Raw genomic sequence first — 121,896 nt, 5'->3', positions numbered from 1 at the left:
GCGCCCGCCGGGCGGCGCTGCGAGGCCGGGGCGGGCGGGCGCTGCCGGGGGCCGGCGGGCGGCGGCGCCTCCGCCCCTCGCGGGCGGGGAGGGGCCGGGGCTGCGCCCCGCTCCGCGCCGCGCCGCGCCCCGCTCCGCCGCGGCTTCGGCAGGGCAGCGTCCGCCGCCGGCTCGGGGCGGGAGGCGTCGGGCGGCCGCGGGACGGCGGGCAGCGCCCTTCGGCGGCAGAGGTACGGCTCCCCCCCGGGATCCCGCCTGCCCGCACCGCCGGCCCCGGCCCCCTTTGTTGTGCGGGACCGGGGGCGGCGCGGCGCGGAGCCCTGCGCCCCGGCGGGGCTCCGGCAGGGGCAGCCCGGCGGGACGGGACCCGCCGCGGGGATGGGGCCGGGGCCGGTGCTGCAAAGGCTCGGGGTGGGGAGGGCTCGGCGCCGGGTCCTTCGGGAGAAGGGAGCGGCGGTGCCGGGGGCCGGGTGCCGAGCACGGGAGCCCCGGCGCCTCCTGGGCGTCCCTTCCCGGGGCGAAACTGCGCCTTCGGGACGATTTGCGGGCGTTGTGGCTTTCGTTAGCATCTGGTGGATGGTTGTGGGCTTTGGGCAGCTTAGTTTAGGCGTGAATGCTGGTGTGCACACGTGCAGAGATGGTCCGGATTTTACCCTTTAAAAGAAGAACGTGTGTGCGGTGTTTCTGGGAAGAGACCCTGGCGTCTGTTCCTTCTTGTCTAAAAGAATTGCCCTGTGTGCGCGGCTTCGCTTAGTTCAAAAGAGCGGCTTCGGGTATGGGGAGAGGGAGGACCGTGGGAAGAGCATCGGTAACTTGGAGTGGGATGATAAATTCAGCCCTCGGGTAACTTTTGGAGAAGACGTGCAGGGAAGGGCTTTCCAGGGCAGGGTCGTTGTCCCGAAGAGCTTGCCCGAGGGGACGGCTTGGTGTAGCCTCCCAGCTAAGACCATCTGTCTGCGCCTGTGGAGGCCGAGGCTGTCGGGATTGGGTGTAGGACATCTGCTGCCGCTGTGTTTTGGGAAGGGCATCCCTTTGTTCCTCGGAGCGGCCAGGGTCCCCCGTGCAAAACAATGGCCATTCTAGCAGGGCCTGCAGCGAGCGGGGCCGGCGGTGCAGTCACAAAGTGCATAGGTGCAACGCTCACTTGTCTTGCCCGCTGTACCTTTGTGCAGGTCCGTCTGTGTGCGTGCACGCTATTTGCTTTTCCGAGTCATTTAAACCTTTGCAATTTCAGATGATGCGATTAAGTCAATTGCTGTGTATTTAATCAGGACTACTGTCCTAAAGGACAAACGTAACAGTAATGAAATAAAAGGTAACTACTCTTAAAATGTATGTTGGAGAAACTATTTAAAATACATCCAGATTAGAAATTACCACTGGAAAATGTAAAGGTCAGGTAAAATGGCTGACGCTGCAATTTTTGTGTTGAATCATGAGTTTCCCATATCCGGCTGTCCTATTGTTAATGGTGAATTAAGGCTGGCAACAAGCTGCCCATCCTTCCCTGGATGAATCATCACTTTGTCAAGCCCTGTGTCAAAAACAAGGCTTTCCCCAAAAGCGCACAGTGTTGGGGAACAGAAATAGTCCGACCCATCTGTTGAAGTCGAGATCAGTGCTTGGCCGCTTTTAAACATACTAAAGGTAACGACGTTCTTCTCTTCATGTGTTTTTATTTCCAGTTGTCCCAGGCCTGAGTTTAAGAATGTCTTTAATTTAGTGCTTAATGCAGTGTGCTGCCTCTGGCTTGATTCTGTGCAAAGTTGTAATAGTTGTAGCATTCCCGTTATTCCCAAAGTAACATACAGTGGTCACTGCTCACGCTGGTGTTTACCATCGTGTAGCAATTACTGACGTGTTAGGTTACCACAAGCTTCCCCCTGTCCTTAGGAAAGAAGATGTTTCTGAAAACACCTATGTGGTGTTAGATGGCATACGTGATGGACACCTTAAAAGCTTCTGGCTCCATATGGGCACCGCAAACAGATTGAGTGCCACAAGGCAAAGGTGAAGGAACTCATGAAAGCATCTTACATCACAGAAAATTGCTTTTTTTTCTTTCCTTTTTTTGGTAAGAGACCTTGTTAAATCACATCTGTGGGGAGGAACTCCATGAGGAAACGATGCCAGGGGACGGTAGTTTAATTTAGCTATGTGTGTTGGCCCTTTCAAACCTCGCGCAAGACTTGATGTGATTCCCTTTAGAAGGGCAAATGTACATTGCAAGCCTACTAGTGCTTCTGGGGGAAGGGAAAATAAAAGTCTGGCGAATGAGAGGAGGAAGTGGGAGAGAGAAATTGGAAACATAAGCAAAGCCATTAATTTTTCCCACTGTGCACTTTTAAGAAACTGCTGGCAATATACTGGAGATACTCTGCCTCATGGAAGTGTCATGGGCTTGCTTCACATGATCCTCTGAGATCATCCGGTTTCTCTGAGCTCTGTGGGAACAGAAATTCCTCGTGTTGGAGTCTGATCTCATCTTCCTTCGGCAGCAGTAATAGCAGTGGCTTGGGAATCGGAGAGGAAGGTGAAGAAAGCGCAAGCGGGATGGTTTGGAGAACAGCTTAGTGCTTGTGCAGGCTCATCTGGACACTCTGCGTTTCCTCCTTTTGCTTGCCCGATGTGCCAGAGCTGGGACAAGCGCTAACATACTGGCCAAAGTTAAGCACTCTTGTCGGTGTGCTAGCTTATTTAGTGCAGCTCATGTGTCAGACCGTCCTATAAATCTTACCTTGCATTTCATTCATCCTTTCTATTGTGCTAATGAAGAACAAACTGAAATGGAAGATGGTGACTTGAGTGATTGTATGTGTCAAGCTTAGGGAATTTCCTGAGTTTGATGAAAGGCAAAAATAAAGGCTTTTTTTTTCCCCCCCTCCTAATAGCTATGTACTTAGTTTTTTAAATTCACAGAGCCTTCTTACTTTGAAATAAAAGGTATCTAAGTAGCTTCTCCTGTTTGGTGGGGGACTGCTGGCAAAAAATTTAGGGAGGCTGCAGTGGTGATGACCAGCCCTTGAGTCTGTAACCTGATCCACAGCTTTTTCTCTTCAACTGGGAAAGGAAGTAACAGCTCCTATTACACCCTTATGTAACCTCTTCATTCATATCCTCCAAGAAGAAGGAAACCAGAGCTTGATTTCTGATGTATAAACTAACATCAAGGCATGCTTTGTCATAAAGAAGCAGTAAAGAATAACATTAATTTTCTTTTGTTTTGCAGTTCCTAGAATGAAAAAAAAAATACTAAAGTAGAAGAAGAGCTTTTTCTTTTGTGCTGATGTGATGGTGGAAAGGGTTGCAACTCTTTGTTGTATGCTGTGAAGCAGCTGTTAAAGAGAATAGTGGAACTGCAACAAGGGTCTTTTTGTGAATCTTTCCTGCCGGGTTTGAGCATTAGTCTCAAAACATACGTCCTTTACGGTTGTGCCCCACTTTGCTTGTAGATTGTGAAAGCTTTGCTCTTTTGGTTTTTATGACTCCAGATTTTGGTGTCTGAGCTGAGTGTGGAGACCAGGATCTCCTCTTTTTTGCTGTTGGACTTAAGGCCCATCTTGGGGGACAGTGATGGGGGAAGAGAAAGGTGAGGTTCTCAAAACATTTCCATGTGCTTTCACATACCTAAAAACATATGAAAGAAGAATAGTAGGTGTTTCTCCCTTTCAATAGAAGTACCTCTGCTCACTGAGCAAATAAAGGAAGTCTTTCTGTAACTCTCTCTGGGGTTCCCAGCTTCCATACCTCAGTAAGGACATAAACTCTTTTCCACACTTCCTCATCATTTTTGTCTTTGGTCTCCTGCCAAGCTGTTTTTTCTCTAACCAAGTGGCCTCTACTACTTTACTCACCTCTGGTGCCTGTCCCCCAGCCTCCCAAAGCCACTGGCATATCATGCTTGCAATCATATCCTGGGAGATGGGTAACTGTGAAATATCTGACTTGATCCTCAGGGACCAGCCTGGCCTGTGACAGGCTCTTTCAGTAGAGCTGGAGTGTGCTTTTCTGGTACGTGTGGCCATTTCCAGTGACTCCTGCCATTTTTGATCCTTTGCTCTGTGTTTGAAGAAACTTGTAAAACCAAACAGTTTATCTCACCTTTTGCTTACCTGTGTTTAAGTAACTGTAGAGTCTTTGGAGCTGCCTACAGACTCAAGGTTTTAGACTAACATATCATCCAGCCGCAGGGCTAGAACCATCCGAATTGTCATTTTGCATGTGCAGAGTTAGCGACATAGCTTTTGGAGAAAACCATGCAGACAATCTTTTTGTCTCTCCCAGCTCCTTGTTACTGGGAAATTTCCCATATGGTATCAGCAAGTAAACGTGTGTCCATTTCTTGATATATTTTAATTCCTCTAGCAAAGTCAGCGTGGTGATGAAAGTGTTTCAATGAGAGAGACTGAAGTTTCAAAATAGGGTTTCAGAGATGGAGCAGACTTATGAAGTCCCCTTCTCAGATGTACACGGGTTGGGGAATCATTCTGTGCAGACAGTACAGCAGGAGTAATGGACCCCAGAGGCGAGAGCAGCATCCTTTCTCCCCAGTGGAAAATACGTGCACACGCATGTACACGCACATTACTGCTTGAGCCGTTGGGATGAAAGCAATCAAGAGGTGGCCTCTAGCCTAAGCAGCCAGACTTAACATTTAACAAGCTGAAGGCCCAAGATAAGGAATCCAGGAATCCAGATACCCAGAGTCCCAAGGAGTGAGGGTGAGAAACATTTACTGTAACAAAGATTTTCTCCTTTGCAGGTGTGGGGAGTGGGTGTATCTTAGGCTTTAGGTAATTGCTTTGGCCCTGACTTCGTGCAGTGCTGCCTCTGAATTGCTTTGGTGTGGGTAAACTAATTATGTTCGTAAACTTTGCCTTGTTATCCCTCTCTTGTGGAGGCAGCAGTCCTTACGAGGGTCTTGTATTAGCAGAAATCCTTATGCTGTTGGGCAAGAGGACCATGAAAAGCAAAGATAGCAGGAAGAAAGAAAAAGCATATAGGAAGAGAAAAAGAGATAATTATGAGGAATAGGTGTTGAGTAACAGAAGGGTTGGTGGGTACTGTCCTAACCGAATTGCTTGCTGTAGATTTCTTTATTTTCTAAATACAGGCAACAAGGAGAGACTCATTTTTCCCTACTGTCAGCAGAAAACAGTTTTTAAAAGTTTGCGACCACAGCCTGGTCAGCATTGGTACAAGTTTCCTGGGCTCACAAATATGCTCTGTATGTGAGCTCTCTGGCTTTTCTCTCTCTGCTCCTTTTTCTGTAATTTTCCATAATTTTCTTAGTTTGTATGCTCTGAAATGCTATTGGGGGTACTTTGAATTAGAAATAAGAATAATTTAAGCTGCAGGACTTGGAAATAAAAACAGGTACAGAGCAGTCACATCCTGAATTGTTTCTACTCTTTTATATAGAATTTCTTTAGGGAGTCTCTTCTTCCTTGTGTCTGCAAGAGTACACTGGTGTTTGAATATCTTTGTAAAGGCTTGACCTTAAGGTAACCAGTTTTTTTGTGCACAATAGAGCATATGTAATGTCCTGATACTGTGCTTTAACTTTCCCCCTGACCTTTGAAGAACCTGCACCTCAGAAATGAAACAAGGAAACTACTGGTTGTTGAATTCTGTATCTCGGGAAACCATGAGCAAAGGAAGTTGCACCTACTCTCTGTATTTTAATGCCTTTGTGTTAAAACAATTTGTAGGACAGTTAATGGTGTCTTACTAGATCAAAGAGGTATCCTTTACGTCCTTATTGCATAAGGACTCTTTGGATAGCACTGTAATGAGAAGTTAGTTCTGCTTTTAGGAGAGCTGTTGAAGGGAGTGAAGTTGGTATTAACTCTCTCCATTGTTCCTCTGCAGAAGCAAATAAGCAGCTTAACAGAGAGGTGCTGGCGACACTGGCTTGAGAGATGAAGAGGTGCCCTTTTTTCTGGGACTCCAGGGACCAGTTAACCGTCTGGCAAGTAGCTTTGCTAGAGCTTCTTGTTCAAGGGTGGAGAAAAAAGCTTTTTCTAGCGGGGCTCACGCTCCGATGTGGAAGAAGGAATATCTGGGATGTCTAACTTGTGGCAGGAATACCAGCTGCTCTCCCTTCTCATCAAGAGAGGCTTGGAGAAAGGTCAGAAGGAAGATAGTAGGAGTTGAGAGGCAGATAATTTTTGGGAGTAATTAAACCTACAAGCTAAACAAGTTAAACCTTAGAGCTAAACCAGTAACCAATTGATTCCTGAGTGTCTGGAGACCTTTCCTAGTTTTTACCTGTTAGAGCAAGTCTGTGACTGACAGAGCAGTCGTGCTTAGTCTCACAGGATAAGCTAGGAAAGTCCTGGTTCCAGGTCAAACTTTGAAGAGGGAAAAAGAGTAGTGAAGAGGGTGAAAAAGAATCTGCTTCTCTTGGAAGGAATATTCCTGGTTGAGGTGAGGAAATACCGCTGCCACAACATACCAGGAATCCTCTGTACAGCCTTGGTTAACCCTGCTCAGCAAAGATGGGCTCAACTAGGACTGCGAGCAGAAAAGGGCTACTGGGATGGTCAGGGGGGTGGAGAAGCTGCTGAGAGGAAAATGAGCAATCCTGGCTATGCTTTATTCAGAATGAGGACCATGAGAAGATCCTCTCTAAATGTTTTCCTGGGAGGAAGAAAACACATTTAAATTTAAAACGAGAACAAAAAAAAACCCCTATAGCTTTAGCCCAAGCAAGAAGTGGATATTAGCTGACCATGAATAAATTTAGGCTAGAAATTAGGCCTGCTGTAGGGACTATCTCTCATGCAACATTAGAAGGCTGAAAAATCACGCTCTGGAGTAGTGCTGTGTAGTAGTCATGATTCTGTGACACAGTGGTTTTGGCACTGGCCTCAAACATGCAGAACAGATATAGCCACTATTGCCATTGTTCAGCTCACAGACTGTCAGGCTGCGGGAGTTAAAAGGGCTCTGGAGATTACCTTCAGTGATCAAAGAGCACAAGGCTGTGTCAAAACAAAGTTCAATCCAGGAGAAACCCTGGCAAATCTTTAGGCAAGCAAGGGTAGAGCCGTAGCGCCTCATACCTCGTAACAGATTTCTGCCACAGGGGAAACTTACATGTATCCCATGTGAATAGATCTTTTTGCTCCTTAAACTGCCAGATGATAGTTCTCGCTGAAACAAAGCGAGGGAAAACTCGGTACCTGTGGGTGTATGTTGAGTTTCTCTGCTGGGAGACCATCTGTTTTCCTTTTGTGGGAGGGAGGTGCTTTCTATTGATGTTTTAGGAAGGTGTCTGTCTCTAAATCTGCGAAGTGTTACATTTTGTTTGGAAATGCCTTTGTTTATCATGCTAGATGTTAATAAAAACAGTGTGCTGGCTTTTAAGTTCATGGCTGTATGGACAAGAGTGATTACTGTGTGTTGAAATGCAGCTTCTTGAACTGCCCCCATTGTCCGAGATATCCCTTGATAAGAGATACACAGGAATAACTGGAGATACCTTGATTTAGAAATTGATTACTTTTATCCTGTGATTTCAGGTGTCGTACTGAAAATGACTGTTGAGAATGACGGTGACAAAACGGTGGATATTGTTTAACGCTTGAAACAAGCAAACACATCTAACAGTACATGTAATGTGTCTAAGCTTCCTCTGCCCTTAAATAGATGCTTTTTTAGCTTGGGTTTAGGCAAATATTACTTCCTTTTCCTGCACCGCTTGCACCAAATTTTTTTTTTATTTTCTTCCCCCCTCCTTTTCATTAAAAATGGCAGTGTTTTGCTGAAGAGAAATTGATGTGCTGAACAGACAGTGACGGCAAGGTGTAGGGTGAAACCCTGCACTGTTCTGTTACCTTGGCAGCTAGTCCTGGGAGAAATGGGACTAATCAAGTCTGACTTCCTGCAGGTTTTCCTCTTGTGACAGACTGACTTGCAAAGAAGGAATAATTTCCATTTGAAGCTTTTCTGCAGCTAGGGAATCGTGTGAAACGCTTCTGCAATGGTTCAGTGGTACTTAACAAGGTGTTTGTTCTCCTTGCAGGCTGCATCTGTGATGGGATGCTTATGCTCAAGTCACCTCTCTTGACTGCTTTTACAAACGTGTAGAAAATTAGCTATTCTGTTGTCCTTTACTCCTCTCTTCTTTGAATGAAATTCAAGATTAGGCATGTACGACAGAGTAGGTGCGTAGACCAAGTCGTGTACAGCTAGCATGATTTATCTTGTTTTTATGAAATACTAGGTTAAAAACATTCCAAATATTGTTCATGAATATTACAAGGAGCCTGTCAGGTGAGGTTTCCAGGAGGGGGAAATTGCAATGGGCAAGAATAAGATCTCTGGGGTGGTGTTTGGGTGACTACTTTTCCTTCTGTTTTAAATTGAATAGGAAAGTGAATGGTGTGGAAATACACAGTGCTTCCTACCATGTAAATTTTAGCTTTACTCAGACTTTTAGTGCTTGGAAGAGAATATGGGTGCATGGAAACTTGGACCTTGCTCTGTGGGTAACCCTGTGAGTGTGATGGTGTCTGCCAGCTGCTCTAGGAGTTACGGGTCAGCTTAGTTATCATGGGTGGTTTGGTGGTGGGTAGATAGGGGCACCAACGCCTCTTCTGGGATCTGGATTTCCTGAAGCTCCTTGATTAGCTTTGTGTTTGTCGGTGCCCAGTTTTAAGTCTGGTTCAGTGACTGCCATGATGACTTTCTGTGGCTGCTTCTCCGTCTGTTCTCAGCAGCTGAGTGAAGCTGTGGTGTTACCTGTTCTGTTATTTCATATTCTGCATATCTTCGAGGCTTATCACAGACTGCTTAACAGGGAACACACATCAGCATTTGAGGAGAAGATTAGCACGTACTCTGGTATTTTAACCCTGTAGTATTAAGACATCTCTTAATATCCACCTACTGACATGACATAATTTGTGTTCACTCCACTTGCCCCACCATGAGTAGATTTCTTTTGCCTGTATCAGGGATGTGATTCACATGCTGACTGGAGGAAAGCAAGGCTTGCTCTCTGCCCATGTGCTTGTGTGGAAGGGAAAGTAAAAACCCTATTATAATAAAAGTATAAATGAAAGCTATAGATTACAGTTAATCGCTGGATCGCTCCCAAAGGAGTGAAACCTCAGTTGAAAAATGTTTTAACTTTGTGAGGGCTGGTTGTTTTTAAGTGGTGTTTTGTGGGGATCTGCTATTGGAGGATCTTTTGAACTCAAGCTCTGGTGTGGTAACAAGCTACTGGTGTGTCACATACAACAAACAAAGAAGATCCCCCAAAATAAATAAGTGCTACCTTGGTTTTCATGCCCCTGTTCTGCAACAGCTATGCAAACATAACCTTTGGATTGGGCAGGATCCCAAAAAATTGGCAGAAAACTTAAAGCGTCAGCTTGAAAGATGAAGATAATCAGTTTAAAAGGGCACCCCTTACTTAGTAGAGTTCAGATATCCAGTTCCAGTAATAAAAGCTAACTTTTGTGGATTTTCATGAAACAATAAGGAGGTTTTCTTTGTGTTCGTGTTCTGTACTGACAACTTTTAAAAAAATCATGTTGTCCAAATAACACTGTTAGCCTGAAATCTAGTCTTTGGTTTAGGGGAAGAAGGCAGGACCTTTGACAACTTCTGGTTTTGCAGTCGTGTTTTGCTCCTTATTTTGAAAAAGATTCAAGAGAATCTTAGCAAGGTATGTGCCAAAAAGAGACCCTCTCTATTCCTGAATATTTTATCCCTTTCTGTAGATGTGGACCTAGAATGGTTATGAAACACTGTGGTTAGACAATGACTAAGAAAAACCTAAATGTAAGAAACCACCATGGATCCTGTTTCTGCTGAAGTCGGTGGGAATTTAACCAGAATTTGGGACTGCAATCAGCCTTGTTAGTGAAGACCTATTTCCAGATGCCTTATGCATTGGAAATGCCCAAGGTGTTCTTACTGTCAAACAGAAGTAATTTAAAAAACAAATATAAAATTCAGGCTCCGGAATAATAATTTATGGAAAAGGCTACTCCACACCTATAATCTTTGAAACCTGTCAATATAATCCAAAGTGTAAAGGAACTTTTGCAGGGTAAAAGTGGAGCACGAAACATCTTTTGATTTTTATTTTTAAGGCTGTATTTTAGCAGGTGCTAAAGCAGGGTACCTTAGCAATGTTGAAGGACCAAATGTTTTTCCCAAAACCTAGAGTGACTGTATGACAGACCCAGATGAGTTAAAGCGAGGCTGCAAGTTGACTTAGGAAATAGATCAACCCCTGAGTGCAATTACTGGGGGCAGTTATTGTGTTGTGGTTGCAAACTAATTATTAGAAGTAATTTGAAAACCTCTACTGCTGGGTTTATAAAGTAGAAATAGTAGAAGAGATACACCCCACGGTCTCTTCTCTTAACAGCGGGTAATGTCCCTGCTAGTGTTATTCAAACTATTATGCAAAAGTTACAGAAAGTAGCTTTAGAGAAATGCAAACACAGCCCCTCACTCCTTCCTCCAGGCTCATTAATTAGTCTTTCATTAGGGAAGAGGAAGGCAAAGCTGTATCTTCTGCATACATGGCTCAGGTTATTTTGTTTTTGTGGTGAGATACTATGCACCTTTTATGTGATACGAGTGGGGTGCGTAGTCTTGTGATGAAGGGTATGAACAGAGGCACAAAAGAGGCATCTCTCTCACTTTTGGGGGATTGATAATGACTAATTACTGCCCAACAATACCCCCCCGCCAACAAAAGCCAGAGAACTCCAGCGACAACAACCAAACCTCTCCTCTCTGCCTTTATAAAGCACCTGAGCCCTGTTAGTGAAGGAAGTTTCAGCCACTCTTTATGTCAGTAGGAGATAATGTCCCAGCAAACATTTTGTACACTTCCTAACAAACTCTAATTATTACACTGTCATTTTTTCTAAACTGCAGTTAAGCCTCCGTTGTTAAACTACTAAAAGATGATATTGCTTCACGTGGTTGCAGCTGTTTGTTCAGCAGTACTTTAAGTGGCCTGTTTCTTTCTTGAAAATTGCCCAACCTTTAGCTAAATGCGTGGCGTTTGGTGGCAGGAGCCAGCAGAGCATTCGTTCCTCCTGTGGACTTCTGCTGGGCAAATCTTCTGTCATCTAAATTGCAGTCACTGGTGTGCAACTCTGTCCGAATCTGATGTTGCTAAAGAGCCGTTCCCGTTTAGCTGATGCTGAATGCAAACATTCCTGCAGTCCTAATACAAATATACCCTCTAATGCCGCATTTTACTTTTGTAATTTACCCAAGCTGTTTGTTGTTAACTACTCAAGGAATCTGGTACACATGTGTAATGTTCAGTGCCTACAGAAAATAAAGAGAAGTTGCACAAGGCTTTCAAATAATAACTCTTGCTTGGTAGGTAAGATGTGAGAAACATTAGCTAATTCAAAAGCCCCAAATTAAAACTTTTTCAGTTTGGAAAACACTGATTTGTTCGGTAGGACTGTGGGAGGAAAAGAAATTCAGAAGATATTCAGACATTGGCCAAACCAAAAGGAAAGATGGAGAATCAGAGGAAGCATTTTAGTTCTTAAAGAGTGCTTTTACTGTTGTGATATCTATTAACATTCCTGCCTGCAGTCTGTCCGTCAAGTTTCTCAAGTCCATTTTCTTGCAGGAAGAAATCGTGGGCTGCAGCATTGCGCTGTTCTCTGCACACTCTTTTCTTCAGCACGTTGCTGGAGACAGAGCAAGATCTGTGAGCAGTCACAGCTGGGCAGGAGGGTGCAGGTTTTCCTAGCAGACAGTGGCCAGGCAGCCGATGCTGCATGCACTGGTTCCCTGGAGCATCCAGCGTCTAAAAAGTTAGGGGATCTGGAGGCAAAGCAAATATTTTCTTTGGATGATATCAATATTTGCCTACATGCTGATGTCGGGAAATCTAGCTTTGAGTGAAAAGGGCACTATAATAGTTCATCTGCAGAGCCTGCCTCAGTTTACCTGGTGAACCAGCAGAAGGTGTTTCTAATGGACTTGCACTTTCTGGGCATCAGTCAGAGATCAGGGATATGTGGGGTTTGTTGGGCAGCAGAACAGGACGAATTTAAATCCTGCCTCTTGCTAAATTGGTACTTAACTTGTCATGAGTAGTACAAGATGGCTATAGTCCCTTTTGGTTTTGATTTGTTCAGGTAATGACACTGTGTCCCTAGCTGTTTTTTGCAGCAGTGGCCTGTCAGTGTCCCTGCTCTGTGTGGGACGATTGCTCCCTGACAGAGCAAAAAGGGAATGAGTGGGCAAGCATAAAGACAGCCTGACGGGGGCTCGGGATCAGACCTGGAACATGAAATCAGTTTGAACTCTGCTATTGAATTACTGATGTGGCAGGTTGTTCCTGTTAACTCTTATGAAAGAAAAAGGTGGTTATTTTCTACAGCGAGTTGGTGGTAGTGAAACCAAAGGCTTTTTTTTTTTTTAACAGTTAGAGTTTGAAGCACATGTGAGTACATCTATTGTGACAATTTTGATGGTAGGGAAATTGTCCTTTGGCTACAGTGCCACAAAAGAAGAAAAACAAGCCACCTCTGCAGCCAGTGATAATTCCAGTGCTGCATATGCAAACTAAGGACTAAGGACTGTGCATCCGTAGGAAGCTGCTGACAGTTGTTGCTGTTTTATTGTATGAGGGTGATGTGGAAAACCTTGGACAATTCCGTAACATGCTGTATGCTAATAACGGGGTATTACTTCATTTCCCCCTTGGAGGATGTGTGAACTTAATTGTACAAGGCTTTTGGGGTTTTGCCTATTCTCTGTATCATCTTCTATTTATAGTTTTCATTAGCTCTCATTTCAGATTAGCTGATGATAGGACTGCTGTGGCTGTGGAATAGCGTAATTTTTAATTTGCCATCCTTGCGGCCAAGAGGGACGAGAATGTTTTAGATTCCACTGGCCTAGCTGGATGGCAATCCAGGCATTACAAGCAGTAGATACAGCAGGCTGTGTTTTAAAAGTCTACGTGTAACGTGGGAACGTGTGGATAAAAGCATTTTACAGACGTAGTGCGCCCTACACTTCTCCTCCCGAGTGTGTTGTCCAACATAAAACAGATCAAGCTGTGAAGGATTACTGAATAATCTTTTTTATTTTTCTGAGAATGGAAACGTGTTGAAAGTGTTCTCACTCTGTTGAATTAAGGCCTAGATATGAGACCAAAGTGAGGAAGAACAGATTTGACAAATGGCTAGAGAAAAGGAAGATGTTCTGAAATGCTGCCGATGTTTGCTTCAGGGATAAGAAAGCTAAATTTGGGAGAAGACTCAAGTGGTAAGTGGGTGTGGGAGAGATCAGGGAATGTTTGAGGAAGAATCTGATTTGCAGACTGCAAGTGTTAGAAGAATTTTGGGCTTTTTGCTGAGCTAATTTGTTGCTATATTAATAATTTGCAGCTGTAATCTTTATACAACACTGTTGTTTTTCTTGATGTCAACAGAATGAGATGTTGCAGTCACAAAAGCAATGTATTAGGTAAATCGAGGGAGTACCACTTATGTTTTTAGGTTAGTTTTTATTGAATTTCCACAATGAAATTACAGCACAGTTCAAATAGAGCCTCCATCTACCTTCCCACATTCAGCGATCTTCATCTGAAAATAACTAAAGGTGTCCTTGCTTTAAAGGACGCAACCCATTCTGGTTCTTTCCTCTATCCTAATTTCCTATTTGCCGGCACCCTCTCGTTACTGATCTCTCAGACACCAGGAGCGTGTTTTGGTCCTGTCCCTCTCGTAGTTCTGCTTCTTGACAATGATTCTTGAGAAATGTTCATCGTTTTAAAGGTGCATGAACACATACATAGGTAGAAGCTGCTTACTTTTATGTACTGTTCTCCAAATTGTGGTGAACACGCTATCACCAGCACTGATGGGAAAGGTTTTCCAGCTGCAAGGCGTCTTTGAATATACGGCAAATACAAATACTTGGACATGGATTTGGATTGAGTTTCTGAGCTTAGTGAGGTATTGCTAAAAATCTTGACTGAAGTTTAGTCTTGCAATGTAGCAAGGGTTTGATCAGAGCAGGGATTATGATTGGATTCCACCAAAGTGGGGGCTAACGACATTGGTATGGCAGAATACTCTTGCATCATACATAATTGAATGAATATTTTGCAAAAGCTAAGCTATTGCAAATGATTTTGAGAATTCAGTGCTAAAGAAGATGTCTAGGCATATTGTGCAGTTTTTTCATCACCTATGTTTCTAATATTTTCTAGCTCTCAAGTTAATGGAAATATTTTAACCATAGTATGATGTTAAACTATTGTGGAAAAAAACAAGCTGAAAATTAACCTTTAACTATAAAGTTGAACTTTTCAAATATATTGATAAATTAATATTTGTATACAGCTTTCTGGTCCAGCTTTTAGTAGTAGATACAGTGTATTTGTGTACCTCTTCTGCAAAACATGCCTCTGAGCTTGGGAATACTTGAATGTTCTTGATGGGTTTGGCTGCTCTTCGTCTTGAAATTCCTGAGCAGTGATGCATGAAGTGTGGTAGGTGGTATGTAATTTCACAATGGAAGATGAGGTATACTACTTAGAACTTAATTTTTACGTTGAAATTACCCATATTAGGATTTTTGTGTTGGCCTTTTTGGGTTTTTTTGGCTACAAACCCAATATTTAATAAATTCCATATTTGAGAAGGACTTCTTTTTTTCAGCCTTCAAAAATTACTAGTTGATGTATGGGAAATAATTAGGTCATTGAAACAAGACTGGTAGTTTAAAGAATTTGTCTTAATGGGATGCAGAAGTTGAAGTGAACCTGAAAAGATTTTATGAATATTTAAAATTTTTTGGTGGTTCAGAGAGGTAAACTTTTAAGACTAAAAGTATCTCTCTCTACAAAAATATTTGTCCAGTGTTTTTGTTTAAAATAAATTCTGTTTGTTTAGCAGAGTTGACTCAGTTTTGGTTGGTTACCATAGTTCAGCACTGTTTTTGCATTTCTGTGTGAATTTCTAGTAATTCCCAGGCTTGGTTCAGGTTTTGGGCATCTTGTTGTATCACTTCCGTTAGCTGCCTGTGGAGCTGCGCGTCTCTTCGTTGAATTTGGAAAAACATCAAACACGACTTAATCTTGATCTAATATCCCTCAAATGTCACTTACTGTTCAAAAATCAAATAGCATGTAGTAACGCAGTGGCTGTGGACAGAAGCAAGAGATAAAAGGCTTCGCTTGTTATAAATTAATTATCTGATGGATTGCTGCTATGGCAGGTTAATGCTGATTGCATAAGCTAATAGTTATTCAAAGACATTTTGAAAAATGAGAAAAAATGTTTAGAATTAAAATACGCTGTGATAGGGGGAGCAAGGACAGCCTGACGGCATTTCATAGCTGGGAGGTTACAGCTGACTGGTGAAGCTCAACTGTTGTTTTGTGTAGCTGTAGCTGTGCAGTAGTTGGTTCTTGGTTTGTGTTGTCAGCAAAGTTGTTCTCTCACCTCTGGTTCCCCATTTGTGGGCTGCCGCTGCTAATACGTTCGTTTTTCAGTCTTGTCATGAAAGCTGAAAGCAGTAACTGTGTGCCTGGAGTTCCTGAGGAGCTTGGTTAATCTTCTCAGGCATTTGGATTGGAAGGGTAAAAGGCTGGGACGAACAAATAGGTGTCGAGTTTTGGCCTGACCTTGACTTCTTTCTCTCAATTACTTCATTTATCAGACTTGGTTACTTTGTTTGATGCTGGTCCCTTGTTTAAGCCTGGCTTCTGCCTTTTGCCACTCCGGTTGTATAGATGCAGAGACTCCTCTTGTCAGCTGGATTGTTGCTGCCCAGCGAAAATGATCTCTTAAGCAGTAAAATTACAAAGAAATCCAAATAAGTCTGGTTAGGAAATGAAGTAATTTGGTAGCCTCATGTAACCAAGAGCGGTACTGTACTGGAATATAGGCACTCTAGAGTACAGGGTTCATGAATTAAGATAAAATAGTGTGGGTTTTGTCTCTGGATGAGTTCACTTAGTTGGTTTCCATTTAAAAGTTGATGAGGTTGGAGAAATGCAAGTAAGGGTGAGAAAGAAATTCAGGTTAGGGTGTTGACAAATTTAATCCCTAATTTGATACACTGGAGATGTTGATGAAGCTTTTGATAAAACTTGGGTTTGTGTACACTTGAACACTGTTGAAGTCATCCAAAAAATCTGGATGTGGTGCTCACTGGAATCTTAATTCCTGTTTCTTGCAGTTCCGTATTTAATGCATAGTGAACCAGAAGGCATTGTTGACTGTTAGAAGGTAAATTTTTGGAATTGTGTGGACTACCTGGGTAGATAGAATGACTTTGAGAATGTTCCTTGGAAAAATACTTTAAAGCAGTGTCATTCAATGGGTTTTTAACTTGTTTTCCTTAAATAGTGTTACTGGATAATGCCTGTGAATAATTAGAATAATTTTGAGCTAACTTTGCTCTTTGGTTTTTCCCTTGTTTCTTTCTTTGCAGGAGAAAATGGCCAAAATGGAGGTCAAGACGTCACTTTTAGACAACATGATAGGGGTGGGAGACATGGTTCTTTTAGAGCCACTTGATGAAGACTCATTCATCAATAATCTGAAAAAGCGCTTTGATCACAATGAAGTATATGTGAGTATATGTTAACAAATAACATCCTATGAGGAGCTATGTTGTCATTCTTAAAATATGTGTTTATTTATAAGGATACACATAGACTGAATGCCTGAACACAATCTGTTGTATTAGGGATATTTTAAACCTTACTTGTGCTGTAGTCTTTCCTGTACTGCATTGTTTGCATTTGATCTTTTCCATCTGGGATATTTTTCCTTTTTCTTTTTCCCCATTGCACAATGTGGTGGACCTCTGATTTTCATAAAAAACAGTTCCAGAACTGATGATGGCAATTACTTTGATACTCCTGTTGTCAGAGGACATTGTAGTTATAAATAATTCACTTCCAGGGAAGACACTTCCAGGATGTTAGAGTAGGTTGATGTAGAAACAGTATATGCTTGGAATATGCTAGGGCTAGCTTAAATGTTGCCTGCTATCTTTGATTTGCAAAAAAGTTTTACGTTTATTAGAACGGTTGGATTTTAAACTAGAAACAATGAGCTTAGATATACATGGTGGTAATCAAAATCTTCAGGCATATTAATCTCTGAGTGATGATCAACAGGAGAGATGTTGTGAACTGACAGTTGAAACACAGGCTGGGAATGAAGAGGCAAACCGTGATTCCAGTTAAGCCTTTCATTTCCTGCTTCATCTCTCTTTAGTCCATTTTTGTTAAAATGTGCACAACATTGTATCTGTTTTACTGCTGAGTTTGTGTGAACTTAATGATTTGTAGAGACTTTCCAAGACTGCTGGTGAAAGATAAGTCTTTGAAGAATAAAGATGAAATATTTAAGCCAAAGTATAGCTACGATCTGCAAGCAATTGTGTCTGCAGCTTATTACAATTAAATAGATGTGTTCTGTACTTAATTATAACTTAGCTCTTTTCCCCTTTTAATTTTTACTGTGACTATATTTTTCCTTCTTGCTAAGCATTTGAACCTTCATGGTTTCATTACACTTCTTCCTTTCCATCCTCCAGTATGGGAGGATCTGTGTTATTTTTGTTTGCTTATTCTATCCTTTAGTTATGGTCTATGCTTTTGTACCTCTGCTATTCATTGTCTGCTGCATCTTTCTTCTGGAGTCATTTTCCTACTCAACTATGCCTGTTCCCTTTTCTGTAGGCATTTACTTAGCGATATAGAGTTGCACCTCTCTGCTATTGTATCACCTCCACCTATTTGCTCCTTAAGTTTGGACTGACAATTTAAATTAACCAGAAAATTAAACTAAGACAAGGACTCTCAGTATCCATCAAAACCTTGTTGGAGAAGAAACCAAAACGATCCATATTTGTGGAAAGATTTCTTCCACAATGGTTAAAAAAAAAATCTTCCTGATACCTTTGAGAGTTACATTTCCAAAAGTTTGTGTCTTAAATTTTGCTCGTTCCTTGGAGATGTAATCTGTTCCCTCTTGATAACCTACAGATGTTGATACAGGCAGGTAGGTATCACTCTTCTTTGCTGCTCTTTCATCCTGCTTCTGGCAAGTCCTCCATATTCAACAGCTGCAATGGCTGCCTCTTGTGGGATTTTACCGTAAACTGCTATGGATTGCAAAGTATTTAATTACATGTTTCTACTTAATTTAGACTAGATAGCTTTTTCTTGAAAGAAATCAGTTTGAATGACAAATGGGTAATCTGTTTTACTTTTATCTGCTATTACATGCTAGCTGACAACCATGTTCAAACACACAGTTCTTTGAGACAGTGACAGAGAAGCATGTATTTCCCCCCGTTTCTGATTTGGCTGGGCCTGGCACTGACACGCAATGTAATTAGCTGTATTATGTGCTTTGGCAGGTGATACAGGGTGTCACTTTTCTCTAGCAATGTAGGATCCTTTGCCTTGCAGGTGGGAAAGCCTAATACTTAAACATGCTCTGTTCAGAAGTGTGAACTGCTGCCAAAAACCAAAGGATTTTTTGGTTGGTGTTTTTTGGTTGGGTTTTTTTGTTGATGCTGCATGGTTTAATTTACCAAATCACTGGAGGAATAATATCTCCTCCTTTCCGTATCAGTTGAGTTCTGCTGCCTTGCAAATTTCATGCCACTGTTACGTATTTTAGAAAACTTTTAAAACAGTAACAGTTGGAATGGTGCTCATGGTAACAACCACACGTTAATTTTCAAGTGCAAACTCTTCTCTCCCTTCTCCTTACTGCCACCCACTCTCTTCTCCCCAAACCTCACTCATGAAAAATACGCTTTGCATTTTTGTTTTTAGACTTAGATGAGCACAATGAAGCCTTTGTTACATCTGGAAGTAATGTTTGTTTTACCATGTAAAATCTGTAGTTTGCATGCTATCCTGGGGAAACCGAATTGGACTAGTAAAGAGCTACTGTTGGTGCTTAATGAAGACTGCAGATTTCTTCAGCTCTAACAAGCTACCCAAATTGACCTCTCAGGATCCTTCCAGAGGGCAGCAGGAATGGATTTGTCCGTCCATGGCTCAGTTCTGGGGTTAAGTTCACCCCTCATGTCAGTGCTTCATTGTAGGCATTACCAAAAGTTGTGTCCAAGTTTAAAATACTAAGTCAAACTGAAGCCATCTGAACGGATTGAAATGTTTCTACAGCAATAAACCAGGGCTTATTCAACATCAGTTTCTAAGCAGTTTTCTGTAGACTGACAGCTGTGTCTGTGCTACATATGTTAGTTTTAAAACGGAGTTGCAGTTACAACCTTCACAAGGGTTTGTTGTGAGGAATGAGACCTGTAACATGGATAGCTTTGAAAACGCTGTAAAGTTGGCCAGACATTGCATAATTGTGTTAGCCACTCTTGATAGATAAATGTAAGAGTCAGATCGAGCCATCAGTGAACAGTGCCAAATCTCTCCCCGTAGCCAAAGATGACAAGATAAATGGGCTCATTCCACTGGAAGAGAATAAAATTTTTGTCTTTTCTAGTCTCTTTCACAGTAGTTATGTTTGACGCTGAATGTTTGATGTTGGAGATCCTAATGCCATCTCCATTTACCCCTTTGAAATTCAAGATCTTGTCCATAAAAGCCCCCCTTGCCAAGAGCATTCAGGTCTGGATCCCCAGACGGTCGTCTTATACCATCCTGGGCATAGTCACTGTAAGCCCTTCAAGAAAATTAGCTAAGTTTCATGCCATGGTGCAAACAGGGCAATAAGAGTATTCCTAACAGTTAGAGAACAGACTACAGCTTGATTACCTGTTGTTCAATTTTATGTGTATTTGATGGAAAGTTTAATGGACTTGGGTGTTAGGTTGCATACCAGAGCGCAAAGCTGGAGGCTGTGCCTATAAAAATAAGCATGAAGGCTGGTGGAGCTGGAGTTTGGCCAAATATTCTACTAAAGACCATCAGATTCTGCAGTAATCTCATGCTGAGTGGCTTTGGGGGGAAGGGCTCATTGGGTAACATGCATGTGTTAATTGGAAATGGGAATCTTGGAGTTTAGTCATGTCTGGAAATGTCTGGGCTATGTCTGACCAAGAAAAATCTCATTAAAAAGCTGTAATTGTTTATTATATTCTTTCTGCAACTCTTAAACTTTTCATTGATAAAATTTGCATCGCATTTTTGCAAAAGTTCTTTTCTGTAAATATCAGTAACAAAAGCCTGTGAGAGTTTTTCTTTAACTTTACAGAGTAAAATGTGGCTCATGGGCAAGTTAGCAAGTAGGAAAAAACCACAATGTTGATTATTTTGAAGGTTCCAGGGAGCAGTTTGTGCGGTTAAAATGTGTGACCTAGAGACTGCATGGAAAACTTCAAATACATTCATAAAATTCAGTTTGCACGTCACTGATGAATTTTGACTCATTCTGTTGAACTCCCTCCCTGAACTTTTTATTTTGATTTTTTTTTTTTTTTTTTTGTAAGTTGGCTGAAATATGCAGCTCAGCAATTATTTTTCCTTTGTATTTTGGGATGCTGACAAATGGGGAGGGGTCATCTGTCTATATGTGTATTTACAGTGACACACTAATGGTAGAGATTTGGGATAAACTGTAGTATATGTATCGGTCTGAAACTTATTTTTGTACTAGGCTTGTTGTTTTGTGCGGCATGTGGAAGTGGCAAGGGAGGTGTGAGGAGTCTGGAGGGGAGTGGTGCTGCGTAGGGCTTTAGAGGCCAGATACTGCTTTATTCTGCTGGCCTGCACATTTTTGCCTGCAGTTATGTTGCTTCTTGAAGTCTTCCCAAATTTGCAGAGGTCAACATTTTGCTCCTTACAACAAAATATTTGTTTGCTTTTTGTTCTTACAACAAAACAGAATCTTTCTCTGATGTCAGCGTTTAATTTGTACTTTCTGTGCGTGGAGTTTGTAGGCTGCTTTGGGCAGGAACAGTCTTATGGTACTGAACACATGTTGTTTTATCGCTGCAATATGAAATATTTGGCATTCCAATATAATAACTCAGTGTTAGCTGTTTGAGGTAGCATCCTTGTGGCTGCCTTCTGTTGGCGTGGCTATTGTGGTGTGCTTGTTTCACAGACTACGCTGCTTCCTGTTGATCTCCGTTGTGTTGATATTTTAGGGGTAGCCTTTTTGTTTCTGACTTGACTTTACTCCACTATGTCTGTCTGTGTTATTGATTCACTCCTTTTTCAGCTACCTTACAGTATTTAGGAGTTTACTGAATTGCTGTCAAGCATAGTGGCTTTGTTCCTGCTGCACTCATACCTGGTATTCCAGAAGCTACATTTGGTAGAAAAGAACGGAGGATAGAATTATGTGAATGAGACCAATTGTCTTGGTCTGCCTCGGCCTTGTGTGACCATCCCTCTATATAACTCTGTTGTCAAGAACAGAGTTTTGTGGTGTTGGGGTATGTAAATGCAGCTTGCTGGGAAAATCTTCGTTGTAATATGATTGAGTGATTGTTGAAGTTCAATTTTATTCTCAATTTCGTTACCTCCTGATGTCAGCATGATCATATTGGTCTTGAGTATGTTGTTTTTGAGGCCAGATGGAGTCCTTTGTTGGGTTTTGAGGCGGGTGGTTGTCCCCTGTGGTTTCGGGTATGTCCTAGCTGCGTGCATGCCTGTTGGTAGCAGGTCTGTGCCTTTGCTGCTCCTGCAGCAACACACAGAAGAGTCTATCCCCCTGCCAGAGCCGGCCCTGCTCTCTTGTACCTCGATGTATTTACTTGTGTTTATCCAGTGAGTCCAGCCTGGACTGCTGGTCTTCCTTTGGGAGTTTGAGGAGTGGCAGGTGTGGTGACTGAGTCGCGTCTTAAAGGCAGGATGGTTTGAGAGCTGGAGCAGAGCAGCCATCCATCCGCCTGCGATGGGAGCCCAGGGGACCAGAGTTTCCTCAGATCTCCTTCTCTTCCTCCCTCGGGGAATGCCTGCATCGGTTTGAGTGATTTTCCCAGCAGTGCTTCAATAATTTCCCGCTTTGAGGGAAGCTGCTGAGATACAGTAATAATATTGTTGCAGCTGCCACAGGCTAGGACCTTGAAGCCTGCTGCTTCTCCTTCAGATGTGAAGAAGGGTTTGTGTGCCCAAGGCACATCTTTTCCCGTGATAGCTTGTGGTCTAAGAAGTATTATTCTGCCTCCCTGTAGATGTTGCTTTGCTTGTTATCTAGATAGAAATCCTGGCGGTCCTCTGGCCCTTCACATCAGCCCACTCTGGTAAAACAAACTGTATAACTTGCCCGGAGTCAGGAGTGAAGATTTTCACAGCCAGCAGGTTGGTTGCTTTTTACCTTGAAGTGCTTCGTGGGAGGAGAGTTACTTATCTCAAGGCAGAGCTTTGTTTCCTTTCCTTTTTGTACGGCTCCCACGATGCTGAGCATAGCGTTTGAGGCACTTGTTTGTAGGGCCGTATGCAATATCTGCATAAAGGAGTAAGAAAACATTTATAAGGATCACAGAAAATTATATGCGTACTGTGAGCTGTGTGTATGGGTCTTCCTCTTCCCTACACACTCCTCCTTTTTTGCCTCTGATGTGACACTGAAAAAAGAGAGGAGGTGGTGTAGGAAATGCCTCCCGTAGGGCCCCAGGGACTGTGACAGCGTTGGCTCTGCCTCAAAATGCTGTGTAGTTCTTCACTAAGGTGATAATGAATTTTGGGCATTTACTAGTGGTTTCAGTGCACGTTGTATGAAATAAAAGCACAAAAGGAAGATTTATGAAAGACCGACAAATAACAGAAGTAGAAGCAAAAGTGTCCAAGTAATGTAAAAACATGGTTTTTACCCTGAAGAACATAGGTTAGCCTTGACTGCAGCATGGCAGGAGACTTCCCCCCCCTGCTCCCCGCCATTTTATTCATACAGAAATAATAAAACATTTTGGAATGAGTGCTTTCACTAATGTTTTCACCAACGGTTTCTTGGCACTGACACTACCCAATCTCCAGCTACTGTTTGCTTATGAAAACAAGTCTTTATCTTTTCAAAAGTGAGCAAGCGCTGATGTTCTGGGGTATTTAAATGCTTTCCTTAAAATTTCTCGTGTCTGCTTTGGGTTGACTTCCTTATTGCTTGCTTTACAGGTTTCATCTGTAATTGCATCCTGTGTAGGAATTCTGTTTGTTTGTATAAAAACATCCCAATGCAGTCAGAGGGACGGATAGCTGAGATGATTAGTCTGCTTCATTAATAATGTTAGAGTCTGTCATAATGATCGCCGGGTTAGCAACAATATTCAATGAGCAGCGGAGAGATTTCTGTGCCCTCAAGAAACTCGGAAGAGAAACCTGATCATCTGTGCACATGCATCCCCTTTAAGTACTCGCTTCAACTTGCCGCGTGGGTGTCTTTCTCTGGCAAATGCTCTGCTCTTACTTTGGGGCTCGGATCTAAACCAGGTTGCAGTACAATTAAGGGCTTGATCCTCATCGGTGTAGGTCACCGGTAGCTTGTTAAGGCTGTTGCTGTTTGCACAGTGACTTGCAGGTTCAAGCCCATATTGAGGAATATTTTACCAGTGTTGTTATCCTTTTTGACATAGGTGGTCTGTGTCATGATTGTTTGCTTTGGGAAGATCTAGATGTGTGCTCCTGCCTTTGTGTTACCTGTTTGAGCTTTGTTTCCTGAGGCATTGTATCAGCCATCAACATATTTGGTACACAATTGTGATACACACTATTGCTGAATTTTGTCTCCTCTAGCAATAAGATGGTTTTGCTTGAACTGTGGATACTGTTGCCTCACTTTCTTCTTTTGCTTATTTTTTTTTTTTCTTCCCAATTTCAGGAAGTCATCCTGCGCTCTTCTACGTAGTCTTCTTCTGTCAAGTCTTTACTGTCCTGTCCAGGTTTTACAGGGCTGCCTATCATGATTAATAACGGCATTAAGCACGTGTAATAGCTTACCAGGATTGGTTTTTTTTTTCTATTACAACATACAGACTTTGTCCACTATATTTGTGGGGTGAATATGCAATGTCCAGAAGGAGGGTGGTCTTGAGCAAGAGTTTTAATGATTATGGGGGAATAGACTGTGTTTGTTCAGAAATCCAGTATTGTATTTCTTCACTTGTACAAACATAATTAGAAAGGGCTCCATCCAAACTACAGTGAAAAATATTCAATAGTATCAAGGAGAAGGGGAGGTTGTTTCTTATACATATAGAGAGAGTAAAACTGAGAGTCTGGATTGTATTTTCAGTTTACCGCAGATTAGCCTTTGGAAAAGTAAATTTTTAGCATTGGCTTCCCTTCCAGTGAGGGAGGTAGAAACAGGCTTTCTTATCTGTAGGATCTCGAAGATTATTGCAGCCTCTTTAGGGCTGATCAGGAGCTTTGGAGAGATGCTAATGAGAGGTCTCAAAGCACAGAAGTTTCTTTTGCTAACTAAGAATTAGTGCTGTGTGATGCTGCATGAGTCTGACCATTACCTGGATATGGGAAAATCCACACAGAAGGTCCTGTTTGAGGACATCAAACTTTGTTAGTTCCTGTTCTTTCCGCTTGATCATTGCTCTTTGGGATCCTGAGGGTGTGCCTGTATAGTTGCTTGGTACCTGGAGGCTCTGCTCGTGCTCCAAGCTCACTGAAGCACAAGGCATTGGCTCAACGCAAAGTGCAGCTGCACGGTTTGGATCACAGGTAGAGTTTATTTTGTATGTGCTGTCATGAAATAGTGCAGACAAACCCTGGAGTATTACAGGATGAAATCCTAGTTTGTTTGTTTATGTGTTTTTTCAAGTACCCAGCCCATCCCTTTCCACCAAAAAATACAAACACCTACATGGTACTAAACAGTAACAGTGAATCAAAGCCCCGGAAATAGTAATAATGGTCTAAGGCGGTTTTACTGTTAGTCTTGATGTTACTCTTTTCCTTATTCTTTTCAAACATAGTGTCTTGCAACTTTTCAAGTGTTTCCGACCTGAAAAAACATGATGGACCAGAAGCAGGGTGCATTTAGGTATTTTATTGTGGCAAACCACAATGAAAAACAAATTTGAGCACACAGCATGGTTGTTCAAATAAGAGATGATATTTTAATAAGGTACTGATCTAGTTGCTAATGTTTATTAAAATGAGAAACTTCATTATGGAGTAACATTGCGGTGTTAAATTTGCCAGGTTCTGTTTGAGTTTGAGATGGTTCAGAAAACCGAGAACATGTAAGTACAGGTTTCCTCTGCATCTGCCATCTCCTTGGCCTCAGCTATTCTGAGCATGCAGCAGCACATGTGCTTATGAGCTGGCATGATCCAGAACCGCTGTAGTTCAGGCAAATACAAATGAAAATGAGTATTATATTAGAAATATAATTTTGCACATGTCACATTAAAAAAAACCTGGAAAAACAAAACACAGCCCTCCCCCCTGCAAAGAAAACAGTGCTGCCCAAGCCTTGGTTCTGGATTTGTTCCAATAAAATCTAGTCACACTTCTCTTTGATCTTACTTCAATGGCTCTCATTTCAATGAATTGTTTTAGTGGTGTGATCTGCAACTGTTCAAAATGATAAGTACACTTGCGCATAAACAATACTAAAGAAATGTGCATTGTGCAAATCTGGAGTATTAAAATTTGTCTGCATAAGTGGAAGAATCAGTATCCACACGAGCAATCTTTTTTTACTAGAATTTATTTATTCTTCTATTTTTATGCTTCAGCATTTAAAAAAATAAGTAAATAGGGCAACCTTATTGGGCCCTGGGAATTTAGCACACTTGCAGGATACATTAGCGATCGGACATTTTACAGCAGGAGTGACTTGTGTGCAGCAGCAATTTTTCTGGACCCTTACAGGCTACCATGGGTAAGAGGCAGTGGGTTGGTTTTTAACAGAGCTACCAAAAGTGATGCAGAATACACTTCCAGAAGGTTTGCAGCAAATCTGTGTAGCTGCTTAACGATTTTAAATTCTGCAGAAGGTTGCTTTGGAGAGGATGCCACAGATCCAGAAAGGCTTTTAAAGACATGGAGCAGGCTATTACGATAGCCCCAGCTCTGCAGCTCCTGTGGTGCAGCCTCAACTGGTGTCGGTAACATTCCCTGGCTTCTGCAGCTGCAATCTTCTCTCTTCTGGGCCCTTGGGGTATTGCAAGACTAACTTTACCAGGAGAAAAAATAGCTTCATTAATAAACTGTATCCCAGGGTGTGAAATATTCTCCCGTAAGCTCTACTAGTGGTCTTCTATAAGCTCCACTTCTTGAGTTGGCCTGTGCTGCCTCTTCCCTGTGTATCAGATTTCACCGCAGTGCTTGTGCATCCTGGCTGCAGAGGTGTTTGGGGACCTTTGGCTGGGCTCTCTATAAGGTTTTTGCAACCTCCCAGCTGAAAAGGTCCATAGGCATTTTGGGCTGTTTGCCAGTTCGTAGCAATAGCTTTCCGCAGCCCTTGGTTGGGAAGGGGCTGCTGCCTGCAGGTTTTTCCCGAGCAATGGGAGCCTCGCATTGTCTCGCTATTTCAGGCCTCTTCTTAAGCCAGTCTTAAAGCTGCGTGGGTTAGAAAGGCACATAAGGCCTTGCAAGGCAGGTACAAGCTTGAAGTAGTAGTAACATCTTGCCCCAAGTGGTTATGTTTGCTTTCGGTCCTAGGGGGAGAAAATCGGGCATCGAAGTGTCTTGGATGTTGCATCTCCAACAGTACTTAGAAGTGATGTATCAAATATTATCGGCTTTTCCAGCTGAGCTGGGATTTAGAATTTTCTTCCTACTCAGGGTCTTAAACCCTTTACTGGAGAGGAATGAGTTGTCTGCGTTGTTTTGGTGGAGAATGCAGAATGTGTTGTCATTTGACCCCATGGAAATTTGAATGCTCTTTTCCACAGGTGAAATGTTAGTGCATTACAGTGTTGCTGTGCTACGTGACAGATGCACTGAAAAACGATGAGTGAGAGTCCTTTTGGTTTGGGTTCTGGACAAACACGCCAAGGAGGTAGAATTTGCCTTAGTGAGTTATTGCAATAAAGTAGAAATTTGGAGGAAGGAGTATTAGCAAGACTCTCTAGCTAGCAAAATTTGAGGAGACAGCAGATCTTGTCCAAACTCGCATAACAAGACTGCTTCAAAGCCAAGAAAGAAATCAGATCTCCTGACTGCACTTTGTGCGTTCATCATCATGAGGCCATTCCTCTGGGGTTTCATTTTTTTTTTCCTTAAACAGGGAAAATGAAGGATCTCTTTAGTCCCTGGGGTGCCATGGTATGGTCTCCCACTACTCTTGGGCGTTCTGCTTTCACCACTGGAATGTTTCTGTGCTTGTTACTTGCTCAAGGATTTAAGCCATTTATTTTGTTTGTTTATAATAGAGTTCTGGTGGGAAGGCAGATGTTATGTGGGAAAGCTATTTTCCAGATCTGTTTATCCCCATTATGTGGAATCTCACAGACCACCAGTAGCAAGTAGCTGGTAGGCATCAGCTTTGAGATATTGGCATTTTTAGAAGAGGAAATGCATTAGTTCTTGTAAGCAGCTTTGCAGCAAACCCAATGATTTCTTGGCATGCTTTGGCTTGGTGTTTAAAATGGACATGAGTATGTCTTTGTTTCTATATAGTCATTTGACCTTTTGAAATATTGGTATTTTAGGAAATGATCTGTATTTGTTCATGTCTGACAATAAACAGCTGACTTGAATTCCCAAAATACATCGTCTAAGCAATACTTAGCTATGAAGAGATGGTTCTAAATAAATCTCATTTGCATGCCTGTATTCAAAATTAAAAATCATGGTTTTCACTTTCACTCGTTTATCTTTACCTTGGCATCTCAGGGTACTTCAAGGAACTTAGCAATTAAAATGTTTGCTATTATGGTAGCAGAACAGCTGAAAAGCGCAAGTCTTCAAGTTCCAAAGAATTCCTGTTTCAAAACATAATCTTCAAGATCTGGCCTTCATCTCTCTTCTGCTGATACTTTCCAGCACTGATTTCACAACAGGCTGAATTCACAAATTCTTAAGATTTAGGAGGAAACAAGTTAACATATTAATGTTTTATCAGGAAAGAGCCCTAACTGGGGTTAGGGCTTCACTTGTGAAGACTAGAAAGGTTCTTACTCTTGGCTATCTGTTATTCTCACCAAGAATCTGTTGCCTTGCAAATTGCCAAAGCCGCATGTGTTGAGAGAGCAAAGTAAACACTGTAGAAAGGCAGTTTTTGCATTTTCTTCTTGTTCAGCCAAAGAGATTAGACGTAGATGGAAAACACTTTCCTCCTTAGGGGAAGGATGACCACAAAACTAGAACAATTTTTTTTATTATTTGAAGAAAATATATATTAGCGCACACTGCAGCATGTGTTTGAAAGAAGGAAAAATCTTAATTACATTGGGATTTTCTCAACAGTCTGTATCTGAATGCCTTTGGGTGCACTTCCCTCCCGGGTTGTGGTGCAAGGCAGATTGGAGTTGTCCCTCTTTTGAGTTGCAGCCTGGCTGCCAAGATGTGAGGCACCTTCATTCAGGCTTGCTCCTCCTTGCAGCACTCTGCATGGGCTCTTGGTGTGAAACCAGCCTGTTTCTAGGGTATTTGGTCTGTTCTGGGCTCAGATGCATGGGAGGAAATGTTTTGCAGAAGGTTTCTAACCCATTCCAAAGGAGAGGAGAAAGTATGCGGTGTTCAGAAATGGTGAGTCTTGAGCCCAATTAGTGAAGTGTTTTGTCGTAGCAGCAGTTGTACGATGAATTGTCAGCAGTGTCTGCTTCTGTTTCATCCTGTGGGTGGTAAACACTACAAGGATGAACTACGAGAGTCTCTGGAAGCCTCATGTTTTATCACTGCAGTCTAGTTTGTTCAACTCTGTTTTAAATGGGATGGAAAATGCTGTGTGAGTTCACAGCTTGCCTGTGCATATGCATGCTGTGGAAAATGGGAAATCTTGCTCTCCTAGCGTTCTGCTTAGGACCAGATTTGGTTAGCATTTAGCAGAAAATTGCTTTAGACATGAAAGTTAGATAGGGAAGGGTTGCAGCAATTAATATTTTTAATTTGTGACTGTAGCTCTGGAGGTAATTGGTTGCTCTGCTGAACCTGTTAGTGAGTAATTCAGGCTCCTTGTGCCTCTGTTCCCATTTAAAAATGCATATTACAGCACTTCCCTGTAAGAAAAATAGTGGTGAGAAATCCAAATAGTGATTGCAAGGTGCTAAGGTATCACTGCAAAGAAGCCATTTAAAATCACAGATCTATGTAAAAACCATTGTTTTTCTTCCATAGTTACTAGCAAATGTTATCCAAATAACGGGAACTCGTGGCTTTCGTGTACGGCCTTTACACCTTCCAGGGAGTCCCTGGTTATTGGAAAATTGTGTTTCACCAGGTGTTATTTATTTATTTCGTGGCTGTGGAAAGAGATACCAAACACTTGGGGTTTAATTAGTCTTTGATCAGTATCAGGGTGGAATGGGGTTTTGGCATTTTTTGCCACTTAGGTGTACTTGAATGCACCCCTTGCAGCTGGAGGGAAGTGTAGAGAGCTGCAGGGCACCTGGCAAGTAGGCTTGATGAAGGCAGGTAAATTGTGTTGTGTGCTGACGTGGTAATCGTGGTGTACGGTATCAGTCTTCATTCAGCTTCGTAGAGAATGGGACCTGACAAAATAAAACAACGCATTACTCCATCTGCTCTCCAAGGGTAATGGCAGGTATGTTTAGAATCTCAAAATAAAAATTACACTTCACATCTGCTGAGGAACCACTGCAGGACTTCGACTGACTTGAATCCTGACGGTAAGCCTGTCCTTTGACAGAAACCTGTCAGAGGCTATTAGCCTTCAGGTTTCTTTGTGAAGCTCTTCCGTGCCCGAGGCTTTGAAGAGATGGTGTGAAGCTCCTCTTCGGGTGAGGGAGCGCAGTCCAACTCTGTCCTTGCCTTTACGTGGTTTTGTATGAGTGCCCAAGGGCTGCAGCAAAGCTTGTGTGACATTTGCCATGCAGATGGAGTCAGTTCTTCATGAACATCTGTGTCCTTTTCCCTTTCCCTCCCCCAACTGAATTAGCCACAGAAATATTGTACAATTGGGCTTTCTTTTAAAAAATGTTCATAAGAGGCTTCCAGTTATGTAGAAATTGCTACTTGGTACCCAACAGTCATTGTTGAGAGAGCTCTAAAAGGTATTTCAGATTGTATGCACATATTTATTCACTGCTACAATTAGGCATTTTGTTTGTTAGGGTTTTTTTGCATAAGTATTAAATGGGAGAATAATATATAAGCAGCAAAAGTATGTTAAAAAGAAAAATCCACGATAATTTTTTTGTTTTCCTTCAACAGACATACATCGGCAGTGTGGTGATATCAATAAACCCCTACAGATCTCTACCCATTTATACTCCAGAGAAAGTGGAAGAATACAGAAACAGAAACTTTTATGAACTCAGTCCTCACATGTAAGTACAGTTAAGAAGTTTAAGTTTTCATTCTGTCCTGAAACAGATGGTACCATCTGTCTCTCTCATCAAAAGGTCAGTGTTGATTAAAGCAAACAAAACAAAAATCACACCACAACTCCCCCAAAATGAAGTTTTATTAGTTCATCCTTATTTTCAAGAGAAGTCAAGATGAGTTACTTTTTCATGTATTTAGACCCTGGTATGTCCATTTCAGAACATTTCCTGTAATTGTAAGCAGTAGCCTTTATTACTGTATTGTAAAATAAGTAGTCTGTTTTCGAGGAAATGTTTCTTTGGAAGTCCAGATTGCCTTGTGAAAACCTCTAGGTGTTAAAAATGTTTGAGTCATATGGTGTTACTTTTGATATCTGAAACTTAATTTCTCTTTGCACAATGCAAAAAATGAAAAAACCCTCAAGATGAATGCAGAAACACATTGGATATGTCTGAATGGAAACCGTAGGAAAATAAAAGCTTGGTCTCCTCTCCGCTGTGCTGGGTAGAAATGAGCCCATTCTAAGGGGGCAGCCAGAGTACCATAAATATGTAATGCAAATTTTAAGGCTAAAATATATAGCATATATACAGACATATAATATTGCAAAATATGATTTGCATATGATGTAAATTCCAAGTCTAAATTTAGGAATAGAAGGCTGGGAAGTGGGTATAATCTCTTATTCTGACTTTCATTCACCTTCTGTAATTCTTCTACAGGGGTGCACATTGCAAAGAAGTCAATGGCCTTGCTTTGTGGTTATAGAGAACTGACATGACCCATATCATTTGGGCTTGGTCAGAATTATTGAGAGTAATGGAAGATGGTTAAGACCTGTCCGTAACAGGACAAGACTGTGATCACAGGTGTGGGTGGTATGGCTGAAAATGAGGTACCTTTTCTTCAAGGCCTGTGTGTGGCAGTAATCCTTTTATCTTGTTAGACATTGTAGTGGTGAGTTTAAACCCAGCTGTTACTTTCCTCGGCGTGATGCTGGGATAGAGAAGTGTTTCCAGTGTGTTGTGAGGTTGCCACCTGACTTTGCAGTCACATATTCAGGAGACTGACTTGAGTGATCAGCGATCAGATAAGTGTCTAAACATGGCCATAAGTTTGTGCATCTTCCTTCAGTGTTAACTTTTTAGGTTAAAAGCAAATTATGTGTGGAAAGAGTTCTGGAAGTTATTTTGTTCTGATTAATTTTTTGCCTTCGCACTTCATCTGTAACTTTTCCAGATACATTGGCTGAAACGCAGACAGCCAATTAATCAGGTCAAATAAGCTTCTGGTAGTGCTTGGCTCTCTTGGATCTGAACTCTGGCTATGTCTTCCTTCTTCGCGGTTTTGTTTAGCAAGTACAACTGCTTGCTAAATTAACACAGTTGCTTGCTAGAAGAACTTTGTGCTCTGCTGACTTTGTTCAGCTGCATAAAATTTGCTGTCATGTGATAGAGGATTTTAAAAATAAAATCTGGGAGTTACGGTTTGTCTGACGTTCTGAAAGTCAGTACTGTGTACTGGGTTACATGTTGAATCAAGTACATAGTAATACATTGATCTCCACATTTTTCCATCTCTCTTGGGAGATGGTTTTCCAGAATAGAAATAGTAAACAGTCATTCTTGTATGTATTATGAGACTCTTAACTTGGTAGAAAAATGCTTCATAAACATCATTCCTCACTAATGACAATAATTGTATGGTCAGGCTGCCATCCCAGAGCAAAAACTTCTGGAGTCCAAACACTAGAAATCCACTTTAAGAGCAGTAGTTTGAAGTGAGAAAATGTTGAATTTTAACTTACGTCAGGAGATCTCGACTGTGTGATAGTAACGGATTTTCCTTGCAAGTTTGGAAAGAGTGCCGAGTTATGAAAAGTTTAAGACTAATTTGTCTTGGACAGATATGATCTCTCCACAAATTTTCTTTATTTGGTATTGCTTCTGTATGAAAATTTTGTCTTCTAACACCTGGTAAATAGACAACATATCTTTAAAAATAGAGGATTACAAAATCATCTTTGTTATGGTTTCTTTTACAGATACAGTGTTTTCTTTTCAAACTGTAGAAATATAAAATGATCTTACTTTATGATGACCTTGCTTTCCTTCCAACCTCTCTGTAGATGCTTATGAGAACTGCAGAATTGAGTCACTTTTATCTTTGCTAAAATTGGTAAACTTCTCACCATCTTCAAAAGATACTTCTAAAGTATTGTGGATATATAAAATAAATGCTATGTAGGCTGCCTGATGCCATCTCTGACAAGCCTAAACAAGTTTTCATCCCCTTTAATATATAGTACCTGTGCTGTAGCCTAAGGATTCACACCAGTCCAGTTGTTCACTCTGGGAACATAGAGCTGGTACTTGAATGCTGGTTAATAGACCATGAGGTGGGCTTACAGGGTGACCATATGGTCCTGCTGCAGCCAAACCTAGGCTGATCACCAACAGGGTGCTTGTCTACCACGCTGGTCAGTACGGGCCAAGAACTAGGTTTGGGACAGAGCTGCAAGCTCCGAGGCTGGTATGATGCCAGCTAATTCTAGGGTTGACTGATCTTGGGAGTAGCAGGCCACTGTTAAAAGCAGGGTTCAGACTTATCTGGGGAGGTTGCTACACTTCCACAAAGACCTTGCAATCTTCAAGGTGTGTGGTTTTTTTTTTTTTTAGCTGCTCAGGCACCTTAATGAAGTGATGCTGTGAGACAAATAGCAATTTGTGGTATTTCTTCTGACAGGGGGGTAAAAAACCCCCACATTGATTTGTGGAGATGTATATACTTATTTTTTCTTTGATGTGTAAATCTCTGTTGAGCCATGGCCTCTTCAGAAGAATTGATTGTGGGTAAGCCCACTGTACCATTTAAGTGTGCTTTGGGAAGAGACTTGGTTCCTATTGCATAATCCTGAGCAAAGCAAAACTCGTGACGGTTTATAAGGAAACTAATGCGTATGTCCTAGAAAATGTGTCTAGAAATAAAATTATATATAGTGTGTTTCTTATTTCAGCATCTTCTTTGTACAAATAATCTAATTTTGTTACTAGTGCTAGCTAGAAAAATGCAGACAATTTATTGCAAAAAATTTCTAGCAGTGGTTTGAGATTCCTGTAGAAACCAGGTCTGTATGGCACCGAAACTCGTCCGTCAGAAATAAATGTGCTGTCACCTGTTGGCCTGATAGCTCATATTCTCCAAGGTCTGTCATTTTGGAGAGAACCTTCAGGTTTGGGAATCTGAGGTTTTAAGCATCAGCGCCTCTGGAGCAGACTGCCATGGGATGTTCCCAGAGCTTCGGCTCTGTGTGGGAGCTCCTGGGAAACGAGGAATCTAAATCATGTTTTGGTTATTTTCCAGTAGTTTCATGTGACCTTCTGTCTATGCTCGAGGTACGTGCAAGCGTTTCGATGTGATGGATTGGTATGGGGAGGATGTGTTTGAGAATGCCAACTGTCCTAGTAAAATAGCAGGCTTGGTGAGCAAATGGAAATGGAAGGAAAAAGAGAAGTATATAATGACATGAAGGAAATCCATAACTAGATTATTTTTTTCCATATATGATCATTGAAGGAAACATATTCATGGGAGTGAAAAATCTGTTCACATGTTTTCTTAGTCCTAATCTGAAAGAGGAGGGCAGTGAACACCTAGTCATCTGCTGTGTTTCCTCAAGAGCGTCTGTGAGAGTGACTGATGCTTTCAGTGACGCTAGTTAATACATAATTGCAGGGTTTGGGCAGCGTTGTTTTTTTTTTTTTTCTTTTTTAATGATCTTTGGAAACTAGAGTAATGCCACAGACGCATTTTGAATGGGCAGCCAAACTGAATTTCTGGGAGAAAGTTTCTGGTCAGATGATTTTGGAGGGTGTTATACCTGATAAAATTGGATCAAAGAGGTTTTGTTTTAATAGTTCATTCCTCTCTAAATACACCACTGTTGTTGTGGCACCATGTAATAAAGTGTTACTTTTCTAGGTCTCCTGGAAGGCTTGTTTTCATAGTTTGTGGCTATTTGTATAGCTGTAATAGGAAGTTTATGAAACTTTTTAATTGTTTTTTTCAATGTTTTCTTCATCTTGCTGGTTTTGTCTTTATCTGCAAGACAGGATCAAACTTGTCTCTGACTTGACAGGGCAGAGTATGACATTTCAGTGTTCAAACAGTTTGCTGCTTGGTTTCTGCAGTCCTTACACTTCTGTTCTGCTCTTTCAGTTGATGTAATTATTCTTTCAGTTGATGTAATTGCTGTTTTGCTTACCTTGTGGGTAAGCTAGACATGAGAGAGAACCAAGCTGTCTATCTTGCTAATTTATATTGACTTCCAGCAGTGACAAAGGCAGCTGCTGACATCTTTGAAGGGAAGGCAATAGGAAATAAATAGCTTATCGTACCATTTATTTGCAACCATCATGCTGTATCCCTTTCGTACCAGTAACAAATTTGCTTTAAGGACCTGCAGAGTAGGTGCTTTCTTGCATTTCTTGTCTTAACATCAGCTCCTGGTTACTAGCAGCTCTCCATCTCTGGCAGGCAGCGTGGCTTTTTCCTCCCCTTCATGTTCTGAAACACCTTACCTGCTTGCTTTAGAAAAATCACGGATTATTTTAAGTTGAGGGATAAAATAGAACATGGCATCTGTACTGCTCATGGCAAGCTCCAAGCAATGAAGAGTTCAGAATCAACATGCATTTTTTTAGCTATGCACTGCAGTATTTACGGTGAACAACTGGGACAGTAGGAAAATATCTGGAGAGGGATTTTATTGGACATCTATTGAATTCCACTCAGGCAATTTTGCTATATATTTTATTTACTTGTTAGTAGTTCTTTTAAGTCAAATATTTCTGAAGAGACAACAGTTTTGCGTGAAAAGCTTTCAAATTTAGAGAGACTTAAACTTTTGCAGGCAACTCCTGAAAACCAGCTTGCCTTTGATTAGGATATAAGCACAAAGGTATCAACCTGATGCCTATTAAAATACAAGAATGAGGAAGTTAATAATGTTCCCCATTTCAATGATCATCATACTAATAATTATTGGGACAAATCATGATCTTGCAGATACCTGCAATTACTCTGACAATAGATACAATTTGCTGTTTCCTTTTCAAGTTTTGAGCCAATGTAAGCAGCGGATATAGAGGTTATATTTTTGCTTCTGGCCTTTTTGCTGGTGTTCCAGGATTGCATGTCTTTGGAAACACTAAGGTTACAGTAACTCCTTTTCCTCCTTGATTTAAAGTAAATATTTTTGTCTGAAGGGCATGATAAAGCCCCAGCTGTGAAGGATAGTTTTTGCCTATATGTAAAACTAAGCTTTTCCCCACAGGTAGCAGAGGTTTAAGATACACAGTAGCTATCTTTATTTGTTGAAGAAGGGGATGGTGGGGTGAGAGCCTGTGCCATTGCTTAGTGTCCTCCTTTGCCCCAGTACGTTTATTTTAACATTTCCTTTTCAGTTTGTCCTTTCCTCATTTTCATTTGTTTTAATTTTGGGGGGTTTTTTTGGTGTTTGTTTGGTTTTTTTTAAATCCACCCCCCTGCAGTTTTGTTCACCTTGCAGTATCCCCTTTTTACAGACCTCTTGTTCTTATTCCTAATAATTCCTGACTACTCCAGAGACTCAGTCTTTGGACTTCCTCATGTGGCTCAGCAGAGTGCCTCTTTCAGAAGAGATTTATAGTCCAGGGAAGATGATCACTTCAGAGGTTAGTTGGCAGAATTAACCGCTGGGCAGGGAGGGAACATCTATGGCTGACAGAAGTCATAAATAGCAATTAGGGAGGACTGCCACTACCTAACTGTTAAACCCATGCTAGGAATGAGTTGGAAGAAGAAGGGGGGAAAAAAACCCTACAGAGAACATTGAAGTCTTATTTTGGAAGGGGTCAGGCTTATCACTCTCTAAACCTCTATAGGGAGGCAGTACTGGATGTGGTGTATCCATGGATGTAAATCCCTCAAGTGTATAGTTGAAAAGGGGATGAAGCATCTCGCTTGCTTCAAGAGTCAGAAGGACTTCATGCCTGAGAGGAGCCTCTTCTATTGCAGGCTGCTGGCACACCGCCCATGGGATGCACAGTTCCCTATATTTTACGCTTGGTAGGAGACCTCAGAAGTCCTCTGAGAAAACGGGGTTTTGAGGAAGGAATGGCGATGTGGCCATATTGAAATGGCCGTCTGAGTCTCTGAAGAGCGTTTTGGAAGTGATTTGTGAACTTTAAGGCTTAGGGTATAAAGCAAGGTTTCTTTCGCATGCAACAATAGATTTAGCTTTTTCCTGAAATTTAAGCAGGGCTATTTTAGTTGATTTGGATAGCACATAATGCAGCCACCTCACCCCAGTGCTTCAGAGGTGAATATAGTCTTATTGACAAGAACAGTAGTTGCTTGTTTGTAGCTGGTATTAGCTTGCATGAAATTTTGTAATAATGCATAATAATACAGGAACTGATTTATAGCAGGACGTGCGGTTGTAAGGAGGCTCAAAAAATGCACCCAGCACCCAAGAAGTATAAACAGCCTGGAAAAGCAGTGTGTAGATGAATGTTGTGCTTTATTTTAATTTTTAAAATGGTCTGGAGTGACATTTAGACTGGATTCTAAAGTTCACTGGAACGAGCCTTTCCGTCAGTCCTCTAAGTAGCGCTGCCTAAATTAAGAAATTAAAAGGCCCTTTAAATTCTGTGTGTATGGCACTGGTGCTGTCATTCTTCTGTAAGTGTCTGGGACCTGGGATTTCCAACACGAGAACGTACGATGCTGTGTGTAGCTGCAGAGCCGTAGCACAGGTAGGGCGGAGCTGCCAGAGCTGCCTGCACACAGGCTCGGCCGGACATCGGCAGTCTGGCGGTGTGGAGTTCAGGTGGATATTTATGCTGTTATGGCATTTAGAGGCTTCCTAGGCTAGGATGGAGTATATTTAGACTACAGGGGATATAAAAAGCATCAAGATAAAACCGTCTCCCAAAATACCCCAGGAGAGGACTCTGCCTCTGGTCTCGCTCTCCAGCATCTCTCTTGTCTCTCAGGAGCTACAGCAGCGTATACCGCTGTGACAAAATCACTCAAAAGCACCAGATCCGCTGGCTCACGAATTATTTCGGTCTCCGCAACCATCCCAGCTGGCAGTACTGTCAGTCACAGCTCCTGAAGTCCCACTGCCAGAGCCCCCTGCTCTGGGCAGGACCCACCTGGCTCCAGCAGAGCCTGCTCGTCCATCAGATTCTCATTTGGAGAGCCGTGTCTGGGCCTGGCCAGCACTCGTGTGTCCGGGGGACTTTTTGATGAAGCTTGCAAAAAATGCAAGAATTGGGTACCTTTAAAACAGTGAGTTTATAAGGGAAACACTTCACTTGAGATCTGTTCCAGATGCTTCTGTAACTCTAGAATTGTCGTCATGGTGTATGAAGGAAAATAATCTTGGGGCATCCTTCATGAATTAACTGCTGGCTTAGAGCCTCAACAAAATAACTTTGTTTTCAGAACTGTTTTCAAATATTTACTCATACCTCTGTACACAGCATACTGACTTCAGTCATGTTGAGGATTGAGAGTCAAATGTTTTTAGTTATCTGTGACAATCTCTCTCTCTCTTATTTTTTTTTTTTTCTCCCCGCATGTGAGTTTATTTGTTATAGTCTGTCTTTATTTGTAAGCATAAAAAAGTTTGGGGTTTGGCTAGATTGCTAGAGAAAAGAGAATTAAAAAAAAAAAAAAAGGCAAAAAAACGCCTTAATATATGTTGGATATTTGGAGATGTGTGTTAATGCTCCAGTAGTCTAAACTAATCATAACTTTTTGCCAGATCCCATTTCTCTCATTTTCCTGGAACTGGAACGTTCTGGCTAGTGTTCATATTATGCCATTGATATTTTTAGGACATAAAATGCTGAGGCTTTTTTAATTAATTCACATTGTCACATAACGTAGAATCCCTCTAATTCACACAAAAGGCTTGGGAATCCATTCAGTATTTCTGACTGAATTTTGTGAATGAAGTGGGCACTTAATTAAATAAAGGAAAGGACCTGCAGTAATTTTCCAGTTTTTGTAATGCAGTTCTCCAAATTTGTCAATATGTAACTGCTCTTTGTCTCTTCTCAACATTTGAAATAGTTCTTCCAGTTCTTCATTTGTACATCTAGGCTAGAAATAAGACTAGCCTTTTTTGTGCTGCTTACCAAGATGAGGTTCTTCTGATTAGAAAATTGACCAAAGTTATGAGAGGAAATAAAAGCATTTTTAAACACTTCATGCTACTTTAAATATAACTTGATTTTTAAAAACGGATCTGATAGCTTCATTTTTCTTTTCATTGGATTTTTGGCATTTTTTGCACACTGGTAAGTATTTAAAAGGAGGCACTGCTATGTTTCGCTTCTTAAATGCAGACTGAAAAGTGAGGGCAGGCAGAAGCCATATCAGAAATGACAGCAATCCCATTTTATCCATTGTGTATACATGGACCAGAATTTTTATTACAACTTTCCTGAACTGGCAGCATAGTACTCTCTTAAAATCTGTGATTTCAAATTGCAATTAAGAACAGCTGTTGTCCTTTCATTGGAAGTGTCTCATTGTGTTTAATGGTTGTCTCTTCTTTTTTTTCTTTTTTTAGCAATTTATAACACACCACGAAATGCTCATCTGCTATGCTATAGAAGCCTTTGTCATGATTTTAGATATAGAGCAAACAAGGCTAATGTTTAAAGCCTTAAAGAAACTTCAGTGAAATTCCAGCTCTTGTACTGCCTTTAGAGGCAGAATGTTTTCCTTTCAATCTCTTTTTATGGGCAACTTTATGCAAAAGGCTCTGAGTTCTTCAACTCTGGGTACATCATGGTTAATGTAGTTTGGGTTATTAAAGATAAACTTTTTCATGTTATGAATCAAGAAATACACAGTCTTAATATTTACTGTCTAGCACACTGAATAATCTTTTACTTATGTTTTGAATAGATGAGAGAGCTGGGACTGGGGTTTATAAACAAAGGTCTGAACTACGAAGACAGTTTAATTGTGGTCATTTCAGTAAATTAGTTCAAATCTGCATTTTTCTTGTATGCACAGTTTCCTTTTATATACTACAGAACTGATTTTTAGTTGCTAAACCTTGTGGAGTGCAAACTGCAACTGTTGGTATTGCTCCAAGATGATTCTAAGTGAGGATGTATCCACAGGACAAAAAAAGATGTGTGCAGTTGACATCCTCCTTGAGTATCAGCAGACCAACCAAGGACATAGATGAAATACATTGTCCCTGGAAATAGTCCATGTGGGTTGAACTGAAGCCTAACGTTTGAGCAATCTGAAGAAGGCTTTTTGTTTCTTGCTTTGACCATTCTTGGAAAGAAAATTTTGGATATATATCCACAAATCTCATGCACAGACATGAGCAAATGCCGTTTTATAGATGGAATAGACACGTTAGCTTGATGTTGTACCTGAGCTAACAAGCTCTCAGCGCCTACTTTCTCCAGGGGTTCATGAGACGTACTTTATTTGGAAAAGAGAGCTGGGAGGCAAAGAATAAGTTGTGTAAGGCTTCTTAACTTCTTAACAAACTACTTGGTTTGTTAAGAGGACTTAAGAGTTAGTTGCACAATTAAAAAATTCAGTAACTCCTCCAGTAAAGTAGCAACGTACCGATGTAATTACATAGTGTTGACGTGGCCCATCAGATGTTTTCCAGATAACTGAATTACTTTTATTTGCAGTTTTGTCACTGTTGCGGTGCATTCTAGCTTTTGTGTTACAGAGCCTAGATTTCAAATCTGATGATTAGCAACTTATTTTAGCTTACAAATAGCTATGAGGTTGTGAAAATACTGCTAATTCTCCAGTATTGTAATAAGAATTTGGTCGAGTGCTCGGCATTTCTTCTGATGGCAAATTGTTGCCTTCCCTTGCAGTCTATTGCATTAAGGCATGGCTGACATTTCTTTACTCATCTCACCAGGCAGACCTATGAAGTCACTCTAGGATAAATCTTTTTATGTGAGATGCTGTAAATCTTAGGTATGTGCAGCATACTGGAGTTTAGTTGTGCTACAGTATGCTATTGTCCTGTGAGATGAGACCTTTGAAAGCATGTCCCTTTCTATGGAGTATGTGAAACTGGGCACCTCACTTCACTGTTCGTCTTCTCCTCAGTATTGCAACATGTTTAATTACTTTACAATAAAGGAATAAGTTTATTTTTCATTCTCCAGTTAGTGGACTGGAGCAAGCTTGTCTGAAAGTATTGCTACTTTTGCAATAAACTTATTTGCAGCAAGAGAAGGCCCTGCATGAGCAATGCACGTGGTAGCAATGCACACTTATTGTGGAAGCCCAAACTTGACTTGCTATAGCTCTGCTCTGCATGCATCAGGAGGAAATTACTTATTTCTGCCTTCTGACTTTGGGGTGATGCTTCATAGGCCTGCAAATAAAAGCGGGGTTTTCTTTTGCTAAGTAGGAGTACATTTTTTGAAGCAGCAACATGGAACACTGCCTGTTGGCTAAACATTTCTCTATGTGAAATCATAAGAGCACCACTACTCCCTCTGCCTCAGGAACACCTCACAGCTGGTACAACCCTACTGAGGTTTCATTTGCTAGATCAAGAAGTTGATGGCATTTTTACACTGAGCATCTATGCTCTGCCACTGATTTGGAAAAGCTCAAACTATAAGGCCCAAAGATAGATCCTATCTTTAGGATCCTATCTTTAATAAATTAAAGATAGATCCTATCTTTAATAAATTAAAAAAGAAAAGGAGAAAAAGCAACTAACAGTATATTCCCATCTGTACAGGAAAAGGCAAGCTATAATTGATCATTGCTCCTCTAATAGGGTTATAGAGTCTTGTCTTCTAAGTATTTCACTTAACTGTACTCTGGGCCTGTTTTTTCTGAAATAGCCATGGATAATTGTAAAGACCTATGTTTAGCCATGATCGGTGTTTTAAAAATGAGGAATAATTGTTTCTCAGTGTTTTATTTTGATGGAATATGTATTATGCTTCGCCACTTAAGTCAAGATAAATTAGAGTTTTATTGGAGGAGTTTACTTTTAGCCTGCTGTTCACATGGTGCAGCAGCATACTCAAAGCATGTCTTGTTCGTGCAGAAAAAGATTTCTTTTATGTAAAATTTGGTTGAAGCTGACATCAACTGAACTTGTGTGTTTGACCAGTAAAATTCCCTATTTTCAGACACATGCTGTATTAGGTATAGAAACTAATTCAATTTTCTGTAAAATACTGAGAGTCTGGATACTTCAGCACAGAAATGGAATGACCCTTTTCCCCTGCTCCTCCTTTTCCTCCCTGTCCCACCAGCCCTTCATTTCTGAATATATCCAAGAGTTCGGAGGTGCAATTCAGATCTGCTAGTATGTAGATGAAATAGTAAACTGGGATTTTAAAAAATTTTGTGTCCTCTAGTTAAACTCTGACAGAAGCCAAGCACGGAAAACCAGTTTGCACCTCTCCTTACTGTCCCGTTCAACAGTCTGACCCCTTGATACTCCATTTGAACTGGGGAATGCTCTTGTTAATGGAATAAATCCTAAGTTTTACAAACCCAACCTCCGGGGCTGCAAAACTTCAGAAGGTCCGCAGAGAAACATGAGTCTCTTGCCACCGGCATTTCTGGTGTGCCATGAAACTGCTTCCCTCGCAGGTGACCACACACTTTTTTAGTGTGGTCAGGCTGGCAGTTCAAGGAAAAGTCTGGAGCTTCTTACAGAAAATATGGCTACCAAAAAGGTTCAGCATATACTTTTGCAGTAAACCCACCGAGTGTAAGGAGTTAGGCAGTCATTAAATCAAACATGCAAGTGTTGATTTATCTTGCTGAATAAACTACATCTAATTAAATAAGTTCTTTAATAAAACAATAGAAAACATTTCCTGTACTTCCCTTCAAGGATATCATGGCCCAGTAAAATTATTATTCTTTGTAAACAAATGCCTTTTCCCCCAAGAAACGTAAAATCCTTGCAGTGCACGTTACTGCCAACTGACTTGCTGTAGGTCTGTAAGAGGCCAAGCAGTGTCCTCCGTGTGATCGTGTAGGAGATGGTTGGCTGCCTTGGGTAATGCAGCCTTGGGTAATGCAGCCTGGTATGTGGGGTGAGAGATTGTTTGGGTTACAAACTCACCTGGTTAATGCCGTGCCTTGGAAATGGGAGTAACTTGTTCATGCTAGATCCACAGGCTGAGTATTAGTATGGGTGAAGAGGTGATGGTTATGTGGCATCCCAGCTGGCTGATGTAATTTCAAGGAACGGGACTAGTCAAGGGACAATCCAAGCCAAGCTGCTCTTCTGAAAAGCTCATGACATGGAGATCCACCCCCCCCCCCCCCCCCACCTTTTTTAAGTATATATTTACTTCAGCTGACAACAGGAACCTGCTCCAAATAAGATTTCACTATTTTAATTCCCTTCTTTACGCAAACCAAGTCACGAGTTATACCTGTTGTTTGTCTGCAGCTGCAGGTGTTTATGGTGTGTGCAGCTGGCACTGGTCCACGTTAGTTCAATTTGGTATGCCCTAATGGGCTTTCCATGGTTAACATGTTACCAGAACAGGTAGATGGACCTGTCGGCTTGGTTATCTGCAGCACCAGAGCTCCGCCCGCTGCTCCGCTCTGCCATCATATTACATTACTTTGGAGGACCCAACCTTGAACCCATGCCCAGGTCACTCTCCTGACAGTCTACTGGGCTTATTCCACTACCACCTTACAGGACTGAGCTGTTGAATGTGAAGTGGACACGCTTACTGGGGTTGATAACGTTTGCTAAAATTTGGAGGGAGAATTTATTTTGTAGCCTGGATTAGAAAGTGGCATGGTCATCCTCTGCTTCAGAGATCCTGTTTTCCACCAGTTGAAGGAAAATAATGCAACAGCTGGTTCATAGGCTCCTGGTAAAAGGCGTTTCTCATTTTCCATCATACTAATGTGCAGCTCTAAAGAGATGCTTTAGATGATGTTGAAACAGGCAGAAAATCATAGACTGCATTTTTGGCTTTTGTGTACAGTGCTGGGGACAGGCCACTGTCGGTTTTCAAAAAATTACATTTTTTTTTTGGACTGTCAGTCAGCAAAAAGGAAGTGATCAAAACTGATAAAGCTTCCCACTCGCTTGGAGGGGAAACGTGTGCCATCCTGCGAGAGGGAAAAGGATCGGGGACAGACTGGGCTGTGGTGAGCTGAGAGGTTGTGCAGGCACGGTATTTGGGGAAGAAGCATTGGCTGGACCTCACTGTAGGGAGGTTTTGAGGTGAAGTCTATTGGACACGTCTGAAATCTGCTTCATCCTGAGAAAGACAAGATTTTCAGAAAGAACATTTTGACCTGAATCAACTCTTCTTCTAAACCTGCAGTGTGTATATGAGCATCAGAGGGTATATTATACTCCCAGTCTACTGGAACAGAAAATAAATCTCTCTGGCTTAATATTAGGCTGTGTTTTAAAGTGTTTTGAAAATCAAGAGTGGCTTTGTCTGTCCTCTTTGCCCTCCCTTCCCCTCTCTCCCTTCCATAAATTATGGCTGCTTCTTACAAGTCAAATGGGCTGATTTACACAGCTTTGGGCTTTATTTTGCATCTAATAATGTCACGGTTGCTAATGTGAATAACAAAATGGGGAAGCGTGTGCAGGAGGTACCCTTCTGCTGTGTATATTAGCCACATAGTATTGTTGATAAAACAGGTTTCTGTGCTCACCAGGAAAATAAAATTGGAGAATATGAATAGGGGAAAAAGCTTTCCATCTGTCTTAGCACACCTCTTTATCCTGGTATTTAAACCTGTTTTATTTTTTTCCTGATTGGCGTTTTTCAAAGAGCAGCTGCTTGCTGGTGAAAGTCTATCCTAGCCGATGCTCCATCAATTTAGCTGTTACTTTATTCACTTCAATAGCAGGCTAATCAACCTTTTCTTTTCAAGTGTGTCAAAGTGCTGAACATGAGACAGTTTGTAATTATGGAAAATGGGAGTACACTTTTTATCCTTAGGGCAATTAGATTAAATGATTCTGCACTATGAGCTAATACTATAAATCATCTCTTAAGGTTGTTTTTCCTGAATGGTGAATTTTCCACTGAGCTTCAATGGGTGGGGGGGAACATATATAACAAAAAGTGATGACTTACAACGTAAAGCCTCAAAGCACTGTATAAAATGAGCAAGGAACAGTGGAAGCACAGGTTATTAGGAATTTTTATACCCAAACAAACTGATTCTGGTATTTTCCCACTGCACATTTTGAGAGGACAATATAATTTTTTTGCTGTTACCCTGTTACTGAGCACTTCTATGCATTCAGAAAGAAAAGGAAGGAACTTAAATGATGCTCTTAATTAAACTTGAAAGAATTAATATAAATTACATTTTATGTAAAATTTACATTAAAAATGTATGTACAATTTACATTTTACTGCTGCTCTTTTTAGTCTAGTATGGCATATGATCTTTGATAAGCACTGACTTCTAGTATCCTGACAGTGTTTAGACATAGTTTAGACACAGTTGAGCAGAAATGAAGTGGTACCAGGGCTCTGCTTCACAAGGAATTGGAACGGTCAAGAAGAGAGTTTTTCTTAATTTTCTTTGAAAATAGCAAATGAGTTGGCAGTTGCAAGCCAAGATTAAGCAATAGGTGTCTTAAAATGGGGACCAAGACTCTCACAATCAAAGCAACAGCCAGTGAAGATGGGATGAAGGGAACTGACTCTATTAGTGCATGAGAAAAGCAATCAGAGGGAGTTTAAGATAGTGTTAACTAATTACTGTTAATTGAGAATGCTAGGGGAACTGAGAGGAAGAATGAAAATGATGGTGGAAAGAAGTACCGATAGCTGGTGAATACTGATCCTTTCCATCTTAAAGGAAAAAGATGGTAGAAGAGCTGCTCCTGTGAGCTGAATTTGTGACAATAAGAGCAAGGTTTTTACCCCAGGTCTAATTGCGGGTGCAATCTTGAGTGTTCAAATGAAGCACTAGCAGTTGATGCTTGTTTCGGGGTGAGTGGGTGGGAACCTTGCTCCTCTCTCTTCCTGACCCCAGTGTTTTGTTAGAGCATAGAGATGCTGTTGTGCTGCTGAAAATTGCCGGAGCCCTTTGGAAAATCCCCCTTGGAGGCCTATTTGCTGTCTCCCTTTGTTAGAACGTTTGAGTTAGGACTTTGTGACAGATCTGGCCATCTGGAGCTATGTGGCTGAAAAAGCCATGCTATAAAAAAGCAGAGCCTTCTTACTAAGCTAGGTGTGGGTGGCGTTTCTATTTCAAATTGCTTCTATACTTAAGTCTTAGCTAAAAGAGAACTCCAGTAAATATTTCTGTGTTTGTTGTGGTAGGAGAATATAATCTTTCATGAAAACCTAAACATCAAAGGAGAGCTTATTATAAGGTATGGTAAATGACACTGCTGACACACTCACCAGCTAATTCAAAACACATGGTTTATAACTGCTTTCTAAACTACAAACTATTCTAAAATTTTACTTAGGCTCTGTAATTACGAGGTGGTTCAGAGTGGTATGTGGTTTAAGCCTATAGTTGCAAATGTTGACTTTACAGAGCCATGCCTCTTAATGTTGCTAAAAGGAAAAGAATAGAGGATTCTTTGTGGTCTACGGATCATTAAAATGTGTTAAACTAAAATGACCTTAAATGAAATGATTTTATATGTTTGTAACAAACAGGCAATAGCATGAAATTACACTTTTGGAACAAATAGAGTTTGAACCAAAGACTCAAAGTGGTGTGGGATTTTTTTTTATTTTATTTTATTGCAAAGGTAGATGTCGATAATAGATAGGAAGGACTGTGAGGTGTAATGGTGTGCCATGAAAGTCAATGTGACCAATGAATAGATCTATCTTTTTCTTTGAGATAAAGATCTTTGTTCAGGCTCTGACATAAATGTGTCTAATGCTGTTTATGCAATGCCAGAAAGACAGAAATCTTAGTTATTTAAATATACTCTTGGTTATGCCTCCTGCAGTTGAATTGTTGGAACAGCGGTTGAAATGTCAGAGATAAATTCAGAACACTTGTACTAGGTAACTTTTGATAAGTGCATATGCAAAACGTCTTTTGAAATGAGTCAACTTATTTTTTCTTTTGTCTGAAGTAGATAATAATTGATATACTTGTGAAGTATTAGGCTTTGCTGGATTGTGTAGAAGATTGGAGGAAAAGATAATGTAAGCCAAGCGTCTCTGACTAGATTGGCTAAAACCAGAACTGGATGAAATCCCACTCTTTTCTTCAACTTCAGAGGTCTCATTGCAGTATTAGACTCTCAGTTTCCCTGCTGAGGGAGGAGAAAAAGCATGATTTGGTGTTTTTAACTATGCAGTGTAGGCAGAGTTAATAAATACATCAAGCAGTAAAATATAGTTTGACAGGGGCTGTTGGGAAACTAAAATTCAGTGGTTTAGAAAAGATGAATGGTTACTAAGCTGATTAACTCGTAACTCAGTATATCAACAGAGAGAATACTTTCTCTGTGCTTGATGCTGACTTCATTTTCCGGCATGAAACTACTGCCAAGAAAGTTGTTTCAAATACTAGCTGGTTGATGGCTGAGATGGTTTGAAGGACAGCAGGCACAGAATGAGCTGTCCAGTCTGTAGGTTTGAAAAGGATCTCAGTCTTACCTTCCTGCGAAAAGTGGTTTCCTGAATCAAACCCATGGAAACCATGGCATTAGTATTAACATTGTCTCACATGGCCCATGAATGCTCAGTGTAATTTTATTTCTTTTCTTTTCATCCTACTGCTTTTTTTTTTCCCTTGCAAAAAGGAATGTCATGTGTGCTGGAATAAACTTTTCTGAGTGCTGTGCATTGTACTTTTCAATTTACAAGTATTTCTGCAGCAGCGTTCAACAAATATTATTCATTTCCTAAATATGTCCTGTAAGAGAGTCTGGTAAAGTGTTATTGCTACTGCAGTTTGGATTCCGGACAGTAAAGTGGATGCCAGAAATTGTGTCATGGTCTCTCAGCAGCAGCAGCATTTTTTTTTTTTTTTTTTTTTTGCTAGTTCTCCAGCATGTTGGCCACATCACAAATTGACTTTGTTGTAATGCTAAAAACATTACAGCCTGCTACTTTCTCATAAACACATTTTCACCTCCAGTTGAATTACTGAGTTCAAATGCTTCAATCGCTATAGCAGTATTAAGTTTTGAGAGATCAGTCTTAATTTGGGTTCAATGGTATATGTATCAAAAGGAGTTAATGACCTTTGATTGTGGTTGTTAAGTGGATGGCCCAACCATCTGTGCAGAGAGGAGAATTGTAATTTAGTGCCTTAGACAATGTAAGCTGGCGAGAAAAGCAGTGAGGGAAATGGAGCCCTGGGTTGGTCATGCAACTAGACCAAAGAGGGACACAAAGAGGGGGGAATCAATGACATGGGCATCATTGGCAGGAACTAGGGAGGGAGGGGGAGGTATTTAATTTACCTGCTTTCCAGCCTTTTCAGAATATCACTTGCTTGCTATGCTGGTCTCTTGCAGGATGACTGAGCTGGTAACATGATGCAACCATAAAAACAAACAAGCAAACAAAACCAAAACCCAAATAAGCAAATATGAGATGAGTCTAATACTGATGAGGGATGAGGAATTATAAATAGTGTTGCACATGCATGTCATGATTAAATTGAGGACAATATGACATGCTCTCCGTAAACTTTTTGGGGGAGAGAAGCCAAAGGAAGAACTGCCTGAGCTAAGGGACAGTGGTAGCAAAAAAAGAAATAAGTATGAACTGATTTGAGTATATGTAGGCTTAATATTTGAAGCTTTCAAGCTGCGACAATAGGAGCCTCTAGAAAAGGCTCTGTGTGGCTCTCACTACTTGCATTGTGTTGTCCATGCTACCCCTAACTAGCTTCATGACAGAGAGCTTGCTTATCTATAAAGGGGCTGTGGTTGCCTGTGAAAGCTGCGTTATTCAAAACAAATACTTGATCTATTTGTAGTAATAAGCTTGAAGGCACAGCTCCTGAACTGTCATAGAATAAAGTTTCTAAAAGGTGCATTGAACCTGCAATGATTATGCATTTTATATTGACCTGAGAGTTCATTTCTCTTTTTCATGCATGGTTTGTTTACTGTAAATAATAAACAGTATCCACTTCTAAGTACCTACAAACACTAAATATTTTACTAGGTGCAGTAATCTAACAAAGCTCTTGGTCTGTTGAATGGATATTTATTTCATGTAAAAATACACTGTGTTTGGCTATCAGATTTTTTCTTTAAGTTAGGTAATGCAAGTGTGCCTTTTTATTTGGATTTTGCTTTTATGTCCTTTTTCAGATACTGCTTGCTTAAGTTTTTCCAAGGGGTTGTAGTGCTCAGTTTCCAGAGTCCTTTATTCCATGAACTGAAAAATGCAGTTGAAACAAAATCAATACTACTCTTTCCCTGTCTCAAAATTACTACTGAAGAAAACTAAATATAAGTAGCACATCTGCATTTCTCCAAAATATATGTTGCTGCATGGCAACAAAGCACCTCTGGATTCAAATTGCAGCCCAGTAGTTTCAGGGTCATGATGTTCTGAGCTCCATGGAAAGACATTTTTGGTGCAAGAAAGCTGTTGATTTTTACGGTGTTCTTTAATTTCACTACATGACATCACCCTTACTGAGTAAAGAACACACATATTGGGAAACACTTCTGTGTATTTATGCATAAGTCCAGCAATACCCGAATGCTTAAAATGCTCAATATTTTATAAGGTTCTGAGGTTTCTTCATACTTTTCAGAGTAGAAATTGCAGTTTATGGTATTGATAGTGCTCAGGATTCTCCTGCTTCTTTTTTCTTAAATGTCTTCAGTCAGAAAAAGTCCTGTTGATGCATTGACATGTTGTTCAATGAAGAATATGACATTTTGTTCAATAAAGAATGCGACCTAAATTTCCCTGAAATTTTGTGAATTTGTTCTGAGCTTGCTATCTTTAGAAAAAACTTAGAGATTATGCTTGCTTGTTCCTGGAGAAAGTCTAAATAAGCCACTGAGAAAAAGTATCCATTTTGCTTCTGTGGGTCTTTATATTCTGAAAAGTGAATTCGTCACCACTTACAGAACATTAGGACCTGGGGTGGGTGGGTGGGTTGGTTCGTTTGTTTGTTTGTTTTCCTGCCTGGATGTGAAGGACAGATTGTAGTTATTGTTGGTATTTGTTTTATCTAACTCTCAATTGCCTCCTTCTTACTTTGCAGCTTTGCTCTGTCAGATGAAGCATACAGATCTTTAAGGGACCAGGACAAAGACCAGTGTATCTTGATTACCGGAGAGAGTGGAGCTGGAAAAACAGGTAAATAAGTAGTTTTGATCTTATTCAAAACCATTCAGACTTATTCAGAGTCTTGCAAAGTGATGCTACAGTATGTAAGAGTTGAGGGATACCAGTATCTTTTTGTGTCTGGTGATTGCAGGAAATAAATGCTGTCATGCTTGTTGCTGTAGGTGTGAACTTACATAAACTAGTGTTTTTTTCACATTGTCACCACGATGCAGTCCTATCATGTGCTAATACAGCATCCTCATCAGTATGTGAAGTCATGCTAACATAATGCTGCTTTGTGATAAAGTATTGCAAAGACCAGAAAACTTTTAGGCTCCCCCTGAGGGAAACATGAAGATGGAGAAAACTGAATGCTTTTGGTCTTCTGGACTGGAAGACAATCCTTTGATACTTTTGCATGTCTTTTAATAAATATGTACATTTAAACTGGATTATGCCATTTATCCAAGGAAAATAAATAATAGTAGCTGATTACTTTGGAAATTTCATCAGTCTTTTGCATGCTGTGCTCAGCTGCAATTCTAAGATTGGCTTGTGTACCAGAACACTGTGTTTCTCAGGCAAAGCTGAAATTGCCGTGAAAATGACTGCTAATTTTTAAACTGGAATGGTAGAAATCAAGTGAGGATTGCATAATTGCGGAACATTTTAGGTAGACCTTAAAAAAGAAAGCAGCCAGTTATTTTCTGAAATAACAATTTCAAACTGAGGTGACTTGCAAAAGACACAGTGGCTAGGAAAACATACATCTGTTTCCATATAATTTAAGAGGTTTTTCCTTTGAATCTGAGAAAATGTGGAGCTTCGTATGCTTATACTGAGCAAGACTTAAAGTGGGTAACAAGAAGTTGCTTTCCAAGCCTTTTGTGAAAATGTAAAGTCTAGCCTTCATCTTTTTTTTTCTTTGACTGATTAGTGGCATTCAGTTGAGTGGTCTTGAAATCTTGTAATATAATCCCTTTTTTCAGTTCAATAACATGAAAACACATGTGTGTTCAGTAAAAGTGTATATTAAAATAATCAAGTTCTTATTAATATGATTGTTAGGGATTCCGTCCAGGACTTCAAATTTTAGAAAGGACTTCTGTACTGGTATTGTTTAATGTCTTGATTTCCTCAGGAACTGTGAATTATCAAGCAACTCATACAACTGAGGTCCACCTTTTTTTGATTTATTCAGTTGAAAGGTGTAGCAGTGGTTGAGTTTCTGAACTTCTCTATTTGTAGAGAATATTCTGGTAGATTCAGATTTGTATAGAGATTTTGACTGTTCTGTAATTTTCATAGCCACATGGGACATAATATGGATTACTTTTTTATAAAGGTAAGTACAGAATAATACAGGGTTTGAAATGTCAGTCAATAATCAACTCGGAATCTGTGCTATTCTCTTGCTAACATTTGGTGTGACTACTGTTGCTGAAATGGGGCTATTACCTGAGAAGTCAGGTTTCTATTGCAAAAAAAAAAAAAGGGGGGGGCCAGGGAGGAAGTTCCTGGAGTTGAGGAAACAAACTTGTTAGTACACATCCTATATAACTCTGGTTTAGATTTTTGGTAGCCAGAACATTTGATGTTTGGGCTGGAAGAATTGAAACTCAACTGTCATCAGTGGGTTTTTTCATTTACTTCCAATTTTGTTCTTGTTTCACTGCATGTTTATAGTAACATTGTGCAAGAAAACATGGTACATTACCAGAATGGTGTATTTAAATGTTTTTAGATGTTAAGGTGATGATTCCCTTCCTAGTGTCTTTATTGGACCAAATGGAGTTCCTAAGAAAAGAAAGGGCCTTTGTTTTCTCTCAGTGATGTTCAAAACCTATCTTGAAACCATTGTGTGTTGTCTTAATGCATATTATTTTGTAATACCTTATTTGCTGCTTCAGTGCTTTCTTCTGTCAGTGATTGAGTAGCTCTACTTAAAGATGTTGACTGTTTTAAGAAACATTTCAAATCAAATATTTGGTAATTCCAAGCTCTGAAGGGAATGGATTCTTAAAAATGAGCGCTGGGTTGGAGGTGCAGTTAACGGAAATGGGAGGCCTTATGGATAGTTCTCGCTCCTTGCTTTGCTTCCTGTGGTGCGGGTTTGCTCAGTTTTCTCTACAATATGGGATAGTAATTTAATACTATCAAAATTCGATTAAATAGGAAAGAATCAAAATCCAAGGGTTAACTTCTTGTTTGTCAGTTCTTTCCTGAAATGAAACCCTTAAATTTGTAACAGATCTCTGAAGAACAAGTAACGGGGTTTTTATGATGACTGTGTTGATAGGGATTCCAGCTGTTAGTAATTACTAATATTGCCTCGAATTTTGCTATCTTTTATCATACTAAACATCACAGACTCTGTTTATAAACAGAATCCTCTTTCAGCTGCTCTTTGTCCTGACCAGCAAAAACATAAGGGTTGCATGGATTATTTAGTATTTGTTTCTGTCTGTATATGGGTGATTGACACCCATATGAACCCAGCTTTCAGAGTCCAAAAATTGTTCCAGACTTTGTTAAAAGTTTGTACCTTCAAATTAGTTTCATTGTTTAAATGAAGGCTTCACTTTGTCTATTCATTATACTTTGAAACACAGTGCATAATGTTATGTGATGTTGAATGGCAGTTACTCATTTACTTGTAGTGTACTTTACAGTTGTAATTACATGTGTATAGTGTTGTATGTTTACACTTGTGTTATTGTGTATCTGCTGATATATACTGATTGAATTTTGCGTCTTGAAACTGCTTGGGCCTATTTTTTCAGGCTAGGTTAAAACATTTCCAACATGTAGGCTAGGGATAATGTTCTTTCCTTACTGAATGCCTCTTACTGAGGCGAAATGAAAAAGTAGTGGGTAATGTGCCATATCCACTGGTGGCTTCTTTAGCTTGGGAGTGCTTAGTTATTTAAGTCACTAGGGCTGCTGAAGTAATGGCATGGGTCTCATAGCAGGATATGCTCCTTCCCCATTTCCAGATGGTACAACAAAGTAGGAGAAAACTGAAATGAAATGTGCTTACACTTCCTGTCCGTGATGGGGATCGAGTCTGCAAATAATTTTATGGCCTACTTGCCAATACTTATCACTGTTTTATTTTGCTCTCCCCCCACAGAGGCAAGCAAACTTGTCATGTCATATGTAGCCGCTGTGTGTGGAAAAGGGGCAGAGGTTAATCAAGTAAAAGAACAACTTTTGCAGTCAAATCCAGTTCTTGAAGGTAAGAATCTCATAGAGCATGTATGAGTGTATTACCTGCGTGTGTATCAGCTTTCCTGCTGAGTTGGTTTGGAAAACTGTATCTGTTGTTGTTTCATTGTTATTTGGTGTCCAAAACTGTAGGAGATGCTTTCTCTGAAGAAAGCTACAAGATTTTATTCTGTTACAGAGAGGTTTTCTTGAGAATCCGGGGAGCTACAGGCCTGTGAGCCTGACCTCGGTGCTGGGGAAGGTTATGGAGCAGACCATTTTGAGGGCCATCACAGGGCATGTACAGGACAACCAGGTGATCAGGGCCAGTCAGCATGGGTTTATGAAAGGCAGGTCCTGCTTGACTAACCTGATCTCCTTCTATGGCAAAGTCACCTGCTTAGTGGAGGAGGGAATGGCTTTAGTAAAGCCTTTGGCACTGTTTTCTACAGCATTCTTCTGGAGAAACTGACTGCTCATGGCTTGGACAGGCGCACTCTTCGCTGGGTAAAGAACTGGCTGGATGGCCGGGCCCAAAGGGTTGTGGTGAATGGAGTTAAATCCAGTTGGCGGCCGGTCACAAGTGGTGTTCCTCAGAGTATTGGGGCCAGTTCTGTTCTTTTGTCAGTGATCTGGATGAGGGGATTGAGTGCTCCCTCAGCAAGTTTGCAGACAACACCAAGTTGGGTGGGAGCGTTGATCTGCTCGAGGGTCGGAAGGCTCTGCAGAGGGATCTGGACAGGCTGGATCGATGGGCCGAGGCCAATTGCATGAGGTTCAACAAGGCCAAGTGCCGGGTCCTGCACTTGGGTCACAACAACCCCAGGCAACACTACAGTCTTAGGGAAGAATGGCTGGAAAGCTGCCCCGCAGAAAAGGACCTGGGGGTGTTGGTTGACAGCCGGCTGAATATGAGCCAGCAATGTGCCCAGGTGGCCAAGAAGGCCAACAGCATCCTGGCCTGTATCAGAAGTAGTGTGGCCAGCAGGAGCAGGGAGGTGATGGTGCCCCTGTACTCGGCTCTGGTGAGGCCGCACCTCAAATCCTGTGTTCGGTTTTGGGCCCCTCACTACAAGAAGGACATTGAGGTGCTGGAGCGTGTCCAGAGAAGGGCGACGAAGCTGTTGAGGGGTCTGGAGCACAAGTCTTATGAGGAGCGGCTGAGGGAACTGGGGTTGTTCAGTCTGGAGAAGAGGAGACTGAGGGGAGACCTCATCGCTCTCTACAACTACCTGAAAGGGGGTTGCAGAGAGGTGGGTGTTGGTCTCTTCTCCCAAGTGACAAGTGATAGGACAAGAGGAAACGGCCTCAAGTTGCACCAGGGGAGGTTTAGACTGGGTGTTAGGGAAAACTTCTTCACTGAAAGGGTTATCAATCACTGGAGCAGGCTGCCCAGGGAGGTGGTGGAGTCACCATCCCTGGAGGTATCTAAAAGACGTGTGTATGTGGTGCTTAGGGACATAGTTCAGTGGTGGACTTAGCAGGGTCAGGTTAACGGTTGGACTTGATGATCTTACAGGTCTTTTCCAACCTAAATGATTCTGTGATTCTATGAGAAGAAAACTGTTTCCCTTGTGAATCAGCAGCTTAGGAAGTTAGGTCATATTTCCCAGACTCCTCCTGCTGCTCTCTGAGGGTGTACCCTTTCTTAACCCTGCCTTGATGATGCTTGGCTGTATCAAAAGACTTAACTTCAGTTCAGTCCCTCTGATTCATTTCCTTCCAGATTATATTATTATAGTCTCTAGTAAACAAACAAGCTCTGTAAAGCATTATTTTTCTTTTAGAAAAAAAAAGTGAAGAAATGGATCTTAGAAAAAACTAAGCCAATCCATATGCATGCCTGTTGTTCCCTGAGACTTATTGTTCCCTGGGTCTGGTGACTCTGTTGGCCTGTCTTCCTGACAACTGCCTTTCCTGCTCTCCCATGAAAGACTTTTTATTTTTTAATTAGTCATTTTAATTTAAAGATGTTGGCTGCCAGAAACAGGATCTTCATTTTTCCTGGAGATAGATTATATGATCCTCAAAGCTTGCAGTTTTGTCCCATTGTCTAATAATTGCCTTCAGAAGTGCCTTGGTTAGCACTGACTTATTTTAGGTCTATTGTGTTGATTCCTGGCTTGGTCTTTCTCACAGTTCTCTAAGCTATTGTGGTGCCGAGACGAATTCTCATGACTGCTGTAATAATTTTGCATTATGGCCAGATGATGTGTAGTGCTTGTAAGACTGTTGAGTGTCAACATTTTATTTATTACCTAGCTATCTATATGTACGTGCAAGGATTTGGAGTCTAAAGGGAGCAAGCACTCTATGTATTATACCAGTGAGAACGGGGGGAAAAATAAGAGAGAAGGGAATGAGAAAGTGGGCTGAGAGCAGAATCACAGAATCATTAAGGTTGGAAAAGACCTGTAAGATCATCAAGTCCAACCATCAACCCAACCCCACCATACCCACTAAACCATGTCCCACAATGCCACATCCACACATTCCTTGAACACCTCCAGGGAGGGTGACTCCACCACCTCCCTGGGCAGCCTGTTCCAGTGTCTCACCACTCTCTCACTAAAGAAATTTTTCCTAATATCCAGCCTGAACCTCCCCTGGTGCAACTTGAGGCCATTTCCTCTTGTCCTGTTATTAGTCACTTGGGAGAAGAGACCAACACCCACCTCTCTGCAACCCCCTTTCAGGTAGTTGTAGAAAGCGATGAGGTCTCCCCTCAGCCTCCTCTTCTCCAGACTGAACAACCCCAGCTCCCTCAGCCGCTCCTCATAAGACTTGTGCTCCAGACCCCTCACCAGCTTCGTTGCCCTTCTCTGGACACGCTCCAGCACCTCAATGTCCTTCTTGTAGTGAGGGGCCCAAAACTGTTCCACTTAAAGCTGAATGGGGGGACTGCAATCTTCCATTGTTTTGGATTCACAGCAAAGAGCTGTGTTGCTTTTATCACTGTCCTGGAAGGCAGATTTCAGATGTAGACAGAAATAGTATGAGAAGTACAGAGGCTTTTCTTGCCAAAGCTGGGTTTCTCCTCAGGCACTGCCCAATTTAGTGGATTTCTTTTTGGTTTGTGAATCTTTGTTTTAATGCAAGAGGAATAGAGTAAGCTTACGGAAGAGTGCCTTATCATTTTAAGGTATTATTTTTTCTACTTGGTGCGGTGGTAACTGCCTATTTAGCTTTTTGGAAGGTAGGACACTGGATTATTCCATGAGGCCGCTGAGCAAGCCTGGCTGCTTATATACATTTTAGACAGAAATTAAGCATTTGTGGTTAGATTTGTTTTTCTTTGGTTATGTAGTTCTGTTTCAGTCAAGCTGCAGTGCAAGAAAATGACATAAATGTTACATATGCATAATTTATCTTATGGGAATTCTTTTTTTTTTTTAAGTACAGTTGCTACTGTAAATTAACTTTTAGAAACAATGAACTTAAGGGAAAACTGAGGAATGTGTCTTGTGCTTTATAATGGGACATTTGTGCTTGATTCTGTGCAGTTATAAATGACTCTACTGTTCAGCACTGTGTTTAAGAAAATGCAGCTCAGAGATTTGCTTGTTGAAAAGATGATTTATTGCAGGGCATAAAGATTTTAAAAACAATTCTTTCACTTATCCTTGGCCTTCAGGAGCAACAAACTTCTCCTTTTGGCTTTAGTTCTTTGATCAAGAATAAGTCTACTCATGCAAGTTTGCTGAAGCCTAAAAGCATGTATTTATTTCAGTCCAAAACCATTGACTTGATCTTTGAAAATATATATGCTATATGAATAAATACTGGGATAAATAAAGTCTCCTGGTGGAGTAGGAGCGCTATACTTAATCATGCAGGGCACACTCCTGTTTGACTGGCGGTGTTTTCACATTGTGCGATGTTAAGAGCTTGAGTTCTCCTCCAGTCGGAGTTCTTGTCCTGCCTGTGTTCTAAGCTGGTGGCTGCCCATCTGAACATGGCCCTCGGAAGTCCTTTCTTGCAGAGTTTTCATTGTCAGAAAACTTCAGCTAAAGAAATTCAAAAACCTAGTCTATGTCTAGCTGAAGAGAGTGGTTTTAACTTTCTTTGTAAATCAGACTTATTTCAGCTGATTCATGTTCAGCTTAAGCTAGGATAAATGTGTTGGAATAGTGTAAATAAATGAGTTTCAAAGCATTGATTAAACTGTCCCATGCAAACAATTTTAAGTGTCATTCTGTAATTTCTTCAGTTCTGGCCTCCATTCTTTACCATCTTCAGTTCTGGGAACTAGTATTCCATTCTTTCTCTGAACTGAAGAGAAAGAAGTATTTCCTACATTTAAAGTTATTTGGGTAACAAAAATTTAAATTTGATGATTCAAACCCCAAGGATATATGCTCAATCCAGGTGCAGTTTTGTCTTGGAACTATTTTCCTTGTATGTTTTTCTTTCACTTTTTGAAACAAAGGAAGTGTTGAGATGAAACTGCTTTCAACTTCCATAGGTGTTTTCTCATTTGTGATCATGCCTGTCACACTCTGTCTATCCCCAGTGACTCCTACCCATACAATGAACAGGGTATTGTTTCTCAGAAGTTTATGATTCCTTTAAATATATAAACAGTCAGAGATAATTTAGCATTTAAATATTTTACTGATAGATTTGGTTGTCATGTTTGTTTTTCTCTTTCTCCAGCTTTTGGAAATGCCAAAACTGTGAGGAATGACAACTCTTCTAGATTTGTAAGTACTTTCTTCAAGGCTGAATTTGAATTTCTTTTAGGGGAGCATGTTATCTTGTTGGCTGTTTCTGTTCTACCTTGTATCAGCCGTCAAGGCATCTGTAAGGAGGGAATGAATAATTCGGAGAGAGAATTTTCTTGTAGTTGTCTGAGGACTGTGATGTTTGGAGAGGCAAACACTTTCAGTAGCAACCAAGATTCCATTTTGTACATTCAAGCACGTTCTCCTTCCCCAGTGTGTTAGTAGTGCATTATTAGAAGTCACCCCTGTTTTTAAAAGATGTTTCACTTCTTTGTCAGAAATCTTGTTTTCTGATGTGGGCATGGAGTTCTATGGAGAATCAAAGTAGAGGTTTATTAAAAAAAAAAAAAAAAAAATTAGGATGTGACAATCTGTGACCGGATGAAAACATAATTACAGCGCAGCTGGATTCTTTAGTTTTCTGGCACTGGTGGCTTTAACCTCAGTGACCATGTGCCTAGCAACTGGTCTGCTTAGCAAGTTGATCTTTCTGTGTGATCTCATTTTCCATCTATATGTATACGGTTTTTTTGTTAATATTTCCACTTCAGGTTCTCATTTTCTCTCTATGATGTTTCAACCTGTGTTTACAACTTTAGTTTTAATATAAACATTTCTAATGTTACTTTTTTGCTTGTATTCTTTATAATCAACTGATTGAATTTTGGGGATTTTATCAGGAACTTGAATGTGAGATTGTAGGCATAGACAATTGCCAAAAAAAAAAGTTGTTGAAACTAGAGTTGGGAGATTCAGAAGTGAGAGTATTCATCATAGTTTCTCCTGCTAAAATCAGAAGACTGAATGCAACTTTGTAATTTACTCATGTGTGTGTAGAAGTGTAATATAGAGTGAAATGTGTAAAGCAGACAACAGAAATCAAATTAGTACACTGGAAAAATGGTGCGTTGCGAGTAAAAGCACGTGGATAAAAGCCTGGGATATGGTGATACTGGAGAGCGGCTTTTTTTCCCTGGGGGAGACTTCTCTCTCCTTCCCTTCTGATTCTCGAGGGTTGATGGTATCGTTTCCACACGGCTACGAATGCTCCTTCTGCAGCTGTCATTGTCCCTGCTTGTGAACAGAGCAAAGGTCAGGGCCAAAATTTGAGGCACCGTAGAAAATTTGTTTTGATAGAAAGGGTAGAAAAAAATGCAACTATCGGAGACAGCATACTACAGAAAGGAGGAGGAGACAGCAAAGAGGAGAAGAGGTGCCGTTTGCAAACAGAAGTCTTTCCAGGACAAAGTGCAACCAACTACTATTTTGCCTTTCAAGTCCTTGCTTATAAACACAAAGCTAAAAATACTTTTGGAAACATCCATCTGGCCCAGTCTTTGGGAAATGAAAATTTAATTATCTGATTTAATTCTTTATCTCAGAAATTTGAATCAGCTCAGAATTAACTTCAAACAAGGAAGTACAAGTACTGTCCTGTCTAGCCTGCCTCAGCTGCCAGCAAGGAGAAGAATAGAGTTTAAATAGAGTCAAGCTAATCTTGACAAAATACCCAGTAAATTAGAAAATACCTTTGAGGGAGTCAATGTAAAGTGCTTGTTTTTTATGTTCTGTAATTAAAATCAGAAGAGAAAGAAAAAAAGAAAACTTGTCCTAAATGCATGAATAAAGAAGTGTAGACACAAGGCTTCTCTTTTCAGTAGGTTGGTTTTGTCCCATGTTAAGTAAGCACCAGAGGGTGGTGACATCATTTCTCTGCATGGTTTGCGGAGTTTGTTTGAATTACTACCAGCAGTTTTTAGCTTTCTAAACTTACTTCCTGGCCAATGTGAGCTGTGCTGCTTTTGCCTTTTCTACACAGTATGGGTCTGTCCGTTTTGTCACTGTTAAACGTAGCTGTTACTACATTAAACGCTTGTCATATAAATTAAAATGATGCAAAGACCAGAGTGATCATCTGCGATGTGGAAAAGTCAAACAGAAGTCAAGGAAACACACTGCGCCAGTACAGCTAAAAATGAAATCACTTCTGCGGTGACAGTCTGTTAATTGTTGCCTCTGGTCTCCTGAGTTACGAGGCAAAGAGTTCAGTGGGAAAAATCCATCACTTTTACAAGGCAGGCACACGCTTAGGGACAGACGTCCCACAATTACTAGCAGCAATCGTTGCCAGCCAGTCCTTCAAGCCAAACTGAGCGGCTGTCCTTCAACTGCCTTGATTCACACTCCGAGAAGATTTTTACACTGAGAAAATAAGTCTGCATGGCAGATAATTTCTTCCTGCATTCTTCCGTTAATAAGCATGGTAATACCTACATGGCCACAAGTATTGCTTGGTGTTCTTGGTCTTCTGGTGACAGTCTGTATCACGTGCTTTTTCTTCGTATAACCTTAGAAACTGAGCAAATTACTGGGTTGCATTACAAACCTGATTAAAGCTGTTCTCATGAAAATCTCTGGCTGTGGTAATGCAATTGTCTTAGCAGCTTTGAATCATGTTCTGTTTTTCAGAATTTGACGAGGTGTACAGGAGGTTGCCAGATCGCTCTTTTAGCCTGTAAAAATGACTAACTTCTTAAAAAAAAGTCCTGAGCAGTTTTTCTTAAACAGAACTTAAAATCTTAAAATATGTTGCTTTCACAGGGAAAATATATGGATATTGAGTTTGATTTCAAGGGTGACCCACTTGGAGGAGTTATAAGCAACTGTGAGTATTACACTTGGTATCAACATATTAACAGCTTAAAATGTTTTGTTCAGAAAGGAAGGTGGTTAAATTATTGAGATCAGCTGCGTTTGTCTAATCGAATCTCTCTCCATTATGTGATAAATTCTGCTTTTTAATTTTATTGTTGTTTGGGTGCTGAATATCGTACCTTAGAGTAAGTGAAAACAGACGTGAAGTAAGCATGAATAACGAATATTGTGTTACTTGATTTGATGTGTCATGTACTTATGGTAGATGATGTCTGAGACATGCTGTTTTGTAATTCGTAAGAGTGATACAAAGTATGCTGGAGAACACTATGAGGTGGGTATCTTTATTTGGAATTAAAGCATTCTGTACTAATTTTAACATACTTCATAGTGTAGGAAAAGGCTTATCATGAGAGCGGATGAACAGCTGTTGAGTTTAGGGAGGCAAAGGTGGCCTTGGAGGTTGTTACTTGATGTGAGGATGCTGCTGCAAAATCTATAGCAATTCAGAAATTTTAACCAGTTCTCTGTTGGGAAGAAAGAGGCTGGGAACTGAATGCCAGCCCAGGATGCTTTGACTTGCTTTCCTTTCGAGAGCTTAAATGCAGCTTTTAAAAGAAATTGCTCTTCTGTGCTATATAAAGCTATGTTTGTTTTTTTTCCTTATTTTTAAAAAGGGATGGAGGAAGGCAGTGAGTGATTATACTAGGTGTCACTGACCTAGCCTTGACCTCTCTTCCCACTCAGCCAAATTCATTGCTGTTTCTAAAGACTGACTTTTGACACCATTGGCATTTTACTGGTTGTGAAATAATGAGAATCGTCCAAGATGAACTGAACTTTCCATATATAATATAAACACTTTAAAACATTGTGAAGAATTTTACGCATAAATATAGGTTCTGTTTTTTTTTTCATAAGGCAAACATTTTTCTGGACGAGGTCACCTTTTGGAACTGTGCATGAAAGAGCATGATTTTTGTGACAGAGTACATCTTGAAACTCAAAGCAGTCACTGTTTAAGTGTTTACGGCTATCTATTAATTTTGACATTTGGCAGTTAATGAAGTCAGAGGCTAAACATACTCAGTGTATTCATCAATAATTAAATGTGAACAAAAACGTTCTAGCAGGCTAGCTGTGTTGTTTGGTTTTGTTTATTTCACATTCAAAATAGGTACATAAAAATGAACCCTCCTTTGTAGAGTGGTGGACATTCAACAGTTTTTCTTTGAAAGTACTGTGCTGACTCATCTAATTAAAATTCTGTGTCACATCAAAAGGCGATCCAAATAGTTATTCTAGAGTTTATCTGCCTTATAAATCTTTGCATGTTGTAATTATAACTTTACATGTAATTATAATGATGTGATGACATATGTGATCAAGGGCAGACATATTTTTAGATCTTCCTAAAAGATGCCTATTTTAGGCATTGTCCCGGTCTTCTTGCATTTAAGAAATATGCAATAGTAAGAAGATGAATTTAAATTTAAAAATAAAGACCTTATGTGTAAGCCCTGTTGTGGAAAAGGTGTTACTTGTTGAACTATGAAACGCCCCATACTTGACAGGGTGTGTCACAGGTAAATACTGAATTCCTGTAGCTGTGTGTTAATATATCTCATCTTTGATTTAACGTTTGCAAAATTTGATAGTTCATCCATCTGTCTTTAAAAGAGAGTTTGAATTCTGTTGTCCTGCCTTAGATCTTTTCCACACGTCCGCAGCATTGCATTGCAAAAGAAATGTTTCTGTTGCAAGGTATCACCATGCTGGAGATATCAGGGACTTAAATTCTTTTATACCACTTACAATTTACTCTGGTTTTAGTCAAATTTAGGATTTGTCTTCTTAATTCATCAAGTAGGAAGTCAAGTAGTGCTGAAGTTTCCTGTCCTTAAAAGGGAAGGTATGATTAGTTTGTTCATAAATATTCTTTGCTTTCTGACCAGCTCTTGGTACAGTGTTAACATGATGTGAAGGTGATATCCTAATATTTTGATTAAACTTCAATAGCTTTATCTGAGGAGCTTGATTTCCAAACAGCAATGAAGTTAGTCGGCTTTTTGGATCGCAGCCTGTGTCACCAAGCTGTACTTCATACTGTGAGTGGCCGGAACCAGACACGGTGAATATCTAGTTTATTTGGGTGGCAAGAAGGGTAATGAAGATAAGCTACTAATTTTATCAGACTGGTAAAGATAAGCAGAGACCCATTAGGCTAAAAGGTCTTGTTTGAAGTGGTCTGGTCTGTCCTACTCTGAAATGCTGTGAAGCTCTGTGAAAGGCTAGTCAATCTGCCCACGACCCTTCATGTGGCGGCTGATGCTATTGTGACCTTCCCTTGGGCCGGTTCTCCTGGTGCCCTTCAACGAGCTCTTACTTCTTAATGACAGGGGTTCACCTACAAGTGCACCTTTCAGGGGATGGAGCTGGAGGGTAAAATTATCATGACAATGCATACTGCAAGTCTGTCCCGTCCAGTTTGCAGTGGAAATGTCCATTGGCTTTAGAAGGAGCTGATAGATCTGAAATGTTTAATGTGCTGTAAATGAAGGGTAAATTTTTTGAGTAAAATTAGAATGGGAATAATAAAATGGAAGGGTTTGTAATGAAGGAGGTTTGTAACATCTATTAAGTCAGAACTGGTATGTTCCCAAATTGAAGATAATTTTATATTTGAACAGCATGAAATACATATAGACTCATTACATGTACATTACACGGCTGCTCAGAGCGTCTGAGTGCACTGATTTGTAAGGCATTTGACATATTGCTGTATCATGATGTACAGTCACAAAAAGAAACTGAGAGCGGAAAATTTGAGATGAACATGATTTATGCAATCTTTAAGTATATTACTTCAGTCAGGAATTTTTTTCCCTTAGACTACAAAAGAAAAATGATTTCAGGTAGCATGTGTTGTACTTGCTTGGTCCTATGTAGGCAGCAAGCGAGGCGTGGGGGTGAGCAGGAGAGTGAAGGCGGCTGAGTAAGCTGAGGTATGTGGTAAGCCTGAGTCGTTTGAATCCTCCCTTTTTGCTAGTTTTCTGTGAAGGTCCCAGCTTGTTTTCCTAACGGGTGGGAGATGCTGGAATCTGTGTAAGGTGAGGTGCACAGCCCTAGTGCTAGCTAACAGCCAGCCCATCCATTCGTGGGCTGACCTGTTTTCACATGCGTGGGGTTAGGAAGCCCAAATTACTCTTGTGAGCTCTCCTGAACACTAAACCCTTGCTGTATTGTCACCTGTGACTGTGTAGATATCCCATTACTGTTTTGTAACAAACACCAGTCCCGGCTTAAAGGTATGCTGCTGCTCTAAAATGCATTTACGAACAGGTAAATTGCATTTAAATTTTGCTCTCACTGCATTGAGTATGAGGTGTATCTGCTCTTTCTGTCCTCCCGCGGGATGTTTATGGTTGCTGCAGTTGGCAGTGAACACTCTTGTTAATGCTTATGCGCTCAGAGGTTTTTTTCGAGAGCACTTGCGAAGACAGGCAGTTGGAGTGTTGGGTAATTAGCTTGCTTTCACCTGAGTGTAATAGTGTGGAAATAAATTACAGAAACCATCAATACTGTTCTTAGTTTTCCATTTATTATAGCTACTGTGTTAGCGGGGATGGGAGCAGGAGGAAGGAGAATAGTAGTTTCTTTTCCACCTGTAATTACAGAATAAAATATATTTTATGTAAAAATGGGTATGTTTGTTTTCAAAGTAATAGGTGCCAACTGCAATAGCTTGTACAGCTCTAAACTATGACTCTCTATCTGTCTGTTTTGTACTCAAGGTGATGTTTGTTCGTTCATTAGTTTTGTGACTGGTTTTGTGTACACTTAATTTTACGGTTGAAATAGTTTTGTATGGTGCAGTCCAAACTGTTTCACGCTTGTGGTTGTTTAGACCTTTGGAAAAGTAGAGATCTTGTGGTATCTTTCCTAGAATATTTGTAAGTCTTAAATTTTCCCATGTCGTCTGGGATTTCCTGCTGAAAGATACCTAGCTTTTTAGCTTTAGGTGAGCTTTCCTAACCTGCCTAAGCCCTTCAGTGATTTAATGATTAACTAGAAGATAACAGTGGTGCAGGTGAAGTACGGTATATGCAATGCCTGCTTTTGAAAAGCCATTTTTAACCAGCTCAGTGTACTTAAAGTCCAAATAACAAGTGATTAAGAAATGGCCCTGTTTTGCCATTTTTCCAACAACAACATGAAGGAAACCCGTGATGTTTATCTGAAGCAACAACTTAATAAAGTTAGCAAAGTGATAGCGATAACTTTACAACTTATTCTTCTTTACAACTTGTTTGTTCATTTTAAAAGACAAAAGTAATTACTCACTGAGAAACCAACAGCTTGGGCTGTTGATTTTAGTTATGGGATTGCTGTTAGTAATCTCCTTTGCTCAGGGAAATATGACACAAATTTTACAACTAGACATTTTGGAAAGAAATACTCATTCTTGTTGATTTTTTTAATCTTAACTTGTTCCAACATCTCCCTTGGTGTTTCAGTTGGCACAGTTGCCACCTTTTAGGCAACTGTCTTGCCTAAATTAGGAAGTGTTTAAAAAAACCAAACAACAAACAACTCTAAACATTTTGATTAGCTCATTTTTAAACATCACTTATCACTTGAGTAATCAGGATTTAAGACTCCTAAAATTGTGCAATCGTCATTTTTTTCACTGCACATACTGCCCAGATAGTAGATTTTGTTTGATACAATTATGGGTCATTTAATTCAAGAGAACATTATTATAAACTTGGTGGGAATAATGTGAAAAAGTTCCTGAGAAACCAAGTTTCTTTTTTATCAGTGACTTTTTTTAATGACAGCTGAAGAATCAAGGTGGGAAAACAGAAAACATAATTCAGCATAATGTGGGTGTAGAGATAAGCTTCCGTGATTAGAAAATGTTCTGTAACTTTGGCTGAATAGCTAAAATAACAGTTGCTTTGGTACATACAACATGTTAAATGTTTCAGTTCGAGCAGAAGCATTGTTATATAATGCAGGAAGAAGACCTAATCCATAAATACACCATGTGTAGTTCTGTATGTTCTCTCTAGATAATTCTGTATAGTCCCTGTAGATAATTTATATAGAATATATAACAAAATACAGTACATAGAGAGTTTGGGGTTTTTTGCTTGTGTGTGTTTTCATATAGATAAGCACCATCTGTCCACACATGCCGCTGTAAACAGAATTACCAAGTGGGTGTGTACAGAAATCTGATGTGCATCTTTGTGTCTTCTCTTTTGACTGTTCAATCCACAGAATTTGTAATCTTGTGAGAGTTAACACAAAAGTTACTTCTTGTGCAGTAGTTGCTTTAAGGAAAATATATTTGGTTGATTTATTAAAATGCTAATTAGGGCAAACAAAGGGAAGAAGTTTTCTTAAGACTAGGGCAGATGGTCTGGACCTTTTCTACCAGTCTGATTTCAGTCTGCATGTGGGCATAAAAGAAAAAAAGCAGAGAATGAATAGAGCTTTAAAAAGAATTGGTAACGGCTGCTTTGTTAAGGTAAATACTTGATTTTCTGTCAGTAACTTCTTTCTGGAGCCTTCTTCCTCAATTACAAAGGCTGACAGAATATGGAATATTGGGACTCTGTAAAGCTGACTGCTAATTAGTTAACCTCCTTGCTTCTAAAAACATATAAACAAGATAAACTGTGGTGAAAAATTCAAGACAGTTATCCTAACATAACTCATTTAACATATGCTGAAGAAACTGTTTGTTAAATCTGCTGAAGGCATGCCTGTAATTAGAAGAAGGCTTACATATAATATTTTGCCAGGATATGTAGCTGAGCTTTTATGACAGCATTTGAGTAAATTTATATATAGAATGCTTTTAAAGCCAAATAAGCCAAACCGCTTCACAAACTGCATTGCTTCAACATACTTTGAAAATACAGCCGTTTCCTGAAGTGTGTGTAGCCACCGCGGGAACTGAAGTTGTTTATTTCTTTGAGATGAAATTTGGCTGCGATCCGTTCCAACACTTCACTGGAGAACCTTCACAGCCAGCGTGGCTCTGAACTGCCTGGCCATCACCTTGCCTTTCTCAGCCCAAGTATTAACACTTGGATGGTGGACCAGCCTCTCCCTTTCAGTTATGAATTAAAAACTAGAGAGGATCAGGTATCCGATAGTTAGGCTGACTAACTGGACAGTTAGGATGAACCACAGCTCACAGAGGGGAGCCCCAACCTTAGGTGAAGTCGAAGGTATTGAGGTTGCACACTAGGCTGCTGGTGAGAACTACACCTTCTGATCTATGCCTTTCCAACATAGCTTCAACCATCAAATGTTAGTCACCTGTGATTTTAAAAAAGGAAAAAAAAACCGATGCCAATAAAATGGAAAAAGCAGAAGTGGAAATCTGTAATCTGCCCCATCCTAATGTAAAGATGAGCTGCTGGCAAGATCAGACAGCCACTTGTTTGGGTGTATCTTGGGTGTACTTTGTCATCAGGACATGCAAAACTTCCAGGTGCTGAAACAGAGCCACCTTTGGAAGGAAAGAGACTGTAGGGTTATTGAGTTATAAAACCACAAATGTCTATTCAAGCAAGGGTAAAGTTCTGACGTGGTCTCATGACGCATTTGACGGTGAAGAGGTATTTGTCTTCATACAGTCAGATGCTCTGGCCGTTAGGAACTGTGTTCACTGTCGCCTGCTATGGTGGTTGCACTTCTCTCAAGCAATTGCATGTTTATGGAATAACATAGTTCAGCTGGTCTGTAAAATATTTGAAACTTGTCCTACCATAAGCCAACCAGGAGATTAATAATATTGTCTGAATTTTGTCATTGTCACGGGCTAATTATTAGAGCAGAAATTAGTTTTTGAATCTGTCTTGCTGTAGTTTATTTGGAGGAGGGCCTCCTAAGGCTTGTATAATTTTGTGGGTTGAAGTTTGGTCTTTGGTTCCTATTCCACGAGAAAGGGTGTAAGCTTAGGTAATTGCAGTGGGCAACACAGGCACAACATGCTGCCTGTAGCTAGCGAAAATATGAATAGACTCTATTGAGGTCCTCCTTGCTTCTCTGTTCACAGAGCGAACTCCAGGGCAGCCGCTCCCTCTCTGGCGTGCCGGAAAGCCGGCGGAGCCCGGGGGCTGCAGCCGGGCGCAGAGGCATCCGCTCCCCAGCTGCTCCTCCGTGGCAGGGCTGGAGGGTGTTTGCAGCACTAAGGTGGCTGCACTGAGCACCGCCTCTAACTTTCCGGATTGCTAAGACTGAGCAGGCTCAGTTTCAACAGAAGTGGAAATCTGAGGAAAGGTGTAGTAGAATACACATCAGATATTATAGTAGCCAGGCAGGGGAATTGTTTAGCAACCCCACGTGCCCTTAAATAAACGGGTGTGCCCTGTGTTTTATCTTTGTGAAGCCTCATCTCAACTTTGTGGCAGGTCTGAAGAGTGACATCCAAGCTGTGGTAATTTCCCTTTCGGGGCTTTCTTCTTGCATGGGCACAGCTTAGAGAGAACTTAACCCCAGTCAGAGAGAGCTGGGGTGGGTACGTAGTGGTAGGTGCATGGGGGAACTCCTTTGCTCTGCGCTTGGAATGAGGCACTGAATGTCTCTATCTTCATGTCGCTGAATATATGTAGCTTGAGAGAAACTGTATAGTGGGAACTGTGGGTTTGCTGTCTGGAAAAATGGTGTGGAAGCCTCATGTGCCACTGAGAAAAGAAGGAAAAACATTTTTTTTTTTTTTGTATAAAAACAGCGAATGACACCAATACCTGTCCAGAGGATTCCTACCCTTGTTGGTAAGGCTTAGAAATACGCCCATAGCTAATGGCGGTGGATGAAGCAATCTTCTTGTCAAACTGCTCACTCAGTGCAGTGATGCTTTTCAAAGTGCTGCTTTTCCACTTCACTTTAAGTGTCTTATGATGGAGCTTCTGTCAGTCCCACCGGGAATTATTTCATAGCCTGATGCACCTGAGGATCACAAAGTGCTACATGATTACTCAGCACGAATTCTTTCTTTATTTGGCTTCCCCCTTTCATTTACCCATCTTTCACGTGCTTAGCCTGTTAACATTTCAGTTCTTTTCAAACTCTCACCCATACGATCATTCTCACCAAATCTTAATTTTGTGGATACTGTAAATCGGTTGACATCTTTTGAGCACATTGCCTCCCTGACCCGAGTTTTCTTTGCAGCTCATGGACTGCAGCATTTAGAAGTATACTGGGCTTAAAGCTTACTCAAATAACTTATCTGAGACATGTGTAATAATGTGATACATTGTGATAACGTTTGTGCCTACCATTTATCATCTTCTAATTTGCTGATGAGGATATAAAGCAATGAAGTAGAAAATGATGGGGGGATTATATTCACATTAAAGAGTTTTGCTCCAACAGTCTTTCCCTGACCTCTGAGATTTTGTTCGTTTGTTTAGATCTGCTAGAGAAGTCTCGTGTTGTTAAGCAGCCCAGAGGTGAAAGAAACTTTCACATTTTCTATCAGATACTGTCTGGTGCATCGGAAGACTTCCTCTGTAAGTGTTGCCCTTGTGCCATTGTCAGATATGAGTCTTCTTTATATTTAATGTGCTGTTCCATGCACATCTTCTTTTGTGGGAAATGTGATATTGATTATTTTTTCAAATTATTGTGGTAGTGGCATAGTAATACATGAAGTGGATATATGGTTTGGTATTACGCAGATATCTGAGTCAGAATTGGCTTTGCAATGTATTGTAAACAAAGAAGAAAGCCTATTCTTGTTCAGAAGGCTTGTAATTAAAAGATCCTTAAAGAAAACTTAATTCTACTAATAATAACAGTTCTTGACAATACTGGTTCTGGGATAAAAGAGCTACTAATGTTAGTAATGATACTTCTATTTGATTTATTAGGTAAACTCAAACTGGAGCGGGACTTCAGCAGATACAACTACCTGGGCCTTGATTCTGCCAAAGTGAATGGAGTAGATGATGCTGCAAACTTCAGAACAGTTAGGGTAAGAGGTAACAGGGGTTGGGTGTAAAGCACAAAGGGCTCAACACTAATGCAGAGTTCTTATGTCCTCAGTCTGGCTGTTGCCGCTGGGCTGGGCTGGGAGGGCTGTCTTTTCCGAGTGCTAGCACTGTTCATGCAAGGGTATAGTGTGTTTGCACAGGCAAGCTTAGCTACGACCAGAAAATACAAAGAACCAAGTTTCTGGAGTATTCTAGTGGGAATAGAAAAAAGACAAAAAAAAAGAAAAAAAAAAAAAGGAAGGGGAAAAAAAAAGCCCAGATCCCTTGATCAGATCATGGAAAAGGTTATATTGTGTAGTCGCTTATGATGGCAGTGACTGAGCTTCATGAACCAGGTGATGCTGTCCAAGTCGAAAGAAAAACAGGTCTGGGATGGTTCTCAAGATGATTTACCGTGACGTTTTTGCTTGATTGTACTCAGGGACAAGAAGAATACAGGCCCCTGTTACCCCGTGTATGCAAATTTACATTCTAAAAGCTACTGGTTTTTAGAGCAACAGGTTGGATTGAGAATACAGCAGTACCTCTTAATTTGACTGTGAAAAATTGGGTTGGGTTATAAACTAAATTAAGTGGCTAAAAAAAAGTACTGCATGTTAGAAAACCATAAACTGAATGAATCCTAGAAGTGGACTGGACTGACGTGCCAGATCGATTACCAGATCTTCTTTAACCTGTCTTTTATACTAAAAAACTTACTTACCTAAGCATAGTAATTATATCATGTTCTTTTTGTAGCAAAAGTGTTCATAAGACATTTCTAATTTATGTTAATACAGAAAAATGGTGAATTTTGCAAGTATGATCTGTTTAAATGTAGATTCTTTTATCTCATAATTTTATCTGTCCCCTTTCCAGAATGCAATGCAGATTGTTGGTTTTATGGATCATGAAACACAGTCTGTTTTTGAAGTGGTGGCAGCCGTTCTGAAATTGGGAAATATTGAATTTAAGCCTGAATCTCGTGTGAATGGCCTAGATGAAAGTAAAATCAAAGATAAAAATGGTAAGATAAGATTAGTGATGGGAGGAAAACCACTAACTTGTCTGAAGTCAGTATTAAATTTGTAGTTTCTGTGGATGTACAGTATCCTTACAGATGAATTAAATTAGATTGTTTCCAAGACTCGCCCTCAAGCAAATACAGGTTGAATTCTGTGCAATTTCAATCGCTCTGTTTGAAATTCCAGATATGATTCTTTTCTTTTTTTCCACTTCATTAACACTTTCTTCTGAAATGTTAAATGGTGCTATGCATTTCTGTAACTGCTTGGTTATTCTGCGGTGGAGGCTTTTTGTTCTTTTGCAGTAGGGTATCTCTGCCTGTAATGTCAGATTCATTTGGTCATGTTTTTGCAGTTGATACATTTTGAAAATTCATTTATTTTCATTTGAAACTTTTTCATCATGAAAAGTAGTCTGTGATAGATGGAAGAGAAGTTTCTTCACAAAAATAACCAGATAGAAAGTGCTTTCAAAACCGGTAACTGTTCCCTCACGCTGTGCATATTTTTGAAAACTTTGCTTGGCAGGGTAGGGGTACACTTCTGTTGAAGTGTGGATGGGGTACGCTTCTGTTGAAGGAAACCCGTTTTGGGAAAATACTGAACTACTTAAAAGCTAACAGTTTTGGGGAAGAAAAAACAATGATACGAAAAGATTCATTATATTTACACTCTCCTTTTTTCCTGCTAGAACTCAAGGAAATCTGCGAGTTGACGGGTATAGACCAGTCTGTATTGGAAAGAGCTTTCAGCTTCCGGACGGTTGAAGCCAAGCAAGAGAAAGTTTCAACAACGCTAAATGTGGCTCAGGTAAAAAGAGGTCCTGATTTTAAAGGCAAGAATCAATTTTACATGGCAATTTATTCTACATGAATAAACCATAACTGCCCAAATAAAAACTACAACTAATAGGCTGTACTGAATAAAACATATCACTAGCATAAGTGTGTTTTTTCTTCAGCACTTTCTAAGTGTTCAAATATACTGGATGTTTCGGTTTTGTGTGCATTACCTCAAAAAGATGAAGGATAGGAAAATACTGCAGAGAATGAAAAAATGAAACAGTTCTGCATAAAACACATGTTGAAAGTATTGTGGCAGACTGTTTTCGTTTAGAGCAACTGGTGTAATTTCATGTGAGTTGTACGCCCCAGGCTGCTGAAAAACTTTTGCTGCCAGTGTGAATTTATCTTTCTGTAATGCTGCAGAGCCAGTGTGATTGCCACCTGTGTCTCATCAGCTCAGGCTAGCAGGAATGTCGTTTCCCTAACCGCAGCTGCTCAAGTCCCTTTGCTTAGGATTAGGGTGGGGGATGTGAGTCTTTAGAGGATATCTGGGTGAGCAGGAAGGGAGTCGAAGTGCCCTGATTGTGGCTGCTGTTCCAGCTAGCCCATGGCCAGGAAGGCAGAGAGGTGCACCAGCAAGCTACTGATGCTGCCAAAGTGTCCTGGCACCCCTGGTCTGGCTCTGGTGCCTGCTTAGGCAGAGGCACTGCTGCCTGAGCCATCCTCACTCTGTTCATAGCACCTTTAAGATATATCAGTAACAAAAAGTTTGGGATTAGCCCAGCATTTATAACATTTTTCTTCGTTCTTCTGTTTAGGCTTATTACGCCCGTGATGCTCTGGCTAAGAATTTATACAGTCGACTGTTCTCTTGGCTTGTTACCAGAATCAATGAGAGCATTAAGGTATTTTTGTTTTGTGCCTGTAAAAAAATCAATAGAAACCCTTTAAATTAAAGTGGACAGTAAAACTGTATTTGTCAATTTAATTTTTCCTGGTTGTACACTGTTACACATGGTACAGGTGAATAGCTGTATCACAGCTCAACAAATTGCTATCTGCTCTGTTTTTAAGCTTATGAAAATATTGACATTAAGTGTATTTTGGGAAATGGTACTTAACATTTTAGTTTACAGAATGTGACAGTCTACTTATGAGATACATTAGTTTTCTTGATTCCCAAGTTTGAAATGTACAGATGACTGACTCATTGTTTAATTTTTTTTTTTAAGGCACAAACAAAAGTGAGAAAGAAGGTAATGGGGGTGCTGGACATCTATGGCTTTGAAATTTTTGAGGTAAGACGTTTATAATGGTAAACACTTAATGTGAGAGCTGTTATTAAAGCTTAATAGAGTGGTTCATGAATTTGTAATCAGAATACCTGTAATCTGAATCAAGTATGTCATTCCTGACAAAAAACCACTAGAAAAGTAAGCCAAAGAGAGATGTCTTAGCATGTCTGGCAATTGAAACGAAAATTTATGAAAGCCAAACTTGTGTTTTAATACCATAGGTAAATAAATATTTATGATGGGTAAACTAAATATATTTTGTTCTGACATACATTCTGAGCATAAGAGAAACCCTGGCAGTGTCATTTCTGCCCTGAGGCATTTTGTGGATGTCTTTGAACAAGCTTTGTATCCTTTAGAAAACACAAAAAAAACTATACCTTTTTTTCCTGTCAAAATTAAACAAGGAATTATATTACATTTCATCTCAATTCACTTAGATAAATATTCTGTACTGATTCCTAGCTAACAATATGTGGCTCATTGCTGTTTGTTTATGATAGTATTTTTAGACTGGTGGTATTTTGAAACAAAAACAATCAACGAGGAGTTTTTAATTGGGTTAGAGAACACTGGGGAGAGGGAGTTTTCATAAATCTTATTCTGACAGTTTATTTTAAGAGATTTATAGATCTTGATTGGAATCTGTACAGTGTTTAAACTAGAAATTCAACTGGGGAGAAAAATCAGTAGAAAACATACAATCCTTACCCACCTCCCTACATCCCTCTTGAAAATCCAGGGAGGGTGTTTAAACTGTGTAGAAGGTGGGAATAATCCAGAAAAGAGTAATTATACATGGGAGGGTGGTGTAAGTTTTATTTCAGAAGCATAACATCAAAATATGTGCAAATCAAAATACCTCTATGAAGAGGAAAAACAAAGCTGATACTGGCTCGCTTCAAGGGTTTACTAAGGTAGGTTGTATTGTTTGCGTTAAACATAAGAGCGTATTTATGAAAATATACTGCAAGCAGTCACATGGCTGAATGGAGATCTTGGTGCCAGATCTCTTTGGAGCTGATCCTTGGTGTACCTTTAGAAAGCTGGACACTGGAATGGTACTGCTGGCATCTTCGGGCAGGACTCTTGTTTGCACTAGCTCTTTCTTGTATGTTTGATTAAGGATAAACATGTAGGGTGAGGTGGGAGACCAGAAGCTTGCACTAGCACACAAACCAACTGAGTAATTGTGTTTGTGGGATGGTGTTCCAGAGACGAGGTTGTTTCTCGTGTGTAATTTTCTTCTCTTGTAGGAGTTCAACATCTTAGAAGGTCATAAGTAAGTAGTTGAGTACAGGAGATGTAGTTTTGCAGAAGAAAAATGAAAAAACCAAGGCTCTTTTCACTTACCTTTCATACTGAATTACAATGTAGCTTTCCCAATTCATACAAACTCAAAAGCTTTAAAATAATAGGGGTAGTTATTGTCCACTCCTTTTAAATGCTGAGTATTTGTTCTACTGGAAAAGGTGGGAAAGCTTTGCCTTGTGACTTGAGGATCAAATTCATCAGTACATTCATAGAAGACGTGACTCCTCCTCTCATGAGTTAAGATCTGTGGTAAGAGCACTAGCAAAGCAGCTTGGTTCAGCCTCACAGAAATAATGGAATTATTTCTGAACATTCAAAATGGGAGTCAGGTAGTATGCCGGAAACATACATGGCTTGTACTATGCCATATTTTAATTTAAAGAAGTTTGAAAAAGAAACTTGATTGGTTTAGGTTTCTAGAGGTACCTAGTACAGTTACTGGTATTGGGACTGCATGGCAGTACTGTAATTCAAAGGGTGAATGATAGAAAAACAATCCATTAGAAAATCCTGAATCAGCTGTATTTCCAGTACCGCCCACTTAGCCATCCCTGTGTTTCCAGACAGGTTAATTTTATAATCAGAAATTGCTGCCTTATTCTCAATTGAATCAAAAGCAAAGGTAATTCTTTCAAAGCAAAACAAAATTAATTTTCTGTGTAGCTCTAGTTGGAACAAAAGATGATGTTATGTCATAATCCTTAAATTGAGTAAAATAGTTCTGTAATGAACACTGTATAGGCAAAGTGTAACTGGTCTTGTGGTTGCTTGAATGCATGTCATGTAGTAAGGTTGATTAAGAGGATGCCTGCCAAATATTTTTATGTCGAGTTTTGTAACAAATGATCAAATCTCCCCAAAATTATTAAAGATCTTGAGAAAATGCTTACAAAAACCAATTATTGTTGAGAATTTAAGTAACCACTTGGCAGAAAGCATATTGTTTAAAGTTAATTATATTAAAACAATCAATAAATGAATAAAATTTTAACACTGTACAATACCATAACTCAAGGAAAATTCAATAATGTCTTAAGATTTGTAGTATAAAAAGTATAGTGGAATTTGGAGTGGTTTGCTGTGTGGTACATTTGTAAACACGATGGCTAAACGTTCAAAATATTAGCTGTGGTGTAACTAATGGCAGTAACTACATCCGTCTAATTATAAATTACTTAAAACCTCTGACTAAAAAAGTGCAGTTCCCTTTTGAACCTAATTCTTAAGCCAGATTTTGATTTTCATGTCTGTTCGTGAAGGTTAGAACTAGCATCATCTCTGCAAAGAATGTTTTTTGGCAGAAATGTATTTGAAAGACTTCTTCATCTGTAAACTTGGGCATTTTTCAGACAAACCCAAAAGCTATCCAAGAAAGCAGATTTAAGGACTTGGCTGTCCAAAAATTCAGATTAGGGAATTTAAATCTATTGATAATCCTCAGCCTTTGTGGGTTTGGCAGATGTCAACAGCAAGCTTGGCTAAACAATCCACAAAATAGGTGCTGTAAAGCTGTGTTTATTTTTGAATCCTGCCATGCCCTTTGTGGTAAGCTCTTTTCTGGGACTGAATGTTTTGAAAGTGAAACGCTGAAATTTTGGGGGTCTCTGTGTGAATTGTCTATGGTCAAGGATTTAGGGACTAGGATTAGTGTGAAAATGCAGGCTGCAGGACCAGGTTGGTTGTGTAACGCTGCTGGCGCTTGAGCAATGGATTGAAGCCTAACACTAATTGCTCCAAGGATGTTTATCCACATTTTTGAGCGGCTGCATGCGTAGTCAGTCTGCAGTCTAGACTGTGATTTGAGATGGGGTAGGGATGATGGTTGGTGGCACTGGGAATTTCAGAACCAGCTTGATTGCAGACTTCCTGGGGTAGGTTTAGGGCTGGTCCCATTTTATTCCATGTTTGATTCTGTGTTTTTGAGCAGAAGCGGTTTCCGCATCTCTGCAAAATGTTGGGGTAGGATTGTGGAAGGGGTGGGGTTTAGGAAAAAGAAATGAAGGCTGTAGAAAGCAGATGACTGAGGGCCTGGCAGGTTTCAACAGAGATGAGTGGAAGACTCATGCTGTTCAGTTCAGACGTTTAATTTTCTGTCATGTACGTTTCCTGGGTAGACGAGGGCTAGGGTATGTAAAAATGAATGTCATGGAGCAAGTGTGAATATTTCATCCTGCCTAGTCTTCAGAGATAAAAATGTCTGTCTGCGCTAGTTGGCTTAAAGGCTTTATTCTGAATTTTCAGGCGCCGCTATGTAGCTTCGTATGACAAAGCTAATGATCTGGAGTGCGGTTTTATGAAAGTTAAGGCTGCCAAACAAGGCTTATTCTTGAAATTTGCCAGGCCCTGACAAGACAGTTTGAGAGTGTGAATGCTTTCTGCTCAATCCCTTGGCAGAGCAGTTTGTTCCACGTATTTTAGCCTGACGAGAAGCCGGCATGCGCTGGGGATACAGCTGCAAAAGTAAAGGCTGCAGAAAGAGAGGAACTGTTTCCATTTGGCCCTCAGACATCTGCTGAGGGTTGACCTGAGGTGATGTGAATGCCTTGTCTTTGGGGACAGCATCTGACCAACTCCTTTTGCTCCAGGTACACAAGAACATGCAAAGATGTGGCAGCATCCATCACACTCTGCGTAAAACCCAGCAGCAAATAAAAACACCACCAACAAAAGTGCCAAACAAGCCACCCAGCAGTAAAACCAGGTCCATTTCTCACAGTCTGTGATGCACTTTGATAGTGCTTCTATTTATTTACAGCAATTAACTGGTTTCTTGTGTGTAGAAGTCCCTTGTGGTGATGGAAAGAAGCTTGGCCATATTGCATGTGCTATGTAAACTGTCATCTGGACATGGATAAAATGCCAATATCTTTATTGAGGGAATCTCTTATAATGAAACTGTATTCTTCGTATTTCTATTAACATGTTCATAGTTGTGGTAATTACCTGTTTTTAGAGGGAGATAACCAAATAAGGAGGGGGTAAACATTGACAATACCTTTCTGAGATGTTTAAGGCATGAAAAAATTGTGGAGGTATTTCCACTTTTACCATAAACCTATACGACAGCTCGGTCCAGTTGCTGAATAGTTGCTTTGCCATTTTCTGTCCTGTTCATTACATGAAGGAAATTACAGTTGCAGAGCATGCTGAGCTCTGAGAGATTGCTGCTGGCCCAGAGACTCCCTCCACCCTCCCTCCCAATGATGATTTTACTGGCGAAGGTTCTAGTTATTTGCTAGAAAGACAACTTACTAGAGAAAAAAAAAATATACAGAGAAAATTCTCTTATCAAGATCTTCTTTCATCTTCATCTTCTTTTTTTCTTTTTTTTTCATTCTTTTAGGCTCCAGGGACCCTTTCTTCATGTCTTGACTTTGGCTCTAACTCAGCCATGGATATCTGTTGTTTTGGTAGCTGCCTTAATCTCCAGACCGTAATTTCCAGCTGCCTTTTCTAGGCACTCTACCTTGCAACAGACTTCCTTTTCAAAATTGTTCAACCCTTTTCTGATGCCCATCAGCATATCATATATTGGCAAGCAGCAGTGCCAAAGTGCGTGTACCCAGCCCTCTATTCAATCTGATCACACAGGGCAAAGCCCAGTCTAGTGTGAAAGAGGAGAACTGAATTTTTAATCTATAATTGATCAACTACATCTGCTGGCAAGTGTTATGAAAGAGGGGAGCTTTACAGAGAGGGACCCTTCGTTGGACTCCTAGGTGCTATGGAAATTTTAAAATACAGTTAAAGCAATAATTTCCTTAAGTGATAGAATGCTCAGAAGCAGAGGTGCATCCCAGTAAGTTAATCACCATTTAATTAATCACATAATAATTTAAGTATTTAGAGAGGCTTATTTTGCAAAACGCAGGTTTATGAAGTAAATCCCATTGGCTGGCTATTTTCAGCAGAGGAAATATTGGAAATGCTGGAGCAGATACACACAAATGCTCTACTTCAGGCTGTGAGAATAACGTTTTGCCCTACAGCAGCTATTCTGTCTTAGCAGAGGAATGGATATGATTATATAGGAGGTTCTTGCCTATTTGTAGTTCCTGTTGTTCCAGGACTGTAATTTATCAGGTTGAGTTGTTGAAGTGATTGTACTTGGGTTTCCCCATGGATCACAAATGCATTGTGTGCACCGGATTCACTGTAGTTTCTTGCCCTTTTAACTCCAAATTTGTTTTAGACCTGTGTGTCTGGCCACCACAGCTGAGAGCAAGATGGATTTCAGAGTGCCTGGTTCTCTACCAGTGCCAGTAGCATCAATAAGGACTGAAGCTGGTCGTGCTATGCAAATACGGAAAATGGATAATCCCTGAAGCTTTGGCATATATCTTTCTTGCTTCCATTAGATACACTGAAACGTAGTTTGATTACATATACGTGGAATATTTATAGTTAAATGATATGCTTCTCTGGTTCTTTGCCTCCAGAGATATTTACACAAAAGCACAGTTTATTTTAGTTTACATTAGATATTTTTCAATTAAGTTTAATTACTCGAATGTTTGTATATGTAAACAGAAAAGTAAGGGATAAATATTGATAAAATATCTTCACTAACTTTGGAAAAAAAATTAAAAAATTGTAACAACTGGGTCACATGTAGCTCATTGCTTTCAAAGATAAAAAGTGTCTTTTTTCATTTTCTTTAAATGCACTTTCCCCATTTTGCTGATTTTCATTTTCTAGCAATTATATTTCTCAGTTTCATCTCATGAACTCATATGCTTCTGTGGTCATACATAAAAATCCCTATCCCCAGACACCACAGTAGGATATAAATTAAATTTGCTGGTTGGTTTCACCATTCATTCCACCATTCATCTCAGTGAAGCGAGTATGTTAGTCCTTTATCATCATTACTTCTGCCATCTGGCTTTTTCTCTAGGAGCCTCAGTAGTAGTCTAGGGGCCTGATGGAACTACTTGGGATCACCTGCCTATGTTAGGAGGAGGTCAGAGACTTCTGATGGCCGGAGCTGTGTCGATGGTGAAAAAGGTTACTTTCTGGGCCTGTATGTGTTAGAGAAAAAGCATCAGCAGTCTCTGTATGTCTTTTTCCCCTCCCATACTGATCAAAAAGTTCATTTTAATGGCATTAGTTCTGTTGATTTCAACAGACAGTCTCATGACTTGAAATGTTTAGGTTTTGTTTTAAATTACGCTTTTCCTTTAAATACTTCTCATGTATTTTTTAGCTGTATGTGTTCATATAAGGTATTTGAAAAGGCGTTGCTGAACACCTTTTTGTCAGTGTGGTTGTAGACTGAGCAATTATGTAGATTTTTGAATTGGCTCTCAACAAGAACTGATGTGATGAAAGATTAAGAAGGAAGAGGAAAATATTGAGAAATACCTGGTCATACAGCTGAGTCTCTAGATTTGGATCAACAACATATGCTTGATTTGGGGAAAACAGTGAAGCGGAGAGGATGCAAGAAAATGGAACACTTAAACTAGGACTTTATTAGGCAGGTGGAAGGTAAGAATTTATTCCTACCTACAAGTATGGAAAAGTGTACCCAGTTTTAAGTAGTTATCTTAGTTGCCTCAGTGTCTCTGGAAATCACTGGACCAGTAAGAGACTTTTAGCCTAATTTTATTTTTTTGTCAAAAATACTTTTATTTTCTCTGTTTGCTATTGTTATTTTACTGGTATAACAATGGATAAGGTCAGGAACATCCATATATGTTTTTTCAGATGATTCCATGATACGCATGACTGGAATCTTCCAAAGAAGAAATTAGGTAAAATATTAAGGAACAAAAAATATTTTCCTTAGACTTTCAAGCACCTGTATGTAATTCATGTAATAGCAGTGGTTCAAAACTAGAACTTTTTATCTTTTTGTGGTTGACTCTGACAACCTGAGCAAGTACAATGCCATGATCTGCTTGTGTATATAAGCACTATATTTTTGCAAGGAGTGGAATTTTTTAGAGTTCAAAAACTTGCTATTTATGAAATGCTACCCTGATGCCCAGTAGTCTGAAGGTTGTTAAAGAATAAAGCTCTATGAGCAAGACACCATTATTTGTGAAGTGAAAAATATGGTGAAGTAGGCTTTGATTTTTGTCAGGGAATTTTCCTACTTGTCTAAATTTATCGTTGCACCTGATAAAGGGTTGGGAGGATAAGCTGAGGGTGGTTGGTTGATCTGTATCTATAAATTTGACATTACCTTAAGCCTATCTCAAGTTACATTCTGTTTCCCAGCACCTTTAATTTAATTTGAGAGACTGAGTGTTTTTTTCTTCCCCAAAGGTTATATTTTGTACTCCACAGTGATTTCAAAGGGATAGTTTGAAATGCTGTTGTAAAAATGCAGGGATTGAAGTGATGCTTTCAACATTAAAATAGCAGAATTACAGCCTGGAAGAGAAGCTGACACTTTGAAAGTTCTTGTTTTCAATATTTTTTTTCCTAAAATTTCCTGGAATATTTGAATTTACTAACTCTTCCTGAAATTTTGGCCCTGACCGTGCTGCTTCTGTGTTGGTCAGAACCCTTTCTCTCGCTTAATGTGAACAGTCAGTGTAAGGAGCAAGTACAGCCTCTGACGGCTGGATCATTCCAGCCCATTTCTCCTGAATGGATTTAGTGATGTGCTATCACTGATATTAACCATTCTCTATTGCCTTTTAAAAAATATGTCAGATGTCCTTTAGATCCCTTCTAGTTCTGTCATATTAATTTCTAGGAGCCTTCATTAAAATATTGGGGGACAATTCATTTGTGAGAATTTGTCTATGCTTTGTGAAGCATTCACATAATTAAAAATTATACAATAAGGGAGAATAAATTCACAATCTCTGTTGCCTTGCCCAGAGATAAACACTCTAATTGGTTTTTCATACAGTGTTTCTTAAAACCTGTAAAGGGAAATGCCACTTTCTGAAGTGTATTTAATTTACCGAATGTCTTCTGGTCTGTTCAGAGTTAAGTGTTCTGAGAATTTCAGTAATTCCAAACATTTTTCCTCATTTTCTTTGCTGTAATTAACTGTTAGCCTTTTGCTCTGTATCATACATAAAGAACAAAATCCCCACTGCTCTTCAATGACTTTTTTCCTGGAATAGCAATTTTTGGTGGCTTGGCAATGTCAAATAGGATTTCATAGCTTAAAGTGAGTGATTTGTGAAGAACTCTGTGGATTTTGGCTTGCCTTTCTTTGGCAAACCATAAATATCACAGATACACAGCAAATCAGGAAAGCATCTAGCAATTACTTTAATATATTGTTAATGACCTTTTAGTTAGATGGTTTAGCTGGATTTGCAGTTCAGTTTCCATCCTCTCTTGAAGACAAAGACTGTATAATATGTGAGCGAAAAGTCCTGCAGTCCTTGTAATCGGAATAACGTGGTCTTTTGGAGAAAGTCTTTCTGCGGGGGGTGGCATGTGCCTTGCAGCAGGATGCAGAGTATGTTTTATCCTTCCTCTTTGCCAAGGTGATGTGTCAGTTGGGGTCCTTTTACTTCAAACTTAATATATCTGAAGTGATGGCCTTATCTGAACGTGTCAAATAAACTTTTACTCATTCTTCCTCCAGTACTCTCTCTTCCTTCCCCCATTCTCCCCTCCCTTTACTGAGATGTGTCTAACAAAGGCTGTATATATGGCTTTTTGAGACAAAAGATACATGGTGATTTAAAGATGTGACAATGCAAGAATGCTGTTCTGTGTTACACTCTGATGTGCCTCAATCCCTTGGTTTATTTGATGATTTTTGCATAGAACCTAAAGATACATTCATCTACGAAGAAGTAATACATAACATTTATGTAGTACTTCACCTTTTCAGTGACATACAAATATGAGTCTGATAAAAAGACTGATATACTTGGTACACCACATAAATGCTAATAGATGTATTATATTCTGTGTTGTTATGGAAGTAGTATAAGTACTGACTGCAGTTTGTGTAATTTCTTTTTGCAACAGAATGCAGTAAGTATGACTTGTTTGCAGTGCTGATTTTGATGCATGCCAAATTTTAACTTTCTCATCTAGAGCTATGCAAGTTTTGCAATCTCTCATTGATAATTGCAGTCGGTGTGAGGGGCACAGTTTGATGTGGCTGAGAAAATCTGGTGATCAGCTATGATTTTGCTTTACCTAAAACTAAAATGATAGAAGTAATCTGTGCTACCTCAATATTTTCTAATCTGCTTGTGTGTTCTTAATCTCATTTTAGCAACCAGATCCTTAATTTAAAACATTTAAGTGATTGCAGTTGCCCTTAGTCATAAAAATTTTATCACCATAACTTCAGTTTCACAGGTATTGTATCACAGGCTTATCTGATAGTGTTAAAAGGCATAGTGGTTTATTCTGCAAATTTTCAGGCTTTCTAAATAACCAAAGTGTTCTTGAAGGCTAGTAATTAAGAAAGAAAGAAGAAAAAAAAAGAAGGACGAGGGGGAGGGGAGGGACACCCACAACTACAAAGCCGAAAAGAAAAGACCAGCAGCAGATATACAGAATTCCTTTTGATTGCAGTTATTTCTGCAGATGCATGTAGGGAATTCTTACAGTATTAATGACTCTTTCAAGCACTGGAGAAAAACCAGTGAAGCTGCTGTTCCCCTTTCCTTTGAAAGGGGCATTTTAAACCGGTCCTCAGAATGGGCACCTGGCCTCCAAACCGCACTCCTTTAAGATAATGGAGATGAAGTGGTGAACCACAGTTTTTATGCTGTGGTCCTGGCCCCGGTGATGTCGCAGTAAAACTTCAGTTGACTTGCGTGCAAGGGCTTTGCCTGTGGTATTTAGGGGCTTGCAGCAGCCATCGTTTCTGATGCTGACGTGTGTCCTTCTGGAAGCGTGCTGCTGTAATGTCGCAGCCCTGCTCCTGCAGCACTCCTGCCATGCAGCGGTGATGGAGTAGGCTGCCCTGGCTGCAGTCGCTGAGCAGCCTTCCTACCGCTCCTTCTGGGGTCTGCTCCGTTCCCTGCTCCCTTCTGCAAAGGGTCACACGCGTGCTTGCTCCCTAACACAGTTTTATACCAGTTAGCCTTTTAAAGGATTTTTGGTTGATAAAGTTCTTCCAATTCCCATCATTTCATAGGGCAATTGCATAGGCAGTTCGTTGGCAGGGAGGAGGTGGGTTGACCTCTGGAGTCAATAATCACAGAATCACTACGGTTGGAAAAGACCTGTAAGATCACCAAGTCCAACCATCAACCGACACCATTAAATCTCTTAGCCCAGGCTCCACTGCAACCAGAATAGCAGCTTGGGCCTCAGTCTGTAGTGAAATAGGATACTTTATTTGCCACTGAGTGATCCTGACTGGAAAAGAGTTCATGCTTCCTTCATAATTTTATTTACCAGAATCTGCAGGAGACTACATTTTACACATGGGGACAGATTAGTGCAGGCAAAACTTTTCTTTGTGTATTCCCTGACACCACAGGCCTCCTTATGACTTGTCCCAAGGAATCGATACAGAGGCATCCCGAATATAAACCTATAGAGGTTTTGTCCCTCCCAGTGGAGAAAGCCTCAGGGAAGGATTTGATCTAAAATTTCCAAACTAATCTCACTCTCAATAAAATATTACTCAAACCATCACATCGCAAAGCTGGAAGGAGTAGTTAATAAAGTGGCTTGTTGACTTGCAGCTGCTGCAGTAACTTACTCCAGCTGAGTTCCAGGGTGTTTACACAACAGCAAATGCAAACATGTTTTATCTGACAGGACAACAGCTTTGAGCAATTCATTATCAACTACTGTAATGAGAAGTTGCAGCAGATCTTCATTGAACTTACCCTCAAAGAAGAGCAGGAGGAATACATCCGAGAGGTAATACTTAATGGATCTTTCCTTATCCTCTCCTCTTCCCGTTGTCCCTGTAAAGGTGCTTAGGCATGCATACTGGATCGCCTTTTCAGGGAACAGAGTCACTTTTTGACCACAGGCCTGGCATGGGGCATGCTTGTGTAGGACTGTGTGGTAGTTATAACTGAACAAAAAAAGCCGGTTTTGGTTTTGTTTCACGTTACGAGTTGTCCAGGTATAAACCAGACCCAACTCTCATTCATTGGCAACGATGACTGGCAGTTCTGAGCAAGGGCTGATTAATTTATTAGAAGACTAATATTGCCATTACCCTACAGCCTGTGTTTTGGATTACACAGTAGCATCTGGGATACACCCCAACAGCGGCCACAGCTAATCCTGTTTGAAAAGGGAATTGGGTGGATGAAAAAATAGCGTGTGAGATGAAAGAAACTACAAACAGATTTTTCGTTCTAGTTTTCTTTCAGTTAAGTATTGAAGGGAGTTGTGTGAGCTTTATGGGTAGATTTAAGATGTGCTTTGGAGCCCAGACTCTGGTGTTTGTTATTCTGTGAGTGTACGTCGAGTTAAAGTTTTAATAGGTTTTAGCAGTACTGCCCATGATATACAGAGCTCAGACAAAATACCAGCTCACAGCTGTAGCAACTGGCATACGCTGTCCACACTCAAATTGGATGATACCATTTTGCTGGGTAAACATTTTTAAAAATTGAATAAAGTTCCTGCCTTATAATCCTGAGGATAATACGAAGTTTGGGCATGTCTTTTTTCTTTTTGCGTTCAGCGGTGAAACTCTTGAAATGTCATTACTGCAGTTTGCTTCTTGAATGGTATTTCAAACACTCTGCAAAGATGAAACTGTAAGATGTACCGCAGAATGCAAATTAAGAATGAAATCAGTGTTTTCTTTTTCCAGTCCTTTGCCCTACCAGTGTTACCTCCTGATGCACTGGCATCTCATCCTGGAAATTTTGTTGCTGATATTTGAAAAAATTAGGATGTTGGGAATACCTGAACAGCAGCCAGACTGTGGATTTTTCAGATTATTTCATCTAAATTTAGCCCTCTTTCTTGCTCCCATTGAAAAGCCCCCAACAACTAAGAGCTTAGAAATGTTGGTCCCAGATGCTTGCAGTGAAACGGGCTCATTTCCTTGTAACGGGCGGGAGCGTGGGCAGAGCAGTGCTGGGGGGGCGGGAGGAGCCTGGCGGGGGGCCAGCGGAGTGCATGGGAAGCTGACACGGGTGGGGGAAAGGAATGGAGAGTGGGCTTGGCAGCTGCTCAAGGACACTCATTTTGCACAGATAATGTTAGTAGTAGATGATTGCATTTCTTTCTTAATAAATAAAATGTTGGTAAGCCTGTAGAATTAAATTTGGAAGTAGTATCTTAGTTAACTGGAATAGAATTTAAATTGCCTAGAGGAAAAGCTCCCTCGATTGTTTTCCTGTTCATACATTTTTATTTTTTTTTTCTTCTAGGGGATTGAATGGACTCATATTGAGTATTTCAACAATGCTATAATTTGTGACCTAATAGAAAATGTAAGTTATAGTCAAGAATCTCTCTGAATAATTTTTTATTGCATGGATTGAATTTAGCTGTAAAGTCTGTACGCATTCTCACCCACTTTGATTTTATAAAACAAATACAATCATTGTATTAGTTATCTTATTTTGTATGGTAAAAGTTTATTTTACTAAAAAAATATTTTTTATAAGGCTACATGTTACTTTGTTAGAAATGTTCAGCAGCACCTACACAAAACAAAAGAATACAAACAACCCTTAAATGTTTACATTCAGGGCTGTTTTCAATAGCAGATATCACATGCTGCATTGTAAATAACATTTCTTTTTATATGGAAACTAGAAAACTCTATGACTTGTTACTGAATGTGTTAGGTACAGAAAGTACTTGTATCTAATAAGAGGACTTTCTATGGACTTAGCGCAGCAAGAAAGATAAAACTCCTTAACAATTGGAAAAGAACAGTTTTTAACCATTAACATAAAATGTATGCTGGTTTTACCCATAAACTGGCTACTTTCAGTTAAGTTGGAGTTTCTACAATCTGAGTAAACGACACAAAATTCCACATGAAGATCAAGATTTGGATCTCTGAAGTAGTCTTTCAAAAACGCAGATACTAAGAATCTGTTGGAAATGGGGATGAGAAAAAGAGCCAAACTTTGTGATGGCTTGATGGTTTTTCTGGGTAGCAGAAGTCTAATAGGAGAGAGCAGTCTCCTTTTTATGCCTTGATGGAACTGTGATGGAAACAAACACTAAAGCTTTTGTCTTGAAACTTCAGAACCAAACTGGAATCCTGGCCATGCTAGACGAAGAATGCCTGAGACCAGGAACTGTTACTGATGACACCTTTTTAGAAAAACTGAACCAAGTCTGTGCCACTCACCAGCATTTTGAGAGCAGGATGAGCAAGTGCTCCCGGTTCCTCAACGACACCTCCTTGCCCCACAGCTGCTTCAGGATTCAGCATTACGCTGGCAAGGTACCTGGTGAAGCAGGGAGTACGCAGTGTTCGGAGGGTGTTGTACCTGTGTGAAGCCTAGGTTTGGTACAGTGGGGAGGCTCTTCGTCCCTTAAATGGTGTTACAGTAATGGAGGATTGCTTGAGTCAATAGTTGATCAAAAAATCCAGACCTGTCTTAATCTTTTCCGTCTTAAGCCTAAGATTGTGATTTGGGCTGGAGGGTTTTCAGAGGTTACGCTGCTATAGTTGAAATCAAGGGCAGTACTCCTTTCAGCAGAGGAGAAAGATGTCCCGTGTGCTTTGGTGGTGAACTGCTTCTGCTGCTAGGTCTCTGGAAACAAAAATGTTTAAAATGACAAAAATTCACACACATCTAAAAGCAAGATATTTTGGAAAACATGTTCTTTGTCACTGAACTAGCTGAAGTCCTTAGTCATGTTGATGAGAAAGTGGAGTTTTTGTACATTTGAAGGAACTGAGTTTATTTTGACAGCCTGTGTGTTTAAGCAGATGGAAAAGAAAGCTATACAGAGGGCTTGCAAATGTATTTGCTTTTTACAACATAAGCAGTATGAATAAATACAAGTCTGATAGTTTTTGATGTATAAGTCAGTATGAGTTTTTATTAATGAAAATCAAAATCATTAAATTTGTAAAAAGAAGACAACTTATTTAAAAATAAGCATTACGGGTTGAAACTTTGCCTCTTGTTTGAATCTGCTGGACTATTAGTTTCACAGAGTAATGAATATTTGGGAAGTGTTTCATTTTGCTAGGACTGTTTAATACTTCCCTATTTTTCGACGTTTTCTCAATCTTACAATTTTGAATAACTTGATAATTTGTTCATTCAGAATAGTTCTGGAAATGTCATACTTTTAGCCTTTGAGGCAGCCATTCATTAACTTTACGTTACGTATTTGCTGAGAATATTTTGTAATTGCATATAATCTGTCAGTGATTAATACTTAGATACATGTTTGGTTCTCCAAATTCAAAGTGAATTGAAAATACCCCAGTGCTTTGAGAAGGACTGCAAACAGAGTGTGTCTTAGCAGGCAGGGGGGGGTCTTCGATTGTTATTGGCATTCGCTTACCCAGTAGAGCAGTCAGTGAATTCCTCCTATTTTAGGAGGAATGTTGTTTTTCCATCCTCAGCTGAGAACATTTTGATCTAGTCACTGGACAACAAAAGTTTCATTCTGCTTTTATGAAATATAAGCAAGTTCAATGAACAGGTTTTTTTCAGTAGTGGCATTTACCACACCTGTCAGAAACAGAAACATGTACTCCAAAGAAAAATGCCGCCTGAGTTCCCAGTGACTTGCTGTTGTGTAAAATATGGCTATGTCAGTATTAGTTTTATTCAGTATTCTGTGTACATAGTACATGTCTACAAAGAATTGAGAAATCATGAAGCTGAAGAATCTGTATTACCAGCCGGATGACTTGTCACAATTAATCAAACTAAATTCCCTACCCCCAAAAATTAAAAAAGCCAGTAGCAATCTGAGATCTACATGAAGTTCCCCTGGATGCCTCCTGCGTCTTCAGCTGCAGGTCAGAGCTTTGCATTCATGCTTGTTGTTGTTGGACTGTTTTCCTGGTAAAAGTCCTTTCAAGTAACAGTCTCCTGTGGACTACACAGATAGCTGCTTGCTGCTGCAATATCAAGAGGTGATATTTCCTATCTTGTTTTAGTTAGGCAAATAATGTAAGCATTAGTACTTCGAAGGGAAAGGGTATTTTTGCTGTTGTGATTCAAAAGAGAGGGAGAAAACCTTTTTTCCGCCACAAAAGGATTGTTTTGGAGTATTGGCAAGCAGTGGTATATCAGAATTATCACGGAAGAAGAGTTTTTTCCATTTCAGAAACCAGAATTGATCAGCACAAGGAACTGTTAGCAGTGTGAGAAAATGCATCTTTCTCAGGAATCGTGTTCACAGAACAAAAAGTCTTCCAAATGTCAAATTTAAAAGGAAAGCCGAATGTCTTTCATTTGTTTGGATAGTGAGAAAGAAGGAGAAATCAATTTCTTCGTTCAATTTTGAACTGGCCTATGTTATAGTTCAAAACATGCTCTGATGAGACTCTTCTGTATTGTTCAGGTTATGTACCAGGTGGAAGGATTTGTTGACAAAAATAATGACCTTCTGTACCGTGACCTCTCCCAGGCCATGTGGAAGGCCAGTCACTCTCTCATCAAAGCGTTGTTCCCAGAAGGTAACCCCGCTAAGATCAACCTAAAGAGACCACTGACGGCAGGTTCACAGTTCAAGGCTTCGGTTGCTACCCTGATGAAAAATCTTCAGACAAAAAATCCAAACTACATCAGGTAAACTACCTGTGGCAAAGCTTTGGTGAATTTACGTTTGCCGATGTTTAAAACAAACAAACAAACAAAAAACCTTGATATCCAAGGATAAACTATTGAAATCTGTGGTTTAACTCACAATAATAGTTGTTGACATGCACAGTGCTGCAAACAAGTGTCCATGTTCGTTTCCCTTTCCAGGTGCATCAAACCCAATGACAAGAAGGCTGCACACATTTTCAATGACGCCCTGGTGTGCCACCAGATCCGCTACCTCGGTCTTCTGGAGAACGTCCGGGTCAGAAGGGCAGGTTATGCGTTCAGGCAGGCGTACGAGCCTTGCCTGGAAAGGTACAAAATGCTGTGTAAGCAGACGTGGCCCCACTGGAGAGGGCCAGCCAGGTAGGAAAACATCAGTATTCTTACCTGTCCCCTTCCAGTGATTGAATTTACTCTCTCCCACATGTTCAGATTTTCTTTTTTTTTAATTTAATGAACTTTCAAGTATTTCAAAAGTTAATTATTAACCAAGCCAGTGTGGCTCAAGTGTTTTACTTGTTCGTTGTTCCTTAGCACCTTGTTCCAGATTTTGGATGAGTTCATTCACTGGGAAACCTATACTTTTCAGTAGGCTAAAAACTACAGTTTCTTGGCAAAGGAAATTATTTTAGTGATGAACTAAGCTACTAATGGATTTTTCATGTGAGCAAGGAGAGCCTGTAGTTTTTAGAATGTATTGGACCTGAAAGAAAGTGGGGGGCGGGGGAGAGAGAGATATACTGGAGTGGAATCAAAATGACAAGGAGGTCTGAAATGATCAGGACTTTTATCTTTAATAACCAACTTTCAAAGTGTAGGAACACCCATTTCTTTGCAGACAGTCACACAATCTTCCTCTGTCCCTTCAAGAATAATTTTACATAATAAGTGGTGAACAACTGTAAGATAATACCTCTTGCAAATCAATTGTATGAAATATGTAATTTTAAATTGCATAGTATTCATGTGTATTTTTACAGATGACGTCTTAGGTAGGCAAATGAGCTTCTCTTAATTCTTATTACATGTGGCCACCAATAGTATGATTTAAATTTCTTTCACAATAGATTAATATCTTTAGCTACAATTTAAATCGTTAGGTTATCAAGATAATGGTGGAAGTGCAGTACTGATAACAATAGCATTGTTAACAATCCTCACAAAATTCTATGCAATTCCTGTCTTTTTTGTTGAAGTTTATAAAATGCAGTTGGTAGAGTGTGGAACATTAGCATTTGTCAAACTCATCAGTCTTTGTTTCCCATTTTGACATTAGTGTGACAGCCCTTCCTTTTTTCTTTTCTTTTTTTTTTAAAGTAAAATCATTATAGATGTAAGAAGAAAAAATAGGCCATTGCTGATGATGTTAAATAAAAATTGCTCTTTTTTCATCAAATTATTCTGAATCTTTACAGTGATTATTCTTGCCTTTAGCTAAATAACCAGTGAGTAAATGAGTTAGGTTTTCAATCTTCTTATGTCAAGCACTATTTAGGAATTTAAAATATGCATTCATATACTTTTCATAAATTAATCTGTGAATATATAGACTAGGAAGTTTTAGAGCTGGGGGTCATGTTTGTTAAGCTCATTTACTTCTTACTAGGGCTGGAGTAGATGTACTGTTTAATGAATTGGAAATCCCTGAAGAAGAATTTTCATTTGGTAGATCAAAGATATTCATCCGCAACCCAAGAACGGTAAGTGAAAAATGTCTTCCCCTGCAAAATCAAACCACCTTTCACAAGGATAGCCTGTTACGAACTCCGTAATTCACTAGCTGGTTACTACAGCTTGTTCTAGATACAGTGCTTTGATACAGTTACATTGCTGTGGAATATAGCATTAGAAAAAGGCACTTTTTAATGTTAGACCCATTAAATTTGGTGTGAATCAAGACTCTACAATAACTGTCAGCCTGAATTTAACGTAACTTTCGTGCACTGACTTGTGGCAACATATCTACCACAAACCCTGTTGACGTATCTGCCTACAGCTCTGGAGATGAATAAACCAAAAAGTGTCTGAAGGGGGATTTGAATAAAGGAGAGATTTCTCTTACAATAGCTGTGCTTATGGGTGTTTTGGTCTTTTCTCCCCTATTGTTTTTCTTCTGACGTCAAACAAAACCCTAAAAAAACCCACACCCAGCTCTTCAAACTAGAAGATCTGAGGAAGCAGCGGTTGGAGGACTTGGCTACTCTAATTGGGAAGATTTATAGAGGTTGGAAGTGCCGCACACGCTTCTTGTTAATGAAAAAAAGCCAGATTGTGATTGCTTCCTGGTACAGGAGATATGCAGTAAGATAATATCCTTACTAAATGGGGGGTTCTCTTTGTTGTTTAGTATGTTTTTTCATATAACCCTCATATGATATTTTTCCTTAATACGTATGGAGAAGTGTTGAAAGAACTCAGTTTTATATTAGTACTTAAGTACCAAAAATGTGAATAAAAGAAAATTTAGTTCCTAGAGACCACTATTAAGTATTTACTTTGTGCTTATGCTTAAATAATTAAAAAGCTCACCAGAGTCCTTTAGCTCTGGGAGAGCAGGATTTTGTGGCCCAGCTGGGAAGAGTCTTTTTCATTCAGCTAAAATGCTGTGCTGCCTAGATCTTAGAGTGCTCTCAAAACATATGGTTAATATGTAAAAAATGTTCGGTAATATACATGTGCAATTCTGTGGAATTCAGTCATTCCTAAGGCTTTTTGTATTTTTGCCTTATTTGGAACCTTTGCATTTGAGGCTCAAGAATGCTACTTGGGAGGATCCCAGGGATTTATTTTAATTATAGCTCATAAGGCTTGCAGTTCAGTAGTTGTTATTGATACAGTTCTAAAATAGTTTCAAATCTGTTTGTAGACTGGGTATTCTGTGTCATGAACTGAACAGTACTGTTATATGACTCTTTCATGTCTTTTCACCAGTTATTGTGTGCATATTGGAAAGCTTGATAAAATATATGATATGGAAAGAAAGCATCTTCTTAAACTGCAAGTTGCAGAATTGACAATCACTGTTTTTCAGTTGACAAGCACTTCTGTTTATCATCTTGAAAGCTGTCAGTGTTTGATTCAGTTATCTTGGATAATTAGAGAAAAGTATGGATAATTCAGAAAAAAGTATGAATCAATGTTTTTTCACTGTAATAACTCTTATCTCTGACCTTCTGTGATTGAATGCACTGTTTCTACAAACAGCATCATTACAGAATTGCATTGTGCCCATATGGCTTCATTATGAACTCATACAATCTTAATGAATTAAAAATGGAGTTACCACAGCTAGATTGGCACAACTTTTAATATAAAGATATGAAAACAAATACGTGACCAAGTTCACATCATTGTTGATTTCTTAACTGTAGATCTTTATCGGTTCACTGGTGAAACACGGCAGCAATTGTCTTTGAATGCAGGATGAAGTCATAGCAAGACCCTCAGAATTAAGGGTGATGATAGCGATATTTCTTCAGCCTCTTCATGTAGATGGAGGGCACCATTCTCCTAACCCAGCATGACTGTTAGGCACTGTGATTTGGAAGGTTTCATAAGGAATCCCTTGCGTGAACAAAGCCTTTTGACAACTCCTTGTGCTGGAGGCTTGGCTAAAGGATCTGCAGACACTCATCTGTCTGTTCCCTTGCAAGGCATGACGGACATCAGTCATGGCATGAATGTGGCCTAGAGGGGAGTCTTCCTAGCTTTCTCACAGAGATGTTCACTGTAATCGAGTGGGCTGAATGTGAAGCCTAAGGGCCTTGTTGCAAAGTCTGTCAACTGTTGTACACTTAGTATTATACTAACCACTGGTCTACTGGAGAACTGAGCTTTTTAGAAGGAAAATGCTCGGCTGTCCAGGAAATTTATTGTTCAAACCAGCATACTTGGATAATATTCCAACATGTCATTCAGGAATCCATGGGTTTTCTTTTTTTCCTGTTCCTAAATTATCATCAGCATTTGGTATTATAAAGAGACTGCGGTAATAGGAACAGCACAAGTGTTATGAAAAGATGGTAAAAAGCTTAGCCAACAAACCTGAGCATTTGTGGTGGTTTGTCTGCTACTCTGTTGGTGGGAAAGACAAATAAAGCTATTACTGTTAGTATTTAATCCATGTCACGTTTGTGCTGCTGACCATGAACTTAGTGTTTCTGTAAACACAGAGCGACATTGTCTGTGCAGCATTGTTGATGTGCTTTGTTTCCCCTGGAGTTGAACACAGAATCTACACTCTGATCTGCTTGGTCAAAAATTGTTCACTTTTTACATTTAGGGCTTGTATCCTCAATCATATGTTCAAATGTTAGTGGTGAAAGTTTTATTATACAATATTTTACAATTGCAATATTCTGTCCTAAGCATCACGTATTTATTTCCAATACAGCAACAAAAAAAGTATCAGAAGATAAAGAGCTCGGCTATTATAGTACAGTCTTACATCAGAGGATGGAAGGTGAGTTTCCTGTTACTGCAGCTATGTCTGCATGGTGAGGTAAGGAGCAGGTCAGAAAAGACAAACCTTCTGTCCACTGAGCTGTGGCTGTGCTGTAGCCATTGTTGAACACTTGTGTTTGCCATAAAAGAGGTGAGTTTGGGATATCTGCTTGTAGCCTGGGCTCTAAATCCCTGCAAACAGTGTGAGTGGAAGGCTGGGACCATGCTAAACTACTGGGTTATCCTTGGGGCATCTTCTGCCAGAGAATTTGGAGAGAGGTGTCCTCTTTAGATGGGCCCCATCTTTACAGTGGGCTTCAGGACTGGAGTGTGAATGAGTGAGTGTGGTGTTCAGAGCAGATCTAGGTACACGCTAACCAGGCAGCCCAGCAGCTCGAGAGCGGGATGGTCCGGGACTCTGCCCGTGGGCTTATGAAAACTGTAACAATGGACTGATGTGGAAGAAATGAGTTGCGGTTGACTGTTATTTTATGGTTAACGGGATTCTCAAAGAATCAACAAAATTGAAAGCAGGCTTAAAATAAAGAGTTTGGGTCACCTGGGCAGTATGTTACTTGGGTTAAGTCTTCAACTCTCCTCTGGGAATTAAGCAGAGGGGTGAAGGTGTGCTGTACTCAACTTGTGTTGAGCGAGTACTTTATTGCTGTTTGCTTGTCCTCTGCCTCAATTTGCTACAACTTTGCTTCTTCTCTGAGAGGTTTGTACTTCGTGAAGGGATAATCCTTCAGCCATAGTAGAGACTTAAGGAGTGATGCTGTAATAAGAGATAAAAATGAGGTTAACAGCTCACATGAAAGCAGCCACAGCGCTTAAAGTAACTACTGCTGTCCAGCTTCAGAAAAAATGTCCCTGGGCTCTGCTGTTTTCTTACTAACCTTTCTCCACCCCACTAAATGTGGCTTTCTCCTCTATTTAGGGAAGAGAGAAGTGCCTTTAATTCTGGAGTCGGTTCCCTTCCTGTCAGACAGGGAAGGAAGGGGCTGCAGTTACTAGCTATAGGTGCTACCAGCCCTCTTTTGCCCAGGTTTTAAAGTTTGCCAGCAATAAGCTAGCGTAATTTGATTTTACTGTTTTTCTTTATTTTTACTTTGTCTTCATTATTTTGTTTAAATGAGTTAAAAGCATCCTTTGAGTCTAACTATTGACGTGCTGTCTTTTCCCATGAGAGTTATTTGAAGAAAATTGGGTAAAAACATCATCTCGTCTTGAGTTATGGTTTTCTGTTTGTCATTGGAGAACGCACTCTTTTGTGGTAGCACTGCTGTGGATAAAAGCCTGGTATGACAGCAGCCTTAAGTGTGACCTAAAGCCAGGCAATTTATTTGTGATTTATTCTTTATTGCAGTCTAAATGGGTAAGACATATACTGTGTGGAGGAAAAGTATTGTTGCCATTTTACAGATGGACATATAGCTATCTCAGGTGATGCAGAAAATCTGGGAGAAAACTAAACATTGAACTAAGATCCCCTGAACTGCCAGTCCCAAGCTCTCACTTGTGCACAGAATCCTGCCTGGAACAGCGAATGTTAGGCTACATAGCATTTATGAATTTATTTGCTTGGGGATTTGGAGGCATTGTGGCTTTTTGGTTTTGCCTAGGTTTACAGGTTGCAGTGCCTTAGTTTAAAATCATTAAGAAATTATAGTTATTTATTTGAACAACATAATGTTTTCAATTGCTTACAGGCTCGGAAACTTCTTCGGGAACTTAAGCATCAGAAGCGTTGTAATGAGGCTGCCACAATAATTGCCGCTTATTGGCATGGTACCCAGGTAAGAAAATGGCAACAAATTGTGCACTTAATTGTCTCTACATAGAATGAAGAAGGCCCTTCAGGATAGAATCATCTGGGAATATTTTCAGTGTCTTCAACTACTGATTTTTATGTTTCTCTTTGCTGCTAACATGTTTTAGCTGGTGCAATCTGGGAAGCTGGGACACGCTTTAATATTTGCTGTTTGTAGTGAATGGTTTCTTTCTTTCTTTCTTGCACCATTGGGAACTTGCAGTAACCTTTTCTTTCCTAAGCTTTTCTATATCCCATTTTCAAATGCATCACAGGCGCGAAGGGAACTGAGACGACTGAAGGAGGAGGCTAGAAATAAACATGCTATTGCTGTTATTTGGGCTTACTGGCTTGGATATAAGGTACTTCATGCACATACCACATGCCCCCCTTCATTACCCAACAATATCAACATTTAATCAGTAGTAAATAGTGAGAATTAATGACTAATACAATTGACTTTAAAATAATAGAGCATGATCATTGATTCCTTCCATTTCCATTCACGCCACACTTAATAAATCTGACAACATTCTGTATGTCAGTTTTTTGTAGAGTAGGAAATTCTTTGCATGGCAGCCAAGTAGTGATTTGCACTAACAAGCCGTTAGACTAGATTAAAAATGACTAGACTACAGTATTCTTGAATTAGGAAGTGCATTTAACTACGTGTAAATATGCAAAGCATGGTTTGCGGGGGGAGAGAAGGTTGGGGTTTTTTGGTGTGGGTTTTTTTCCCCTCTAACAAGTGCTTTCAGTGACACTATATTAGTGATCCAATTGAGATTTTCACCAGGCTGTATATTCTGCAACCCGGGCATTTACAGGTCTTCATTTACAAGTTCAAACCAATGCTATTAAGTTTTACTAAATTTTAGTTTTAATTGGTTTAATTGATTCTCTGGCTGTGATTTGAACCAGTAAGAAAATTTCAGTAAGTACAAGCAAAGCACGGTTTTATGACCTGATCTTTTAGAAGAAAATTATGTTAGTTTGCAATTCCAAACTTACAGCCCTAGAAAAATCCCAGGAATTCCAGCATCAGCTGTTTGTTTTCAGAAGCAAAGTCCCACTGAAAGATTCTTGCTAATCCCCAGCCTGCAGTTGTGGGTTATGTGAACATTTGAAATGCTGTTCACTAGATGTCAAAAATTTATTGGTTTCAATTAATAAATTCATAAGTTAGTTGAAAACAAATTCAGTAAATACATTAAGTTTAAAACGTCTTCTATTATTTAGGTTGGGGGGGTGAGGGGGTGGTGGTGTCAGAATACCTTGCCAACTAGATGGAGAAATGTGGTCAAATTACATCTGGAGTATAATGCTGAGTTTGACCTTTGCTATTTTGATATAAATCTATTAGATTTCTAATGAAATGGCAGCCCTGGGAATCCAAACAAACACGTACAGGATTTCCCTCATACTAGAGAGACTTTGCCTCTTTTCAGTTCTAGCTTGGTATTTAGGTAGCTATGTAATTTGACAGAACACACTGTTTCCTCTACGTTTGTTTAAATGCAGTACATTGATAATTCATTTTATTTTTATCCAGAGTTCCTTTCACCCAAAGAATCGCTCAGTACTGCAAAAGTGATATTTACTTTCCTAGGTTGAAGATGTTCTTTAGAATTAAAAAGGACACATCCAGAAAGCAATGCAATAATGTTAACTGTGTTAGAGCTCTTCATTTAAATATTTAGTAGATCTGGATATTTTTTAACATGTTTTAGTAGTTATTTTTATCAGTTGGCTCACAGGAATTTAATGAAAAATTGCATCCTTGTTCCTTAAATATAAATAATCTAAATATAATAATATATATAACTCTAAAGATAATAATCTAAATTGAATTAAGATTAGAAAAAGAATTACAGTATCTGATAAAAGATAAAACTTGTTATTGGTGTGATGTTTTATCTTTTCCCAGGGGAACATTTAAAACAAAAGTTTCTGAAAGTTATCTTCAGAGATTGCTTGCTTTACCAAAAAAAAAAAAAAAAAAGCCATAGACCTCAAGTACTCAGTTTCCTTCCTTTTCACAAGACAGACAAATACTTAGCTTTGCAGAGTCCTTGTTTTTACAGTGCTGTACAGCAGGAGCTTTTGCTCCAAGCAGATGTGTGAAAACATATTCTTTATGAGAGCCTCTATGTAATGCAAATTAACCTTTCTAGCTACATCAGAAAAGTGTAACTGGCACAGGCTGGAACTGCTGTTGCACAAGTCTGTTTGACAACAGGTAACTTGACAACTGCAGATACATCGCTAGAGCTGCTGATCCTATAATACTGGAAGTCTTTGTTTTACTCAACTTTTATCATCGGATAACTGAATAACAAATGTACTGGTAGCTCCGAAAATGTGAGATTCTATTAAGTCGCCCACACATGCCTTTGTGTTTAGAATACTTTGCAAATTGCTTTCTTAAAATGGGAATGATTGATGAAATGTAGGTAGGTGCCTATCTCTTTGTATGGGAGGAAGGCACTAAGTTTGGGGGGTTTACCCCTTCCTTCCATAGAGACAGACATAATTTACCAGGCTGGAGAATTTTTTTTAAGTACATAAAGATCAAAATAAAAAATAACCTCTGGAAAAAAGCCCTCGATACAGTGCTGGTAATTCATCGTTACGTACATAGTTTCAGAGTTGATTCTGTTCTGCCCAGGCACTTGCCAGTGGAAGAAGTGACTAGATAGTGAGATTTCAGTAAGTCTTGATTTTCATACGCATCATTTTGATCATGCAACTGCAGGCAAAGTTCTCCGTTAGAATCAAGTTAGGAGACACTTACCACTGATTGCGAGGTGTGCACGGAAGAGAAGATGGAAACACTGATAGCGAATAATGGGGCTGACAAAATTCTTATCTGTACATGCCACTTAAGCAGCAGTGGAGGCTTTTTTGACCTCCCATGTGGCTTCACACGAATTCACACTGACACACTGGGTTTTAAAGGTTAAACGCTGTTCTTCCATCTTCCTGTATCTTGATTGTAAGTTGGCTGTTCTATTTGGGAGAAGCCTTTTTCTGGTCGTTGTGCTATCTGCATCGGGCTGTCTCTTTTGTTCACTATCTAAACCTTTTAGGCTCGAAGGGAATTGAAACGCTTGAAGGAGGAGGCTAGGCGTAAGCATGCTGTTGCAGTCATTTGGGCTTACTGGCTTGGACTGAAGGTACTTTCTCAAACACTCCCATCTGTCAACATGAACTCAATAAAGTGTGGCATCTTACTACCACTTAATAAACAAGCAGTTGTGTGGGCTCACTAGTAGGGATGATTTTTACACAGAATTACATTGCTTAATTTTGTCGTGGACTTTAATGATTCATAATCTGAAAATGCCTCATTTACAGCAATATTTAGGCAGCAGGTGTTTTTTGTCATATCAGGAATTTCAGTTTTCAAATGAAAGACAAATGTCAGATTAAAGGGACCCTGTTATGGTTGTTGACTTAAAAACCTGACCTACGTTGGCAAAGATCCTATCCAGAAAGATTACAAGCATGTCTTTTCTTATTGTGACCTCTGCTTTTTGAATGGGAAGTAGGGTGGAGCTGTTTGACTCTCACTGCTGCTCAGGTTAGACCCCTGATCGCAGTGTCAAGGGCATGGTGTAAAGCCTAATAATAATGTCCTGTCGCTTCCATCAAGCCTTTTTAGGGCATGGCATTGAATGCAATTACCTATGGCTTGTGGCAGCCATGAATTCCCAGAAAAATTGAGATGTACGAGAGTCTTTTGTTCTCTGTCCCGTGCTTTCAAGGACTGGTTGGCAAAAGAAAACACATTTGTAATCTGGAAAAATGTAGTTCTGCTCTGTAAATAGACTATGACAATGGCATATTGAGATGTTTCAGGTCTGTGCCCAAATGATTTACATAACACAGTTTTCAAACATAGTTTTACAGATGCAGTCCTGAAAAACTGCGGAAATCTAAATCAGTTCTGTTTGGCTGGGTGTCGCTTTTGCTAATAGGGATATTGTAGACTACAGAAGTATAAAAGGGAACAATTTACTTGACAATGCAGAGTAAAGGCCAGCTCTCATATTCTCATACTTATTCTATTGATGATAAACTAGTTACAAAACATATAATTGTATATAATATGTGCATATTATGTGTATAAAAAAATCTATTACAATACATGCATGGAAACCAGAGCTGGAAATACAAAGGAGCCATTTTAAGAAGTTGTTCTGCAGATCAGAATCACGCTTGAGGTACTACTGCCAAAGTGGGTCTGTTTTTTATGATTTTAGAACAAGAATATGTCCCTTCTGAGAACTCAGAGGCTGTTTTATATCAAACAGCAGCATTTAAATGAAAACTGATGAATCCAAAACCTTTAAGGCACATTACAGCAGGAATATGTTTCTGCCTGTCTGTGGTGTGGTTTTTCAATGTATTTTTTTAAATAGTGTAAGCGGCACTTCTGTCTCACCTGGAACATGCATATTTTTCTGAATAAGAACATAGTCTGTAGTTCCGATATACCACTGTTACCACAGGCAATTCTCATTTGTCTGATGGCAAAATATTTTCACCCATGACATATGGAGGTGCAGATTTAAAGTTGATACAAGTGATCAAGATTAAACCATTAATTCTTGAGTCCTTTTTTTTTTTATTGTGTGATAAGTAGATTTTAATAGCATTCTGTGGTATTTTCCAGATTTAGGCTTTTCTGGAATGGCTTGCATTTCTCAGTGCTTGCTTTGCAGCTTCCTTGCAGTGCCAATAGGATGTGTGGGTGTATATTAGTCCCTTTGTTCCAAATTAATTTGCACACCTTGCAGCTCACGAAGAATAATATAAAGCAACTTCATTAAAGACAGTCTATGAGAACATGGTGAGATTTGGGATGATTGTGGTTGGAGTAGCTTTGAGTGTGTTAATTTCCATCCCTGAATAATAAATAAAGGATGTACACTAATTATAGAGCACTAAACCTTACAGAATATCAGTGAATAAGAACTCTAATAATTTTTCTTATAAAGTGAGGAGGAAAAAATCATGTGCTGTATTTGCATAGAATGAAGACGGCTGAATGCTGTCAGTTTTGTTGATGCATCTTAATGTGTAATTAACCAAACCCCATTTATCTGTGGGGTTTTTTTAATCCCAGAATGGTGACAGATTCTTGCTTTCAAAATGCATGACACTCAGAATGGGGCAGAAGGAGTGCCAGGGCAAGCCAAGCAAGCTTTTTCTTACATGTTGGTGTGGGGTTTTCCCCTATGGGTCTCCCTTTATTTTCTGATTACAGTGAACTCAGCAACACATAGCAAGTTAGCTAAAACCACTAAATTTGCTCTGGGATAAATTATGCAAAGCCACAATGTTTCCCCTGGTTTTTGCTCAAAACTTTTAACAGGTGTGTTGCAGGCTGTGCCAAAGTTTGAAAAAAATTAGGGGATGTTTCAGCTAACTTGATGTGAGCCTGGGCTTCAGATAAAACTGCAAACCGGTTGTGTGCTCTCTCACGTTGGGTTTACTGAGGGGGGGAATTTAGAGACTCTGCTAATTAGCACTGACAGCAATACCAAGGGCAAAACAAGTACTCTGAAACTTGCATTTACAAGCATGTATAAAAAAATTAGTATCACCTGCAAAAATGGGTCTCGATCACTTTTTTGATTCTTTTTTGATTTTTTTTTTTTTTAAATAAATTTTAGGAGCCAATATCAAGCTGACATTAGGCAACCTTTGTGTTGATTCTCTGCTCCTATCAAGCACCAGAATCTTATTTTCCTTTTGGAATGAAGACTGCTTGTGTGAAAAGAGTTTTTTCATGCATAAGTCTGCTCTAGATAAAAAAGAATCCCTATTTTATTACAGAAAACTCTGTGTATTAAGAATCTTAAAGGAGAAAAATCAGAAAGAGTTCATCAGTTAACTACGTAACTAACATCATTTCAATGTCACTTCAGACACAATAAAATATGTATCACTGAGGATACCTCACTTTTTCCAGTCCAACTTTATGCAAAAGCCTGTGAAAATAGATTCATGCTGCGAATTCAACAATATTTGAATAGCTTGCCTTTTCAGAGGAAGGTATTTCAAATTCTCTGTTAAATTTGCAAATGACTGTACTCAGGTCATCCAAGGTAACTTTCTGACCTCTTGGTCCACAGTCTGTTACATATATTTTAAGTGTATCCAGTTAGTGTTCCTGTTTCAGGGAACACTTCGCATGTTTGTATGCTTTTTTTAGTATTTTCTGCCATAGAGCTTTATAAAAAAAAGTACCTGTGCAAACAAATTAATTCTTTGTATTCACTTTGAGGGTTTGTTTAACTTTTCAGGTCCGTAGAGAGTACAGGAAATTCTTCAGAGCCAATGCTGGAAGAAAAATTTATGAATTTACCCTTCAGAGACTTGTATGTATATATCCGTACAAAGCACACATATATTTTCTGTGGTTTAAATTTTCGTTTTCTAGCAAAATTAACAGCAGTATTATGGCCTTGATAGTCTTTGTAAGGAAATGTCCAAGTTAAGCACATGGAAAACTGACAACTTAAAAATTCTGATGTTGTAAAGAAAGGATAGTGATAGTGTTTTGAAGGTGTGGGAATGGTACTACCTAAGCATTTGCCACACTTGTATAATATCCAAATCTGCATTTCCCAATATACCTGGCTTTTTAAATCTGTATTCAGGTTTATGAAAGCTGAGAGTTGTAGTTTGGTAACTGTGCTTTCAATCACAGAGCATCTGCTTTTCCTTGCTTATTTCAGTAACTCTGGTATTTGAGCATTAATAAAACATCTTGCTTCAATTTTATCACAGATGCAAAAATACTTCCTGGAAATGAAGAATAAGATGCCTTCTTTATCACCAATAGATAAAAACTGGCCAGCGAGACCTTACCTTTTCTTGGATTCAACTCACAAGGAACTAAAGAGGATTTTCCATTTGTGGAGGGTAGGACACATTCTGGTCTAGTCTGTGATTTTCAGTAGTTTTGTGTGGTTCATGAAGAGCCTATTTTTAGGATGTATTTCTTCCCGTTCCAGACAGTATGGTTTATTTCTTTGGAAGAAGTGTGTCTTTTGATCATTGTCTTTGGCCTGCAAGGGCTATAACTATCCTGCTTACTCCTTTCTGGGGCGAGGGAGAGAGGATTGCTTCCTGCCGTCAGCTCTTAACTTAACAGTAAAGCAGTATGCCTGTTGCCTGTTAATTGGTAGCTTATAATACTTGTGTCCATGGCCAGGACTGAGACAAGCTCGTAGACCAGCATTGGAAGTATCGGGTGGAATTTCTTACTTCTGAACTGTGGTTAGCTGAAATTTGTTTTGGATCTTTGGATGGAGAGAACAGCGAGAATCTGTATAAGTGCTGATGAGACATTTTACTGATCCTTGTGGCTGTGGTTTCTGTGAATTGTCAAGGAACAGTTTTTCTTTCTGCAAAATTCATCCTCTCAGCTATGTTTTGTTCTTTCTGCCTGTTTACGTAAACTTCCGCAGTCACGGAACTATATATGTTTCTGTGAACCTTTTTAGCACAGGCTTCCAGTGACTGGTATATGACAGATTAAGCTCGTGTTCAAATGCAGCATGCTTAAATGATATGTTTTAGAGATTGTTTCTGGTGTAATTCCGAAGTATCTAGAATGGCTGAGGAGAGAAACACCGCTGCTGTTTGTTACTGTGCTCCAGTGGCATGTAGGGTGGAGCTGAGTCACTTCAGAAGTATACAAAGAATGTGCATCTTGAGCAATAAGCAAACATTAGTCTGTGGTGCTGCTGCTTCAAATCAGATTTGGAAGGATAATTTTTTGGTTTGTTTAATTATATCACGTTTTGTAGTGTAAGAAGTACAGAGACCAGTTCACAGATCAGCAGAAGCTTATATATGAAGAAAAACTGGAAGCGAGTGAACTTTTCAAGGACAAGAAGGCTTTATATCCAGCCAGGTAATGACTTGTTCTGCTGCTTTTAGTGTACAATGAATTCAATATCCTTACATAGGTTTAGGAAACTAAGCAAGATTTTGCTTTTTATCTTAAGCAGAAAAGTGCATTTTCCTTGTTTGACAATGTCCCTCCATCATTTTACTTCACGATCCTGGAAATTGACCTCAGTTTGCTTCTAACTTAGATGTTGTTGCAGCCCACTAACCCTGTGATACTGAGCACTTCTGTCCAGAAGCCCTGATGTTTTGTTGTTCTAACCCCCCATCACCTGTTCACATCATAAAAGTTTGGAGAACACGTAGAAGGGAGTAACTCTCACCCTTTCCACTAGTTTCCGTCATGCTGGTTCCTGCAACCAATAAATGTAGAGTGAACTGGAAGGCTGTAAGAGACAGTGTCACTCCCAGATGAGGCGTGCCAGGGAGCTCTCCTGTGTTCAAACTTCGTACATTCAGCGTAATGCTCTAATGTGAAGACTAGGTAATTTAAGAGTTAGATACATTGATATATATCTTTTTGAAAGGATACTTAAAAAAAAAAAAGTGCTTAGAAGTTAATTTCCATTTTAGAATCTTTTTTTTTTTTTTTTTTAGTTGGAGACTTTTTAAAAATGTGAAATCTCTGCAAATAATTTTTTTGGTTTCTCAGATTATTGAGTTCTTACAAACTGATTAATTCTTGTCAATGCTATCTGCAGAGCTAACATTACTCAAGAAAGTGCACTCGTATCTGATTTTACTTAGGGAATGCACTTTTTTTTTTTGCATGCAATAAAACTGACAAAATAGAGATCTGATGTCCTTGAAAGAAGTTGAATTGAACTTTTTAAGTGAATATGAGCTTAGAAATTGCGGTTTTCTTGAAAACAAAGGTCTCCTCGATCTCAGGAGAGTTTTCTTTTAGGGAAGCCATAGTTTGAGCTGAGCAGGAACAAAGCACTGTAAAGCAAAAAGCAAGGTTCAGTAGAGAGAGGAACAGGAATCTGCAAGAGTTGATGAGGGCAGTTCCATGCCTGGACAAGTTCTGCCTGGATGTTTGTGTGTTTTATTGGTTTGTTTTGTTTCTTTTTTTTTATTGAGATATTTCCTTTTTTCCTGTAATGGGCTCAGTATATGTTTCTCTTTCTTCCCTTCAGCAGATCACTTATTTAATGGCTCTATGTGTTAGCTTGTGGTTTGTTCGTTATTTGCTTTGGGATGTCTTTTTATGCTGCTGGGAAAAGAGAAAGATGCTGCCTTTGGACTCTTCTAGGAGCGAGCAGGTTTTTTCTGCTTTGAGTCAGTATACATCTGATCAGTGTAGAGTTCCTTGGGAAGGAAGAAATTTTATTTATATCCCTGGTTTGGTACTTTTTACACCAAGATTAAACCATGAAATATTATCCAGCAAAATATATATCTGAGTTACTTTTATCCAAGACGTTCTTAAGCGGTATATGTGATAGAGGGTAACTGTTGATTCATTTCAGTTTTAGCTTGTAAGTCATTATCATTTGATTAGAGACAAAGTCCACAGGGAATCTACAGTTTTGGTGACTACGGTTTCATAATGCTAATTAATAAAAACAAAAAACCCCAAAGTTCCAACATGGTAGAAAGTTAGAATTCTTTCCCCACCCCGCACTCATTTAGAAACATTTCCATCTCTTTTTTTTCTTGTACTCAGAGCTGATTAGCTCCTGTTGGTTTTTTTTTAATTGGCCTAAGGGTGGAGGAAATTACTGTATAAAGTTTCTGATTAGTTAGTTTGATAATGATTCATAGGATGTGGCTGATTTTCTGTGTGTAATATAATTATTTAAGAACAGAGAGGGACTTCTTGTGAGTACTGAAATACCAGTACCCTTCCTTTTCTCTCTCATGTCTCTGTATGCCAGAGATGCAATTACAAAGGTATTGCTATTCCACATAACGTATTGGTTCCTCTTGGGCTCTAGTCTTGGCAAAGCTTTGCATTTAGGGCTTTGACTGTAATTTAGTCAAAGTGATTAGTTAAAGGGACTTCCAAACAAAGCAAGCAGCAACTGTATTCACCACTTCTTAACTGATAGCGAAGCTATTACTGTATAACCCTGAGGTGGATAAAGATGGGGTGATTTGCAAGCACAAGTCTTGATGAAGAGCTGGTACATATTTAACAAACAACAGCAGATCTTAAAGGCAAGTTCTTGTCTGTCACTCTGAAATACTGTGGAAGAGCAGAGGTGTCGGTCCTACTGAAGTTTTATTTCCTCTGTTTGCACAGAGAGTGTTATTTGGTGATTTTAAATCAAAACTGATGGCATATGCAAGGATGTACTTGTTTCTGATACCCATAGCAATCTGGCCTATTTAATTGGGAAATGTTTCCAGAGCAAGGAAAAAAAAATCCTATTACTGTCTTTAGTGATAAATTTCTTTATTCACCATCACTGTGCTGTTAATGGGCACAAGATTCTGTGTCTAATACACATACTGTTTCTTACCCCTCCTCCTCCTCCTTGCTTCTTTCCCCTGGGATAATGTTCTGGGAGATATATCCACACTACTCTGTAGCAATTCCCAAGTTACTTTCAGTTGATGTAGTATGCCTGCATGGCGCAGACTGATGCCAGCACCACCGCACTGAGTGAACGGTGGTACCAACCTGGAGAGTCCCAGGGCAGAGCTCGGGGGGCTGCAGTTTTCAGCTTCTCAGCAGGATTGAGGACAATCGCGCTGCATAAACAAAGAGTCCTGTTTGCCTTCAGTTATGTATTGCTCTAATTATTCTGTTACACGATTGCAAATTATTTTGTATTGCTGTTGTTTAAACCAGGTAAAAATTCTGAGTAGAGGTTTCTGCGTTGATCAGAGTATTCTTTCACTAAAAAAGAGGCAGGGAATGCCTTTCCCTGGCAGAGAGCGTATCAAAGTTTAAGGACGCTTCTGGCAGTGTAGAGTCATTGAAAATGGTATTTGGTGCATCTCCTGGCTCCACGAAGCCTGAAGCAGAACGGGATGGTTTCAGGAGGTTTATTTCTTCCCTGCAATTCATATTTAACTCATGTTTCTCGTGTCTTTTTGTTGAGCAGTGTTGGGCAGCCGTTCCAAGGGGCTTACTTGGAAATCAGCAAGAACCCCAAGTACAAAAAACTTAAAGATGCTGTGGATGAAAAGATCATTATTGCAGAAGTTGTGAATAAGATCAACAGAGCTAATGGGAAGGTAATAAAATGGCATTGCTTTATCCAGAAGGGTAGATTGTTTTTGTTATGAGTAAACTGAGAGGGAGACTTCGTTTCTGTCATGTAATAGTTTGAGGATTTAAAAAACCGCCTTTTTTAAGGGCAAGACTGGAAATGTTGGGTTTATATAAACTGGTGATTTTAAGCACCCATTTTAAATTTACACAGAGGTTACTAACATCTTGTTTGGGTTTGTAGTTTTCAGCGACTTTTCCAAACAAAAGTGGCATCTCATCAGCTGGTAACAGGCTGTATTGATTCACAACTAAATGTAGTCTCTGTACCAAACTTAAATCTTCTATTTGCCAATTGAAGAAAATAAATATTTAGAGAATGCTGTTCTTGTTGAAGCATTTAGAAAACTTAACCTTTCAAGGTTCACACTGTCATTCAAGCTCCTGATTATCACATTTTATTATGTTTTAAAATTGTGAGTGGCATACTCTGCTAGCTTTGCCTGTCTAGTGATTGATATCAAAAGCTTTTTGGAATGAAGAGGCAGGTTTCTTGTATCATTTGAATAAAGCTGTTAAATGTGCTCGGTACTTTTTTACTCTGTCAACACAGAACTTGTTTTGCATTTAAATTATAGGTATTAAAACAGGAAGTATTATCCTCCCTTAGTAAATGTAATTGTTTTCACTGTATCTGTCTAAATATTAGAAGTAGTAGATCTCAACTTCTCAGATGTAGGTGTCACTTATGCATTTGTAGGAGTGAAATTAGGTTGCCTGTTGTTGATACCAAGTTAATTTTCCGGTTTAGAAGAAACTAATTAAATACAGACAAAATCTTTCCAGTGTTTGCATAGGCTATAGCTCTCAAGATTTGAAACAAAACAAAACACCAAAAAACCCCAGTAATGAGCTATGGTTCTATGTGCTTAAGACAGCTACTTCTTAAAAATAACAGTTAATTTTTTATTTAAAACTTTACAGGAGGAAAAGCTACATGTAGATTAAGTTTTCATTTCTCTTTCTTATTATTTTCTAAGACAAATTTAAGAACACAGATTCATGCTTTAAAAATATTTGTCGTTTAAAAATACGAAAGTGTATCCTCCTAAAGAATAATTCCAGCAGATAAAGGGAGGAGAACATAACATTGAAAATACCTACGTGATTTGTGTTTGCAACATAGTTTTGGTGAATGACAGTACATAGTGAGGCTTAGTCCTGAATTAGCTATCACTGAAAAGGTACGTTGGTTTTCCTAGGGATTGACAGAACATGTGAAATGAGGTTATACTGATTTGCATAGCCTCTGAGTTTCAGTTTCTGAATTTTATAACTGTAAGCTAGTAATTAAAGGAACTGTTTATATCTAAGCATATGTGCCAAAATGAGCTAAGCTTCTCAATCTATAATTAGACACATAAATAAATTTGACCCAATTTTAACTGATCTGCAGCTTTTACTGAACATCAAATGTTCATGTTTACTAATGTGGGCCAAGCTTATTAACTCTATGAACTGCTTGTAGTCTTAGTAGGTGCTCAATAAAGACGAGTTTTCTCTTTGTGTAGATAATGGTTTGCATTTTTGTATTTTCACAGGCTACATCCAGGATTTTCTTATTAACCAAAAATAATGTTCTTCTTGCGGATCAAAAATCTGGGAATATCAAGTCAGAGGTTCCACTGGGAGATGTTACCAAAGTGTCCATGAGCTCCCAAAACGATGGCTTCTTTGCAGTGCACCTCAAGGAGGTTGGTTACAACTTTATAATACAATAATATGACTGGTTTACATGCATTGATATCAAAATTGTTTATTAATTATCTTGTAGCATTAAACTGTAGTGGTTAGCCTGTAGGTTTAGAAGTTTATTGGACTTTGCCATATCTGCAAAAACTTTGATGTAAAACTAAGCCAAATGAGAACAGTTATTACATTATGAACGATCATTTACTTGTGAAAATCAGACTTCGTATTTCACTGTAGCTTGTTCAGGATTGGAGTTTTCCATTTGTAATATGGGCCTTTAATCTGGTTCGGATTCCTTGTGGCAGTGATTTCCTTTTTGGCTGCTCATATAATTCTTCCTGACACACTGGCAGAACATTTTCTCTCTTCTTTATGGGATGCCAAGAAATCCATATTATAGCACAGCTAATTTGGTTACTCAGTTCTAAAGAACTTAGTTCAGTGCTATATTTGCTTCACTGCACTGTCAGCATTGCTTTGCTAAAATCATTAAGCTGGCATTTGTATTCTAGTTTAAATGGATTTGAAGAATGTGTCTTTTCATACTGACCACCTTCATCCTAATACTGGTGTTGGCAATTGGTTTCTGTTCCTTTCTGAAAATATTGTGAGCTTGCTGCGGTATAGCCAGAAGAGGGATACAGAAACACGACAGCTTTACAGGAGAAATGAAGGGTGACCCTCCTTTAGAGTCAGGAGGGGTTTTTTAACTTTCTCAGCAAGTTTGCTGTTTATTTGAGAGTGAATTGCATTTTGATCCTATACACTGCACTGCATCACTATTTAATTTACAAGACAAAAGACTGTTGTTTCATTGCACTGGGAAGAGAAGACTCCTTGTCAAACCTCCTGCTTGGCTGGCATTTAGTATTTTTCATATTCTAGGTTTTGGTAGTCCTAAGTGGTTTCCTTTCTGTTTCAGGGTTCGGGAGCAGCTGGTAAAGGAGATTTCCTGCTCAGCAGCGATCACCTTATTGAAATGGCCACTAAACTTTACCGCACTACTCTCAGCCAAACCAAACAGAAGCTCAACATTGAGATATCTGATGAGTATGTTTCTTGTTTGCTTGGAAGTGCATTTCCTTCAATACAACATGCTAAAAAGTCAAGTATCTCTAATGTTAGAAAAACAAAACGCTGTTGTGTAACTAGTACTTCTTTTCTCTTGACAGAATACTTGTAAGGAAGGATGCAATTTTCAATGTGTGCTCATTTCTAGTATTCATTTTGGTTCTTATTTCCTTGAAAGTCATTAGAGAAAAAGTGCTTTTCTTAAGGTAGTTTCAAATAGGGCTGTGAAGCAGAATTGCTGCTGTAGAAATAATTAAGAGATACTACATTTGAGAGAATAATTTTGTGTGTGACTGAAAAGTTCACGTACTTCTATGAGATGTTTATCAATTAGAGTGGACACCAGGTCCCAAGTTCCAGTGAAAACAACCCAAAGAAAAGCTCCTCCTCAAACACAGGTAATGATGGTGCTACTAATGTAGGCCCATAAAGCTCTACCTCCTTTTTTGTGAAGGTGAAAAATATATTATTAAAACTCCTGCTGATGGTGTTTGAACCACCTATTGTTGTTTTGGGGTTTTGGTTGTTAAAAAGCCTTGTTTGATAAAAAGCTTGCATCTCAAATTAGTATTTCTTTCTGCTTGATTCAGTTTCCTATTTTGGCCTTGAGTAAGGACTGCACTTGCAGTGTTTGTAGCCGTGGAATAAAAACGAGTTTGTGTGTGTGAACTCCTAAAGCCTGCTGAGTGAGAGTCCCTCGCTTAGTCCCTCATTGTTACGCACTCGGTTTGTTGTGTGAAGTGCCCCCTGATTTCAGCAGTCTTGATGTGGTAGTTTTACTCATTTTGAATAAAGAAGAAAATCTGGAACAATAGTAAAATATATTTTCTGTAGGCAAAACCTGAACCTTTTATCTGGCTGCACTGCACTGCTTGTATTCTAGAGTCATAGCGAGTACCATTTATATCTGTTCAGATTTCAGGGTTTATTTAAAGGCTAATTTTGCTGTTTCCTTGAAAATGACATCTGCCATCTTCCTTTGTTCTGTTACCAGATGTGATTCAGTGTGCTCAAGCGTGTGCGTTTTTAGCCTCTAAGAGCGTGACTGTTTCTAATAAGATTGTAGTTTAATGATGGCTACAAAGGAATAAACTACTAAAACAAAGTTTAAGCATGCATTGCACTAGTCTGGACTGCCTGCCTGCCTTAGGTCTGGAAAACTATCTGCTTTCTGGGAGTCTTGCATTTTGGGATGTGGTTTTGTTTCTTGTCCTGCAGATTAAAAACACTCAAGTGTGTATTGCTATTGAGTTTATCCAGACTAAATAATTTTAAGTCATTTGCTTCTTTTTTAGCAGTTCCATATCTGTTGATAGTGAAGCAGGACTCTCTTCTCCCTACTAGATTTTAGATACAAGCACAACTAGGGATTGAGGAGAAAATGTGGCTTTACTTTGACTACTGTACATTACTTTTGGGGAAGAGAGTTTATATAAGTAAAAATGCTGCTGATCCAGGGGTCTGTCTGTTAAGAGACATACCGTTGATCTATATAATATTGGAACAATGGATTTAGGAAGACGCAGCATTGGTGACAAGAGATGATGGCTATAAGATCTACTCGCGTTTTCCGGATGCTTGCCTGGCTGGGAGCGCTGAGCAAGTTAATCTTTGAGCGTCTGGGCTGTTCAGCAGGAAAGCGGGACCGAAGGGCAGCTCGGCGCAGCAGAGGCCACTTCCTCCCCCGAGCTCTGCCGTCAGCTTGATTTGTGGTTTCCGGCTGGAGAACAGATTCTTTGAAGTTTTTGGCCTCTGCTGGAGGACTTTTTAAGGATGCTAAAAGGGAAAATCTGCTGTATTACAGAGGACTTTTTAGGTCAGCAACCGCTGCGTGTGAGCCAAAAGGCAGCGCTGCCCTGTTTATTGCTTTTAATCTTGCTATCCAGATCAGTGAGAAGTTTGAGGCTCCACAGGAGCCTGTTGGGTTTTTAAAGCAATTCTCCACATTCAATGAAATTTCTCTTCCAGTAAAAAGTGAAGAGTCAAATCCGGATTAATTTATCCTGGTCTGTAGGAAATATCTAAATTTGGAGATTGCTGGGAAGGAAGTGAATTTTCCCCATTGCTGAGCAGGGGGCTGTAAAGGCTAACTAAGAATTAGAAATATGAGAACTGCTAAAATACCAGATCTACTAAATTAAGCGTAAACCAGAAGAAGAGTGCTCCTGATGTTGTTATAGAAGTATTTAGCTTCCTTCCATGAAAACAGAAAAGTCCCTTTGGGCGACGGTGAAGCAGTTGGAAATAGTCTTTGCTGCATTTCTGGTACATTAGAAATTCTGTTTTAAACTGCCTTCTTTCTAAAGGAATAGCAAACTAACTATTGTAAAAGGTCCAGAGTTATAGGCAAAAGGCAGTAATTAAGAGATAACTACCTGAAGGACACTCAAGCCATACCATAACCTATGGCTTTTTTTTATTCCCCAACTCTCATTATTAATACAGACCTGAAAATGACATCTTTTGGAGTGATGCTCAGAACCAACCAGAAAAAACTTCTGCTCCTCATGGTTTTTTTCCACCTTTAACTAAAATGTATCTCATTCCCTCTCCTAGGTTTCTGGTCCAGTTCAGACAAGACAAAGTGTGCGTGAAGTTCATACAAGGCAGCCAGAAAAACGGCAATATCCCAACTTGCAAGCGAAAAAACAATCGGCTTCTTGAAGTGGCTGTCCCTTAACTGCAGCTGGTGACTCTCCCTTTCATGGACTTGTTTCTTTGTAATAGTGCAATTTTAGTTGTTTGGTTTTGCTGTTTTTATCCCTTTCTGGAGCTGTTGACGGCTAATAGCTTTAGAAACCCTTGGCAAAACATTTGATCAATCGACTTTTTAATCTTTTTTGTTCATGCCAGAGTTTTAACCCTCAAAATGCAGATTTTTACCCAGTGAGGCATTTTTACCAGCTGGCACATATCTGTCATACACGAATCATTCTCTTTGTTTAGCGGTCGTATTTTAGTGCAGCATACCGTAAACCCGCATATTAATGATAAATTACTCATATTCCTTAGTCTAGAGATCTGCTTAACAGGAACTATGCATGGCCTTGATGCTTGATGGCCACTCGTGCCCAGTGTCTTTTTATACCGACCTGTTCTGGTGTTCTGACAGGCTCCTTGCTTGCCACCGCTGGGGAGACTCACTAACTCCTATAGTTAACACTAGGACCTATGTAACTTGATCTTTTAGTCAGTACAGCACAGGAACATCTAATTCTGCAAAACAGAAGGAATGTATGATTATACAAGCAGCTATATGCATAATTTTATAGTAAAAAATGCAGAAATTTTGAAACAGGATTTTTAATTAGGTCAAGTGTTTTTAATGACTCTATACAGTAGAAATCAGTAAAATTAAAAAAGCTTGTTTCTTTCACAAAAGCTATACCGTTCGAGGCATATTTTCTGTTCTGCTTTTTTTGTTTTAAATTATCAGTTAAGGTTAGAGCCTGAAAAATGCAATAGTATTCAATACACAAGTAAATGCTAGGTATTTAAACAGTTAGTTATCAAGCAAAAGGTTTGAGCCTTTCTTTTAGATATCGGCATGTACAATGTGCAATAAAACATACCTGACGTTTTGTGAAAAATTATTTATAATGCCTTTTTGTGTGCAAGAGAGAGGATTGGTGCAGACTGCATAGACAAGGTAGGGGTTAAAATAAATTTGTGTTATTAATTTGCAGTTTTTTAGAGTGTACACTACAGTTGTCAATTTGGGAAGAATACTTAGAATTAAAGAAATCCTTAATTTGGGGGTCTGTATATAAATTGGTATTACAGTAATAAAACTGTTCTAATTCTGTGCTGGTTGGTACTCCTATGTTATAACCATATTTTTGTACTCCAAACTATTTTATATAACTTGTGTGCCTGATGTAAATGCGTGCACAGAAAATACAATCAAGAGCTGCATTATAAACTTTCAGTGTAACAGATTGCACTTAATCTTTTGTAAGCCAGAAGCATTAGTTGAAATCCTTAAGAGGAGAGATGCATTTTTAGATAGAAGTAACTACTCAAGTGAAGGGTTTGTTGGATGTGACTGTTTGATTTCTTGATGCAAGGACAGTTGAGAAAGCATTGTATTTTTGCAGTCTGATATAGGACAGATTAAGACCCTGGATATCTGATGTGCAGTGCTGGAAGTCCAAGCATAAATAAAGGAAAGATAAATAAAAGTTCAGAGTCTCTTTACTCTCCCAATGGTAAAGTTATGTAGCTCTGATGGCTGCGAAGGCTCCTCTGGGCAGTTCAACGTTAACGTTGGCTCTCCGTGTTAAAACAGCATTTACTGCGATAGATGTTCTAGTGCTAATGGTTATCAGTCTGAAAAAAACAGCTGGTTTGTGTAGTACCACATTTTGCTTTGGGATTAAACTAAATGGTTTTGCTATGATTTGGAGACAAAACAATTGTTTTAACTGGTTGCTTTAATGTTGCTGTTAAAAGTCCCTGCACGTGACCTTGCGAGGTGGGAGTAATCAAAAGATGTATTTCCCAAACTGTAACAAAAAGTTGCCTCTTCCTTATGATCTTAGTTTGAACCCTTCTTTTAGTAATTGAGTCAGGTTAGTAGTTTAATAATTTTAAATAATTTTATATATATGGTAATTAGAGATGCTTACGAAGGAAATCTTAGTATTGATTTGTAATGCAAAATTAGGATACTTCAAAGGAATTATTCCGTAGCCTTAAGAAGACAGCACATAATAACATGGCATTTAAAATGCCTAAATCCTGTATTAGAATTCCTGCTTGGTAAAGATTGGAGGGTTTGTAAAACTGTTCACTATCTTGAAAACCTTACAGTAAGAACCACAAGGAAAAATTTTTAAAATGAATACAAAAGTAAGGAAAACAAACATTTGAAGTCTGATGTAATCCTGTAGTTGCTTGCAGGTAGGAAATGGGAGAGTTTAGATTAAGTACATCTGGATGTTTGGTCCATGAAATTAGGGTATTACAGGATAATACTAGGATATTTGACCCATCCCAGCCAGACCCAGTACAGATCCCTTTTATTTTTTTGATCTTTGCAGCAAGCCATGATAGCCATACCTGCCAAAGACTGGAAGAGGGACAAATTCCTCACTTTGATTTCTGTTGTTTCATTTCTTTTTCTGGACCTTTACAATTTTTACCTTGCGTATTAGCTGGTACTTTGTGATAGTTACCATTTGACACTTAAATATTTCTCAACGTACAGAGTGAGTTTTGCTGAACATGAATTATTTAGATATGCTAGATGGGTCATGGTATCTCGATGTTTAGATTTAAGTATTTAGGCTGTTGAAAATAAAAATGCAAGGTCACCTACTTTTTTTTTTTTTTCTTCTTTTCCTCTGTTTTCTTTTATAACCGTATGTCAAATGGAGTGGTAAAGAGAAGACTATTCCTCCTATGGTGCTAACCTTACACATTCTTTTACTTGTAAATTTTAATTTGTCATCTGAAAGCTGGGCAAGGATCATTAAAAAAAATGAGATTTGTTGCATGATACTTTCCAGAATCAAATAAAATTCTGTTCCTTATACCTATACTTTCTCTATATCTGTATCTTCCTTACTGCCATCAAATCTAAAAAGAGCAGGTGACTGGGTTTTAGGTTAAATATGCACAACGCTGGTGTGTGACTTGGCGAGAGAAGACATTTTTATTTTGTATGTGATTCCTTAAGAGGCAGCATGTCTTCCTTGGTGATTCACAGTAACCGTTTTCAGTGCAAAACTTTTCCTCGACATAGTTTTCTCTGAAAATTCTGCAAACTCAACTTTTCTAACATTAGGATTTGGACCGATTCCCTAGGAAGAGTATTAATAGCCAGATTAACCTGATTTTTTTTTAAAAATGGCTTTGAGCCCCATACCTATCATATTCCATATGTTTTGTCTTGTGATCTCTTTCTTTCTTTTTATCCTTAACGATTTTATCCTGATTTATGTATATTTTTGTTCATTGTACAAATTATGGAAGAAAGAAACTAAAATGTAATATCAGAAAAAGCATCTTCAGTTTTAATCCAGGTTTGTTTTCACTGCCAAAATGCGAGCCTTTTTCTAAACAGTTCTGGGGAAAAAACCTGAAGAATTAACTCAAAATTTTGATATGAAATGAGATCATTTTCCTCAGTCAGCGTAAATTTCACTGTTAATGCCTAAACTTTTAGATCCTTAATCTTGAAAAACAACATATTTTCCATTTTCTATAGCAAATGGTCATGGTTATTTTGGAAGATTGCACTGTAGTGTGACGGTGATGGGCAGGAGAGAGATGCACATGTCTATGCTTCTTTGGGCATTAGAACTTCCCAACAAATACATGTTTCAAAGACAAAACTGGAAGTGTTTTATGGGGATGCTGCCAAATTAAAATTCACGCTTGTCTGTATTGTTATAAGTAATCTCTGGCATCACTAACAGATGAGTTCTGGCTTTCCTCCTATCTAGCTTCCATCCCTACTGGAGTATTTTGTGGCTTACACAGACATGTGACTGTCAGCGGGGGGGACAGTTCTCTACCAATGTTTGTAAAAGCCCCCAAAGTGATGAAAATTCTCTGGATACTGCTTTTAATCATGTGGTTTAAAATACAGTGGGTCACTGTCCCATGACCTTCCAGTTAAATGTAACTAAAGGTTGTTGGCATGTAGCGCGATCTCGTAGCCATTCCAGCACAGTATTTGCTAATGTGCACTACAGGCCTGCCTCTCTGAAATTGTGTGACCTGTTAAGTCCTTTCAGGAGACTTAACTCAGGCAGTGGCATCCTCCCTCACAGAGAACTGCCTTCGCGCTCAGTCCCAGTTACAGTGAGACTTTCCGTTTTACGGCTAACTGGAGTGTTTCCTCCTACAGATGTAGGGAAAGCGAGGTTTAGTGTAAGGAAAAAAACCCTCATTGCCAGAGTTTGTTTGCAGAGCAGCACTTGCTTCTGCTGAAACATCATATGTACGAGCAGTCGCTGCTTTAAGCACACTATATACGCTGCACGGAAAAGCCACGTTCTTTCTTGCAGGATAGCACTGACACAGTACTCACTCATTCAGCAGCACTGAATCTCTCCGTTCTTCTGCACTTTTGACGTGGAGTATATAGAGGATGGAGGAGTGTGGTGAATTTACAGCTGCTGTTAATTCTTGTAAAAATGTATTTACATAAATTCGGGCAGATTTGGTTTGGCCAGTCTCAAAAAATTAACTGGAATGCAAAGAGGAAAAAGGTGCTCCTACAAATTTGTTGGTTTTAAGGAAACACATCACTAATTCATGTCTGGCCGTACTTGTCTACGGTAAACTAGGGCTGTTTGAAGGACTGGGGCTGTGAGAGGAAGATCAAACTTAATCCCAACGGGAGTAGAACCAGTTCTGCTCCTGTTCCCTTGCGTGCATGAATGAGTTGGGTATTCAGGCTTTAACTTAGAAAAAAAGTTAGGCAAGTTTGAGGGGCATTGCAGTTCACTTTGATTATAATCAATTGATGAAGTAATGTTCTAAAAGATTTTTAGAAACACATTCCCTTTCTCCTTCATCCTAAACATTGACATCTGATTGTGAACTGGCTGGGCAAAATTTTGAAGTATGAAGCACAAAAGCCTTTTTCATGAATGAGAAGAAAATCTGAAGAATCTGAATATCTCCTCTTAATTGCCAAGGCTGCACCCTGCACTTAACCCAAGGTAAGAATCCCTTTGCTGTATAACGTTCCACTCTTTATGGTCTTTAATTATTAGAGAAAAGATAAAAAATAAATATTGCTCTGGCCAGGAACCATGGCAAAGCACTGGGGATCTGCAGGGAGTCCTCCTGCAGGAGTCCTTGCCCAGGCCCCTGGGACTTTACTGCCTAGTCTCACCTTCACCCTCCGAAACATCGAATGCCCTTTACGCTGTTCTATGGAAGTAGGAGGTGATGCTTTTTGCCTCAATGAGTGGTGATTTTTACTGGCCTGGCAATGTCCCTTCCAGATGTTACAAACCCTTTCCCCACCAGTATCTTGATGCTGGGTGGTCTCGGAGATGCTGGGTGCCGTTTCCCACTCTGGCTCTCATCACGTTCCGATTTCCTCCTGCCCCCATTCCCTCCTGCCTCTGACGTTCTCTGCAGTGACAAAGGGAGGCATATGTCTCCAGGGTAAAGCAGCAATGTATTCTTTTAGGTTATTTTCTTCCATTATCTACCACTGCATCTTGGCACCTCGGTTTCAGCTGAACATACAGGAAATGTTTTATTTCCCTTCTAACCAAGAGCTGTTCGTAATGAAAGATGCTTTGTTCCCTTTCGAGTTAACTTGCTAGCTGTAGCAGTATCACCAGTGTTTCCCCAAACTCTGACAAAAAGCAAAACTGAAGCCTGAAACATGAAAAGCTGCTGTTGCTATGTGCTCTGTCTCTTCCTGTTAGAAGAGAAATCCACTTGAAGTGATGTTGTGATGAAGTCCCCGCTGGCTTGATTCACTGCACGCAGCCTTCAAGGTTGCTGTACTTGCTTCTTGTAGCCTGAAAAAAGGAATCCATCAGAATATGAACTAGGTAGTTTCCAACCGTGGTGCCAAAAGGAGTGAACTCATTTATATTCAGATGCAAAGGAGCATTAAATAGCTGCGAATACACTTACGTGTGCTTTTACTTGCCTGTATGCTGCGGTAGCTATGGAAAGGGACCTTGGCATAAGTTTAACCATGAAGACTCCAATTGGAGTTGTTCAAAGCAATGCTGTTTGAGCAAAATCACCATATGCTATTGATTAACATTTAATTTTTAATAATAAAGTCCAAAAGTTGTAGATGAGCTTGCAGTGGAAGATCCTAAATGTTGATTGCATCCCAAACTTCTTCATATTATATGGGATTGTAGCCTTGGGATGACAGGTTCCTGAGTTTTCATGAGCTGTTCTGGGGATAATGCGGGAAAAAAAAAAGAATAAAAAATTTCAGCTATTTCTGATAGAGGAAAAGGGCATTTGTTTTAAACCAACAGCAAACTCATTGCGACGTAAGGGTATGACTGTTTCCAGCTCACAGTCAGCCCATTACTGGCACAGAGATGTTCTCCCTAACCGTCCTTTATCCAAAAGCTGTATTCGGAAAGCGTTGCTGTATTGACACCACGTGATGTCCCATGTGTGCTTGGCTCCCGAGCACCACACGGTCCTGGGGAGGGGGTTTTGATCCCACCTGGGTGGTTCTCTCCCTTCTGTTGAGGTGGAGGTAGGATTTCTCAGGGCAAAACAAAGAAACGAAAAAAAGAGCAAACTGGAAAAGAAAGGGGGACTGTGAGCCAGATCCATGCTTCAACTTTCAGTCCCATCTTCGGGTGCTTCTGTACAAAGGGGGTGAGGAAACCCTTTCCAAAGGGAGGACAGGGTCTCCTCCAGCTGCCAGGCCCCGGGATGCCATGGGTGGGGGCCTGCATCTTTCTCCAGCCAGGGTGGAGCAAAACCTGTTGTAGATTTGATCTATTTTTGTGTTACTGTGCTAATCCCGGCCTGTGGTGTTATTTAGAGGCTTCCCGTGGTGTGGCTTTCTCCTCGCGCTCAGTTTTGCGCTGCCAGATGTTCCCTTCTCTCACGTTACCCCAGCGTGTCCTACAGCCCCCTTTTGCCCGAGACCCCTCTGCCCATCTCTGCTGTGGCTCCACCACGCTTGGGGGGAATTTCCAGAAACGGGTGGGAGGTAAGGGAGACCAAATCAAAAGCACGTATGGGTAAGAGGCATCTGGAAAAAGCGCTTGAGCTGCATGGCATCAGGAGTTTGTTAGTGGCTGCTAAACCCCAGCCACCTACCTCTGGGTTTAGCTGCTTTGCTTCTTCGGTCTTGAAGATCTGGGCTCAAAAACCAGAGTATCGGGCAAAATGGCAGCCCCCTTACGCGTGCTTCGTGGTAGCTTGTGAGGCTCAGCACACGGCTTTCAGAGTTTGTCGTTGCCCTGTTCAATACTGATGACAACTTTAACCGGTGGGAAACACGTTTGCCGGGACGTGGCCGGCAGCGCTGAGGAAGCGTTGCTCTCACCGTAGTGCTTGGAAAGCTCTTCTCCGCGTCCTCGCCCAGGGTGCATCAACGTACGTACTTCAAAGACATGAAAACGTGCACGGTGTGCAAACAGCTTCGGCCTGACACGTTCACTGGATGCAATTCCTCAATACATAAAAGATTTGGCCACTTTGTTCCTTGGAGACAGTGCCTGGTCTCTTGTGGAAGCTTTGGTTCAGGGATTTTTTTGGTTGTTGTTTGTGTTTTTCTTTTTTCGGATTGTTGCACTTGCAATGTGACATAAAGGTCACTGTGGCTTTAAGGTTATGCCTTTCTCCTTATGAAAAAACTGTAATTTAACACAGAGGGACAAATTTCCTCTTTTTTTTTTTTTTTGAGTGAGCTGCTACTAGTGGAGTTGAAAAAAGTATTGAAAAAAAGAAACAAAATGGATCCTAGCAACTACAAATGAGACCTGTATTTATAGCTATTTCTTTCCTAAAAATGGCTGGAAAAGTAAAACCGAGGCTGTGGTTTCATGTTTCAGCATGAGCCGAACCAGCGCCTTTCCTGCCACCACAGCGGTGTGGTCCGGTCCTTCCTGCCCGCGGCTCCGGCCGTGCCACCCTGACCCTGCGGTGAGCCGGGGCTGTGTGCTGGAAGGGCAGAGAAGTCACCCCGTGACAGGGACTCCCTGGGGGGATGCAGGTCCCTGCGCAGCCCCGTGGGGCTGGCCGGGCGGAGAGGACGCGGGGAGCTGTGAAGCCATCTCAGGCGTGATGCGAAAGCACATGCTGGGACAGCAGTGGGTTTCAAGCACTTCATGAGCTCTCTTAAAAGACACTGTGTGCCAAAATCCCACGTTCTCTAATTTATGAGACACATACTCCCAAATTTTACCAGCTATTCTTTGGACATATATAAAGGAGAACAAGAAGTCGATACAGAACCTGCTGCCATGTGACCGTCTCTTTACAAAGCACAGTTCAAGATTCCTCTCTCCCCCAGTGCTGACTTTATTGCTACAAACCAGGATTTGTACGGGATTTGGTTGCGGAGCTCTGGCAACACTGCAGCGTATGCCCTAATGAGCACAGCTTTTGGAAGCCGCGTGGGGAAGCCAGACATGCAAGGTAGAAGGTGGTGCGAATGCAGACTGCTGTATGATTGCACCACAGCCGCGGGGATCACTCGGAGAAGTTAAAGATGAACGCAAAATTAATGACTGTGTGAAACCTTCACCCCCCTCTGGCCGATGATAAAATTCTCATCGGCTCCGCGGGGGCCTGAACCTCTCTCCATTCTCATGCAGGTTTGTGCAGACACCAAGCAGATCATTACAGAGCTCCCAGCTGGGATCATAATGTCATTTCCTCTGCTATTTGCTCGGATTCCTTTTTCATATCTTCCCATTCCCTCCTCAGCCTTGCTGAAGAAGTGCTTTGTGAATCTACAGTTTACCCACCAGAGCTCTCTGGTGAAAGGTTTCCCTGGGTTGCAGGGGAAATCCGTGCACCAAATAGAAAGCCAGTGCCTACAGCAGGAATGGAGCAAAGCACGTGCCTCCTTTTTGGGTCTGTGGATGCGATACGCAGTGTGCACACTTTGGCACCAGTCCTCACGCTGGCCCGCCTCCAGGCCAAGAATCGCATCTCCCATCCTTAGGGGACGTGACGTATAAATCACTGCAGCTCAGCGATGCGGGGAATGTGCCACCAGCAATCCGCGGCCGCACTCCTCTTCAAAGCAGGCAGTGTCTGCTCTCCCCACGCACTTACGGCAAATTCAGAGCGTGGACCTATTGTCAGGGCCTTTGAGCTTTCCTTCCCAAGCCCACTTTCTGCACATGGTCTGACAGTGGAAGCGAAGATGGAAGGAAGAAGAAGAAATGTGGGGATGCAGCGCGGTGCTGGCATGCTTTGAAAGCCGACTCCTTCGCTCCAGATGTTCTAAATCACATGTGGAGAAGTGTTTGTGGTCAGATGCTGCTTGAAACCGATTGTTGATAGTCTCCTGAGATGGCTCGTGACAAATTGTATAATAAAAATGCTAAAAATAGCATAGTTATTCCCTGGAAAAGCAAAGTTCCCACAATCCAATGAGCTGGGAAAATTGTTGAACTTTCTTTGGACACAACGTGCTCTTTTTTTGTGTGTGTGTTCTTCAACCCTCCACGGGTCTCTGGGCTTTTTTCTTATGACCCTTCCTCCTCCTCCCAGCTCCAAGCAACCACGTTTCCAGCCTCCCCAGCAGCAGCTGAACTGACCACCAGCTATCAATGTGAAAAAGAGTCTCCTGCACTCCTTGAACCTCATAGCTTGTTCCCCAGTGTCGCTGGTTGTTGCGAGTTGGTCTTGGTAGAACATCTTTTTTTTGAGCTATGGAGAAGGCTAGCTCATGAGACATGTAGTGAGGGCACCAAGAGATCTTTACTACACTAGCTCCAGTCTTTTACTGACCGTGCCCAACCTATGCCCCTGTTGATTTCCTTCCAACGTTGCCTGCCCGCAGCACTGCAAGGCGCAGTGCATGGGCACCCAGGGGCCAACCACCGCCCAAGGGTTTGGTGGTGGGTGTGTTGTCCCCTAGGCAGAAGGCTTGAGGCCAACAAGTGTCCCAGGACTCTCCTCTGCGGCAGTGCTCCGTGAGGCCAGGTCCTGCTTGGGAACCTCATAGTTTAATGAGTGGAAGTGGGTTTTTTAGCGTTGAGAAGGTTTGCTATGGTCTGCTTATGCTGCAGTAATGAGATGCAAATCTGGTGGCAGAGGTGATAAAAGCCATGGGTTTTTAAAAGCTATAAAGCTATGGCAATGTTCGGCGTGGCCAGAGTTGAGATCGTGTGTGCTTGGCTAGCCGGCAACAGCCCTTGTCATTTGACAGATGCTAAATACATACAAGTGATCTGAGTCTGTCTACTACTGGAGAAAATGTCCCCATTACAGAAACTACCCTTCTGCGTGCTATTTTTTGTATTTCTCTGATACTGGAATTACCTACAGGTTCTGTCCTGTTCTGGCATGAATTGCAGCTCTGCAGCCATGTATACTTACTTAATGTTTTTTTGCCAGTAAATTCAGGGGAAGATCTTGGAAACATGAGCTCAACTTAAGCAATGCATTGTGATGATCTTTTTGAGGGTGGTGATTTCAACCGTAACTCAATATAGTGATTTGTTTTATCTGACATTCATTCTGGCGACCAGTGATATTTAAACTTTCAGCAGAGTTAGTAAGTGAAGTAGTCAGCATTTTAGCGTATGCACTTAGGTAAAGTCCTGGTCCTACATGCCAAAGTCTCCTCCGATGCTTTTTGCTCGATGGAAAATTCCACGTACCTGCCAACCCACTTAGAAAACCTCCGTTTCTCCCCTGCTGTCAGGTAGGTCAT

General features: G+C 40.0%; 1 protein-coding gene across 1 annotated transcript; it reads left to right on the top strand.

Moving 5' to 3' along the window:
- The first annotated feature begins 215 nt into the window (after window positions 1–215).
- On the top strand, window positions 216–113,935 carry MYO1B (myosin IB). The gene is made up of 31 exons (XM_059820790.1): window positions 216–230; window positions 16,459–16,599; window positions 30,272–30,387; window positions 49,640–49,734; window positions 52,838–52,942; window positions 57,568–57,614; window positions 60,237–60,300; window positions 68,729–68,827; window positions 69,188–69,291; window positions 70,169–70,316; window positions 71,006–71,124; window positions 71,918–72,004; window positions 72,332–72,397; window positions 83,420–83,524; window positions 85,003–85,065; window positions 85,836–86,036; window positions 88,127–88,353; window positions 88,534–88,734; window positions 89,978–90,071; window positions 90,523–90,672; window positions 92,765–92,833; window positions 94,524–94,610; window positions 94,900–94,986; window positions 97,714–97,800; window positions 100,939–101,013; window positions 101,426–101,560; window positions 102,451–102,557; window positions 105,610–105,742; window positions 107,318–107,470; window positions 108,391–108,518; window positions 111,096–113,935. The coding sequence occupies exons 2-31, from the start codon at window positions 16,465–16,467 to the stop codon at window positions 111,217–111,219; spliced, it is 3,411 nt and encodes a 1,136-aa protein (XP_059676773.1). The 5' UTR covers window positions 216–230; window positions 16,459–16,464; the 3' UTR covers window positions 111,220–113,935.
- The last annotated feature ends 7,961 nt before the right edge of the window (window positions 113,936–121,896 follow it).

This window comes from Gavia stellata, chromosome 8, assembly GCF_030936135.1.
Source record: "Gavia stellata isolate bGavSte3 chromosome 8, bGavSte3.hap2, whole genome shotgun sequence".
Lineage (NCBI taxonomy): Eukaryota > Metazoa > Chordata > Aves > Gaviiformes > Gaviidae > Gavia > Gavia stellata.
Note: the sequence above shows the minus strand (reverse complement) of the source record. Positions and strands in the feature narration are given on the sequence as shown.

Coding starts and splice junctions, on each gene's coding strand:
- MYO1B (XM_059820790.1), top strand. CDS start 16,465: ATGGCCAAAATGGAGGTCAAGACGTCACTTTTAGACAACATGATAGGG. Junction 101,561..102,450: donor GGATTTTCCATTTGTGGAGG/GTAGGACACATT, acceptor CACGTTTTGTAG/TGTAAGAAGTACAGAGACCA. Junction 105,743..107,317: donor TCAACAGAGCTAATGGGAAG/GTAATAAAATGG, acceptor GTATTTTCACAG/GCTACATCCAGGATTTTCTT.